This window comes from Amphibalanus amphitrite, unplaced genomic scaffold (assembly GCF_019059575.1).
Source record: "Amphibalanus amphitrite isolate SeventyFive unplaced genomic scaffold, NRLGWU_Aamphi_draft 000890F_arrow, whole genome shotgun sequence".
Lineage (NCBI taxonomy): Eukaryota > Metazoa > Arthropoda > Thecostraca > Balanomorpha > Balanidae > Amphibalanus > Amphibalanus amphitrite.
The window spans coordinates 1-113481 of NW_024882384.1; the positions used below are offsets into that span (position 1 = coordinate 1).

Genomic DNA, 113481 nt, shown 5'->3' on the forward strand with positions numbered 1-113481 from the left:
GTTTATAGTCTTTTTGTGATTGTAGACGTCCAAACATGTGAAATGATGTTCTTCCCATGCATCACGGTGGGTGTGAAGATAACCTGAAGGTCAGGTCAGGTCATTGACCTTTGATGACCTCGGTTCACTTTTCGGGTTTTACATGTTTCTAGGGTAGTTTATAGGGCTGATTTCGAATTTAGCATCCATTTGAACGTTTACGAAGTAGTTTTAGTGCTTTCGTGACATGCTACGACGCCGTCAGTGGTAGTTGACACCTACTATGGATAGCCGGTAGGACGCCTAATGGTTGACCTGACCTGACCTGACCCGATCTGGCCTAAATGCATGAAGAAATCATCTGTGATCAAAACTAACATCAGATATTTGTGATCAGTACCCCGAAAAACCCGATAACAGCTTCACTTTACGCAGTTCTAGCAGGTCCCGATTTTCCCGACTTTTGGAATATTGACCTGACCTGGAAGGTCAACCAATGAAGTAGGACCTTAAAATTGGGTATCATCGGCTTCCTCTCGTCACGGGCAACACCCTCGTTTTTTTCCGCGAAGCTCTAGCTCGATCAGGGGCCGAACGGCAGGGGGTCCGACCGACCCCCCTCCCCCTCCCCCTACACATTAGAAGCTGGAAAACGCTGCACACATTCGAGGGCTAATATTGTCAATATTGACTACCGCAAAAAGTAAAAGCGGCCAACTTAGCCATTTTCGAAGATATCGGGCTAACATTTTTGACAGTGGGTCATCGGTTAGGTATGTGTTCAATCACATGCTCCATTTCCTTTTTTTTCAGCACAAATGTAAGTTTTGAAGACCATCACTGATCACAGTAGCAAATGCTTCGAAAGATGGATAGCAGGCAACATATCCTGAATTTGCCGTGCTGCATGGGAAGTAGTGTTGATGAAAAAGGGGTTTTTGGTTCAGATTATTGTGGGTGCAGAATACATTGTCTGCACCCACTGGATAAATAGGGTAGACCGGGGCAAGTCGCCCCGCCGAGGTAAAACGCCTCATCGATGTTTCTCGGAACTGGCAATGTTCTGGGGAAACATCCTCTCTTCTATAAAACGTGCACTATATGATCATTATATGAGCAGACTGGAAAGAAATTGTGATAACTCTTTAGGGAGATATAGCCAAAAAATTGTTTTTGGAGTGATTTTTATGTTTTGTAGTCATATTATGCATCATGGCGTTCTTTTATGGTCCACATCAGGTTAACGACTTTTATGTATTTTGAACAACTATTGTCTAACGCTTATAATGCTGGGTTGGTCCGTTTTAAATTATGTCTTGCTGGAGTGCAAGGCGTTGTTCTCTGACCAAACTACGTGATGGGGTAAAACGCCCCAGTAGGTCGCGGGGCAAAAAGCCCCATGGGGCGTTTTACCTCATGTGTTCCGACTACCCACTTCCTAATGTTCGGTAGGTGGCGAACAGTAAGTTTCTAGGCAATTTTATGTACTTTTCTCAGCAAATTAATGGCAAAGGAAGTATTTTGTTATCATTTGCATTGCAATAATTTATTATTTGGTCTTATGAGGCAGGTGAAAAACCTGTACATACAATAGTGTCATAGCTGAACACCTGACAGGATGGAAGGTGCTAACTTCAGTGCCGTGCCTCCCAAGGTCTAACGAGCCTCTCATATAAGATTTAGTCAACTAGCATGTTTAATCTTTAATCTAGAGTATGGGGCGTCTTGCCCCAGGCCGTGGGGCGTTTTGCCCTGGGGTTGGGGCAAAATGCCCCATTTGCAGTTGCTTCACAAATCACTTCCTAGCTGGGAGTCCGATCATAAGTGAATTAATTTGAGGGATGGAATTTAAAGTCAAATGTCCAAAGAACGCATTGAGCACAAATTTGGCCTTCCAGGTGATGTGGGACAAAAGTTATGTAGCAGAATAAATTATCTGGGGCGTCTTGCCCCAGGCTACCCTATTGTGGGTGCAGCTGCACCCTTGCACCCATGGTTCCTACGCTTATGGATGATTGTATTATAGGTGTCGATAGAGACAAGTAGTAAAACACGGAAAAATATAGCCTGAACGCGTTTCGATTATTAAATCGTCATCAGCATGATATCGGTTTCTAGGGCTCGCTACATAGGGTCAGGGGTGGGTTCAGCCCCCTCGCCATTTTACCCTCAGTTGAGCTAGAGCCTGGCGGAAAAAGCAATCGTATGCGCCGTTACAGTGCAGCGACTGGTATGTATACCTGACTTTTAGGTCTCAGGTCAACCAGTGACCTCTGAGATAAGGTCAAGTGCCCCAAGCCATGGGTTAAGTTTTGGTGAATAGCGTCCCCAAAAATGGTCGCAGAGCCACGATCTTACAGTAGTACCAATATGTTTTATGCTCGAGCGCGTCGAATGATGTACTTTTGTTTGGATGAACCCTGTTAATTTCATCTTCCTAGTGCGAAAGCTCCCTGGCTTTGCGAAGTTGCGACATTTTATGGCCGTGAGGATGCTCACTTATGACGCCATAGGTCAGTGATCTGACCTGATCTTAAAATGCAGCTGGTGTCACGAGCTCTGGCTTGAATTGAATGTCAGGTGTACCAACGTTCAGCTCTATATCGCTAGCGTGCTTTGAGGAATCGCGAAAAAAAACATCTGGCCCCCTCCCCTCGACCGGCGAGGGTTAATGCGTAACTACAAGCAACTTCCTAAGACATCCATGAAATGAGTAGCCCACCAGTAACTTGCATAGGACGTATCTAAACTTCTTACCAGCCTGCTCGCTGGCTCTAGACGCTGGTGTTAGAATTATGTGATTGACTGACAGAAGGAATACTACAGTGAGAGCGCTCAGCAGGAGCGGTAGCTTCCTCCTCAAGGCCATCCAACTGAAGCCATATGGCATCGTCTGAAACAGAATGGGGTTATTATATGCCAGCATAGTCCTGTTATACCATGTCGCAATGTTTAGGCTTTGGCCTGAAAAAGTGAAACCATATTGGCCTCAACTAGCCCATGGGGGGGGGGGGGGGGTTAATGTATATTGCATCCCCTTTCGATCAGATCAAATTGGTCTTGTGTTTCACATAACTTCATGCGTTTTGGAGGAACACAGTGCTAAATAAGTAATTAGCTATTGAAATTAGTCGAACATTATGAGGGTATCATGAACGTTGTCTCCTTTGCAGGATTGTGGTAATAATCGACAATAGGAATTATTAAAACTGCGAAACAAGGTAAGCCCCGTCCAGCTTAGGAAGCAGATTTTCGCAGTGAGGTCACCTGGTGCTGGAGTGCCATCTTTGGATGAGGTCACAGGTCGCCGGTCACAGGTCACCCACGTCGGCAGTCACAGGTCACAGGTCGCAGGTCACAGGTCACAGGTCACAGGTCACTGGTCACCGGTCACTAATGACGGGCCACAGGTCACCGGTCACCCGGCACAGGCCACCGGTCACCCGGCACAGGTCACCGGTTACCTGGCACAGGTCACCGATCACCCGGCACAGGTCACCCACGTCGGCGGCGCTGCGTCTCCCGTGAGTGTCGGCCCGGTCTGAGGAGGAGGCGGCGGTGCGACCGGCGCCGGCCGCCAAGAGTTACCGTCTGCCGACCCAGTTCGAGGGAGGGGTGCACCAGTGGCTGGCGCTGCGCCAGACGGCGACCTCACAGAGTCGTGCAGGTGCGATATCGCGCCCCACTGGCTCACTGCGCCGCTTTTGATGTTGCACAGTGCCAGAAAGCAATACAACGGAGCAATAAAACCATTCGATTCAAATCTCCATCATTCGCAGAAGTATCTAGTCTCGATTCCCAGTATGGAGCTCCAAAGGTCGATTTTGAAGTTAGGACAGCTCATGCATCTTCCTATGAATCAGTTCGTTTTCTCTTTTTTGTTATATATGAAAACAGTTCAACAAGCAGATCAAAATAAACAAACGATCCAAATTAGTGTTTAAACGTGAATGTATATGTGTAGGACGTGTACATTTCTTTGCATTTCTTTTGTCTGGATATGAGAGGTAGGGGAGAGCGGGGAGAGTTGTATCATGTCCAAGTTGTATCAGGGCGAATTGTGCCAAACTTATCCAATAGATGGCGCTCGTGACACGACCAGCCGACGAGGTTTTCCGGGCGCCAACTTTCCCTGTTCTGTCGTGTGGCTGGGTGGACGCGTCTCGAGGTGAGAGCCGATTTTATGTTTTTTTAATGTCATTCTAAAAAAATAAGTTGCATGAAAATGTGTGTTTTGGGCATTTAGATGTGCAGGAATTTGAAAGATCTCCGTAGCGCTGGTGATGGTAGGTTCTAAGGCTGCGTGAGTGAAAATGGATTTCTCCAGCTGTCCGCTGTTTTTGAGCACGAGGATGTTTTTTCCAAGATGGCGGCGAGGTACATGTTGTATCAGAGCCGGGTGGGGTATGTTGTAACATGTATGTATGTATGGGTATGCTGCTTTTGATCGCGAAAGCTAAGCCCTGGCTTGCGTTTGTAGGTAGCTAGTCAATACTCGTTCCATTTCGGCACAATGTGTTGGCTTCTTTGCTCTTAACGGGCCACTTTTGCGTCTAGTCTGATGTTTCGTTCGTTTTCGATATTTCGTTCGGATTGCATTGACCTAAGTTTGGTCTAATACCTAAAAGTTAAGCCTTTGAGCATATACATTGTATTAACCCCATTTAATGTTGTTGTTATGTTCAAAACCAGTAGCAAGCACACCCCCTGAAACGTGAAATACCTAGTGATACAAATTACCCCACCACGTGATACAACTCACCCAAGCCATGGGGCAAGTTGTATCAAAAACATTGTTCTATTCGGCAGACCGTAGAAGAAAAACTGGTTGAGGTAGCAGCAAAGTTACTTTGCACAAAAAAGCAGAAGGATCAAGGAAGGAGATGGTATGGAAATAATGAGTTTATCACGGATAGTTACGAGGTTATGGGTCTCGGAGTAAAAACTGATACAACCCACCCCACTCTCCCCTACGTTGTGTTAAAAGTAGCTCATGCTTTATCACGAGATCTAGAAAAATGTGAAATTAGGTCGTGACCGTCGTGAGTCGTGACAGAGAGATACGAACGAACAACTGCGCAGCTAAGATTGTTTTATTTCTTATTGATTTTCGACGGTTTTTATCCCTCGCATGTGTAGGGGGGGGGTCGGATGGACCCCCCCCCATGGTTTTTCGCGAATAACTCGCGTAAAAAGCGGCCGATCGCGACGAAACTTTCAGTACCCTCGCATTGATCAATTTTACACCTACCCTGAAAATTTCATGACCCTGACCCAAATGACCTTTGACCTGTGACCTCTTTTCCGAGACCATGTTTGGCCGGAATCGCGATTTCGCGTATGTCGGCTCGCACTAGCCGCGTGTTTGTAAGCTTTTCGTGGTTTCAAACGTTCAAACATGTGATTTGATGTTACTCCCGTGTGTGTCAAGGTCACCTGAAGGTCAGGTCAGGTCATTGACCTTTGGTGACCTCGGGTGACCTCGGGTCACTTTTTCGAGTTTTACATGTTTCTAGGCTAGTTTTTGGAGCTGAATTCGAATTTAGCAACCATTTGAACATTTACGAAGTAGTTTTGGTGACTTCGTAACATGTTACGAAGCTGTCAGAGGCGGTTGACACGTACTACGAATACCCGTCACGACGCCTACTGGTTGACCTGACCTGACCTGACCCGACCTGGTCTAAATGCTTCAAGACATCATCTGTGATCAAAACTAACACGATATTCGTGATCAGCACCCCGAAAAACCCCTTAGCAGCCACACTTTACGACTTTCTAACAGGTCCCGATTTTCCCGGTTTTCGGGTCATTGACCTGACCTGGAAGGTCAACCAATGACCTAGGACCTTAAAATTGGGTATCATCGGCTTCCTCTCGTCACGGGCAACACGCTCGTTTTTTCCGCGAAGCTCTAGCTCGATCAGGGGCCAAACGGCAAGGGGGGGTCCAACCGACCCCCCCCCCTACACATTAGAAGCTGGCAAACGCCGCACACATGCGAGGGTTATAATCTACTATTATAAATCTTAAAAAGTCCGCCGCCGCCCACGCCCACGCCGCCGTCGGGGTTACTCCCTAAAAGGCGTATTGCGGCGCCGTCGATTGACGCAGGATGGTGAAATTTTCACGACTCGTGGGTCACGTAAATGAACAGGTCGTATTAAATTTTGGGCACGATGCGGCCGGGGGTGGGCCCGTGGCGCGTGCTCATGTGCGCCATAGGGTTAGCATTAGAATCGGCAAAAACAGGCTATTGCTCGGAAACGGTAAGTGCTACGGGGGTGAAATTTTCGCTGTAAGTCGATCGCGTGCACTCATTTGTCGTATTAAATTCTTGAGGGGGTGGGTTCAGCGGTGTGCACGTGATGGGGCCGCGACCGGCGCCGAGCAGAGGGCACGTGCTTTAGGCTCAGTTGTTCGCTTAAAAACTGACTGGAAATAATCAGAGCCGGAAGGTCATTGACCTTTGACAACGAATACCGGCGCCGGGCACCCCTCGCCAAGGGGATTCGTCAGTAAATACGATAAATTTGTGTTTGCAATATCTCAGCCGTTTCTGGGCCGATTTAGCTGAAACTTGGACTGTCGGTGGTAGGGTAGGGTAGGGTAGGGTAGGGTAGGGTAGGGTAGGGTAGGGTAGGGTAGGGTAGGGTAGGGTAGGGTAGGGTAGGGTAGGGTAGGGTAGGGTAGGGTAGGGTAGGGTAGGGTAGGGTAGGGTAGGGTAGGGTGGGGTAGGGTAGGGTATAGGGTAGGGTAGGGGTAGGGTAGGATAGGGTAGGGGTAGGGTAGGGGTAGGGTAGGGTAGGGCAGGGGTAGGGTAGTGTAGGGTAGGGTAGTGTAGGGGTAGGGTAGGGTCGGGTCGGGTAGGGTAGGGTAGGGTAGGGTACGGTAGGGTAGGGTAGGGTGGGGTAGGGTAGGTAGGGGATTGCAGGGTAGGGTAGAGTAGGGTAGGGTAGGGTAGGGTAGGGTAGGGTAGTGTAGGGGTAGGGTAGGGTAGGGTAGTGTAAGGGTAGGGTAGGGTAGGGTAGGGTAGGGTAGGGTAGGGTAGGGTAGGGTAGGGTAGGGTAGGGTACGGTAGGGTTGAATTGAGTAGCATCCTAACTTACAAAGGGCTCGAACAACTCGCATGCATCACCATCATACTTTACAGTTCAATTAAAAGCAGTTACCCAGTTCTTCACAAATAATACCAATAAAAATGCAAGTTTCTACACCCAAACTAATGCATCCGTTAATCATACATATCAAAATATACAGTTATCGCGTAAACCTGTACCTCTAGTCTACTATTATAAATCTTAAAAAGTCCGCCCACGCCGCCGCCGTCGGGGTTACGCAGCCGGCGTTACTCCCAAAAACGGCTATTGCGGCGCTGTCGATTGACGCAGGAGGGTGAAATTTTCACGACTCGTGGGTCACGGAATTCAACAGGTCGTATTAAATTTTGGGCACGATGCGGCCGAGGGTGCGCCCGTGGCGCGTGCTCATGTGCGCCATAGGGTTAGCATTAGGGCCGCGACCGGCGCCGAGCAGAGGGCACGTGCTTTAGGCTCAGTTGTTCGCTTAAAAAACTGAGTGGAAATAATCAGAGCCGGCAGGTCATTTACCTTTGACAACAAAGGCCGACACAGGGCACCGCTCGCCAAGGGGATTCGCCAGTAAATACAATTAATTTGTTTTTGCAGTATCTCAGCCGTTTCTGGGCCGATTTAGCTGAAACTTGAACTGTCGGTGGTAGTGCATGGTAGGGTAGGGTAGGGTAGGGTATAGAGTAGGGTAGTGTAGGGTAGTGTAGGGGTAGGGTAGGGTAGGGTAGGGTAGGGTAGGGTAGGGTAGGGTAGGGTAGGGTAGGGTAGGGTAGGGTAGGGTAGGGTAGGGTAGGGTAGGGGTAGGGTAGGGAAGGGTAGGGGTAGGGTAGGGTAGGGTAGGGTAGGGACTAGGGTAGGGTAGGGTAGGGTAGTGTAGGGGTAGGGTAGGGTAGGGTAGGGTAGGGTAGTGTAAGGCCAGGGTAGTGTAGGGTAGGGTAGGGTAGGGTAGTAGGGTAGGGTAGGGACTAGGGTAGGGTAGTGTAGGGTAGGGTAGGGTAGTAGGGTAGGGTAGGGACTAGGGTAGGGTAGGGTAGGGTAGGGAAGGTAGGGTAGGGTAGGGTAGGGTAGTAGGATAGGGTAGGGTAGGGTAGGGTAGGGTAGGGCAGGGTAGGGTTGAATTGAGTAACGTCCTAACTTACAAAGGGCTCCAACAACTCGCATGCATCACCATCATACTTTACAGTTCAATTAAAAGCAGTTACCCAGTTCTTCACAAATAATACCAATAAAAATGCAAGTTTCTACACCCAAACTAATGGATCCGTTAATCATACATATCAAAACATACAGTTATCGCGTAAACCTGTACCTCTAGTCTACTATTATAAATCTTAAAAAGTCCGCCGCCGCCCACGCCGCCGCCGTCGGGGTTACTCCCAAAAAGCCTTATTGCGGCGCCGTCGGTGGACGCAGGATGGTGAAATTTTCACGACTCGTGGGTCACGTAAATGAACAGGTCGTATTAAATTTTGGGCACGATGCGGCCGGGGGTGCGCCCGTGGCGCGTGCTCATGTGCGCCATAGGGTTAGCATTAGAATCGGCAAAAACAGGCTATTGCTCGGGAACGGTAAGGGCTACGGGGGTGAAATTTTCGCTGTAAGTCGATCGCGTGCACTCATTTGTCGTATTAAATTCTTGAGGGGGTGGGTTCAGCGGTGTGCACGTGATGGGGCCGCGACCGGCGCCGAGCAGAGGGCACGTGCTTTAGGCTCAGTTGTTCGCTTAAAAACTGACTGGAAATAATCAGAGCCGGAAGGTCATTGACCTTTGACAACGAAGGCCGACACAAGGCACCGCTCGCCAAGGGGATTCGCCAGTAAAATCAATAAATTTGTATTTGCAATATCTCAGCCGTTTCTGGGCCGATTTAGCTGAAACTTGGACTGTCGGTGGTAGTGTAGGGTAGGGTAGGGTAGGGTAGGGTAGGGTAGGGTAGGGTAGGGTAGGGTAGGGTAGGGTAGGGTAGGGTAGGGTAGGGTAGGGCAGGGCAGGGCAGGGCAGGGCAGGGCAGGGCAGGGTAGGGTAGGGTAGGGTAGGGTAAGGTAGGGTAGTGTATGGATAGGGTAGGTTAGGGTAGTGTAGGGTAGGGTAGGTAGGGTAGGGTAGGGTAAGGGTAGGGTAGGGTAGGGTAGGGTAGTGTAAGGGTAGGGTATGGTAGGGTAGGGTAGGGTAGGGTAGGGTAGGGTAGTGTAAGGGTAGGGTAGGGTATGGTAGGGTAGGGTAGGGTAGTGTAGGAGTAGGGTAGGGTAGGGTAGGGTAGGGTAGGAGTAGGGGTAGGTAGGGTAGTGTAAGGGTAGGGTATGGTAGGGTAGGGTAGGGTAGGGTAGGGTAGGGTAGGTTAGGGTAGGACTGTAAGGGTAGGGTAGGGTAGGGTAGGGTAGGGTAGGGTAGGGTAGGGTAGGGTAGGAGTAGGGTAGGGAAGGGTGGGGTAGGGTAGGGTAGGGTAGGGTAGGGTAGTGTAGGAGTAGGGTAGGGTAGGGTAGGGTAGGTAGGGTAGGGTAGGGTAGGGAAGGGTAGGGTAGTGTAGGAGTAGGGTAGGGTAGGGTAGGACGGGGGTAGGGTAGGGTAGGGTAGGGCAGGGTAGTGTAGGGTTAGGGTAGGGTAGGGTAGGGTAGGGAAGGGTAGGGTTGCGTTCAGTAACATATCCTAACTTACAAAGGGCTCGAACAACTCGCATGCATCACCATCATACTCTACAGTTCAATTACAAGCAGTTACCCAATTCTACAAAAATCATACCAATAAAAATGCAAGTTTCTACACCCAAACTAATGCATCCGTTAATCATACATATCAAAACATACAGTTATCGCGTAAACCTGTACCTCTAGTCTACTATTTATAAATCTTAAAAAGTCCGCCGCCGGTTACTCCCAAAAACGCTTATTGCGGCGCCGTCGATGCATGCAGGAGGGTGAAATTTTCACGACTCGTGGGTCACGTCATTCAACAGGTCGTATTAAATTTTGGGCACGATGCGGCCGGGGGTGCGCCCGTGGCGCGTGCTCATGTGCGCCATAGGGTTAGCATTGGAATCGGCAAAAACAGGCTATTGCTCGGGAACGGTAAGGGCTACGGGGGTGAAATTTTCACGCCAGGTCGATCGCGTGCACTCATTTGTCGTATTAAATTTTCGACGGTGTGGGTTCAGCGGTGTGCACGTGGTGGGGCCGCGGTCGGCACCGAGCAAAACGCTCGTGCTTTAGGCTCAGTTGTTCGCTTAAAAACCTGAGTGAAAATAATCAGACAACGAAGGCCGACACAAGGCACCGCTCGCCAAGGGGATTCGCCAGTAAATACAATAAATTTGTTCTTGCAATATCTCAGCCGTTTCTGGGCCGATTTAGCTGAAACTTGGATTGTCGGTGGCAGTGTATGGTAGGGTAGGGTAGGGTAGGGTAATGTAGGGGTAGGGGTAGGGTAGGGTAGGGGTAGGGTAGGGTAGGGTAGGGTAGGGAAGGGAAGGGTAGGGTAGGTTAGGGTAGTGTAGGGTAGGGTAGGGTAGGGTAGGGTAGGGGATTGTAGGGTAGGATAGGGTAGGGTAGGGGATTGTAGGGTAGCGTAGGGTAGGGAAGAGTTGGGTAGGGTAGGGATAGGGTAGAATAGTGTAGGGGTAGGGTAGGGTAGTGTAGGGGTAGGGTAGGGTAGGGTAGGGGATTGTAGGGTAGGGTAGGGTAGGGGATTGTAGGGTATGGTAGGGTAGGGTAGGGTAGTGTAGTGTAGGGTAGGGTAGGGTAGGGTAGGGTAGGGTAGGGTAGGGTAGGGTAGCGTAGGGAAGTGTAGGGATAGGGGTAGGGTAGGGTAGGGTAGTGTAGGGTAGGTTAGGGTACGGTAGGGCATGGTGTAGGGGTAGGGTAGGGTATGGTAGGGTAGTGTAGGGGTAGGGTAGGGTAGTGTAGGGTAGGTTAGGGTAGGGTAGGGTAGTGTAAGGGTAAGGTAGGGTAGGGTAGGGGTAGGGTAGGGGTAGGGTAGGGTAGGGTAGGGTAGGGTAGGGTAGGGGTAGGGTTAAGTTCAAAAAGTGCCTAACATACAAAACACTTGAACACTCCGCACCTATCACCAACCCTTACAGTTTAATTAAAAACAGCTGCCCAAATCTATCCAAATAATACATCTAAAAATGCAAGTCAATCACCCAAACAAATGCACCCGTAACATAACATAAATCAAAACATACAGTTATCGCGTAAACCTGTACCTCTAGTATACTTTAATTTGTCAATTTTACTTTATCGATTACCTTATTCGGCCATGTCTTCATTTGGTGGCAACGGTTAAGGATCCCGTTTATTTTTATTTGACAATGAAAACATTAAGGATAATTTGAATTTGAAGAATGGGAGATTGCATGAAAGTATATTTATGCTGAATAACAGAACGAGAAGCTGAAGAGGAGCTGAAAGAGAAGGATTGCGCATTGCTGCCGCTGACTGCAGCTTTGTGAAGGAGTTTTGGCAGCACCGTTTGACAGCAAGCGGTCTGAGTAACTGGCATCTGGGACTCGGTTCTGGTATCGCCCTGGAGTGATGCGCCTCAGTTGACAGACTTCCCCGCTCACCGACCACGAGACGAGACCACCACCATCGCGCTTTCGTCGCTAAGATGCCGTCTCACTGACTGCCACGGACATGTTCTCGCGCCTAATGGATGAAGCGTCTCGGTGTGGATTTCGTGCGGCCTTTGCGACCAGTTGCTGCGAACGCTATAGCTCAGTGATGCAGTGATTGCCTCCGCCCGCGGTGGGACTGATGGTAGGTGCCTCGAGACTGATTGTGCAGGCGCCGCCCTCACTGCGGCGCAGGTTGTGCCGTAAGCGGAGCAGCAGCGTTAGTCTGTGCGAGATCCTGGTGATAGTCTTAGTGCAATGCAGTGCCTAGAATAGTGCGGTCCGTGCGTTGTGTGATTCTGCCCTGTGTCGCTCGCCTATGTTACTGCGTAATTGGCTGTAATTCCTGTCGGCACGCTATCCCTCACGCTTATTTCTCTGGCATGACCATGGTCTAAAAGCTTGTGTCCGGGTCGGCCGCCTGGTATTGGTACATACAACCGTACAGCGCGCTACGCGCTGTCGTGTGCTAGCTTCACCTCGTCTTGTCAGTAGAATTCGCAATAGGTGATAGGTGCCACGGTGTTGTTTCCCCCTGCCTTCTTCTTCGCATCAATTGTTGTTAGACTATCTGAAGCGTTGAGTAGCAAGTGAAGCAATGTATTTTCTCTACTGGATCATCTGGCCTATACGGGGAGGATATTGTTTTGAAGAAGGGTATGGTGTAGGACGTGTGCATTTCTTTGCATTTCTTTTGTTTAGATATGAGAGGTACGTTGTGTTGAAAGTAGCTCATGCTTTATCACGAGATCTATAAAAATGTGCAATTAGGTCGTGACCGTCGTGACAGAGAGATACGAACGAACAACTGCGCAGCTAACATTGCTTTATTTGTCTTATTGATGTTCGACGGTTTTTATAATATACCTACTTTTATTTGTCAATTTTACTTTATCGATTACCTTATTCGGCCATGTCTACATATGTACTTTACAACAGATTTCTTAAATTCACATGCGAAACAAGCTGGGTTTATATTGCAGCTGGACAGCTGTCTTCCTTTGTGCTCGTGCTCTCCATTACGCAGGCCACCAGTACCAGTCCTTAGCCATTAAACGGATTGAGCTACATGTATCTCCATTATACGGTTTGAGCTAACGCCAGTCAGAGAAAGGCAATGGGAACGTGTTTTTTATATTAAAATTGGTCACACATGTGTTTCGGGAATAATCCCTTGATCACAGGCCATATAAAAATAGCTATATCGAAATACAATCGAGGTCGAACGTAGCCCTGTTCGACCTCGTACAACCTCGTTCGACCTCGATTGCATTTGGATATATAGCTATTTTATATTGTGTGATCGAGGGATTATTCCCGAAACACATGTGTAACCAATTTCAGTATAAAAACAGCATGTTCCCATTGCCTTTCCAATTTATAACAATACGCGTATGTACTAATAATAATGTGAGTCAACTCGATAATGCCGTAATGCCTAGTCCCTCACTGTCACCGATCTCATCGTGCAAAACTCTCGCGGCATTCGTTAGGTGAGTTGAGGTCACTTTGTGCCAATCAGTCTTAAAATGCCCTGACCGATATGTGTATATTGCAAAAAGAAAAGTTATCTGCCCTCTCCGGTATCCTGCCGCGAGTCTAGAATGCGGTCAGGAGTTCAGGACGATGACCCACGCCACCTCTTGGTCCGGTCCGAACCGACTACCGGTAATATCAGATAGCCATTACGTATGCAGCGGAATGATGAACCGTAAAGCTGCTGCAAAATTCACCTACATGATGTCCGTCACGATTTTCAAGCATACCTAATCGATGAGGTGTCAGTGCCACCTCCCGCGAGCTTTTCCGTTGATAAGTACAGAGTGTTTAAAAAAAAAAGCGAGACGATAAAGAATCGTTATAACTCGAAGAGTGATCATGCTAGGAAAATTATTTATATGTCATTTAAAAGAGAGTTGTTGAAAGTGTTTTTATGCTACGTCGGTTCTTATTGTCGGGCACGTATTACCTACGCATGGAAACATCTCGTGCCCCCCAAAAACTATTTTTAAGCTGGCAAACTTGATCTCTCATCCGGCGTCATTCGACGTTATTGAATCAGTTGAGAGACGAGCAAGAGTTTCAATGCTGCCATTGGTTTGATCGATATTAATCTCCCATTCTCGAAAAAGTCTTTTCCAAAAAATATGTTATTGAAAGTCCTTATTGTCATGGGTTTGCTAACTTTTTGTGAAGATAATCTTTTTTTTTGGCACGAGATGTTTGCATGTGGCATGGTCATAATTCGTGCCGGACAAAAAAAAAAAAAACATCGGCGTACCATCAGGGGCGGAGAAGTGTCATAATCCCAGGGGGTGCTTTTCTAGCACCTGGCGAATGGAAGCGTCGAATTCTTGCGTATAAATTTTTTCAACAATTCTCTTTTGAATTACACATTCATGATTCTCCTAGTATAATAATATCTTTCCGAAATATAACGATTCTTTATCGTCTCGTTTCTTTTTTAACACCCTGTATAAGAGCGGCTGTTGTCGACGGGGACACCGTAGAGTGCTTGGCAACTCCAGCCTCCGTTGCCGGCCATTGGTCCTGCTTGAGTCAGCGGCCACGAGGTCAGTGACCGCTGAGTTTCAGTGGCCACGATTCACAGTTCTGTGGCCACGATTGACAGCTCTGTGCCACATTTCTATCAATATGCAACGACAATATGCATAATGCACGATATGCAAAGCACATACCTATTGGCGTGCGAGCAGTAACGGCTCTCGATACGTGTCACGTTGTTATAGCACGGTGACTTGCACTTTGCAGTGGGATACCGTACGACGGCGAGCCGAATGGCGGGCTCTCTGTTCAGTGATGCACAATGCACATGGTTCATCAATCTTTAGATATTCAAGGTGAGATGCATTGTCGACTATGCAAATCCTAACCATTGACTACAGAAATGGATGTGGAAATTAGAGATGGATTGTGTGTGTGAGAGAGAGAGAGAGAGAGAGAGAGAGAGAGAGAGAGAGAGAGAGAGAGAGAGAGAGAGAGAGAGAGAGAGAGAGAGAGAGAGAGAGAGAGAGAGAGAGAGAGAGAGAGAGAGAGAGAGAGAGAGAGAGAGAGAGAGAGAGAGAGATAGACTCCTGTCCAATTCCCGACTATCTTTCCACAATATAGTAATTACGCTATCGATGTAGGAAGATGATGATTATTGATTTGCACTATGCTCGGTAGAGGAAGCAGTAGAAGTTCCGAGCAGCAGGCGGATCGAACTTTGGAGGGCTACCATTTGAAAAATGAAAATAAGGCAAGTTTGGGATGAATGACCTCGGACTAGGTCCTCAGCCACCCCCTTCCCCACACGTAAGACAATAACTCTGAAATTAAAAAAATTAAACGTGTGAAACTGTTTGCGTGTGTATTTTCTTACACACTTATCTTTACTTACGGCTGTGATTTAACTACCATGGGTAGCGTGGCGTGTCGAGTTAACTTTTAAAGATAGCGTTTGTTTGAGTACCTATCTGAGTCGTTCTAATTTACGCTTGCCTGGGTTCGGTGCCGTCCAATCCTTCTCTCCTCATCATTCAGTCACAAAACAGACTGTGCTGGTTTTGGAAGTGATTTTTTAAGCACATATAATATTTTCTTTGGCCCGCACCATGGGTCATGGGAGCCTCACCCTCAGGACCTGTTCCTGTTCGGGTATCGCCCGCAGGAGATCTTTCAGAACACGACAGCTCGCGATATTGTTAAGGCCATGTATGAAGAATTGTTGGCAGAGGCTTAGCGCACTTGAGAGTGCATGGGATGAGGATATTGTGAGTAAACAAAATGACGGCATTTTGTTACACCGCTATATTGGGTTGTTCATTTTTTTGTAGTGAAATCATAGTCGTCTGTCATTATTATGATATATTTTTCGTCTTTTATCATCATATAGGTATACAACGACAACACCCTCCTGCAGCGACTGACGTCTCGTGCGCGTCGGATACTTCACACTGTTATCGAGCAGATTTTCATTCCGACACACCCATCCCTTATCTTTGTATGTCTACATATCAGTGTGCCTTCAAATAACATCTAGCAGCGTCCCTATCAATTCAATTCATATCAATTCATTGCTTAACGCCGGATAATGTCTCGATACGAATTGGCCATTGCAGCATGTCTAAATGGCATCTGCTATTATTGCTTTCGTGCCTAGCCCTCGGGCCCAGGAGCTTTCAGATTTTTGCACCCTGTATCTGCGACTGCCCGTTATTTGTGGGGTCATCTCAGGGCGCAAACAAATGAAAACCGACTGTTGACAAAGCCGAGCACATGTCGCGGCGGACCAGGGTTCGAGTCTCGGCAGTGTCAGGTCCGAGTTTCGTCGGGCCGGAGGCGTCAGTCGCCGGTGCCCCAGAGGAAGGGGCGGCGGCGGTCGCCGCTCAGGGTTTGGTGTTCTCCAGCTGCGTGACGAGTCGGCCGCTGCGGTCCTGCAGAGGCCGCCAGTTGTTCACCAGCCGCTTCTGCTTCTGCCTGTCCTCGTACACCTTGGTGGCGAGGTCGTAGAGCAGGTGGGTGCTGACGTCCACCGGCTCGGCCGACACGAGCCACGTGGCCACCGGGTTGCACGGCGGGCTGGTCAGGCTGCCGTAGTAGGCCAGCACGCGAGTCAGCGCCTTGCTGAGCAGGCCGTGCACGGGCGTCAGGTCGGCAGCGAAGGTGACCTCGCTGCCGCGCGCCGCCAGTGCGTCCAGCTGCTGCTCCAGCCCGAGAGAGGGGAACGCGGCCTCTCCCGCCGCCGCGGAGGACCCGCTCAGCAGCACGCTGACGATGGCGATGCCGCCCGGATGCCGCCGCGCCTTGGCCATGCTCTCGTAGAAGTTGTTGTAGAAGACGAACTGAGCCTCGCCGTCGAAGAACTCCTTGTTGATGGCGTGCTCGGAGCCGTGGGTGCCGCCGGCGTCGCCCCAGTGCAGGTCGATCGTCTCTAGGGTGTACACGCCGAACAGCGGCTTCTTGTAGGAGACCAGCTGGATGGCCGGCTGGCTGGCGTTGCCCGGCGCCAGTCGCAGCTCGATGCGCCGGCCCGTGTTGATGGCCGTGACCTCACCCTCGGCCAGACCGTCTCCGGGCACCAGCTTGGGCGGTCGCGAGTAGGCGATCCGGTCCCGTGTCAGCGCGATCGGCGACTGCAGCGGCGAGTCGCACAGCGGGAACGTCTCCTGCCACAGCTCCGGCTCGTCGTAGTTCCACAGATAGGACGGCGCGTCCATCGGCCAGAACTGCAGCACTATGATGACGTACCACCACGGCAGCATGGTGCCGGATCGGACGGCGGCTCCGCTGCGCTGCGCTCCTCACTGACCTCGGGCGCGACTGCTCGCGCGCTAGCGGCCCTTCCAGCGGACTGCGAGCCGCCGGCTTCGGGGACACCTTTAAGCGGTGCAACGGTGCAAACCTGGTCGGCTCGGGAAAGGGCGGCTTTATAGTTTTTCGGTGCCACCGGTAAAAAATGGACGTCAGAGCATGGTGAAAACCAGTCGAAAGCTGACCATTGCATGGCGGCAGCGGCCAGCAGGAAAGTGATGGTCGGATCGCCGGCGATAGCATATTTTGGTGGAAGCGCTGCCCAGTTTTTGATTGCACGCGACGTCGTGTCATTGATGCAGTTGATAGATAATAGTATACCTGGGTGGATTAAAACGTCACCTAGAAAAGGAACTAAAGAGGGAATAGAAACTACATAGTGGGAAGACATAGCGTGGTCGCTTTGTTTTAGGCAGCTTACGCACCACATAATTACCTAATAAAATGATGAGAGGAAAATACCACTGCGCGCAGTGGCGGATCCAGGGGGGGGGGGCAAAATGGGCATTTGCCCCCCCCCCCAAACGGCATGATTTTAACATTACGCCTATGGACGATGCATGGAAAGAATCGATAAATTTTTATGGTTTGCCCCCCCCCCCCAAACCTCTGAGCTGGATCCGCCTCTGACTGCGCGATAACATGTTTCATAACGTAGCATCAATTTTCCAGGAAAATATTTTTCGTATTCAACCATTCCTAATCCCACCGCTGAATGCACTTGAATCCACATTTCAAATTTACATACATAACAAATGTTTAATTGGATCGGCGGATTAAATGATGAACCACGTCATGAGCAGACACCATGCACTAACAAACACTAAATTTGAGCGTTTTATTCCGTCATCTTGAGACGCTAAGCATAGAAACTAAGCTGCCAAGCAAACTGAGGCCGGATACGTTTAGTGCACGCAAATGACACTTGGCAGCACCAATGAATATTATATTAGTTATTTTCTTGAAAGTAGTACAGATGTCGTCTATATTCTTTTTCTTTTTTGTTCATGTTTTATTACTCCCTTGAAAAAAGGCCAACCGAAAAGGGCTTAATGGTGTGCAGCTGTTAATAAAAAAGGAAACTTTTTATACAAAATGTGCATATGTTAAAGTGATGGACATTGGACACTAACGTCTCAAAGCTGAACCTGAATCGAAGAAGACAGCTATTTCGGTTATTTCTTCTGAACTGTTTAAATGCGTACATACTTATCATCAGCTGCATTTGGGTTCTCTGTAACATTTATTTAAACAGAATGGGCCGTTTTTGCAGAGCATAACACACTATACTTCACCTGTCGAGGCGTGAGGTTCGTGAGCATGGGCAGGAATGTCGACGGCCCATAGTGAAACCGATACTCCTGTGTGCGGCGCCAACCTATTTTTAAACAGAACAGAGTCCCACATCCGGGACTTTGATGGTCGCAGGAAACTGGCAGTTTGTTTGTCAACTTTTCAATGTGACCGCCGTGGCTAGCCACATTGCGTGACGGTCATCGTCATCGGTTCCCCAACGAGGTAATGCGAAACCAGGCAACAGATGTATCAGAGAACTTACGTCAAAGCGTGACGACCATAATGTTTATTAAAAGATCACATTACGAAGATATTCACGACCAAATGTAATTTGAGCATGTCCCCCGTCATCATCTTTACCTGTTTGTTTGTGAATAAATGTTATCTTTATCTGCTCGGAGGTGGTTTCGGAGAGCTAGGTGGTTTCGGAGAGCTTGTTACCCGCCTGCTTACCTGCCCTGCCATCCTCCCAACACGGCTTCCTTCCAAACCGATCCTGCGTCTCCAACCTTTCCTGTTTCCTTGATCACTGCTGGTCCTCGATTGCGAGAGGAAAGCAGACTGACGCAGTCTATACTGACTACTCTTCAGCTTTCACAAGCGTGAACCACACCCTACTCCTGCACAAGCTGCATCACTCCTTTGGCATATCTGGTGTCGCCTATGACTGGCTCTGCTCCTATCTCAGGAACCGGACACAGCGAGTAGTCCTCAATGGGAAACGCTCACAGTGGATTCCTGTCCAGTCGGGCGTCCCAGAGGGCAGCATCCTGGGCCCCTTACTGTTTGCGTGCTATGTGGCCGATATACCTCACCACATTGAGACCAACTGCATTGCTTATGCTGATGATCTCAAGCTTTACCACCGCATCAGCAGTCCCGCCGATGTCCTTTCCCTGCAGGCTGACCTTGACCGCCTCCACCTCTGGTCGAACACGTGGAGACTTCGTGTTAACCCATCTAAGTGTAAATTCATTTCTTTTACCCTTCGTACGTCACCTGTTGACGCTGTGTACAACTTGGATGGCCATTCGCTTGAAAGGTGTAGTCAGATCCGTGATCTAGGCGTAATATTAGACTCCAAGCTCACGTTTTGTCATCATGTCGATTACACCATGTCAAAGGCTAATCGGATGCTTGGGCTTCTCATGAGGAGCATGCAGATGCCGGACTGTCCTCGTGCGGCACGCTTCGAGTACAAAGCGATGTTGAGCGTTTTTAACGCGCATGTCAGGTCCGTCCTCCAGTACGGTAGCGTGGTTTGGAGTGGGGCCGCCGTAACCCATCTTGCACGATTGGAACGGCTACAGCACCGCTTCCTTATGTGGCTAGCGGCGAAGACCCAGAGACGCTGTCCCTCTCTAGACTATCGTGCCTTACTGCAGCATTTTAACACTGATTCCATTAAAGCTCGCCTCGTTCATGCCGATATCATGTTATTGTACAGTGTGCTTCATCATCGTATTGACAGTGCTCACCTGGTCTCCATGTTTGGTTTGAGTGTACCGGGGAGGCGCAACCGTCGCACCGGCCTTTTTCACATTCCATTCGGGAGAGTGAGCACTGTGAAGAACAGCTTGACCGCGCGCATCCCTCTTGTGTGCAACGAATTCCTGACGCATAGTCCCTCCGTAGACTTTTACCACCCGTCTGCATCATTTCGGAGTGAGGCTTTGACGTACGCCCATACTCTGGGCAGCTACATTGGCTGATTGAATACCTACACTACAGCCTCTGTTTTCAGTTTTATGCATGTGTTCGTGCATTTTGTCGATTGCCTTTTTAGCTATGTGACTGCATCCGTAAGTGGGCTCTTTGTGCCTGTGGGTGTCTTGGTGATAATAAACAAATAATAATAAACTAAACAAAAGGATGGCCTGTTGCGCCTGTTGCACTTCATTGTATTTTTACGCATTTCTAAGGGAGTTCGTCCCTTGGTAAGCGGCTTCCGGTAGCATTTAATACCTACGTTTAAGTACGCACTATGAGCATAAATTTAGTGTAAATTTCCTATTCATTGAATAATAGGAAAGTGTTTAGTGTGAAGGCTTCAATGATGTGTCAACATTACGACAGAAGGAAAGGAATCAGTGTTCTGCTCCTTTCTACACTAAACAAAACAGATTTTTGAACAAATACAATGCTTCCTACAATTATCTTATAATAATAGCATGAATCATCGTCTCCGATCACGAATTGTTGCACCAAGCACGCTATCAGACTTCCGTTCCTTCTGATGAACAGCAGTTCACTAGAAGCCATCGCCCGGTTCGTTTGCTTTCACTGTGAGTGTGCACTGTTTCACATTCACTATAGCATCAATCAAATGGCACTGTGTCGCTAAATACCTATGTACCTAACAATAAAGAAAGGCGGCATGATGCGTTGCTACACATAGGTATTAGCCGTTTTCACAACGGGCTATCCGACGAGTGCACCTATTTTGACCAAATCTGCACCTAATCTCTTTTACAGCAAATATCTTTATTTAATGTAGTGGATGGTGTTTTTTTGCCATGATTACTGTAAGTAAGATGGGAAAGAAATTGATCATCAACATGGCACAAATGTATTATTTTAGCAATTGAAAAGACCGAAATACAGAATAAGCTTTCACCGCTAAGGCATCATCAGATTCTAAGTATTTTTAAAAATACTTAGAATCTGATGATGCCTTAGCGGCGAAAGCTTATTCTGTATTTCGGTCTTTTCAATTGCTAAAATAATACATTTGTGCCATGTTAATGATCAATTTCTTTACCATCTTACATATCTTTATTTTATGAATTTATGTCAGTGTTTTAATCGATGATACTCTCTGATAATATGACAAAGCAGGCATATAGGCAATTAGTGCAACCCTAGCTGATAGCTACTAACTACTAAGAGACACACTGAACCTAATTTGACCAAATCTGCACCTAATCTGCACCAGATGTGCACCAAATGTGTACCAGATGGCCGTTGTGAAGACGGCTATCATGTAGGCACATTTTATGCTGCAGTGCACATACTACAGTAACCAAATACCGCCGTACTTTCTGGCATTCTATGTCATTCAACAACGCTTAACCTGAGTGGTGAAGATTTGTTCCATTTGACTCACTTCGTAGGGTATGAATCCTTTCGGCTCTCTTAGCGCGTTATCATCGCAACCTAGCACATGCATTAACCCGCGCCCCGTAGGGCTACCGGCGGACCCTACCACCCGTAGGGGGGGGGGGGCCGTTTCGGCCCCCCCCTAAGATCTCGGAAAGTTACCGGCCGATTTTCAAAATTCAAACGGCGTTTGATAGCCCTACCCGGGAACTACCTTGTGACCAAATTTCATTGACCTAGGTCAAACCGATGACGTCACAGGTCAGGTCAAAGGTCAGATTTTCACCGTTCACAGGCAATTCAAGAAATGTGCTGTGAAATCGAGTAAATTGGTAATTTATTGAAAACCATCGATGGTATATTGTTCGTCAAACACATACTTTGCTATTTGAGGTCACTGATACCAGGTCAGGTCACAGCGAGGTCAGGTCACCGGGGGTCACAATATGAATGTGTCGTGTGATACATGTTTTATGGTCCATTTTACATGACAAATGCGATTATGTGGGTTAGGCAGCCTTTGGGGCCAGCCTAGGTCACGTTTTGGTGAAGGTCAGGTCAAGGTCAGGTCAAATTAGGTCAAATTTCAAAGTTGATATTTTTGCATAAAATGGGTATCCATTCGATGCAGCTCGTCACGGGGAGTCTAATGGTGGTCTTTGTGTGCTCTACGAGTTCTAGAATTGCGAAAAATTGAGTTTGAAAATTTAACGTCATCATTTTTGAACAGTTTTTTCGCTATAACTTGGCCAAAAAACGAGATATCGATCTGAAATTTGGTATGTAGATAGAACACGGTAGGTACTATCACATATTTTCCGGTTTTTTCGAAACTCAAAAACCTTTTTGGATTTTTTTGCTAATATATCCAAAAAAATGCTTTCTTTATTTTTGGGGATCAAAACTCAAAAATTTCAAAAATCCGAGATAGCAGTTTTGTAGCCCTGTCAATTCTACACCTTTTATGTCTTGATCATTTTTCTGTATCTTCAAAGCTGTAGGCCTGACAGGTCTTCTCGCGAAGGTCTTTTTTCGGTCGAAAATGACAGAACATGACGTCACTCTGACGTCATTTGTGGCCAACCTATCACGGCCGTTGGAAACATTTTTGGTCACAATGTGTAAAATTGATGCCAGGAGGGGTCCTGAAAGTTTGGTGGCGATATCTCTAGCCGTTTAGGAGATATCGACCGAAAAGGACAGGGGGGGCCGTTTCGGCCCCCCCCCCCTACGGGGCGCGGGTTAAGGCAAAAAGGTTGTTTGAAGGCGATGTGCAGCGCCAATGCTGTAGGTCTCCAATGCCTTTATGTGTGGTGTAGGATGTTTTCACGTCTCATGCATCGATTATGACGTCAACCGAACGGTACCATTTTGAGCATATCCTAGTGGCTACTGAGATATGACAGCCATGCAATAGTTCAGTGGGGCTGTGCAGCGGTATTTGTGACCTTGGATGTCTCAGAGGTTTTCAACTTCACCATCTTCAATACGACTTACAAAACCGGATACATTTATCCAAGTGGTATCATTTTCTTTTCAATGGCCGCTTTGCTGGCTCTATATCGCCGATAGAATTAGCGATTTAGGTGGAGGCGTAACTGTGACACCCAGTACCGGCGCGGCGACGGGACCGTTTCACCATACGGACAGACCCGGAGGCCAGTCCTTCAGCAGCCCGTGCCCAGCGAACCGGTTCGCGTGACCGGTCCAGGACACTGCCGACCCTCGGACACGGATACCCCATGCACGCGCCGGCCGGCACTGTCGCTCGTGCATCGAATGTCGCGCCGGCTCGCGTGCCAAGAATCGCCGCTCAGGAAAAGGGCCGCCATCGGTCGAGGGCGCCACCGAAGACGCCGGCAGCGTGGCATTGATAACGGGGTAGACCGTGGGCTGTCGCCCTTGAAGGCTCTGCTGTCCGCCAATGTCCTTTTTGCTGCAGAAGGTGTAACAGGTGGTCTGACACTAGCGCTAGGCGCCTTAGATAAGGCTGAAAGTTGTAAATATCCGTGTTTACACGATAATATGCGAAACTTATGGTTGACATATGAGCTTTTGTATTCTGCTTGTCATAATGGTTGATTCCGAATCTTGAGGCGAAGAAGCCTCAGAACTTTAAATAAAGTAACAGCACAGAACCCTTGCGAAAATATGTCTGATTAACCCGCGCCCAACTGGGGGGGGGGGGGGCTATTCAAAGTCCCTCTCTTTTTCTGCAATAACTTCTAAACCGCTAAACGAATCGACGCGAAACTTTTAGTATGTACCTATTATTTATCAGTTTTACGCATTGTGTCAAAATAAAAACTTCGTAGCTACCATAAGTCAACCGAAAATGACGTCAGACTGACGTCATGTTCGGCCGATGTCGACGCAAAACATTGAATTACGTCAATCGCTCTCAAGAGCTCAGTTGTTAAGCTAGGTCCAATCTATTTGCATGAGATGACTCAGAATTCACTTTGCTATCAATCTGTTGTCTCGGATTTTTCAAATTTTGAATATTTTGAGAGTTATGTATCCTAAATCTCAAAATTATTTTAAATCTTTTTTTTCAAAATGTTTTTGACTTTTCAAAAGAAAAAAAACACACGGAATATGTGTGATAGAACACATGCCTATGATATACTGTACAATGTTTAGCCAGATATCTTCTAAAATGGCCACGTTATAACTTATACGAATGATAGTAAAAATTTCATATTTATAAATTCTTTAAATCAATTTTTCAGTACGTAATTGACATCGTACACCAATACAAATGGCACCATCGTGTTCCTGAGCTCAAACGGCATCCGATACACACTTTTTGGTTGAAAAAATGAACTTGAAAAAAATTGACCTTTTTGGACCTGAAATTGTGACCTGACCTCGGCTAAATTCAGCTCGAAATGACCTCCAATTGCATAAACGACACATAATTCGAAATATATGGCCTAAATGAACCATAAGACATGTTACACGTGACCGATGCATGATACAAGATGTCCGTGACCTGGGATGACCTGGCCCTGACCTGAAGATCAAAGTACAAGTTTGGTACCCTCAGGGTACCTTAACCTTAAGCATCTATTCACGAGTGTGTAAACCAAAAATGAGCCTGAGCTGACTTGTAAGCCGGCGCGGCGGTCAGAGCCCAAAATGTGAACAAGCCAAGCATTGATAATTTTTACTTTGGCGTGACCTGTGACGTCATCGGTGACCTCGAGGTCAATAAAGTAAGATTTCGGTCGACAATTTTTTCCAGGGCTATCAGACGCCGTTTGAATTTTTTCTTACAATCAGCCTACTAGTTTTGGCGTTAGGATGGGGGCTATGAAGAGACCCTCTCCCCCCCCGCCAGTAGGGCGGGGGGGGGGACCCCAGTGGGGTCTCCCCCACACGCAGACCCCAGTGGGGCGCAGGTTAATAAACGTGTTTGAATGCCTATTGCTGTCGCTCAATATGTGCCCAAAAGGTATGTAATGTTTATCTTTATTTATTTGCTGCAATATTTCTTAGAAACCGCTAGCCAGACAAACGGGATGGAAGCTTTGGCTTTGGTTTGGGCTATATCAGGCGTCTATTGAGCAGATAAATCGTGCGATACCCTTCAGGCCAGATTCGTGTGTATTGATAATAGTCCACGTAAGGACTTTGATATCGCCTGTGTAAGTTATGTTACCTAGATAATACGACAGGTATCGAGAGGTGCATATGTCGTTCCATATGTCTGCCTACAAATAAAATGAGCTGGAGGGTCAGAATTTAAAGGGCGGGACGGTGGGAGATAAAATCAAGTGACGCACTTAGAAGTCAGCTGTGTTGTTAGGACATAAGTTTCCATTGACCATTACTGACCATTACTACTGCTAATGAAGGTTGGACCCTAGTTTCGACAGCAAGAGCGAAGGGATCAAAAAGGCACCGAGCAGCTCTGAGTCATCTAATCTTTATCGTTAGCACAGTTAGCACATTGGACGAGTAGAGTATAATGTTAGAATTGATTAAATTCAAGGTCAAAACGGTTTGAAAAGCAACATTCACAAGCGCTCAATTCCGCTTAGCGGGCACCCGGGTGGAAAGTATCCATTCAACCATTCAACCATTCAGACTAAAATTCTAAGAATAGCTCTGGTTCCACCATTCAATCACGAACACACCGTCCCAGGAATCTATTGCCAGCGGCTGTCCAACTGGACAGTCTTCAAAGGAAGACAGCTCCGCAGTTGAGTGCAGCTCGGCAGCAGGGCCGACCTCTGTGCCCGTCCAGGCGAGGTGCGGCACCTTGCTCCCCTCCCGTCCCGTACGCCTAGCGGCAGCTCGGCAGCAGAGCCGACCTCTGTGCCCGTCCACTCTGAATCGGGCACCTCCCATAATGGTACAGGTGACGCCACCAGGCTGTGCTGCCTCAGCGCCGCATGTCGTGCCGCTCGAGTGCAGGAAAACGGAACAGGGCTGACGGCGCGACGTGGGTACGACGTCATCGGCTTCCACTGGCAGATTCTAGCCTAGGGGAGCGTCTGGGGTGAACATTCCCTCATAGCGTCCGATATTATTGTATACATATGTATCGTTGTTTCGCAAAAAAAAACTGTAAAGGAAATGTTTGCTTCGAAATACAGAGCAACCTACAAGACGGCGTAGTCCGATGCATTTTTTTATTTGTTTACGTCGCATGTTCATCTCCTGCCAACTTGAACTCAGAGAACGTTTTTTTTCGGAGAAGCTTTCCCTCGCCATGTCTCTATGAAACACGAAAAGGTGGAAGGCAGACAGCACAGTTTCGGCACCACCAATGTCGGGCTTAACTTTCAAGGAGTACGGTAAGTAGTAAGTACAATGTAGATCTGGATCATTCCGGGCGTTTGGCCTTAGGTTTAGGCCTTAGGTTTAATTTATTTGTAATTGCATTGAATCTTGCGAATATAGCAATCATATGCAAGTGTAGACTGTTGACAGAAATAACAAAAGAAGTCCATATCGATAAGGACGCACTCAGGGGTAGGCAGAGGCGGATCCAGCTCAGAGTTTTTTTTGGGGGGGGGGCAAACCATAACAATTAATCGATTCTTTCCATGTCTCGTCCATAGGCGTAGTGTTAAAATATGCCGTTTGGGAGGGGCAAATGCCCATTTTGCTCCCCCCCCCCCCTGGATCCGCCACTGGGGGTAGGGGAGATCTATTCAAGACATAGGGAGATCATAGACATAGGGGTAGTAGGTAGGGGAGAATGGAGATCTGTTCAAGACATAGGGCAAGTCAGTTGGGTGATGCGCCAGCTGGCTCATCCCCAGCCAGATAAAGACCAGTATAACGCCTTTTGGGGCGACTAACGGAGCGAGCGAGAGGGTGGGCCTCGCACGTGCGAAATCGTGAGGGGGTACCTCCAGCTGACTTGTGCACGGCACCCTACTAACCGGTCTCTAGCGATGTGCCAAATTTGAGCACAATCGGCCCAGCCGCTCTCGAGATCTGGAAGCGGCACCCTGCACGTGCGCACGTGCAAAATGGGTCCCAACTGACTTGTGCACGGCACCCTACTAACCGGTCCCTAACCATGTACCAAATTTGAGCGCAATCGGTCCAGCCGTTCTCGAGATCTGGAATCGACCCCTGCACGTGCGCACGTGCAGCAGCACCCCAACTCTGGCACATGGATATGCATTGCCTAATGGGTGCCTACCTACATGCCAACTTTCAGCGCAATCGGCCAAGTAGTTACCGAAATATTGCAACAATTACAAAAGTGACACCTCTTCGTTTTGCACGTGGCACGTGCATAAGGGGTCACCCACATGCATCGGGAATAGTCCAATACTTGGTAGAAGGAATGAAGCTACCCTACAAAAATTACCGCGTGTAAATCGGTCAAGTGGTTGCTGAGATATAAGCGTCGCAAAAGCGTGACCACGGCCGGCCGCTCATACTCAGAAATTTCCGTTAATCTAAGGAAAGACTACGCTCGCTTCGCTCGCTCCGTAATAACGTTATTCACTTTCTTCATGTGCCTGTCTAAAGTCGATTTTCAAATTGACTTATAGTTACCACGTGGAAAAGCCATTATTCTTTTCATTCAAAAATAAGTTCCTGAAGGCAAAAAATGAATGTACTGACATCGTGTGCAAGTCATCGTGTTATGACGGCCATGACATCGTCATGGATTAGGTATTCCTGGATCGGACACTCCGCCGATTTTCCGACCACCCGGCGGCGGCGGCGGATTTCCCGACGGCGAGGGCGCTGGCGCCATTTTAGCATTGCGGGCTATGGGCGGAGCGTGTCTTTTTGTATACTTTTGTCGTTTATTACTTACCTATAACCGATTTTGATGAAAATTTTTGTTTACCTGGTAGAACAGGAATTGAGGAATGTCATGGAAATATTCTTTTCCCAGTTTTGATTTAAGACGTTGCTTAAATTCTGCTGACAAGTGAGGGTTCGTGATTACAGCCGAAGAGCCAATGTTAGAATAAAGTTAAGTTTTATGCGATAACCTTAAAATAAGTTGATATTTGTATTAAATCATCAATAGGAAGTTGTTTGAGTGCCGAGGAACGATGATATTTGATGATAAATTGCATCGGCAAGTCAAGAATACCGGCTCAGTTTATGGGCATCAGGTAATGATTCTGTATGTGATAGTGACTAAATGGAGCCATAATAATCATAAGAAAGGACTAAAAATTATGTTTAAAGTGTCTGAAATTGTGTCTTATGAGCTAAAGTTCGCTAATTTCGCCCTCCATTACCGCGTTTTTAGCACGCAAGCCGGTGCGGCGGCCGCCGGCGCACTCGCCGCCGATGTTTCGGAGCTCCGCCACCAGGGCGGCCGCTTGGTCGCCGGCGCTAGTGTTGGGGAATAGGGAGTGTCCTATCCAGGAATACTTCATCCATGACATCGTCGTGGCACGGGTCGTAGATAGACCCAGGCCACCGCCGACGGGCCGTCGCGGGGTACGAGCTGAGAGTCTGGGAACTAGAAAGCCAGTCAGAAATAATTTCGATAAAATTTCATCATCTGTGAAAACAAATAGGCACCAACTAGTTTTCTCAGTAATTCAGCCAGCAGTTCTCGTGCTGTGTTCAAAGTGACATTTGCAATGAGGGTCGAACTTACTAACATTAAAGGGACCCTCCCACCTTCAAAAAAGTTAATGAATTGGCATGAAAGTGATGTCGCTCGGTTCAGAAAGAGCAAAAACGAATATCTACCAAATTTTATCGAAAAATATTCACCGGTTTTCAAGATATTAGACTTTTACTTTTGTTTACTTTTGGGATCTCCGCTGTTCCTAGCGACTTTATTTGAAAGGGCGGCATTTGTTGCGCGCAAAGCAGCATATACCACCGCGTGCTACAGAACGTTTTAGTCAAACATTTAACGGACGTTCGAAAGCCTGATGACGTCATCAGATTCCCGTAATGGTTAAGAGATAGGGACCACGCTGGTCCCACCCTGCAAGTAAAGGGAAGAAATTTCTTGAACACCATAAAGCTGCGGGGGTTGCGACCAGGATAAATGGTGGTTTCTGAGCCTGGCCGCAAACTTGGCTATCTCAACTCAAAACTAATGTTAAGATGGGAGGGTCCCTTTAATACCTTGGTCAAATCATTGCAGTGTTTCTCACTCTCAGCCCTCCCGCTCCCCAGCCCATGAATCTCCCACGCCGCCCCGCACGTTCCCACGCGGGCCGACTGCAGGCCTACGCAGATTGTCTCACGGCCGGCAGTGGGCGGAGCCAAGATGGGGCCGCCGCACTGTGATTGGTCAGCGCTCCGAGCCAATCGCAAGGGAGTCAGTTGAGTCACCGACTAAGAAGGCTGAATGCACTAAGTTTAGGTATATTAACCCTCGCCCCGTTGGGGGGGGGGGCCATTTTGGCCCCCCCCTGTGGTTTTTCCTGAATAGCAAGAAAACGGCGGCGCGCAGCGCCGCCAAATTTTCAGTACCTTCCCGGGCATCAATTTGACACCTTCACACCAAATTTCAAGTCTTAGGTCACCTTAGGTCAGGAGTTATTGAGGTCAAACTGAGGTCATGTTCGAGCAAAAATGAGCAAAAAACATGCAATCTTGAAACGCTCACCAAATCTACAGTTATCAAGCAATTTCAAAGTTCTTTATATGATCTTGTAGACAAAAAGCGGCGCTACAAAACTGCTATCTCGGATTTTCAAAATTTTTGGTTTTTGACCAAAAAAAATTCAAAAAATTGATTTTTTTAGAAAAACTTTGAAAAAATCCAAAAATTTTCCGAATTTCGAAAAAACCGGAATATATGTTATAGTCCCAGCGCTCTTCTATATACATACCAAATTTCAGATCGATATCTCGTTTTTTGGCCAAGTTATAGCGAAAAAACTGTTCAAAAATGATGACGTCAAATTTTTGAACTCAATTTTTAGCAATTCTAGACCACGTACGGCAAAACAAAGACCACCATTGAACTCCCCGTGACGAGCTGCATCGATTCGATACCCATTTTATGCAAAAATATTAACTTTGAAATTTGACCTAATTTGACCTGACCTTGACCTGACCTTGACCTGACCTTGACCAAAACGTGATCTAAAATGGCCCCAAAGGCTGCCTGACCCATATAATCGCATTTGTCATGTAAAATGGACCATAAAACATGTATCACACGACACTTTCATATTGTGACCCCCCGTGACCTGACCTCTGTGACCTGACCTGGTATCAGTGACCTCAAATAGCAAAATATGTGTTTGAAGAACATTTCCCCATCGATGATTTTCAATGAAATGCATTTTACTCGATTTTACAACGCATTTCTTGAAGTGCCTGTAAACGGTGAAAATTGGACCTTTGACCTGACCTGTGACGTCATCGGTTTGACCTAGGTCAATAAAATTTGGTCACAAGGTAGTTCCCCGTTGGGGCTATCCAACGCCGTTTACCGCTTGTCGCTATGTTGCGTGGTTCTCGAGATCTTAGGGGGGGGGCCAAAATGGCCCCCCCCCAACCGGGCGCGTTGCTCGGCAGAGCCCAACGGGGCGCGGGTTAAAGGAAAAGGGCCACCTTCGTGAAATATGAAGATATCGTTGTTTTTCATTTTGACATTATTATTTTTCATTTTCTTTTTAAAACTGGTGCCAGAAGTGCACAATTCGCGAAAAAGTATTTAAAACTATTTAACATATTGGTACTATGTTGATACTCTCTACGGCACCTACTGTATGATGGCATAGCGATGACGTCACACTTAAGCCAATCAGCGTTCAGAAGACAGACTCGTCGGATTGTGTCAGATAAGCTGATTGGTTAAAGCTGAGCTGGTTGGAGCTGATTGGTAAAAAACCAAAGCCTCGCCGCGGGTGGCTGTATTGTCGGATAAGAACGCATTCCTGGGATAAGGACGCATTCCTGGCGTATTTTCTTTTAAAATTGCCGATAACTACGAATGGAGGCCGAAATCGGCCGTAAGGAGGAAGACAGGTAGGTTTTCGGACACGGGCTACAAGATGGCTATCTCAGTTTCAATCCCCATGTTAAAGGTGGCCCTTTTCCTTTAATATACCGTTACATTCCAGTTCCTTGTTATGTATAGGTACCTACCCAATTATCCTGGATAGTGGATAATTTGTATATTTTATGTTCTATATCTTATCTAGTTCACGAAAATCCGAAAATCTATGAAAGCTATAATTACAAAGCATTGATATTTGATAACTAACAATGCAAAAATAAAAAACAGCATCTTATGAGCTGCAATACGTCCTTCGCTGCGCTCGACTCCCTTTGCATCACATCGGGCTTTCTGATTCTGTTGTTGGGACGCTCAAAGTCCATACCTAACGCCCTTTGTTAAAGTTATTAACTGTCCTTTTATGGTCATATTTTAATAAAGACGTCAGCCGGAGTAAAAATAAACACGATTTCGCATGTGCCTTGTTCATTATCGCCTTAGACCTCGCTTTTAGTCACATTCACACTCGAACCTTCCAAATAATCCAATTAAATCACTGCACGGCACGAAAATACTTATCAGTTTAGTCACATCCTTATGTCGCGTGCTTTTAAAAAATCACGGCGAACCTTGGAATTCGAACGCTATTTAGCGCCCTAATATAGGCATGCAGTCTATATCGACGGGAAAATGGCGCCCGACCGACCGGTCGACCTTGCCGACGCGGAAACTTTGCACCCCCCCCCCCCCCCCCTCCCCCGTGATGGCCAGTCGTGTCCGCCACGGAGTGGCCGTCAGTCCTGGCGGACTTTCACCACAGAGTCGATGCAGTTTGGTCACCGTGAGGGTAACCATCAAAATAGGGGAGTTTTTGGGTGTAAGCTGTTGTGTTATCTACTGCAATACCTAATGACATATGAATGTTTTTGGTGACCGCATTTAGTTCAGAACTGACGATTTTGCAGTGATTTCAAAACACCATTGTAATTTTTTTCATAAAAACTTATCTACCGAAGTTCTTGCTCAGTTTTCGTGTTTTACGTCCACAGACGACAATGAAAACTTAAGTAAAAGTGTGCGACTGATCATGTTTAGGAACTTTCTGGTTGAACAAACTAACAAGTATTCATTAGGTAATGCGAGCATAAAACCTGTTTATTTGCTAGAGATAGATAAAGCTTGTTTTAAATTTCTCAATGCCGCCCAACAATGTGTCCTTACTCCTTTCCTTTCTTACTTTTGTCGGACTCCTTTATTGTGTAGCGTGTCGTCATGAAATAAACAAGAGCGAAGTGTAACTGAAATGTGAGGAGCAGCATGCATGAATTCCTGACATTCTTATCAGCTTTAAATGTTCTAGGGCATCTAACTAACTGCATACCTAATTGTTCAAAAGTGATTTAATTAATATTTTTGACTTTTGTTCCTGAATTCTATTTTTACTTTTACACCGTTATGCGCCGTTTCGTCACTTTCAACTAAAATTCAACACCACTTTTCGTAATTTGTTTTGAATAATACCAACATATTGGTGTGTAAACTTGTATGTTTTATCGGTCTCGGTATCGTAACGGTTATATCACAATCGTATTGCAGTTGTGCTGAAGCTGTAAGAATCTGTTCGAAACAAATGACTTGTGAATAACTACTAAAAGTAGCAAATGGAAAAGAAGGTTGATAACCCTGCTAACATGAATTAATTAAGAACAGTTTACGTATTCATCAACTGATTTCATAGCAGGAAAATGTAATATCCTGGATTTGAGGAAACGAAACCCATCATTGTTCGCATTCGGCTGAAATTTCCTTACTATGTCGACCTAAAGCCTTGAAAAAAGGAAGCGACACGGATGCAGCAGGATCCATGCCGGCCCTGTTTGTGGGATACATTATCTTTCCCAAAACTGATAGGCTTTTAAGCAAAGCGACGTACGGTGATCCATGTCGGCCCTGTTTGTGGGATACATTATCTTTCCCAAAACTGATAGGCTTTTAAGCAAAGCGACGTACGGTGAATAATAAAAAGAACTTTGCTAGTGCTATGCCTTCGAAAAAGATGCAAGCGCCAAGTAATAGGCGTTGCGATGGGATGTTAGGTATTAAGAACGCTTTAGATAAGTTAGTGGCTCTCGGCAGACAGCACATTTCATCAACGTCAAACACAATCACATTTTGTATTAAACGATCTCGTTGCACGTTGGGTGCGCGCAAAACAAGTCTACCGTTATCAAGACCAACACTTAAATAACGCTTACCTCAGAGACTTAATATAGACACATTCCTATGCACAAGCCCACGTATAGACGAAACAGACAACACTGACGGGGAACGTGCGCAGTGTGAAGCTAGTTTAAACAGAACTGTCCAACTTACAAACGCACATGTAACGCACGTAACGCACGCACAAGAATGAGTCACAACATCGCTGGATGGAAGCGACTTTTGTCGTAGGTACAGCCTCGGTGTCTCGTCAGCGGTCAGCCGGACGGGGTATTTGCCGAGCGGCAGGTACTGTGTACCGGGATCTGACAGAGATGGACAGGAGTCGGGGCGGGGTGGGCGACCCTACTACACTCCGCTGATGTAAGTGGTGACCTGGCGGCCGGCGCTCGGCTGGATGGGCCGCTTGTTGCGGATCATCTTATCGGTGAGCGCCTCGTTGGAGAAGATCTCGGCGTAGAGCTGCAGCAGGAACTCCCACTCCATCTCAAACTCGGTGGCCGAGACGATCCACAGCACCACCGGGTTGCACGGCGGCTTGGTCATGCTGCCGTAGTACATGTAGAACTTGCTCAGCGCCGTCTTCATCATGGCCTTCCAGGGCGTGATGTCGGCGTTGAGATTGATGGTGGCGCCCGGCATGGCCAGGTCCTCGAGGATCAGGTCGATGCTGAACAGCGGGAAGAAGGGAAGGCCACGCGGGTTGTTGTTGCCCGTCAGAGGCACGGCCACAATCGCCAGACCGCCCGGGTACTTCTTGGCCTCGTTATACGTACCGTACTTTGCGTTGTAGAAGACCAGCTGCGCCTCGGCGTCGTAGAACTTGCCGTTGAAGCTGTGCTCGGAGCCCTCGTCGCCCTGGCCCTCGCCCCAGTGCAGGTCCAGCTCGGCGAAGTGGTAGACTCCGAACAGGGGCCGGCTGTGAGAGCGCAGTGTCATCAGAGGACGGCTGACGTTCTCCGGCCGGATGAAGATCTTGATGGTGCGCCCGTTGTTGATGCCCTCGATCTCCGAGTTGCCGATGCCAGGCGCCCAGTCCACCTGGAGTTTCTCAACCCGGGGCTTCCCCGAGCCTGGAATGATGTTTATAGGTGATTGTAACGGCCCATCGCACAGCGGGAAGTAGCTCTTCCAGATGGAGGTGTTCTTGTAGTCCCAGAGTTCGTGCGGCGCATCTGCGTGCAGCTGCAGCAGTTGCAGCACCAGGCTCCAGGCCAGTACCATGGCGGCTCGCTCTGCGGGGTCCGGGTGGTAGTTGCTCGCGCCGGCGCACCACACTGCTGAGCTGAGCTCGTCAGGGGGCCACACTGACCGCCCCACTGCGGCGACCGGCTCTTTATGAACTGATGGCACCGCGCCGCGCGCCTCGGCTCGTCACGTGAGCGGCGCTTTTCCTCCGTGTCGGTCTGCGCGTGCCGGGCACGGCCGCCGCTGCCGGGAGTCACACCCGGCGGCGGAGCAGCTCCCCCCGCTGGGGGTGATCGGGAGGCGGCCGCGAGACGTCCGCGCCCCGACACTGGGAGTGTGCTCCCTGCACCCTCTGTGCCGTCCCCGCCCACGGCCAGCCTGCGGTTTCTGCGCTATGTCATCAGCGTCCCGGACATACCGCCAAAGACATGCAATGTGGCGCGGCGGTCTTCCCTTCTAAATATATCGGAGGCGGCTGATTATGCATGGAATGGAAGGCACAAATAAGCGTTTTCAGAGCTGTTACTTCGATTAAAGCGGTAGGTACTCATCTTGCACACTGCACAGTGTACTAATAAGTGAAACCTACCACCCGTAAGGGGGGGGCGGCGTTTCGCCCCCACCCCCTAAGATCTCGGAAATTTACCGGCCGATTTTCAAAATTCAAACGGCGTTCGATAGCCCCACCAGGGAACTAAGTACCTTATGACCAAATTTCATTGACTTCACTTAGGTCAAACCGATGGCGTCACAGGTCAGGTAAAAGGTCGGATTTTCACTGTTTACAGGCATTTCAAGAAATGTGTTGTGAAATCGAGTAAAATGGTAAATTATTGAAAATCATCGATGGTAAATTGTTCGTCAAACACATACCTTGCTATCTGAGGTCACTGATACCGGGTCATTTCACAGCGGTCAGGTCACTGGGGGTCACAATATTAAAGTGTCGTGTAATAAATGTTTTATGGTCCAGTTTACATAACAAATACGAGTATGTGGGTCAGGCAGCCCTTGGGGCCAGCTTAGGTTACGTTCTGGTGAAGGTCAGGCCAAGGTCAGGTCAAATTAAGTCAAATTAATTTCAAAGTTGATATTTTTGCATAACTCGGTATCGATTCGATGCAACTCGTCACGGGGAGTCTAATGGTGGTCTTTGTTTTGCCATACGTGGTCTATAGAATGGCCAAAAATTGAGTTTGAAAATTTGACGTCATCATTTTTGCAGTTTTTTTTTTCGCTATAACTTGGTCAAAAAACGAGATATCGATCTAAAATTTGGTATGGAGATAGGAGACGGTAGGTATACTAACATATACCTATATTCCGTTTTTTTTTAAGCTCAAAACTTTTTGGATTTTTTGGCTAATATATCAAAAAAATGTTTTTTTTATTTGTGGGTGTCAAAACTAAAAAAATCAAAAATCCTAGATAGCAGTTTTGTAGCACTGTCAATTTTACACTTCTTTGTCTTGATCATTTTTCTGTATCTTCAAAGCTGTAGGCCTGAGAGCTCTTCTCGCGAAGGTCTTTTTTCGGTCGAAAATGGCAGAAAATGACGTCATTACTGACGTCATTTGTGGCCAACCTATTATAGCCTCTGGAAAAATTTTTGGTCACAATGTGTAAAATTGATGCCCGGAGGGGTCCTGAAAGTTTGGTGGCGATATCTCTAGTCGTTTAGGAGATATCGACGGAAAAGCACAGGGGGGCCGTTTCGGCCTCCCCGTACTGGGGCGCGGGTTAACTAAAAAATCTGACACCTACCTACATCGTAGTTGTTCAATATTAACCTAGTAGGTAAACGACTTTTGAAAGTGATTCAATGCACACCTTTTGCCCGAAAGAGGCGCACGCGACCTTCTCATATTGATTTATTTACGTGCAGGGCTATTTACGTAGTGGTTTATAGACAGGTCTCTAACTAACTTCACCGGGTACCTACCTAGTGGGCCAATCTGGCTGTGAATCTGTCCATCTAGCCGTTCGGCCCCTGATTCAGCTAAAGTGTCGCAGAAAAGCAAGCGTGTAGTGTCCGCAGTACAATAATTCCAATGATCAAGCCAAGGTTCTTACGTTTTCTCCCAGGTCATTAGTTGACCTCCCAGATCAGGCTGACGGCCGACGGGCGACGGCCAAAGTCGAGAAAATGGAACCTGCTAGAACTTCCGAGTTAGAGGGGGATTGAGGTATGCATGATTGGAAATGAAAGAATGTTTAGGTAAATGTCTGATTTTTTTTTTCATTTCTAATGTAGGTACCTACCTAACCCCATCGGGAATGTATGTCAACTACAGAATGATAATCCACTCCTCAGAAGCTAGCAGTTGACCGGAGCGCTAAGTTGCGCCGTTTATCACGCGTGTCGTAAGCGTGTCGATTCACGATTGTGAGCATTGGGACAAAGCTTTACCTAATTTGTGAACTCAGCCCGTGTGACCCAGCCAGCAATTTTACTCCGGGCCCAAGCAGGCTAAAGTGCGGCTAGCCCGAGATTTTAGTCGGGCTAAAGTCGGCTAAGGCTTGGGCTAAAGTCGGCGTATGACACAAAAACGCCGACTTAAGCCCATGCTCCGCCGGAGGCATGCCCGCTCTGCGAGCTCCGGAACCCCGTAGTTTAGCCCTAGTTGTGCGACGATTGGCGGTAGCCCGATGTAAGCCCGAGCAAAACGTGACTGGCGCAGAAATGCGCATGCGTGAACAGCCGATCAAGTATGGCTTAACTCCGGCTTTACTCCAGTTAGCCAAAGGAGACAGCCAGCTTGATCAGCCCGCGCTCCGCCCAAGTTGAGCCTGCCTTGATTGCGCGGGCGGATGTCGGGCTGAGCTGCAGCTGGCCACACTCGGGCATAGCAGCGGCATACCCAAGGTCAGCCCAAGTAGAAAATGCATTGGTTTTGACCGGAGTGGGCAAACCCAAGCTAAGCCCAAGCTGCCCGACGTTTGCCATAGTTTAGCCCAAGCGAATTGCTGGCTGGGGATGCGGCACAGCCTACCACTCCAGGGAAATAATTGCCTGTGAAAAGTGGAACATCATTCTGTAGTCGACTATGCATATATCGTAATCGGCCTGATCACGATTCACGATGTTTGCTGTGTGCCTGATGCTGGTCTAAATCATGGGCTCCTCCGCCACCTGGGGATGGGGCCGCGGGATTCAGGACCCCTCCCCCCCCCCCCACCCACCCAATAATTTCACTTCCGTAATGAAGCCTGAATTATGAAGCCGGAAGGTATACCTTGGGTATCTAGGCCTAAGGGGCTGTTGGACCCCCCACGCCATTCCTGAGCGGTGGGCGGTGGCGATAGCCACTAGCCAGCCTGGGGCCGTATTCACGTCGACTTCGTAAGTCGATTTTCTTTCGTAAGTATAATTTGGTATTCACGTCGACACTTCTCAAGTTTTTATCGACGGAGTTCACGTGATTAAAAAATTTACTTAAGAAGTAGGTCAAACTTAAGAAAATTCTTACGAAAATGATCGACGTGAATACGGCCCCTGGTCTAAATTGCTGGCTACGCCACCGCCAGCCATTTAGACCTCTGAATCCTTGACGTGTGAGTCCTCTGAAGTCTTGCAACAGTCAACACAATGGCACTATGCACAGCATGATGCTTCACAAATCACTTCAGAAATAAAATAAAATGAGCCAAACTCACAATTGCTATTGACAGCGTGTTGAAGAGAAGAGCTCTCTGCATATGCGAAGTTTTTTTTTTAAATGCGGCAGCACTTTCTTCCTCATGAAAGTGATGCTTCCATATCCAGTACGATACTTCACGTGAGACATGAACAGCACTTTACGTGTTGAAGTACGCTATTGTGGCGGTGTGAACGAAACTTTAAAGCTGGTGCGTCTGTTTCGCCACGTTTCATCGATTTTCGCCGCATACAGTACAATTTCGCTTCTTCTGTTTACTGTTTGAGGGGGCGGAGGCGTGGCCTTGAGCGGGAAGCTGAGGTGATTTGGGGTGTACCTAATTTTCGAAGGATTATCTTCATTACATTGAACGGTTACGAGGTTGAGTTGGCGACTGTGGTGCAGTGATTCCTGATCATGATATTATTGTTGTACCTACTGGGTTACTTATGTTGATGTCAATAAGTTCAGTTGTGGAAATGGAACTCATAATTTTTCATTTTGTTTTGCTTTGATTTGATCTCACTATCCTCTTATTCCCCAGGACAAACAACCAGGCTGGAAGGTCATCTTCATTTGACTATAAGTTACCATTCTGGTAGATGATATTCCTGTTCAGTTGGTTAACTATTTGCATTTGTGGGGCTGAGCGGGTCTTCCTGGCCCTGCAGCCTGAGCCCCGAGGACAGAGTGGCGAGTGCAGAGCTTAACTTCAGCGGCTCACCACTGCAACTGGGATGCTTGCTAGACAGATAATCTCTGACAGATAATTAATATAGTTCTTTTTAACTTTGGTGCCTTGAATTGGTTTTGTTTTGTTTTGTTTTGTTTTGAAACTAATCCAACAATTGTAAAACATCATATATAGGATTGGAACTGAGCCACTTAGTATAAAAATGTCATGTTTAGGGTTTGTGGCACTTCTCAGTTTGACTTTATTTAGAATTTAATTTTTTTGATTTTTGATTATGAATCTCATCTTATTTGCTAATTATAAGCAAAATTGGGTACCCAGTTGTAAAGCAGGCATCACAATTGTTTTTTGCAACCAAGGAGAGATGCTATACCCAGTAATGCTTTCTAACCAAACCAAACCTGATCTAACCTTACTTACAACCTGAAACCTTCAACCTAAAACCTACAACTGACAACCTTAAACCTACCATCTAAATTAAAACCTAACACCTAGAACCTAACCTACAGGGCCCCTCCTTGGTTGCAAGAAATAAGTGTGATGCCTGCTTTACTACTACCCAAAATTGTTTTATATTAGCTTCTTAATTGCATTCAAATAGAGCCATTTAATTTGGTAGTCATAAAGCAGGTGTCACACTTGTTTTTGCAACCAAGGAGAGGTGCCATACCCAGAGATGCTTCTTTCTAACCAACCAAAACTATCCTAACATGACCTGACCTGACCTGACCTAAATCCTAAACCTACAACCTACAACCTACAACCTACAAACCACAGCCTTCATCTCCAGGTATAGCACCTCTTCTTGATTGCAAAAACGAAAAAGTGTGATGCCTGCTTTATTTGACTACCTTTAGTTTTATTGGTGTGCTGTAAATTTATATCCTTGATCAGTGTCATAAACTCACTTGTTTGCATGCTGCCTATCTGGTTTTCAGTTTGCTGGCAGTGGTTTATTAGATCAGCAACTGAAGTTACAAATCAGGATCACCTCAAAAACCTGATCCCACACTAAGATGGCTGATGGGATATGTCGTGAAGATGATAACAGAGGTGCAGGAAACAAGAAACTCACTAAGTCCAAGTCGGGCCTCAGAATAATTCCTATCAACAACACTGCAAGAAGTCCATTTGAACTGAAGGAGCCCACCTGGTCTCCAGATAAAGAGGTAAGAAGCTTTTATGGCTAAAGTACAATGTTTTGTGCCTACACAAGTTGGAGTAGTTTGGAGGAAATTAATCAGACATATTTCATTGGATTTTCATTAGGTAATTTCTAAAGAGGAAATCGTGAGAGTTGACCTAATTGTAACCTGAGACCAGTTCAATGAAAATATTCATGTGAAAATGTAAATGCACAGTATAATTAATATGGTGTGGTGGCACCAGTTTTTTTTTGCGCTTTTTCCGCGGAAAGCCTGCCCGAACGCTCCTTGTAATATTTCCCGATGTAGAAAAACGAAACGGTCCAAACGCAGCCTTGTATGTGCTAAAATGTTCGCACCATCTGAGGTCTGTGTTCACCACTGTGAGTGGGGGTCCAAATACCATCCATGCAGAACTTAGATTAACGGTCCTGCATTCTTTTCGTTTCAGAATCCTGAGTGCTCCAATGGCAAGTGTGGCCAGAAGTTTGACTTTCTGAAGCGCCGCCACCACTGCCGGCGGTGCGGCCAGATCTTCTGCGCCCAGTGCTGCCAGACGCGGGTGATGCTGCCGCGGATGTGCTTCGTGGACCCGGTGCGCCAGTGCTTCCGCTGCTCCGACATCACGAACGCCGAGAACGTCTTCTTCAACAGCAGTCTGAAGCTGCTCACCAATGGTACGTGTGCGGTAGCCGTTAGAACAAAGGTCAGCACTTGTGTAGAATCCCTGTCATGGTTACTCTGTCCTTGTACAGTAATGTCTTTACAATTTCTCAATATTGTATATGCTCCTCGCCACTGTTTTGACGGTTTTTACCGTAGTCCCGACAGTCTTTCATCGCCATCTTTGTTTGTTCTCGGTCCGGCAGGCGCCCAGTTTGACGTCTCGTCCCCGGAGCGGCCAGTGCTCTGCCAGACAGCCGTCACCTCCGACCACCGGTTCATACGGTTCGAGCCTACCCAGGGCCAGGCGCCGCCCGAGAGGGTCGAGGTGGCGCGCATCCTCTCCACAGAGGTCACACAGTCCACCATTGAATATGGTGAGTACTGGCTACGCGTGTCGGTCGTGCAGTTGATGATGCGGATCTTGACTTAAGTATGCTGGCTAGCTGTTGGTACCGTGTGTGAGTGCCCAGCAGCACACGACTTAGTAGATTGGTGGTGGATGCCGTTGGATTGTCCGGTAAGAGCGGCCGTCGGTGACCGATCATTGCCCAGTCTGTGATTGGGTGTGAAGTTTGATTGGGTGAAGGAATGGTAGTGTTCGCTAAACTGAAACTAGAGAAAACGTCGCCATTGATGCCTGTTTTGTTCCAATGTAGAATACTCTGAGGACGCAGACGGTGAGATTAATGTCGCACAACACGATCTGTGTCTGCTTCATCCTCATTATTGTCGAAACTTTTCAATTGTCACGGTCTTTGGATGACCTTGTATCGCTGTCTGGTCATTCGAATGTTTCGGTTTTTAATGCTGCATGTCCATCCTGGTGCTTTGTTTGAATGCTCCCAGGCATTTTAAGTTTTGAGTGCGTCCTTGACTTTTTGATTATGGGGGCATGGACGACAAAGCAGACCCTTGTGGTGCATGTAGTGGCATGTCACAGAAATGTCTCTGAACCGACAGCTGTTCGTAAATCTTAAACATGTTAAGAAAATAACATTAACTCCCAGCGAAAATCATAAGTAGAGTAATACGCACGACAATCAGGCAAATAAACCTTTCCGGACAGTCGCACGTCATAATTGACCCACATTACGAGTCGGACCGCGTGTTACGGGCTGATGTGCTATAAAATGTGCTGTGTATGGAATGTGCATTACATAAGTATTCGTGCACAAAATGCATGTCTGCTGCAACTGTATCCGTATAGTTACGCAATCGCTGATGTGCGACGCATTAGTTTTCTGTAAACGTAAAAGTACGGTGTTAGTACAGCCGGTATCCGTGCCACACAGGAAAACTTTTTGTTAAAAAATAGTCCCGTGCGTAACTGACTTTGGATCGTGAATGGAGATATCTCCGTTACATTTTTATTTGCTGGATCCTAGATACAGGTTGGCCAATTAAGTCGGCAGTGTCCTATTTGCACGTCCCATGCGGCCTTCCTGTTAACGAGTTTCGGTGTTTCAAGGGCGCTCTTTGTTTCACCAGTTTTATTTGGGTTAATTGTTAAGTGGTGCGGAAATATTCCGTTAAATTACAGCGCTTTTAGTTTCCCCATCGTGCCAGGAGATGTCATAGAACGCTTAGCTAAATAATGTTTCTCTGGAAACTTCAAAGCAGCTTCTTTTTGGTAGTTTTACAATTGTGACATTTTTAATTGCTCGTTTACAAATGAATGAATGTTTTTAGATAAAAACCAATAGCCATTAATTTGCTAGCCGCAATATGTTGCATGTCGAGCATTGCGCAGCTCCACTGTTCCAGATAAATTCTTCAGGCTCCGGCTCTTTTTATTTGATTTCATGCACAGTTTTTAGCATTGTTTATCGTGAAATGTTTACCAATCGTTCTTGGAATAGGTTCTACTTTATTTAGACTTTCTATTTGCGCTGTAGCTGGTGCTGGGACCGTGCTATCTTTTCTACCAATCAACCTATTGTGTCGGAGAAAGTATTCGCTTAGCGTCATCTTCGCCCTTCAATGACGTTATAATTATCCAACTTAATGATGCGGTGTCTTTCCTGAATCCTGTGTTTGTTTGTGATTGGCACAGTGTTGTGCAGCTGTTGTTTCTTTCTTTAAAATGTTTGGTACTACGTCTTTCATTGTGTCCACTTTCCCTCCACGGGACAGTAATTGCAGTTGGGATAATTCCTTGATGGCTGGTTTCGTGAAGGTGCTAAGGTGACTCTTCCCACTTAGACGCGCCGTGTGAGGTTTTAAGGCATGCTGATAGTATATTTAAGGAAAGCGTCTCTTACATAAACGTTCATCAACATAAACATGAACTCAGACGATTTCGTCATACGATACGATGTTAACTAAACGCGAAGCGAGGCTAGCTGTTGAAAATGTTCTGTAACAATGGTCACTGAATGCCGTGTATGGAAATCACTTCTGACCATTCATCGGTAGAACATTACCCGTACAGTAACTCTCCACTCTAAACCTATGAGTGCTTCACCCTGGTGACCCCCGCTGACCCGCCCCCATCCGGCGGCGTCCACAGCTCCGGGCCAGACGCTGCCCGAGGCAGTGGTGGTGCTGTACCGCGTGCCCGGGTCGGTGGAGGAGCGACAGGTGCGCCTCAGCGCCGGACCGCACGTCAACGACTGGAGACTGTCGGCCAACTGGATCGTGGCGCTGGAGAGGGTGAGAGAGGGAGTGAGGGGGATAGGAGAGCCAGCGAGACGCATAGTAAGCGCGAATAGCACGGGATGAATCGAATGAAGTAATCGAATAAATTTATCTTTGGGTTTCGGGTCAGTCTTCGAACGCGATGGTCAATGGTCGTTTCTGAAGACCGCTTGAAATGGTCCTTTCGCCGCGTTGGATATGCTTTTCTTTGGAAGAATATCCGGAAATTGACGTGAATTAGTGGTAAATCCATCTTCTCTCATCTCATTTGTGCTTGAATTCGTATGTGCTCACTGATTTCTGACGCATACCTATCTGTTTGTCCGTAGGCTCTGGAGCTGGTGTATGAGGGCCGTCAGCCCAGTCAGCACTAACTCCTCCCACACCGAGTCGTCTCGCCAGTCGCCCCCCGTGCCGCACTCTATGCAGTGAGCGGACCCCCGGCCAGCCCCGCCACCAGGCCTCCCGTTGGGTCTGCCGGTTGGCCGTGTACAGCGGAGGGGCGCCCTTGAACCGCAGAGGGGCACCGCTGGGAGGCTCTCCTCCGGTCATATGAGAGGCCGGCTGCAGACTGCGATTGTTTCACGTTACGCTAAACCCGATCGGCTGGTTCTGTTTTCCGTGGTTGGAACGGCCCATCGCTCTGCTAGAAATCGTATAAAGACGGATTGGCATGAACCGGGGTCACGACTGACCGAAGTGTAACTATAGCAGGTACGGTACCGCTGAGACATGTGTGTCTCACCCAGCGGCTCGTACCGTGGGGCCATGCATGTTAAATCGCCGAGCCGTGTGTAACTATGTTGTATAGCGCCCCTCACCAGTTAATGTGCTGTGTATACTGACGGCGATGGAAGCCGATGAAACTGATGATATTGACGTCTTCTCGCGACTTTGTGAGTGGTTGAGAGATCGCTCACGTGTCCGCCATGTTGTTATTGATATGGTAATCGGCTTTGTTATCCTTTATGCTGACGTACACTGCACTGTTATTGCCGTGTTTATTGGCTTCCTGTAATGATTTTGAATCTCCTGCCTTTTATCTCTATACTGACCAATTTCGCTTACGATTGTGAAGCGTCTATTGCGGCCATTCTTTCTTTTCTTGTGCCATAGCCGGTCGTCTGATGTTAGTTTAGTTATCAGTGTCGCAGCGGTGATATTGCTGCGACACCCGGTGTTTATTCGCCGTCATTTACCATAGTTTATCGCAGGGTGTACCTATGTCCGACACAAGCTGAGTGTCGGCTCGTCACGAGTGAGATTGGGGCTTTCGCATGTTGAGAGAGAAGCGCCACGCTGCCCGACTTCCGAAGGAGTTTGTTGGCTTTCTCAGCGTCTATGTGTGTGTGTGTGTGTTAATGCCGGCTGTTTTTGGCGACATGTGAGGACCTCGGACGGTGACGTGAGGACACAAATGAACAGCCCGCTTCCACAGCTGTGCAGGGACGGCCACAGGTGCGGCTGCCGCATCTGGTCAGCCGCCTATCCGGCCACCCAGCCGTCGCCGACGGGCCGATTGCAGGAACTGATATTTGTCTATTTTTCAATAAACTGCGTCTGCTATGTGAGTCATTGTCCTCAATGTCGGGTTTATAGCTTAGGGTGATGTCATTCGAAGCTTCGATGCCTATGCGACTGTTTTCCTGGAACTGAAGAGTGTTCAATATAGCAAACCGTAGCTGGTTACGTAGATAGACACAGCTGGTCCCCGGTTAGCCATCGTAGTTCATTTTTGTAAAATATTAACGCTTACGAGTTTTACGTACGTGATGTCGACGTTATGGACAGTGAACTGATTCAATGCGCCAGCTGGCCCCACAAGTGCGTGGTAATGCGGAAATGTCATTCACTGTCAGCTTCGTTGAATCCGATTCCTTGGAAAAGGTATCGCAGCTGCCATTAAAACTGAGCCACTCCGCATTTAGCCTTCCTGTACCGAGGCGAGGTCCTCCTGGAGTTCGCGAGTTTCCGCTGAATGTTCGAACGAACGACGCTACACTGTACTGAAGCAGGCTGCAGTTTCTCGTCAGTGCTGACTGCGAAACTCAGGAGTCACGCCGAGTCAGAGATTGCGTCAGTATATCTCGATCGAGTGTATGCGGCCGGTTCCAGGTCCTTGGCTGATACTGACCGCTATGCTCAAATATTTTCATTTGGTTTGGCATCGGTGGATGAAGAGCAGGTGGAGGGAGACGACAAAAATAACCGATAGTTTGAAAGAAATGAGCTTAATTTCCAGATTTCGACTATAGCAACCTGCCAACCAACTGGATCTTGCAAACATGTTTATTTTCATCGGTCGAACTTTCATATACATAATACAGTGCTGGGCATACGTACAACGCATGCGTACGGGTTCTTACAATCGCGAATAAATATGCAAACATCAGAAATAACATTTTGTGACCCAATGCAGCCACGTATCACTTACCGCACATATAAACACTGACATTGCTGTGGCCCACAATGGAATGAATGACCTAAGGTCCTAAAATATCGGGTAAACTTTGTGACCGAACAGAAGAGAAAAAGTGCATGGGGCAGCAGGAGTTATACGCACCACATGACAAAGTCCATCATCAAAGGTAGCCCCTGTAGAGCATCGTCGCTTTGGTTGTGGCAAATTTCCGCCGCTTAAACCTAGAATATCCGGTAGATATACAGGCGGATTGGCACTTCACTTTGTGGCAATTATCAGTATAATCCTGAACCTACTGCTCTGTGCTATTTGTGATGATAGAATAGCATCTACGTACTGGTGCTCGGAACAGAGAACTTAACAAAGAGGAAGTCAGTGAAGGTGACCACGGAAAGATGGCTCACTATACAGTTGTTACGAGCGAGCGAGCGCAGCGAGCGAAGTGAGTCTTTTCAATATAACGGAAAAATCTCAGTATGAGCGGCCCGGCCCGGCCTGTAACGCTTTTGAGAGGCTTATATCTCAGCAACCGCTGGACCGATTGGCCTGCGGTCTTTTTTGTTGGGTAGCCCCATCCCTTCTACCCCGTAATTGACTACTTTTGATACATCTCAGTGACCGTCGTGGCACGTGGCACGTGAAAAGTCAAGGGTGTTCAAGCTGTTTTGCAAAAGTAGTGATTTTGAGAGGCTCATATCTCAGCAGCCGCTTGGGCGATTAACTTGCGGTAATTTTTATAGGGTAGCAGCATCCCTTCTACCCAAAATAGGATACTCTCGATGCATGTGGGTCACCCCCAGTGCACGTGCAAAATACAACAATAAGAGGTGCCAAATTTGTTCCCATTTCAGTAACTCGGTAATTACTGGGGCGATTTCGCTGAAACTTGGCATACAGGTAGGCACCCACCAGGCAATGCATTCCCATGTGTTGCGGTTAGGGTGCTACTGCACGTGCGCACGTGCAGGGGGCGTTTCCAGATCTCGAGAACGGCTGGGCCGATTGCGCTCAAATTTAGTACACAGTTGGGGACCAGTTAGTAGGGTGCCGTGCAAAAGTCATTTTGGACCCCGTTTGCACGTGCGCACGTGCAGAATGCCGCTTCCAGATCTCAGGAACGGCTGGGCCGATTGCGTTCAAATTTGGCACACCGCTAGCGACCAGTTAGAAGGGTGCTTTGCGCAAGCCAGTTGGAAGCACCCTCTCGCCCTTCCGCACGTGCAGGGCTCACTATCTCGCTCGCTCGTTCGTCGCCCAAAAGGCGTTTTACTGGTGAATAGTGCAATAAAACTGAGTGGTCGCGAAGGCTTACGAAGTCACCTTTCAGTAACGGCCAGCCAAGGCTATACAAAACAGCATAGACGTATCGTGAGGGCAGTCATATTACAACGTGCGCACAAAATTGTCCCCGTGACAATGCCCAGTAAAAACTACATTTTACATGTTAGTCACTTGCACCTTCCCCACATCGTGAACAGCATCACAGCATCCGCCACCGTAACAAAACTCCACCGTAACAACGTACCAGACACCGTAACAATCCCGTCACACCGTCACATACAGCACGGCTGTTCTGTGTGTCTGGCATAATACCCACTTTTTCATGTGTCTGATCCCGCTCAAACCGGCCTACCGATGACAGCTTCCAGAAACCGTAGCAGTGCGCTCAACAGCACAGTATTCTTGAACCAGACAGCGTCGACTTCGCCTCTGCAGCCAGCAAGTTCCTTTCCTCGGCCGGGTGAGGCTGGTTTGAGGCACGGGGTCCGACTTCTCACAGTCACGGCTGGGGGCTGAAGGTGCGATGGAAGTCCTCGCCGTGAATCTCGGGTGTGTAGGTGAACAGTACGATCATCACCCACAAATGCAGCAGGCACTGGCGCAAAGCGGGAGGAAACATCAGTTAAATACGCCAACAGACAGTGGTTGAAGGCAGATGGCAAAACACTTACTATCCATATTGACCAGCGGGTCGAGTTTAATAGCTGCAATCAACAATACAAAATACGATCAAACACAAATTAATGAGAAAGCTATGTGATGCACATTGCGCAATAACAATAAAGCAGTACGGGTTAGCTGATACTATTGTAAGAACAACGCTTGGAAAAGGTCCATTTTGCTTTCAACATTCCTACATGGAAAGTCGACCGCATAGAAACATAAACTGAATAGCGGGCCACAACTGTCTTGATGTCCAAAGGCGCTATATCTTGATTAAATCTATGAAACGGCGAGCGAGGAACCACGTAACAGCAAATATAGACACGGATCCAAAGGCGTTCGTGTTTGGCACTGCTCCAAACTAGCACCTAATCCTCGCCTCGCTTTCACTTTCGCCGAAACAGTAGATCGATAGAGTAAAATTTAGCGGTGTGTGATGCTATCTCAACAACTTTCAACTAGCCCATGCCCGAATACCTATGTACGGCCCTGGTTAAAATGCCACTCCTAAACTTCAGCATTGTGGAAAAAGCATTCCCCTGCAACTTACACATGTATGAAGTCTACCCCATCATCTTTCTTCATCACAAGCGCAGCAACACCTTATTGCCGAGCCCTTCACACACTCTGCCCTTTCTCCACGACCCAACCATCCAGATTCAAAACCATCCACTATTCCCCCTCCCCCGCTCATCCACCCCCACAAAATAAACAAACACCTCATTAACCACCCCTTCTCAATCATTTTTCCAAGCAGCCCCACACCCCTCCAACTCACCATATACCCCAGCACAAAGATGCGCGCTATGGGGTACCGCTTCAGGAAGACGCCCATTCTGACGGAGCAGGCGTCCAGGCTCGAGTAGGCGCGCTTCACTCTCCTGGTGACGCTGCCATCCCACGGCGTCTCGGCCAGGAAGGTGGGTGTCCGCAGCCGCACCGAGTCGGAGCCGACCTCCGAGTGGTACGGAGCCCGCTCCGAAGGCGGCGGGGCGCACCCCTCGAGCTCCCGTACCTGGGTCTGTGGTGGGCAGAGGGGAGGGAGGGGGTCAGGGATTTGTGAGGGTAACTGTGATGCGAGCCTGTCGTGTGTTAAATTATTGTAGCCTCATAACTGCACAAAGAGTCGTGACCGAGCATCGTACGCCATATCCACTAGAGTTAGTACAAAGATTGAGCCATAGAAAAGAAAAATTGTAGTGGGGCTAAGGAATGAATAAACGTATGAATGAATGGACGAATAACTAAATAAATGAATAAAAGAATGAATGAATAAATGAATGAATGAATGAATGAATGAATGAATGAATGAATGAATGAATGAATGAATGAAGTAATAAGGAAACGAAAGATACACCAGTGTTTGCTAGATCGATTGTAAAAGTGAGTCTCCAAATAAATATCATCGAATCGAGACGTAATGTCTATAAAAGCCTGTAATATAGACTACCATCGCAAGGCCAATCCCGCCGGCATCCCGACTGACCTGTGACCGCTCCAGCTGCAGCTGCAGCGACTTGTTCTGCGTGCTCAGGGACTCGATGTTGGTCTGTTTTTGTATCAGCGCCTCGGTCAGTGACCTCAGACGGGTCTCTAGCTCCACCTCTGTAACACGGAAGAGAGCAGGCGTCAAGGATGAATCCGTGAATGTGACGCAAGTGAAACTGCCTCTCTTTGAGGACCTAATATGTCACCAGCGTAACTTGTCACCGTATGCACTATGCATTCGCATAGTGTTCAGCAAAAGAAGCCCCAACCTCTGTAAACTGCATTCAAAGACGTTTCCCTGTGGTTTGTTTCCTGCAGATTTCCTTCGGCCGCCGTGGTTCGAACAGGACGTAGGACGGCGGCAGTTTTTCCTCAAAGGTCGATGTCCTGTTCGGCGGCTCGTCTGCCCAAAGTGCCGTGTCCGGCTCCCCGCTCCGCTGGCGTCCCAGGGGGCGGGGAAGGGCTAACGACCGTGTAATGTGGGACGGAGACCCCATTTGGCGTCCGTGACACCCTTCCTCCGGCATAGTTGACAGGTGCGTTACGTAAGGCCGCGTGTCTGCCCGTGTGTGCGTGAACCGAGGTATTCGGTGATCTAGGTTGATGGCGTCTGTTTGGTTAGCGGCGGTAATTTTGCCCAAATTAACTGCACAGGACCCGGCTAGATCGACACGAAAGAAGCGTTAAAAAGCCATCGGGATTTCCGTGGCACCAGTCATTCAAGTTTCTTCCACAAAACAAGGAAAGTCGCGTCCATGCAAATACCGCAATCAGCGGCCGTAAGGCTTATACGCGACCAGGATTCTATGAACACGGAACGTCGGGTTAGGCTTAATCACCAGTACATAGAAAACATCCCTGGTCCTTCGCATGAAACGCACACACCAAACAGTACTCAACCGGACATCCTTTTACGAACTAACTGAAAGCACAACAGCAGCATTCACGTCTGAAACTGGACAATCACGATGCAATCAAACTGGCCAGCCGTAGCATAATCTACATACTGAATCCGATACTCAATACAAAACTATGATGCTTTTACTAGTACCCAAGTAACGACCATTGGTAGGACAACAGACAGCCCGACTATTCACAGAGTTATACGTCCTATGGACTAGCCCGCTACCGTCGCTCAAACGCACCTGTACTGCTGGCGACGTGCTTGGAGGTGATCTGTCTCCGCAACTTCTCAATCTCGACGTCTCGCTCCTGCAGCCGCGTCAGCGCCTGCGTCTTCTGCTGCACCATGTCCTCGCGCATGTAGCGCAGCTCCTGCAGCGGAGGGAGCCCATGGCAATGAAGTGTAATTGTTAAAGCACCCAGATTCATTGCGTCTTAGGCGAGATCAAAACGGGACCGGACAAAGCAAAGGAAAGCCGTCTTGCGTTTGAGGTAGAAGTTACTTGTGGTATGCCTTTACCATAGTTTACCTTCGGTCTCTTTTGTTCCGGATCCATCAAATGTTATCATCACCGTCCTGTTCTTGTGTGAGGAAATCGAAAGCAAATGCGGGCTCACCAAAGCATAAACAAACAGCATAGAAAAAAAAAAACATTCATACGGAAGTCCGAATAGGAGCATCCGAATAAAGGTAAGGCACGTAGTTCATCCTTACATCGCACCCTAATGCTGTTATCAAGTATCAACCACGAAAATAACAAAGGTTTCTTGCTTTGTTTTGTTTTGTTTTGTTAAGTTGGACCCTTTCGGTCTGACAAGGCCTTTTCAGAACCAGAAGGATGAAAGGAAATAAGCGAAGACAGTGGTTTGGGCGGCCACTCTGTTGCACCGCCGGGGCTGAGCCCGTCACATGGACAGCCCACCCAGCCCCGCTAGCGGTCACTCCACCGCACGATGGGTCTGCTTATGAGGAGCTACCCACGTCGAATCTCGAATGAAAGTGGCCGTCCAGCCCGGATCAAGGGATCAAGGCGTGGATGAGACTGCCCTGTCTTGGGATATGACTGTCCTGAAGATGGAAAATGATGGAACAGTGACTTCAGAGCGCTAACATCATCCTTTCGTTGTCTTTGCTGCAGGGGCTCCGCCACGGTCTCAGAATTGGAGGATCCAACCCAAAAATACGCATCCTTATACACAAGCTATATTACAGATGTCGAATTTGGGGGGTCCGGACACCCTAGTCCCCCCCTCCCCCCCCCCCCCGGTGGCGGAGCCCATGCTTTGCTGCTGATTAGTTGCCTTTATCTTTCGTTCCGCGTCCCCACTCGTACCTGCTGAGCCGACTCGAGTTCCTTCTCCAGCTCCTGGCGGAGTCTCGTCTCGGCCGCCTCGCGAGTCTCAGCCTCGCGCAGCGCCTCGCCGGCCGCCTGCGCCTCCTCCGCGGCGGCCGACTCGACGTGCTGCAGCTCGTCCCGCAGCTGCTGCACCCTAGCGGCCAGTTTGTGCACTTCAGTCTGCGCCAGCTCCCGCTCGGAGCGCACCTGTTCCAGCTCGGCCTGAACCAGATCGCTGCTGTCTCCGTCCGAGCCGCCGCTGCCCTCCTTCAGGCGCGATATCAGCTGATCCTTCGACTGCAGGATCCGCTGGGCTGCAACACACCAAACGGAACCGGGTTAGCGTCATTACACAACCGAAAACACCCGGGGAATAAAAATACGAGGACGGCCGGTCTAGTCCGGCTTCCACGGCCTAAAACGGTACTATCAGGGCGATTGTATAACGGTAGGCCATGTTTATCACCGATGGCATCGCGGCAATCGCCGAAACGAACGCGGATTTACGTGACTCTGACGCCTTGTGTCGGGACACATACGAGGTCGGCTGTGACCGGGATAGTCTGCCGCTATCGAGCACGAATTTTGTCACCAGGAAACACAAATCCAATTGGCAAAGATTAGAGTGCGATTCCGGTCTGGACTGGAGGGGGAATAAACAGCCACCAGCAAAGGGTGATAATGAGGCTAGTCTGTGTTCCCAGTGGAATAGTACTGGGCCGGAGGAATGCAAGGTAGTTGGTACGTATAAGGAAATGTTGCAGTGTGTTAGATGTCATCCGCATTCCTGATGCTTGCATACCAGGATAAAATATTTGCAGAAACAATCCGCAGGTCAATGTAAGGTGTTCAACTGTGCCGCATACTCGCTGCTAGCTATCTGCAAATTGGCCCGTCGTTTGGAAGGGCTCGGGCCTTGAACAAAGACCATAACCAATGAACAGGGCACATCATGGCTCAACCACCGCCAACCGACCGGGGGGCGCTAGCCTTTGAGTTTCCGCTCGAGTGCGAGTTTGCGCCATCTCAAAGTTTAAAGTGTATCTACCTTTAAAATTGCCCTCAGACTGTGCCGTATCTTCGAGTCTATCCTGACTAATGTCACAGCTTTGAGTTTATATTCTGTCCTTGCCGTACATTGAGTTTGTACTCGAGCTGACCGCCGTACCTTTGAGTTTGTCCTCTGTATCTCAGCCCACCGTACCTTTGGGTTTTCACTCTAGCTCAGTTCGTCGTACCCGTTTGTACTCTGTATCTGACTTTACCCTACCTTTGAGTTTGTACTCAGCCAGCTCTGCGGCGGTGCTCTGGGCCAGCTGCCGGCTGTCGGCCAGCTGCCGCTGCAGCTCGGCCCCGCTGCTCTGCTGCTGCTGCAGCTGCTGACGCGCCGAGGTCAGTTCGGACGTCAGCGTCTCCCGCTCGGCACTCAGCTGCTCCAGCCTGAGGGAGGAGAGGGGTGGGGTCAGTGGAATAGACTGGTCACCGGCATGGGCAGGAGAGACACGGACTCGTTAGTGAAACGGAGAGTGAAAACAGGACAGAAACGTGAACACTGAACTTAATAACTGTCATCATGATTCCTCAAAAAGGGGCAGCTACATTGATACAAATTCGTCGTGCTATGACACCGTGTACGATCGGACTAAGAAGGGTCCAACTGTGTTTTTATTAGACCATATACTAATATTTACAGACAGGGCAGCGGCTTTATAAGTTTAATCTATCACTGATCGCGCCCCATGTCGGCATTTGACCAACACGACCGTTGCCAACCACCGAGGCCAGGGACCACGGAACAAAGGGTGGCATGTCCTTGGTGCAAGTGCTCGTTCTTGGGAGCTTGTGATCCATCAGCAAACACCAGCGGCCATAAAACGCCGCCCCGTTGGAAAGGTCCGGGCCTTGGGTGGCGGCGCCGGCCCGGAAACTGTCCATGGTCACGGTGAGCCCCCGGTAACACATGTGAAACGGCGTCATCGATTCGCGCGGCGCCGTCTGGCGGCTGTTCAAACTGCGAACAGTTCTCCACCGATTGCCGAAAGGTAGCTGTTTTACCAAAATCTGGGATGCCAGGAGCTGGCAAAGAGCACAAAATCGCCGCCTTCACTTCCAGTGTTTCAGATAGTCGCTGAAACTTGGGTACCAGTTGATATTCATTACAATCTCATCTAAACGTTTGTTTGTTCACAGCGCCACCAACAGTGAAACATACGACGCCATTTCGCCTGAGCGTAACCTTCTGAACCGTTACCATAACACCGGCCCCTTCCACGCCACACCGTGTACACAAACAAACTCACTCACACCCAGCCACACCATACAAACAAACCTACCTCCTCCTCCTAACGCCTACTGCACTTCACCCAGACCACCCTAGCCGCCGCAGCATCACTCTCACACGCTCTCACGCTCGCTCTGTCTTTCCCCACCCACCTGCGATCGTGGCCCTGCTGCGCGGCGGTCAGCGCGTGCTGCTCCTGCCGTATGCGCGCCTCCGCCTCGTGCAGCCGGTCCTGGAGTCCCTGGATGGTGCCAGACTGCTGACCGGACGTGTCACTGGACGACTGCAGGATCCTGGACACGGGGGAGCGGGCGGTGGTCAGGCACGTGATATAGCGAGCGAGAGAGTTACCAAAGAGTAGTAAGTTACTGGTGGCGACTGGTAATAACGTGATAAAAACGAATATGCACAAAGACAAGTGATATTTAAGTGATATCTAAGAATTCAATACCTAACAGGAATAACAAAATGCATTCTTTACCTGTCGTTTTCCAGCTGTAGCCTGTCGACGGCCGCCTGCCGGCTGCGCAGCTCCCCGTCCGCCTCGTCCAGGCGCACCTTGAGCAGAGCCAGCTGACCGTCCTGCCGTGGTCAGGTCGAGGTCAGGTCAGGTACGGGTATATATCACAAGTGATTGCCAAAATACAAGCTCATCAGTCAATATATCAGAATCTGAATAAAAACTGGGTGACCAGGTATCTTTTTAGACGCACTGGTACGGGGACCCGCAGTTGCTACTGTACACGAACCCCAAGTCTAACCGTCTGTCCTGTCCAGTAACAACCGATAACATTGATATCGACTGCTGGTCCCTGTACAAGAGCAGCTGAGGTTTCCTGTGAGTACCCTCTGACAGCTTATCGTTGTTCCCTGTGAGGGTGCTGGGACAATTTACTCAGGGTCGCTGTACAGTAGCAACTGCGGGCCCCTGTACCACAAGACCTCTGAAAATTACAAAATTCAACACTGAGCACACGTCTGCCCAATCCCAACATCTCCAGCTTACATAATGGCACCTAGGAAAGCCTCCCACGAGCCCACTCTCACTACACCCATACCTTAGCCTTTAGTGACTCCTGCAGGTCGGCTCACCCTCCATCCCTACCTTAGCCTTCAGTGACTCCTGCAGGTCGACGTCTCGCTGCTGCAGGTGGCGACACTGGCGCTCCGTCTCCGTGACCTGAGAGTTAGCCGTCGACAGCTGGTACTTGAGCTTGGTGCACTCTGACGGCACAGAACAGGGCAGAGACAGGTCAGGGGCGCAGGTGACTAGGGTGTTGTCCGTGATACAACACTAAGGAAGCTCGCAGTGACTGGGGTCAATCAACGTTCGTTATATCTACGCTTGGTGCTGCTCGAAATGGAGCAGAGTCAAATTATCTATAATACTTCCATACCATAAACATCAATTTAAATTTGGGTCAAACACAAGAAGACCAGCTGCTCAGTATCTTCTTCAACTCAGTAGACGTGTCCAACTGCCCATCAGCGACCGCTACTAACCCTTTTCGCCGAGTTTGGCGCGCTGTAGCAGCTGCGCCATCTCGCGGTTCAGATTGGAGATCTCCCGCTGCAGCATACGGAGCTGATCCGACTCGGAGTGGTTCCCGTTCTCGACGCTAGGGGCGCCACCGGTCGGTATGGAGATGGCTGTGTCGGCCGGGGCGGTCGGAGCGGGCGGGGTCGGTGCTGAGGGGTGCACAACGACGAAGCAGATGAGAACAGGTTGACGAAACAGTTTCACAATGGGAGCAGCGCGGCATATGGTATAAGCAACGTTCGACTGTTTGCTTACTTGGCTGTTGGCACTGAGGTGAGCGATGAACATTGAGAGCCTCTACTACAGTCTTACAAGCAAGCATAAACATCTAGTTTACTCGTAGCGGTCGTAGGTCAGTAAAAATGATGATTGTTCATAACATCAATAAACTTATTTGTTACTTGTTTCGCAATGCAACTGCGATTAAAGCCACCACGAAAAACCGGCGGATCTTACCGGTCTCCTGTCCGGAGGCCACCGAGAGGAAGTTCCCGACCGACACCACGGAGGAGACACTCGACTGACGCGAGTGACCCGACGACTGAAACAGATCAGAGTGGGTGAGGTGACTAAATACAACATAACACAGCCGAGTGAGAGGACTGAAATGGGCCAGTCAGTGTGAAAGGACTGAAACAGTTCAGTATGTGTGAGGTGACCAAGATCGAACCTGGCCAGCATGAGACGACTGAAATAGGACCACGCATTCGAGCGAAGACTCGCATTTCGGCACACTAACACGACCACGGCATTTCCCTTATCCCTATCACTTTACCCAGATTAGACCAGTGCAAGTTGAGAGTCCACTCCACCAAAGCGGCCAATGTTACCTCCCCTCCCCTGTGTTCCCCCGGCGACTCACTGGTTTCGCCGGCGTGGACGAGTCGTTGAGGAAGGCGATCAGCTGCTCCTCAGGGTCGGCCCGGCCTGGCCGGCGGCCGGGGGAGGCGGCCGGAGCGCTGCCGTGGGACGGGGTGCGTGCCGGCGCCGGCTGGGACGGAGCCCCGCGGGGCGACGCCGCCAGCCTGATGGCGGAGTGGGAGAGTGAGATGGGATGGGCAGGGCTGGCAAGCAGCAGGCATCAGCAATGGCGACTTTGATTATGTTTTAAAAAGGTAGCAAGGCATGCATCATGAACCAGTTATGTAAGTTTGAAAGAAGTCTTCTCTGGAAAATCACCAACCAAAGCAGACATAAAATGTCTGCTGCATCAGTCATTATTTAGTCCATTAGTATAGGTACTTACATAGGTGACACACTCTCTGTGTCATAGCGGTAAGATGGCTTGGAGTTAACTCCATTGGCAGTCTTTGCTTTGGTCAAGACAGATGCTGCACTTTCGTCCAGGGAATTCAGCAGGTTCTCAGTCCTTGAAGCCAGGCCACTGAGCCAGGACATGGCTGTTTCTCCAGTGTACTGTTTTTCTGCTCAGCAATCAATGCTTCTGGGTCATATGGTGACTAGATTGTATGCATGTGGCATGTATTTCAGGAAGTTTGCCTGAAAAGACACCAAAGAGCAAACAAGTTAGAAACATATTGGGGACAAAGTACAAACAGACAACAGTATCTCATTAGATTATGATATTTGCATACAAACATTGCAAAAAAAAAATCACTTAGCAATAAAAAATGTTTAATTGGTTGCAGTGAGAAGCAGTGCCAAAATAGGAATACAGTATGAGAGCATATTGTCTGTATGGAGCCACCTATATCGTTTTTGGACAATATCCAAAAATGGAATCATCTGGGCGGTGTTTCACGGGACGCTGCTACCACGCTGCTGTCAAATTGCGCGAGCTGAGGTCACACTTGTGGTAGTGTTGGAGCAATGGGCCTGTTGATGTTTCCATGGAAACCCAATTTGACACGTGTAAAAGCAGCGTGCTGCTATCACGGGTGAAACAGGGCCCTGATGGCTTTGTTAGTAACAGATAACGTTAAAAAGACTTAAATCTGTCCAAATTTTATTAATTTCCAATAACCCGTCTGGCAGACTGGAGTTGCCCCCGACTGGAAAAAATGCCTCCACTACGCTGAAGTTCTCGGCGGAGGTGATGCGCCGAAATTTCGGCGCAAGGGTTTATGCGCCGAAATTATTTTACCAAGCCATGCTTCATGCGCCGAAAATTTTCAAGGCTTACTGATGGCTGCAGGCTGTAGCCACGCACTTTTCGTCGAGGGGGGGGGGGCTGGCGTGTGTGTGTGGCTGTCTTCCAGTGACTACTGTCTACAGACGGTTGTTGGCACGGTCGACGGGATCGGGCAGACAATAGACATCAGCAGGCCATGCGGGACCGAGCACCAGCGTTCGCTATCACAAAATCTCCTGACTCACAAACTCACTGGCATGTTCCATAATGTAACCTTTATTTTGTTGCCCGGCTCTGATCAGCAGTAGTGCCCAACCGGTGACTGACGCCTGACGGGGCCTTCAACAGGCGTGGTGCAAGCACGGCCGATGGGATCGGGCAGATACCAGGCCACGCGGGACCGATTGCCAGCGTCCACTCGCAAACCACACGCCGGAAATACAGGAATCACAACGGTCAATACGCACACGATAGCATACGTTATCTGAACTAGGGAATCCGACAATCCATAACCTCACTCTCGACTGGTGAACTGTTCCCGCCGTGGGAGAGTCACAATCAGGTTCACTGAACATGACTTAAATACCCTGAGACGAACACGAGACAAGATAAGTGATATTTAAGATGTTTAACTCCCGAAGACATTTAATCCTCGCCGGCCGAGGGGGGTTGGTGCCACCCCCCCTGACGGTTTTTTCGCGATTTACGCCGAAGTACGCCGAAAATTTCGGCGCAAGCCGTCGATTTACGCCGAAGTACGCCGAAAATTTTCGGCGCAAACGCCCAACTACGCTCGAGTTCTCGACGAAAGCGTGCATTTTTTCCAGTCGGGGAGTTGCCCACAACACACTTAAAAACTAAAACCATGAGGGCGTAGGTATATTACTGAGGGTGATAGAAATAGAAAAACGTAATGCTTCGATAACACTCACAGCAATATAAAGAAATAATAATATAAAGCTTTGAGAGCTCACGAAATTGAAATGATAGCGCGCCACTTTGACTTGCTAACAAAATTTGGATTGCATTGAATGTAAATTTCTTTTACGTCATTAGAACAAGCGACTCGCTCAGCAGCCGGCAACATAAAAATCTTCTTTTATTTCTCTGTTCAGTGAAGTTATGAGCTAATATCGTGCTAATATCAATATTTGAGAAAGGGCTTTAACAAATTATTGAATCCTCAAATATATCTTTGTTCCAGAAATAAAAGCAGCATACCATATAAATCATAAAAATCAGAAGTAAGGTTCAATGACGTCATCAACAACATACTGAGTTTACATACATGCTCCCATTTATCATTTGGGAAAGTACCGTAAAATGACAACGTAAACAATCAGACGCCAAGGTAGCGTCGCGTCGGTAGCGGGCGTAGCCGTAGCCTTGGGGCGCTAACGGTTTGAGCAGGTTGCGATATTCGAGACGATACCTATAGACTTACTTACGCAGCATTCGATGTCTCCCGGACGAGGAAGATTCAAATCTATTCTACGAGGTCCGGCCGATGGCGTTCGGTAACCGCAACTCAGCCCCTCACCAGTTGGTGACATACCAGGGAAATAAGCTAAAATTAGAGTGCTCTATTTATTGCTCCTGCCCCATGTTGAAGAGATACCCCTAAAAACGTGATCTTTTATCGGCCCTTACGCAGCAAGGCAGTAATTCTCAGACCGGTGGATGGTATCAATAGAAAGAGAATGCGTCAAAGATTAAAATGAATTAATCAAAATAACATTAAAATGTTAATTAAGCGTGGAAATTAGTCCCAAACATAAGCTAATTATTGCTTCTACCTCGGCGACGGCGCTCCCCGCAGTCAGCGGAGAAGCTAAAATAAAAGCCACCATCCTCCTCCGTAAGTCAATTTTAGAGCGGCCGAGTGGGCCGATGCGGGGCCACCAAACTGAGGTAAGACGTGGCTAGCAATTGCAAACCGCCATATAAATCAATATCTTAAGACGTACAATATGGGATGATTACTCTGAAGCTGGAGTGAAGGCATGAGTAGATTGCAAGAAACGAAATGCATAGATTGGTTGAATTATGTACAATAGGCACAGCTCAATAGATGAAGCCATTTCTATGATGTTGACATTTGACATAACCCTTCCTCTCCTCACCGATGACCTAAGTGCATTGGCAGTTACCGGCATAGTTTTTGAGCACGAGTTTAATTCGCCATCGGACCGCAATGCATGTTGCTAGGCTGCTGCAATTACAACGAACATACGAATACTGCCTTCATTTGTAGACGTTTGTTTTTTAAGCGGTCTTTGACGTACAAGGGGGCATACCTGTCGACAACTTGAGTTTCTCCGAATTTCAAAAACTCCCAGAATTTCAATTCCTTATGCACTGTTGTAGGTACAGCTGCGTTCACAAGTTTTCGTTTCCTCCTGTTCTAAAAAGGGTGATATTTGTCGATTTCGTGCGTCGCTGATAAGAGGGTGCGTTTAATAATTAGGCCCAACGCTTTCTGCATCCGCGAGTACCTACCTTCAAAAGGGAACAACAGTTTCCATTTATTACACTATGGGACATGTGACAAAATGACCACTGGAACACGCATGAAACGGAGCTCATATTCCTAAAAATGTCTACAATCACTTCCTTTCTGACACTATTAGCAAATACCATCTCAAGTTAGGTGGTTGACAGACAGTCAATGGAGATCTGGGGAGACTGAGTGATGCCAATTCACCACTTAACTGATAATGAGGGCTGAGGGCAGAGAAACAGGCAACATGCACAACTGACAACTTGACAAGTGACAAAACACTACCAATATTGCGCAGTGCACAACATATTACAGCGGCCAGCCCAAAAAATGCTTTTGGTGGCTAATTGCAAAACAAGTCACTAATAAAATATGTCTTAGTTGCAGCTGAACACTGCAAAATGATCACACTGTTCACGCATTGAGTGAGATGCCACAGGTGGTTTGAATCACACTTTGATACAACTGCAAATCTGAAGTGTTATTATGAGATTCATGCCTCCATGATCACAGCACTTTGGTTGTGGTTGGCATAACACTTGTAGTCTGCAGAGTTCCACATGAACTGCAGACACCTCATCTGGTGGTGGTCTTCATGTTGCTCAACTTCTTCAGGAGGCAAATGTCGACCACCCAGCAGAAGCATGGTCCTGCAGAAAAGAAAGGTAATGCATAAGGTACAAACATTATCTGCTGAAACAGCCCCTTCTGTTGGCTGTTATTAAACTTTTAACATACCTAACATAACAACATGTATTCCATGTATATTACATTTGTTGAAGTAAAATACTGCCGGCTATTTCAATACCAGAAAATGAAATTATATTGTGGCATAATTCACATGCTCAGCTATCAGTATCAAATAATAAAATAATTTAAAATTTGGCATATTCTATAAAACACATTCATAGAATATTCTACTTCACGTCAAGGACTCACAATCTTTCTGTTGGGTGTTTGATTGACACATTAACTAAGTTTGTCTTAGGTCTTATTATTACACAAAAAATTCATATTGCATTATTGTATCAAAATACTGCCAGCAATAACAAAACAAGAACATGAAATGTCAATGAGCAGGCCGCCTTTCCTAAAAATGGGTTACTTTGAAAAGAATTTTAGTTTCTTTTAAGGAAAAGGAGAAATGATTATCAGGTAATTATCAGAAAACCACTCAACCAGCAAGTGGCTGGGTGGTTTCACAGCAAACATCAAGCCAAAACACATATTTACATTTATCTAACAATTGAGCCATTTGACTACCACAAGGATATCAATATGTGAGCAAAATAAGAATCCAATTATCCAATGTTGACTTCCTTGCAAAGTTTATGCCTTATTTTATGAAAACGTGTCACTAGAATATGATACTTATCATCGAATATTATTTAATTTACGATTTATTTCGATCGAAACGCACATGGAGTCACGCGCCATTTTCGTCGACGATTAATATGATCGTGTTTCATGAAGAGATAAGGGGTTTCAATGGTCTTTCAAAGCAATAATTTGATGCAAAAATTTGTAGGAAATAATATAAAGCTGGTTCAAATGGCCATCAACCATTTAAAACACCGAAAATACTCACAACTCCGTCCCGACGACCACGCAGCACCGCGCACGCCACACTACTGGCACAATGCCAAAACTGCTGTCACAGCAGAAATGTTTTTATTCTCGATTGCAATTATGGAATTATTTATTAAACAGAAGACGATCTTTCCGAAAAACCGATTGATTTCATACACAGATGCATGGAAAATAAAAAAAATCCCGGGAAATTTATTTGTATTGTTTTGTCGATTTTGACATGCTCCTAGTTTGCAGCCATATTTCGATATGTTCTACAGGGAGTTCAGAATTATTTCAGGACCAATCTTTTCCTCGTTCATTTTCCCGTCGATCATGAAATTTTTAGAGCGGAACAATTAGTTTCCAGGCGGTCCGAGCGGTTTTCGTGAGAAGGGTGCAAAAATCGGCGTCATTTTTAGAGCCTCGACACCAGCTCAACACAGGACCCTATGGGAGACGGTGAAGTAGCGGGAGCAATAAATAGAGCGCTCTAATTTTAGCTTATTTCCCTGTAGTGTCACCGACTGTCACCCTCAGTGGCGGCGGAAGGTATTCTAGGATAGGGGTGCAAACGATATTGAAGCGCCCCTTCCCGCTGGGCGCCCCTTACCGCATATTTACGTCTGGACAACGAGTTGCGGGGAAAAGTGCTGATTGTGTTGCAGTTTTAGGAGCCGGTGATTAGGCTGGATTTTTGGGTTACTTTTTCGTTCCGATTCATGTATTTCATAGTGTTTGGCTTTTGAATATTTTAGTTCTCTCAGATAAATATTACTTGCCTTACAACTTTTGTAAAAACGTTTCATTTTTTATAAGCCGACGTTCAGAGTCCTAAAAATACATCAGCACTACAATCATTGTAAACAAACAAATGGAGCACCACTTGGCTCTGTTCCAAGGCCATTTTTTAGTTTATCTGGTGGTTTTCTTGCTCTTGTATGTCGTTTTGTTGGATGTTTTGAATCCCTTAAGATTGACTTATATCATATTTAAGAAGCATGTTGACTGAAAACAATCTGAAGTATCCAGGAGGCTGACAGAGGTCCTGACTACTGAGCAATATCAATATCAAGTTGAACAAGTTATGAAATTTTGGTTGATAAACGCAAGTTGATCGGGCTCATATATCAGCAAGAAAAAGTAAAATTAAAAGAGCTTATTGTCCAAAAACAAGCTATGTATAATATTGTAGACCTTGGAGCAATACTGAAGAGCACGCTGAGCAGGATCATGCCAGAAAATGTTGACTGATGAGCGCATATTGATGTATTGGTATGAATATTGAATGATAACTAAAACTTACAACAGCAAGATAAATTAGTGCTAACTATCAAGTTAAAATCTAGAATGAATGGACTTGGGCAGTTTGTTAGATGCTATGCAGATTGTAATGTGCATCAGGTACTCAGTGTCTGGCAAATGAAACATGCGATCATTCCATTGCTACTGGAGGAGAAAGCTTGGATCACTAAATCCACTTTATGTTGATTTTGATGTTAATCATCATCACTGTATTTCTTGAAAAAAGGATTGTAGTAAAATAGTCAATGTGACAATCCATGCAACGATGTGATCATATTATGTGTTCATAGTCATTCGTGATAGTCATTATTGGTCCAATATACAATGGCAAAGCTCTCAGTCTCAGCGTTTCTTCCTGTGGATGGCCAGCAGTGACTCAGAGCGTAGAAGTATTAGTTTTCTTCACAGGGCTGGGATAAAAAGTACTGAGGGTAATCTTCCACCAAGGAACTCTACTTTGACATGGTATGAGATGTAGGCACAAGTAGGTAGGTGCTCAGTTCCTATAGTCAGTAGTTGTGTATGTTTAGTCGGGTTAGCTTAGATCAGATTGTTAGTTTTTTAATTTGCCAAATGTCCATAAAAATGTGACCTGAGCACTGAGCATACCTGAACCTGACTAACCTGACAGCTGACCTAACCTCAATCATCACACATATTTGCAGCCTACCCAAGACCTGCATGGCAGCAGCACCCAGTTATAGGTAGGTACTCACCCTAACTCAATCTTACCTGCTAACCTTCAACTTGCCAAAAGTTAGCTGAAGCTCACATTGCCAAGCTGTGTCCAGGGAAACAGTCAACTGAGGAACTGGCTCATTGGGTGGCTGGTGTGAGTCTGTGCATTTAAAGTGTTTCTTCTCTGAAGCTGCTCTGCACTGCTGTATGTCATGTTAGATGCTCAGAAAATGTGGGAAATGATTACTAAGCTACTTTAGTGCTTTGTTAATGCTCGAGACATGAACAAGTACAGATCCTGCAGGGTACAGCTATATGAGTTAGGTGCTAGGTGAGTATGCTATGTGAATGTGCTGTTCCCTGTTTGACCATAAGTATACAAACAAGCACAGGGTCACAGTTATATTCAATCTCCACATAAACATACAACAAAAACGGTCATATAGCATAACTCCGAACACACCACAGATAACTTAAGCCCTTGAAGGCACAAAAATGTTTTGATTAACAGGACAGGTTTACAATATATCCTCTGTCCTTGGGGGATCTTGCTGCCAAGTTGAGGTATGATGACTGAACTTCAGGATTGATCAACCTTTTCTTAGCCACTGCTTATATACGAGAAAGACCAAATGCTTGTTTGTTTTGATTTACAGGACATGTATACAATATATCCTCTGTCCTTGGGGGATCTTGCTGCCAAGTTGAGGTACGATGACTGAACTTCAGGATTGATCAACCTTTTCTTAGCCACTGCTTATAAACGAGAAAGACCAAATGCTTGTTTGTAAACTGCGTTGAAAATTTAATGATCCACCTTCAATTCTGACATGAAGGCACAAATGAAATAGTTCCCTCTCCTTTTGGAATACACAAAGCAAAATATTTAATAAATTTTAGTGGATGGACAAGAGCAATTAGCATAGCTTTCCCTCAAGTTAACTTCTGGCACTGTTGTGATGAACTACACTGACGCTTATTCGCTTCATATTTTGTAACAAACGCGCTAAAACTGCAATATAACAGCACTATATTCTTCTTGACAAAATACAATAGTATTAAAAACTTAGCCCTGATGGCATTCATTCTTGGTGTCAACGTAATTACAAAATATTTTGTAGTAACTATTGAATTCCGGCCGAAAACAGTGCACGGTTTAAAAAAGAATCATTCCAATGACGGTCCATTCTTGCGGTCCTGAAATCGCCACTATTTCCGGCCTCTCCAACGCAACTCGTTGTCCAGACGTAAATATGCCCCCTTACCATATACACGGTTGTAGTAACACAACACAGCGAAGAGACGTTTGACAATGTGTTGTACCTGTTAAAGGAAATAGTTCACTTTCACGAAATTATTTTTTTTTTTTGCAATCGATTTATGATTTTTATGTTCAAAATGATCAGCAAAGAAAATAAAACCTTTTTATAACAAAAGATTATTTTCTATATTTTGATTTAGGAAGAACTTTTCAGTTTCTGTAAGGCACACGCGATCCAGTATGAAAAGAGCATGGGTCCCGAAAATTCTTCAGAAACTAGAGAAATTGTCGCGGCCACCGGCATTTGGGCGATCTGCTCGTGCTTTTGTTACTGGAGCGCCTCTTTCCCCGAGATTGCGCCGGCCGCCTGCCATGGACGAAAAATACACGACTTTGAAATCCGGCTGATCGTGGGAAAATACCGCCGGAGGTCTCGGCTATATGATTCTTATTCGATAATTACGGCCAATTATATTTTATTTTAGGAAGTGTTATTAGGAGCGGAGCAATAAAATCTCATTTCTCCGCTGTCTCTTTACCTATCTCTCAAATCCCTTGCTCACTCATCTTTCCTCTCCATAGGCGGCGGAACGGGGAGGGCACCGGGGCACCGTCCCCCCTTTGATTTTGGCATTTTAACATTAGCCCTATGGGCGTTGCATGGAAAGAATGGGACCAAAAGTTGGCAGTGCCCCCCCCCCTTAATTGAAGGTGTTCCGCCGCTACTGTTCCTCTCTGTAGGTATCAGTCTCCTTGCCGTCCTCCCTGAAGTCTCTGTTAGTCTTTTTTCCTTCATACTTATCCTCCTTTCTCTCACCACCCTCTCTCTCTCTCTCTCTCTCTCTCTCTCTCTCTCTCTCTCTCTCTCTCTCTCTCTCTCTCTCTCTCTCTCCTCTACCCGTCCGTCTGTCCATCTCTTTGTCCGTCTCTCCGTCCGTCCGTCCGTCCGCCCTTCCGTCTCTCAGTCCGTCCATCCATCCGTCCGTTCCTCCATTCTTCGTCCGTCCGTCCATCCGTCTCTCCGTATGTTCGTCCGTCCGTCTATCTGTCTCCCCAGATCCCATCCGCCCGCCCGCCCGCCCAAGGCCCTAAAACGAGTCCTCAAATTAATAGGTTAGGGGCATATGCCCCCCGGACAGGAGCCTGAGGGGCATTCAGTACAAGTATGCCCCCCCCCCCCCCCATTCAGACTTACACTTCTAACGCCTATAACGAGGAACTAAATAAAAATTGATTAGAAAGCCTTCCTAGTAACTAGGTACTTTTGTGATCAGAGTCGTTTTAGTAACCTCAATTTAGTTGTCATTGCCTTTATTTTGTCTAAAAATATGTTGCTTCTTACCACAAGGGAGCAATGCCGCTTCAACCCTATTGACCGTATTGCGTAACGACGGCAGTCATATTGCGCAAGCCAGGAATCGGCCGCCGCCTATGCTTGGGAATAGGGACGGTTAGAATACGATTTACCTGTATGGCCGCAGCCAGCGCAGCGTAAGCGGGGGGGGGGGGGGACACAAGGGGCGCGTGCCGCCTCATTAGATGCATGGTGCCCTATGGGCCCGAGAGGCCCTGCAGTGCCAATTAGTGGCCGCTCAGGGTCCAAGCGTGCCTCATTTCGACTGATATAAGACCCGCAGGACTCGTGAGAGCACCTCACGGAGTCACGGGCTCCTGAGTCGCCACACATCACACATCTCCATAACGGCCCCACTCCGACTTCTGATAGCCCTGTGCTGGCCTCTGAGTGCTCTTGCTGACCCATTAAGCGTCAGCTCAGCTCTAATTAGGGTCCTGACCCATACCCGCATGGAACGGCTTCACACCAGTGTCTCTGAGGGCCCATAACGGCGCCTGTGAGGGCCTCACACCGGCGCCTCTGAGAGCCCAACACCACCAATCTGAGGGACTAACACCAATGTTTCTTAAGGCCCTACATCGGCGGCGGCTCTGAGGGCCCCACAATGGCGCCTCTGAAGGTCTTACACAAGCGCATCTGACGGCTGCCTACCTGCAACTCTGTGAGCCCCACACTGGTGACTCTGAGGGCTCCCAGGGAGCCCTCCCATGAGAGCCCTCAGGCGTCGCTGCAGCGACGCCTGAGAGTCCCATGCCGATCTATAAGGACTCCACAGGGCTCCTGAAGATAGGCCGGCAAGTGAGGGCCGGCACTGTGAAGACTCGTTGTTGGCATTACGAGGGGGTATCGAAAAGTTCTGATCATCACATAGAAGAAATAGACCGATTTTGATGATTTTTGGTAGGCATTATATTTGGTTCTCAAGAACAATGTTCCCGCAAAGAAAATCCTGAGAAGTGGTTTTATCTTATGTAGGAGAGACTTAGAAGTAAAAAGGATGAGCATTGGGCCCACTGAGGACCGAACCGTCATCCAACTAATGCATTTGAAACGGTATCACACTGATAAAATACATCAAGAACGTGAACTTAGTTTATGGCGAAGAAAGCCCATCTCATGCACTTACCGAAAATGAAGAAATAATTTTCAACTTGGTTGCATGGCCTTTGCAAGGGAGTCAAGAAGTGAGTGACTACCAGTGATTGACAAGGTGGTGACTGTGAAGGAAGTGGAGGACCTCATCCTTACAGACCGTCGTGTGGCCTTTCAGATGATTGTGCAACAGAAAGGTCTCAATGCTGGCAGCGCCTGAAAATATTATCAGCGAAGAACTACAGACGATGAAGGAGTCAGCCCGCTTAGAAGTTCGTGTGTCTACTTTGTTCGAGAGAAAAATTCGTCTTGGCCTTTCGAAACGAAAACTAGGCCTTTTTAGGAAATTGAAGACATCTTTGATCATTTGATGACTTGTGACGAATGCTGGGTCTATGTGTATGATTCAGAGACAAAAAGATGATCTAGAAGTTTAAGCACGGCACATCTGCCCTTCTTAACCCTCGCATGTGTAGGGGGGGGGGTCGGATGGACCCCCCCCCCATGGTTTTTCGCGAATAACTCGCGTAAAAAGCGGCCGATCGCGACGAAACTTTCAGTACCCTCGCATTGATCAATTTTACACCTACCCTGAAAATTTCATGACCCTGACCCAAATGACCTTTGACCTGTGACCTCTTTTCCGAGACCATGTTTGGCCGGAATCGCGATTTCGCGTATGTCGGCTCGCACTAGCCGCGTGTTTGCAAGCTTTTCGTGGTTTCAAACGTTCAAACATGTGATTTGATGTTACTCCCGTGTGTGTCAAGGTCACCTGAAGGTCAGGTCAGGTCATTGACCTTTGGTGACCTCGGGTGACCTCGGGTCACTTTTTCGAGTTTTACATGTTTCTAGGCCAGTTTTTGGAGCTGAATTCGAATTTAGCAACCATTTGAACATTTACGAAGTAGTTTTGGTGACTTCGTAACATGTTACGAAGCTGTCAGAGGCGGTTGACACGTACTACGAATACCCGTCACGACGCCTACTGGTTGACCTGACCTGACCTGACCCGACCTGGTCTAAATGCTTCAAGACATCATCTGTGATCAAAACTAACACGATATTCGTGATCAGCACCCCGAAAAACCCCTTAGCAGCCACACTTTACGACTTTCTAACAGGTCCCGATTTTCCCGACTTTGGGTCATTGACCTGACCTGGAAGGTCAACCAATGACCTAGGACCTTAAAATTGGGTATCATCGGCTTCCTCTCGTCACGGGCAACACGCTCGTTTTTTCCGCGAAGCTCTAGCTCGATCAGGGGCCAAACGGCAAGGGGGGGTCCAACCGACCCCCCCCCCCTACACATTAGAAGCTGGCAAACGCCGCACACATGCGAGGGTTAAAAGGCGAAGATGCAGAAGCCGATATGGAAAGTCAATGCTCTCAGTGTTCTGGATCTGGCGTAGGATAGTCATTACCGACTGTCTTGATAATGGTCGGATAATGATAAGCATGCGCTACTGCACACTTTTGAAGAGATTGCGAGATGGCCTCAAGCAAAATCGCCACAAAAAAAAGCCCAAGAAAGATGTTTTATCCTCACGGACAGTGCCCCCACCCATTCGTCCTGAGCTGCGATTGAAGAAACAACATGATGTGGACATTAAATCCTACCGTATCTAACAAATTCACCTGACCGGGTATTAACTGACTCTTGATTGTTACGGGAGATGAAAATCCACAGTATGGCCGGTGGTTGCCAAGGACAGAAATGACGTCATTGATGAGGTGAAGCAGTGATTTACGGGACAGTGCGAAGGTTCTACAATGACCGCCTGAGGCAGTTCAAGAAACGATGCAATAAGTTTTCGGTCGTGTGTGGTGACTTGTGAAGGAGTAATGAACATCATGTAAAAAAATCAAATTTCTATCACATCTAATTCATGGTGATGATCAGAACTTTTCGATACCCCCTCGTATATGGCCCGTTACCGGCCTCTGAGGGCCCGTTGCCGGTCTCTGAGAGGCCCTACTGGGTTATTAAGCATTCGCACCAACAACTCCAAGGGCCCCACACAGTCATTTGTGAGGGGTGTGGGCTCAGCGCCACACCAGTGTCTGAAAGATCATCACAACGGCGTCCATGTGAGGGCCTCACACCAGCACCTCTGAGGGTCCACACCGGCTCCTTTGTGGTTCCTGCACCAGTGCCTCTGAGGGCCACACGCCGATACCTTTGAGGGTCCCACGCCAGTACCTAAGGTCCCATACCGGCGGCCCTGGGTCGGCTCTACAAATACACAAATACACCAGTGATTCTGAGGGCGCTACCGGCGTCTGAGGACCATACACATCAGTAGACGGCCACCCATCGGCAACTCCGATTAGGTCCCACACCGAGGACTCTTGAGGGCCCCGTCGGCGTCTGAGAGTATCTTGGGTTGAGATCTTTCGGTCTACTAAGAACATTTCAGATTCGCCTAAAACGAGGAGGTCAGACATCGAACTTATAATCGAACACCGACTGACACCCCAAAGGGACAAAGTCCATCCCTTTGACAAGGAAGCGTTTTGGTGGGTCGTCCCCTCAGTCAATCAAACGCTCAACACAGAGAGGTATGATTATTATTTCGGATAAGCGTGATCATTGTTTTAGAGGAAACTTTGTTTCGGTCAAATAATAATATCGCAGAGCTATCGGATGAGAGCAGCTGTTTGTTTCCGGTGTTTGGGAGAGATTAACCCTCGCACTTATTAGGGGGTCGGCTAGGCCCACACATCGTTTTTCGAAAAAAAAATGGGTAAAAAGTGTTCCATCGGGGTGAAACTTTAAGTAATTTCGTGATAATCAATTCTACACATTTCCTGAAAATTTCATGACCCTGCCACTCGTAACCCTTGACCTGTAACCTGCTTGTCGAGACTATGTCAGACCGGAATCGCGATTCGACGTATACCACATTATCTATGCTTTTCCAGACTTTGTTGTGCCTTATAAACGTGCCAACACGTGAAATGATTGTAGTCTCATGCTTTATAAATTGGTGCTAAAGGGCACTCAAAGGTCAGGTCAAGGGCATTGACCTTAGATTACTTTTAGTCACTTTTTGGAGATGTCAATTTTGGAGATGATTTCCATGTCAATTTTGTCAAAATGTCAATTTTAAAGCAAAAAATTGTCAATTTGGGATTTTGTCGAATCTAGAGCCCATTTGAACATTTGAGAAGTACCTAATTTTGGTGCCAAATGCCAATGCAACATGTTACGAACTATGAAGCTGTCACTGGCAGTTAACACCTTTGACTAGCTGGCGTAACACTTACCGGTTGACCTGACCAGACCTGGCTCGACCTATGCCAAATGCTAAAAATGCTAAAAAAGGACTCAGGTTCAGCGCAAAATTTTGTGCTAGGTAGCATTGAGGCTGCAAGTTTGTAATTTCTATTTGTTTAATCGTCTAGTAGGGCAATGTGAGGGGGCAACAAAGTAATATAAAAACATGGGCCAGGCACTGCGGATCCAGAAAGGCGACGCTGCGGGAAGTGCATACACTCAAAGAAGTCTCTCCAAATTCCAAAAACTGATCGAATTTGTATTCCTTACGCGTTACGGTGCACTTTAAAGCAAACTTTTCGTAATAAAAGTTAAGTTGTCGTCTTATTCCTGAAACGGAAACGTAAATTTCCGTCGATTTCTGGCGCTTCCGGGTTATTCGTCCCAAAAGCCCCCTCCTCCTGGATCTGCCAGTGGGGTATTGGCCCTGTTTCACCAGTGATAGCAGCACGCTGCATAGCTACGTTTGGAACAGAGTTGCTGTCTCGTTGAATGCGTTTGATACATTTGTTTGATCGCACGGCCGTGAAGATGTTAGCATCAATATTTCATGACATCACACAATTTGACGACGCCATGGTTTGTTGATGTTTCCATGGAAACCCAATTTGACACGTGTAATAGCAGCGTGTTGCTATCACCGGTGAAACGGCCCAGGTGGCCTACCATTTGTTTTTTTTTTTTTAGAAAAAACTATCGTATCAGGGCTATGACGAAAAATAAGTGGCCTAAATCCGATGAGAAGACAGGATTTGGGGGTACCCTAGGAGTAGGTTTGGCTCCGTGACCTGGTATGCCCCCCCCCCCGCGCTGAAACCCTAGATCCGCCAGTGCGTGAAATAATGCATTAAAGATTAAAGAACCATGCAAAGTTAGCCCTTTTACTAGTTTTACTGGCAAGGGCGATAATGTTCCCCTGAATGTCCTTATTGATCAGTACGAGAATTTCTCTAGAGTTCTCGTAGATAATTTCTCTAGTTTCTGAAGAATTTTCGGGACCCATGCTCTTTTCATACTGGATGTAAATATATGCAAGGCACACATCCTCAACGCGAAGACACCTTTTTCGGGACGAGAAACAGAATATCTTTGCCTAGGGTGATCGTTGGGCTGTAAAAGCTCCTGATTTATGCTCGTCTCAGCCCCAGCTACGGAACTGCTATTCCAGTTCAAAACCCATGTTAAAAAGTGAACTATTTCCTTTAACACGTTCAGAATTACAGTTTTTATGTAACGAGAAATAGTTAGGTACATTCCATAGCGTAAATGTAACCTTCATAATGTTCGTTTAGAAACAACCTCATCACCATATCATAAGATTCTCCGAATAAGGCATATCGAAAAGAGTTCCACGGTTCCAATACCTTCGTGTGGATTGGTGAATAAGGCGCCGAATCCATAACACTAACTCGGTGACAGAGAATTGCAGGCCGGTAAGCAGCATGCCGCCTGGGCTGCACTGCATTATTGCATTCAGTGGTGTCATCAGTATCACGTCAGCCCTTCGGAACGGACATCCTGGCTCAATGTCATCAGGTTTATGGTGGGAGTAGCAGGTTTGTGACGCCCCAGTGAAATAAATGCCACCTTTCAACACCGATAGGAGCCGGAAATGAATGAATACAGGCAATCAACGCTGGTAGGTGTCCCAGCGAAATGAATGCATCTATTACCACCCAGACGTGCCCCCATTTCAAACTAATACGACGGCGACGCCTCCACACCGATAGGGGCCCATCCCAGGGGAACGGAATAAATGCCGCCCCTCATTGCCGGGCGCCCCAGGAGAATGAATGTTACACATCAACACCAATATGCCTCCCAGTGAAATGAATTATGAATGTCGCCTTTCGACGCCGGTAGGCGCCCCAGACACCAGTGGATTTACTGCCGCCTTAACCTTCGCCCCAGTGTGGGGGGGGGGGCATATGTTACCACCCTGTCGCGTTTTTTTTTCGTATAAATAAAAAACCGCGGCGCGTAGCGCCGCGCCGCTTGGGGTACCTTTTGGTACATCAATTTTGGACAATGTGTGAAATTTTTGACCCCAGGTCATGTCAGGTCAGGTCACTAGGTCAAGTTAACTGACCAAGCCTAAGAAAAAGTTTGCAATCATGTCCAGCCTGCAGTGTTTGTCAGAGAGGTTTCAAAATTGGTGGATTACATGATGTTATGGGTGCCTACAATTTGTATATCTCGGATTTTTTAAATGCGTGACCTAAGGTCAGGTCAGTGGCGTGACCTTTCCATTATAAGTCAATGGGGAAAAACGAAAATGCCTCTAGATCCGTGTGTACGCATAGGAACAGTCCAAATATTTCAGGATAACAATGATTTGGACCACCCGTGACGACCAAGGTGTCGTTTTTGCTGATAGCCTCTTGAAAGGTCATCCGAGGTCATTTGAGGCTACAAACAGTTTTTTGCCAATAACTCTCGATTGGAAAGAGATAGAACGCTGGGGTTGGCCTCATTGTGTTTGTCTTGCCGAGACGCATCGACTGATATGCAACATGACCTTTTCCGGTCAGGTCATGACCTTGACCTGAGGTCAAATTTTGAAGTTGACCTTTCAAGGTCAAATTATAGTTCATTCGACGCGTCTCGGCGAGAGGAACACGATTCTGGCATTAGAAATGACCTAGCTTTTTTCAGTCAAAAGTTATTGTCGAAAAACACTTTTCTTGAAAACAGCTATTTTTGGAGTTTTTGCCCTCTGGAGGCTAAACCGTTGACCTGAGGTCATTTTTGATGATGAATTTATCAAAAGAAGAGTTCAAAAGCTATCGATTGCTTTTCCCAGCGTTTTTCTAGCTATCATAGTTCCTGAGATAATGGCATGTTTTCTGAAAAATATAATGACAATTCGCAAATTTTGACCTTTGATGACCTCTGGTGACCCCAATATTGCTCTGAGATGAAAAATGACCGAAATACTTTCAAACGTACGCATCAAGAGCTATCGACTGCTTTTTACCGCGTCTTTCTAGCCCTCTTAGTTTTTGAGTTAGAGGTGGGTGGTAACATATGCCCCCCCCCCCCCACTAGGGCGAAGTTGGCGGAGACCGCCACTGGGGCGCGGGTTAAAACACCGATAGGCACCTCAGTGAAGCGAATGCCGGCCTATACCACCGATAAGCGCCCCGGATGAATAAATACCACCCGTCAACGCCGATAGGCGCCTCAGTGAAATTAATGCCGCCCCAATCTCCGATAGGCGCCCCAGGTGATACATGTCGCCCATCAACACCAACGGGCGCCCCATTGAAATGAATACCGCCCTTCAACACTGGCAGACGCCCCAGTGGAATGAATGCCGCCCCACAATGCCGATGGCCGTCCCTGCACTGGAAAATCTGTTTCGCCCCTATACAGGCGCCCATAGAAGTTTGCAGAGTGCTATTCCTGGTCATAATCATTTCCTCAGTAAAAAAACGCAAAATATGCCCTAGCACTAGGGGTGTAACCACCCATACGGACAGTGCAATTTTACAGGCCCCAATCTCGGACCTCCCTTAACATTCATATGTTGTAAACGGCAAACCGCCCCCGATAAATGTTACACAAACTAATTTCCTCTCGCATATCGGCCATCAGGCGCCCCTTTTTGTCGCATGGAGCCTGCAACGCTATAAGCCCTCATATGTTCGTGCATTGGCGTTCGGAGGCTATCGCCTTCAAAGACGTCTCCATAAATGTTTCTTTTTCGTCCCACACACAGGCGCCCCTCTTCCGCATGGCGCGCTTCTCGAGTGGCTGCGCCCTCCTAGCCTTAATCGCCTGGCAAGATTATATTCGACAGGGTCGGCAGCATCTGCCTTTTTTCAGATAAGGATGCCCTCCAATCTTCAGCATATCAAAAGATACTTTTCCCACGTCATTGCCACCCTCTTCGTGTCACAAGTGCCTTTATCAGTTGCGGTGTCGCACTGCTCAGCTTTATGGCTGCCGCACCTCTTAACTTCCTGCCTCCTCTACAGATTTTCGAGGCGCCCCTTTCCATAGCTTTAGGGTGCAGCTGCCCCCCTTGCCCCCCTGCTTCCGCCGCCACTGCTCACCCTCGGCCCCCGTCGCCGCCGTCGACATCGACCGTCATTGCAGCGGGACGGCATATGTACTTACTACTTCTTACATCGAATCCGGCCTTAGTTAGGACGTTTGGGGGCTAGTAATTTACAATTGAACTTTGATCTAGCAGCTGGTCAGAGTGAAATCGTAAAGCTTACAGATTGATGTATTTTTATGGAAGGCCGAGGTTGAGGCTTGAGCCTCTTCCTATTTAGCTCTTGCGCCCCCTCTAACTCTTCTCCCTTCCCTTTCTCTTCAATCTGTCCCTCTCTCTCTCTCTCTCTCTCTCTCTCTCTCTCTCTCTCTCTCTCTCTCTCTCTCTCTCTCTCTCTCTCTCTCTCTCTCTCCCTCTCTCTCCCTCTCTCCCTCCCTCCCTACTTTTTCCCTCTTCACCTCCCGATCTTCTCTTTCTCTTCTCCTTTTTCCTTCCTCGACGCCGCGGCCACGTAAGCCTTTTTACAGCGGATTACTTGCTGATGGGTTCGGTTGAATTATTACACAGCCTGAGCTGTTCGGTTGTTGCTTGTGTAGGTACCTACCTACGTAATGTGTATTTTAGAGACGACGCCTAATTCGACTCACGTTGTCTGGCGCCAGCCGATTGTGTACGCATATCGGAACGCCTTATGTAGTCCTGCATCGGACCATGAAGGGATGCATAAACCGAGGATGTCCTTGGCCGCACCTTGCAGATTGTCCTCTCTGCCGACTGCGCCGACTGAAACACTAATCTCGATCGTCCCGGCCGCGGGCAGGGCAGCTACCTGATCTGTGACGTGAGTGACTTGACCAGCCTACTGCGGTGACTGGGACTGCGTCTGCTGAGGCACCTACGACTTTGAACCGGGGGTTCACGGACCGTTCGGGGCTGCGTCACAACCCCCGCCCCTGCCTTAGCCCGGAGCAGACTGGCGGCGCTCCTAGTTGGGCCAGGTGGCGCTGTCGACGCCGGGGTCGGTCTACTTTTCACCTGGATGAGGCTGCAGCCGCCGCAGAGCTTATGCCCGGAGAAAATTGGTCGCCCGATCAAGCAACTCGTCGACCACTTCAACTCTTACATCAGGTGCAGAGAAGTGTGCCACTATGATGCGGAGTTCGAGAAAGAGCTAGGAGCTAGTGCGCAGAGCGCGAACCGGGACGTCGAGTGTTCAATGTAAACAACCAGGCGGCGACAGCCGCCGAAGGCGAAGTGCCGGCAGCGCCACTACGTTACAAACGCTACACAGCTCCTGATTGAGCTAGAGCTTAGATGATGCAAGATTTGAGCTGGCAAAGTCTTCTAGCCTATGTAACCTAACCTGCAGTCGCCAGCAACAGTCCTTCTTTTCTATATCGTTTGCATAATGCATATTGATCTGTTTTGTATTGTTGGGTTCGGTTTTTAAGTTAATTTATTTCGCCCAGGTAAACGGGACAGCACGTGAACTGAAATGAATCCGTTCTTTCAGCGCTGGGCAGCGAACGTCGTCGTGGCGGCCGACGCAGCGCCCCGTGACGACCCCGGCGGCAACTGGGTGGCTCCTGAGGAAGTTTCTATCTAAGTTTCTAACATCGACATGGCCTGTCTTGAGACAGCCATTTGTTGTCCAGACACCATCCGACACCGGCGTCATCCGACACCGGCGTGGGTGACCCAGCTAGGTGCATTTATATAACGTCAAGTTCGTCAGGTCACTGCTGTCGGTGGAGCCCGGCCCGCACGGCCACACAGCTGGTCGGTGCCGGGTCTGGAAGTCGGTCTTCCAGAGGACTGGTATACCTTGGGATTCGACGCCTCCCAGATTCGGCCAGCGACCCTGTGGCATTCCTCGTCACCGTCAGATTTGCAACGCCTTTGTGGTGTATGTACGCGAGGAAGACGAACAGAGACTGACGACTTGTCTGGCCATCCTGCCGAGCTGGACTAACCCAGGACTAACCAAACTGATCGAGATGAGCAGGGTCGTGTCCCCGGGCAGTCTCGTCCTCGCTTTGACCTCGTGCCGCGTTCGGCGATGTCAGCGTTCTCAAGAAGAGCCTTCGCCGCTGCGTTATGACCGCCGAGCTTCATGTTGGGAAAGTGTTCCCGACTGAGCTGCTGGGGAGCTGGGGAGCCAGCGCCAGTGGCCACACTGATGTCAGGCCGGTGGCAGCCCAAGACATGTCATAAGATGTCAAAACAGCTCATTGGCTACCGGCGTGGCGCTTGACCAGGCTGTCCAGGACAGGATTCTGGGTATCTTCCCGGTGCCGGGGTCGCTACCGAAGTGGTGATGACCACTGCGCACACCGACAGAGAGGTAAGCTTGATAATCACGGACGGATGAAGGCGACAGCAACGTTTGTGACTGCAGCTTAGTGTAGAAGCTTGTTTTGTTTCCTTTGGTTATGTCGGTCACATTTGTATCGACATTTGTCAGTTATTAACGTTTTAAATGAATGCGTGTCGTAAACGTGGACGTCTTTTACGTCTCACTCATATACTTCAATAAAATTGGCATGTAACTACTAACAATAAATGTACGCTTTTCCAGGTGTCCTGCCCTCGTTCTGATTCCACCTGTTCATCGCCCCCCGGCAGGGTTGAGCCGGAGCTCGATAAGGTAAGCGTCGCAGGTGCGGCATCCACCTGTCCATAATACCACGCCACCCACCATATACCTACTCCGGGCAACTCCGGATGTCCCCTGCCTTGCTCCGGTCACTGGTCATTGGTCACACTGAAGTGCAATAAACAATCGGGTCACCGTTTAAGTCAAATTATTCACACAGGGTCAGACACATTCAAGTCGGTCCCAGGGTTTGTACTATTATTGGAGCAGCCATCTACAGTGGCTGGCTGTCTCAGTCAGCTCGAGAGTTGAATTATGCTTAAAGATTATGATGGGCTGGCTCTGTATTTCTCCTTACCTAACCTCTTGAATCAATAGCACTGCTCAGAACAGAGCGGCTCTATCGACCCCCTTTCTGTCCGTATCGTCGGCCGGCTTTGGTCGCTATCGACACCCTCCTCAGTGCCGGGGACGGGTGGCCGATTCTAGAGCAACCCTCCCCGTCCGATAGGACCACCGAGAGCGGCGCCGGGGTGAGCGGGTCAAGGTGACGGGAGGCGTCCTCCTCCCTCTCTCCTTCCTCCCCACCCCGCCCCGCCCCGCCAGGTGTGTGTGTGAGGTCGACTCCTTCCGTGAGACCGGGACTGTCTTCAGCGCAGCCGGGTCAAATTTACATTGAATTGAATTGGTTGTTATTTTTCAGGCTTTACTGTACTGCGATAATTCCTTGGCTTCCTATATGATGTGCATTTAGTATTTACTTTTCTATTGACTTCGGTGATTACCTTGACCTTGGTCATTGGTGGTTAAGAACATGCAAACCCGGAATCGCTTATCTCTGCGTACTATTGGTCTCAAGATAAGGGTCCAGGCGACCTGTAGGTTTGATGCGGTGAATACCCCCGCCTTCGCCACACTCGCTCGGTGCTACGGAGCTCCGATCTCGCGACCGGTCACCTGTACTTGTAGACTGTGCCGCATGACATAGCAGTCGAGCGGGCCAGCGGAGCTTAGGCGGAAACTAGCGCCGCGTTTGACAGAGAAGGACGCTCACCATTCCGGCGGGAGGGCCGCTCGCCATTTTAACTCCATGTAGCGTCTCGCTGACAATGAAAGACACTACAGGACGACAATATAGGGTTCGGCAAAAGTTAGGTATGCCCACTACATATGACAACACTTTCCTGTTCCTTATCGTGTCCACACCGAGGGATGACGATTCAGGCTGCACTCCTGCATTGCACGGTCCTTGGCCGCAGAACATGAGGTGACGAACGGACCTCAGGTCACGGATCACCGAGCTACGGCTAGTTTCACAGAGATTGTCCACCTGAGCGGCTGCATCGCTACGTAAATGTCTGAAATTTCTATCAAGGGAGCTGAACCAGACAGTCGGCATGCTCCAGGCCGAAATGACACAGCATGTCATTGCTGATTGGTTGGGACGTCTGCCTGTTGTTTTTGCTTGCAAGTTTTAATTATAGACGAACTGTCTGCACAGTCCGGTGTTGGTGGGATAAGCATACGGTTGCTGGCAGTGTTGCTGATCGTTCCAGTTTGCCGGCGTGCGCCTACCATTTCAAACGTTACAGAAATCGCATTGAAAAAGGCGACCGGGAAGAGGGGCCAGAAGTTGGGGATGCAAAATGAGTCAAGTGGCTCGAGCTGAACCGCTATCACATCTCCAAACAGGACCGTGAGACGCTATTGGAAGAACTCCCCAAGGCTCATTACCTACCTTCGGCCCAATACTAAGCCAACGCATGGTCAATGACATGTTGACATGCATTTTCAATCAGGACCGCGCGCCAGCTCATCGCTCTGCCAAGGGCTAGCAGTGGTGCGAACTGAACGTGCCAGACTCATGAAGGAAAGAGATGCTATGCTGGCTGCCCTCCGGACCTCATCCTGATCGACGAACTTGGGCTATCGTCCAGCAGGACCTGGACGAACAGAAGCCGGCGGCCAGCCTCGCCGCCTTGTCGTTACAGCTCAAACGGGCATGATAAAAAAATCCAGCCGTATTTACTGCACAACCTAGTTACCAGCATGCACATTTGCGTTCGCATGTAAGTCCCTGTTCGTGGGGGATAAACTGAACACTAAAGAGAATCGCTGTCCCCTATGTAGCAACTTAGAATTTTTTTAGGATAAAACTTATGCCGGACCATGTAGCTCACGCATCATTCATTGCAGTTTCACCTTAGACTGCAAGACGTGGCAATTTGTTTAGGACATAGCAATTAATGTTGTCATGATCGGCATACCGCCGAGAACGTCACTATTTATATCATTATCTTAACGGTTGCATATTTCAACCTTCATACCTTTTAATATCCTACTGTTTCATATAATTTCATTTATGGCGCTGAACAAGTGTTGAACAGTCCATTTCAATAACTGCATTGTTAAACCTCCGGTACGGTTAACCATTAAACAATACGAGTATGTTAAGTGTTACTCTAGCCCTGTTCGCTATGTGTTCGCTTTATAATTCTATCAAACGTGATATCATTCCAAGAAAGCACTAATAATGTAGAGTGTAGAAGCCATTCCCACTGATGGGACTCGAAGCGATGCAGATAGGTAATGCATAAGGCTGATTGGCGAATTTCAGCTTGTAGACAAGACAAGGAAACGTTCTCAAAAATCAAATCCACACGTAACAAACATATTTCAAGAGTGCAGGGGTCTAGAGTGTGTGCGGGGGGACCTCGCCGCCGTTTCGCCCATTATTAAGCTAAGCCTTGCACCCAGCGATTCACAATCAAGTTAAAAGTGTCAGATCAACATGTGACCTCTGAGGTCAGGTCACGTGCACAAGTGCAGGGTGTTCATTTGCGAATGACGTAAAGTAAGCCCCCGCTGGAGCCCCAAATGATCGCCGGCCATCGTGCAGACGAAGCCTTCGACGACTCACGGCAGCGTTCAGTTCATCAAGGGTCTTTTACTCTTGAGTTCGCTCCGCAATTTGAGTTGCTTGAGGTTAAACGTTGAAGTCCAAGCAGGAAAAATCCAGACTGCAGAGTGACCAGGGGTGCTGGGATCTTGTTCAGTTGCTCGAAGGTGAAGAGAGCCTAGCAATTCTTCAGTAATCTGTCCAGTATTCACGTTCGCAATGGCTTAAGAAACCTGGGAAGGCATTTTTAAATATATGGACTAGTGAAGTTAATTACAGAAAGTCGTGATACCGATACCAAACCAAATATCAACAGGAACTGTGGGAAAATACCGAAACCGAACCGACTTGGGAATATCTGGGAAATGCCAACTTTTTACCAAAGTCACAGTCTCTTTTACAGTAGCGAGGATTCACAATACCAACAAAATTCCAAATGTGTTAGCCTCGAAACGCCAAATACCAAGTTGGTATCGGTTTGGTATCGGTATGCCAAAAAGTTGGTATTTGATTGACATCTCTAATATGGACAATCCTCCACAAGAAGAAACTGAACTGGAAACATTATCGTCCGATCCTAATGACCGTCATATCCCCTGACAGCATGGTGTCGAGGCTGGAAGCGTGCACCTCTTGGCTCACGGCTCAGTGAAGCGGAAGAATGGTTCGAAAGGGTGATATTGAGTAACGAAAAGTGGCTCGCGCTACAGCAAGCACCCGCAAGAATAATACAGGCTCCTTCGCCGAAGAATCCACAAAAGTTGATTCCATACAAGGATGAGCACGGAGCGAAGGTCTTGGCCGATGTCTTCCACACGGAGAAGCAAGTTTTCTTCGAGCGACACAACTGATTTCTGTTTGTGCTATGTAAAATGTTAAGATTTATCATTCCAACGGTGAGCTGTTTATGCAATATGTCTGGGGCTGACTTTATGTCATCTTTTATTGATGACCCTGTAATTTAGAGGATAGCGCGTGGATATTTAAATGCGGTTATTCCGCACCGTAGACAGTGTTTACAATTGCTTCACGTGCAAAGAGATAAAATTATCAGATGTCGTGTAACTGATTTTTTGAACGTCTAGACGATTAACAAACTGTTAAACGTCTAGTAGACATTTCGTCTAGTCTGAAAGATGTCGTATTTTATATAAAATGTATTCTTTACCATTAAGCGCCCGAAAGATATCGGCGGTACGGGATAAAATTATTTAACCGCTCGTAGGTAGAAAAATATTTTAAACGTCTCGCCTATCCGCTCGACGTTTAAAATATTTGTTCTACCTGCTCGCGGTTTAATATATAACCACCTTGTATTTCAGTTGGAACGGTGGTTAATATATATTAAACCGCGAGTAGGTAGAACAATTTTTTAAACGTCGAGCCGATAGGCGAGACGTTAAAATATTTTTCTACCTACGAATGGCTTAATGATTTTATCCCGTACCGCTGGCATCTTTCGGTCACTTAACCCGCGCCCCACTGGGGTCTGTGTATAACACGCCCTACTGGGGGGGGGGGGGGGTATTCATATCCCCCCCTCCTAACTCCGAAACTACTGGGCCGATCGTCAAAATTCAAACGGCGTCTGATAGCCTTGGAAAAACTGTCGAGCGAAACCTAATTTTATTGACCTCGAGGTCACCGATGACGTCACAGGTCAGGTCAAAGTAAAAATTATTAGCATCTTGGCTTGTTCACATTTTGGGCTCTGGCCGCCGTCTTACAAGTCAGATCAGGCTCATTTTTGGTTTCCACACTCGTGAACAGATGCTCTAGATACCTTGAGGGTACCAAACTTGTACTTTGATTTTCAGGTCAGGGTCAGGTCATCACAGGTCACGGAAATATTATATCATGCGTCGGTCACGTGACACATGTTTAATGGTCCATTTAGGCCATAGATTTCGAATTTGATGTCGTCTGTGTCATTTGAGGTCATTTTGAGTCGAATTTAGCTTAGGTCAGGTCACTTTCAGGTAAAAAAGGTCAAATTTTGAAGTTAAAATTTTTCAACAAAAAAGGTGTCTATTGGATGCAGTTTAAGCTCAGGAACACGATGGTGCCATTTATATTGGTGTACGATGTCAAATATGTACTGAAAAATTGATTTGAAAAATTAATAATTGTGAATTTTTTCCAATAATGCGTATAACTTGGCCATTTTTTAAGATATTTAGCTAAAACTTGCTAGAGTTAGTCATTATTATGCGTTCTGTCACATATATTCCGGTTTTTTCAAAAAGTCAAAAACTTTTTGAAAAAAAAAATATAAAAATATAAATTTTGAATATTATTATATACAATTTTCGGAATTTTCAAAATTTTTCCGAGATAGCATTTTGATAGCGCGGTCAATTCTGAGTCCTTTCATGCAAAGAAATTGGATCTAGCTTAAAAACTGAGCTCTTGGGAGCGATTGCCGTGGTTCCATGTTTTGCGTCGAAATCGGCCGAACATGACGTCACTCTGACGACATTTCCGGCCGACCTATGGTAGCTACGAAGTTCAAATTTTGACACAAGGTGTCAAATTGATGCAGCCGAAGGTACTGAAAGTTTGGCGTCGATCCGTCAAGCGGTTTGGAAGTTATTGCAGAAAAACGGGAGGGGGGCTATAAATAGCCCCCCCCCCAGTGGGGCGCGGGTTAAGTTAAAAAATACATTTTATGCAAAAATCCGGCATATCTAAGGCTAGACGAAATGTCTACTAGACGATTAACAGTTTGTTAAACGTCTAGACGTTTAACAAATGAGGTAAACGACATCGTCGACATCTGACAATTTTCTCTCTTTGCACGTGAAGCAATTGTAAACACTGTCTACGGTGCGCGCCGCGCGGGATATTGACAAAAAACTCCAATATCTATGTAACGTTGTTTATGACGTTGCAAATGGTTCACAACGCAAAAGATGAGCATCGATCTTGCAAGGAGTGAAGCAACACGAGCACGACTCCATGTGCAAACGGTAGTCTTAAATCATTTTTTTTTTTGTCATCATTATAAATTTTAATATTTCCCTTGTTGAATTATGATGGTGAGGAAGGTCACGTCATTGACCTAGCTTTACGTGAACTTCTAGAAATTACGAGACATAAAAGTTGCAAGGTCTCGGAAGAATATGAAGTCCTGTGAGTTTTATCTATCTGCAGAAGTTGACCTAGCAATGGTGGAGTTGCCAAGCCGCAATATTTTGGGACCGAGTGAAGTCTTTTATGACGTCATAGGTCAGTGACTCGACAAGAATTGAAAATGTAATTGGTCGTTGGTGTCACCAGAGAATCGGCTGGAATCAAGTCAGGTGTCAGTGTGCTATTTTTCAGCTTTCAGGTTTCCTTGTTGAGAGCAATCGCAAGAAGTCTGGGGTAGGTAACACCCGTCACCCTCATCTATGGAAAGTTATGCTTTTGCGGAGCGACCTTCAAAGCTAGCGCGCCCCATGCACTGTCTTGTTTTCAGCTTGCTGTCGGTTTTCCAATATATGGAAGCCAGTTACAGGCGTCTCTTAGTCTCTCATTGGTCAATCGCACACACCACGTCTGGTTCATTAACGACCAATGAGCAGATGAGAAACGCCAGCAAACTGACAGCATGCTGATTTGGTGATCAAACAGCGCCCTGACCACACCCCTCCCATCTATCGCTGGCACCCTGCTCGGTAACTCGTCTCGAGACGCGACTGAGCCAGGCCCTTCGACCGGTTACCGCCGCCGGCATAATTCCGCCTGATTCCGACTGCACCGCTGGACACCACAATGCGGCGAGCGACCCCGCTGTCAGACTCGGGCCGAACGCACCCCCTCCCCTTACCCCCACTCCAGCTGTGGCGAGGGGGAGGGTATTCACCGCATCAAACCTACAGGCCGCCTGGACCCTTATCTTGAGACCAATAGTACATACAGGCATATCTGTCAAACATGAAACGCATAGGTATACAAATCTCCAGCGGAACTGAACTGCGGCGTTCACGAGGAGCGGCGTTCCTGGAACATCTCCTCGTCCCCGCCGTATGCCTCTGATGGACTCTGTCAGCGCAGCCGTCTCTCCCGGTCGGCGGTGACGGTGCCCGGGCCGCCGGGTACCGGTCGCTGAGCGGCAGCCGATCCGTCACCGCCGGGCCGACAGTGACCCTGACCCGGCGCCGGCCGCCGGCGACGGTAGCGAGTCGTTAGTGCGACCACCGCGCCGGAAAACCGACCGAGTTCGGCCTTCAGACGGCGGCAGCCACGCTGCAACTGCAGCTCGCGCCGGTAGCTACGCTGGTAGGGTGTGTTGGGGAGGGGGGAGGGGGTGTCTGCGAGTGACCCGCTTTCCGACAGCGATGCTCGTACGGAGGCTGTCAGGGTTCGTGCGTGGGCCCTGAAGTCGATGAATGAAACCCACACTGGCTCATTACAGGAGCGCAATATGATTCAATGAAGTGGACGAGCAGCTAAGTGATGCGCAAATGTGCGGCTTTATCGTGCAGTAAATTTGTATAATTAAATGTCCTCATTGTCCTTGTGTCAGAAAACAATAAATGTAAAAGTATACGCAGAAGCTATGGGCATGCGGCTTCCCAGCGAGATCATTTTGGCTTATCTTTGTCAGAGCTACAATAGAAGCTGAAATGTTGCCTGCATCGTCAGCCTCATATCTCGCGAGACAGGGATGTCTGTAGAAAATTATTTTATTTCATTCATTATTTTGTGCCGTAGTGGCTCACTTCAGTTAACCCATTTGGGGATATCCTCCGTCTCACATTCTATTATTTTAATCCAACTACATAGAAACCCAACAATAATATGGAGGTGGAATACAAAGCAGATCATTGATCGCGAAGTACTCGTAAATACTTTACCGGGAACGGAACTCCTTTATTATTCCCCCGCCATTGTGCTCGTATCCTGTGTGATATTTCCGCCCTTCTGGGCCGTTCAGTTCACTGTGCGGCTCTCGTGCTGTCGCATCCATTACCGTATTACCCCTGCACCGGTGGCGGTGGAGGCGGCTGGCTGTCCGCCCTGTCGGCTGTCAGCACTGAGAACCGTGCGGAGCTGGTGCAGTGTATTGTGTTAGGGTGAGCTGGAACGGGATCACGCTACTGCACGGCAGGTCGGGTGGGGCAGGTCAGGGGTCGGGTGCGGGGTAGAAGGGTGACATGCGGCCTGGGATGAGTGGCCGGTTCATGATTAGTGATGTCAGTTACAGAAAATCGGAATACCGATACCAAACCAAATACCAACCCAAACCGTGGGGAAATACCGAAACCGAACCAACTTGAAAAGATGAGGGAATATACCAGCTTTTTACCAATTTCTAAGCCTCTTATACATAAGTAAGGTTTCATAATACCAACAAAATACCAAACACATTAGGATTGAAATACCAAATACCAAGTTGGTATCGGTTTGGTATTGGTATACCAAAAAGTTGGTATCCGATTGACATCTCTATTCATGATGGTGCGGCTGTGGGACTATTGGGAGGTTCGACCACGTTCACTTGTGAAGACTGAGGAAGGGTCAGAAACAGTCCATGTCAAGTGGGTGAGGTCAGTCCAGGTCATGTGGGTCCGAAGTTTCAGCGCAGTTCGGCAGTATAGCACACCTCAGGTCAGTACTTTGGTCAGAACGACCCACGTCGTCTTGGGTTGGGTCGGACCAGCCCCCACCAGCCCATTGCGGCTCGGGGGCGGCTCGGCTGCAGCGTCCCGCCTGGCGTGACGTCTGTCGGCACGGAGGGCCGGTGCGTGACCGGGTGACCGGTCATTAGGTGACCGCGGCGCGCCCGCCCGCCCGTGCACCCGTTCCGCCCGCGGGTCCCGCCCCGCCCCGCCCGGGCGGGAGACGGGGCGCACCGCGACACCCTATTGATCGGACCTGTTCGCAGCACCGAGCCGGTCGGTCGGTCGGCCGAGACGGTGACGATAATGGCCGGATCCTCTTCCAAGCGTCATAGTCTTCTGTAATGGCTGAGCTGAGGTGTTGCCCTTCATGGGCTTAGTGTTCCTCTGGCGACTGGCACTAGTGTGCATTTTGTATGATGTGCAGCACAAGTGATAAATTGGTGTGACTTCCCAACCGGCGTAAAGGAGTGTAGACACTGCGTTATATTTGTTATAAGCTTTTATATGTCGATAGGTGTGAAAAGAAGCTTGTTGCTGGCCAGTTGACTTGTCTGTATCGGGATGAAAACACCGTTGTTGTTTCAATTTGTTCCGCTGGCGTTACCGATTACGGTCTCGGCTGTTTTTATTGAGAAACTTGGCTGTTAGCTATGTAACTAGTTGACGATTCGCCTGAGACGATGACCAGTTCCCGCTCTTCCCTCTCTCTCTCTCTCTCTCTCTCTCTCTCTCTCTCTCTCTCTCTCTCTCTCTCTCTCTCTCTCTCTCTCTCTCTCTCTCTCTCTCTCTCTCTCTCTCTCTCTCTCTCTCTCTCTCTCTCTCTCTCTCTCTCTCTCTCTGTCTCTCTCTCTCTCTCTCTCTCTCTCTCTCTCTCTCTCTCTCTCTCTCTCTCTCTCTCTCTCTCTCTCTCTCTCTCTCTCTCTCTCTCCGTGCCTCTTTCTCTGCCGCCGCCCCGACGCGTCCCAGGCCAGGCCGCATTTGGCCGCCACCCTCTGCCAGAATCGATACACCCATCAGATCACTTCCTGTCCGCTGTTCCGGTCATCGTTTCCTCCATTATTTGGCGTGGCCTGTCCCTTGGGCGCTGAGAGGAATACCGCAGCTAGAGGAGCTGCGAAAACCTACCATTTTGTCAACACACACAATATACCTACCGCGGTCTGATAGTTGCACAATCCACAGTCTGCAGTAGTTTGAGTCTGCAGGTTTGTTTCTGTGTTGTTTTCTCGTTTTCTCGTGTTTATCGCTCGCCGATCCCCGTATCAGGAACCGGCTGTCAGTGCTGGAGACGTGCATGTATGTGTAGAATGCGGCCACATTTTTCAGCCGGACAGGGCCCGCATTCTGTTTGTCTGAATGGCCGGGCTGTGCGGCTGCCGACAGCCTGCAGAGCGGCTGCAATCGCAGGGCGGTCCCAAAATACCCGCCGCTGTTTATAGCCGCCGGAGACACGTACGTCCTCGGAAAACGTGAGCCTAAGAAGCCGGCGACATAAATATTTACGCCCGTAATACTGTTGATGATGGCAGCGAAGCGACTCGAGCGGAGCCCGTGCCATGGGCCGGCCAGAGGCCAAGTTCTTTTTACGAGGGCCGGCTGCGCGCTAAGAGGCGGCTGGTCGACGCTGGTTCTGCTCCTAAGTGTTGCACAGGGGTGCTATCCTGTCCAGGGACCGTCCTGTCGACTTGGCCTGCCCAGCCGTGCTCCTGCAGGCGCTATCTGTCCTGTGGAGGGTTGCTGCCTTGTGTCCAGAAGCGCTCTCTTGTCCTGCCTGGGGCGTTGTCCCATTCTTTACAGGGGTGATGTTCTCTCCTGCACAGGGGTTATGTTCCGTCCTTTTCGGACCAATCTTATGGCACTGTTCCGTCCTGTCGAGGGGCGCTGTCCTGTCCTACTCGTGACGCTGTCCTATGCCACGGGCACGGAGGACACTACCTTGTCCCCCCAGTGGCACTGTCCCGTCTGTCTGTCCCTGCGGCGTTTGACGGGGTTACCCAGGACCAGGAACTGCGGCAGAGCGCTGTGGCCGAAGCCCCAGCGCGGCGTATTCTGGCGTCACTGCGGCGAAGCCCCAGTAAATCACTCCCTGCCTCGCCTGGGGAACCGGGAGTGCCGCAGTACGACAGCGATGCGGTGCCATGGCAACACCCTCTCTCGACCCCTTGGGTCTGCAGGCCGCGGTATAGGAGTATATGGGGTAGCAACGGCAGCAATATCGGTGCTGCGAGCTCATGCTCTGCAATGGCAGCCTGCTAGGTAGTAGGTACTAATTTTGCTCGTGATATTTTACTCGTAGTTTAGATATACAGATATGACCCGTACGAGATGAATATGTCATTTATATATGTAAATGTCGTTTGCTTTTAGGTGTTCTACCAATTTACAACATGAAAAGCAATACATAGCCATAAGGCATGCGTGTTATGGGGACAGGAGATGCTGGCCGATGCTTCGAAAGACAAATGGTTTGACAAGTTCGTGTGTGCAATACAAACGGTTACAATACGTTACGTAAAAACGGTTATGTCCAATTTAACAGCGGTTGCGCCTCGGCATTCATAACGTCACCGTTAAAAAGTAATTGCCTATTCATGGCGACAGTTTTAAGGCCATGCATCACCAGCGAGACTTGGAAGTTGGAGGGCCCGCAGTGCGGCTTAGGCCTTAGCTGAAGCCTGAACGGTCGGGTGATTCATGTCGCCGAGTGCTGAGATTGAATATCCCGCAGAGACAGATCAGCCTTTCATGCAACATGTACGTACATAAAGCGATATGTCGTATCCCACTCAGATAACACATATGATAGCACGTGTACACATTAAAACATGCCATAAAAGGGATGGATAATGCAGTTACTTATTCGCCATTATTCACTAGTCAATTTATCTGAATTCAGATTCGGATCCTTGTAAATTGTACATTGCAGGCTGCAGATACATATAACATTATTGCTGGCCATCTAAGACCCTACAAATGTGATTTTTCCAATGCTCTAGGTCTAGGTGGCACTGCCATTCTTGGTCAAGCAGAGGGTCCTCCACTGACCAAAACCCACCGATCGCCGCGGCGGCCTCCCTTCTCTAGGGTCGGGGTGATGCATGGGCCGCGTTGGCCGGTTAAGATGCATGGCATGGCTCCCCTCAGTCACCTATCAGACCTTATCGGTCGTAATTTGCACCACCAGAACACCCGGTGGACATGGCTTCTGGCGTCAGAATTATAGACAGGAAACTTCTTCATTGGCAGGCTATAGCATGTGTACTTCAGAATGTCAGGGGTGATGGAGTCTGATGATGTCGCTTTCAAAGAGAATTTAGATATTTTGGTGTTTCAAATTGCCGTAGATTTTTATATGTCTCACTTCAACATTGCTCGTATTTTGCTAAAACGGCGTTGAAACGCTATACCTGTATGCATATTGCCTGTATCATCATGGGCCATGCCCATGGTACGATTTATTTTAGCAATCTCTGGGGCGACTAAATCTCATTTCAACTCCTCTACCCTGGAAATGGCCACTGGCCAATGGCCAATGGCCATGTTTCGTCGCAGTACCTCGCTGCAGCGCCTCCATTTACTCCGCAATAACAGCGTCTATCGCAGTGTAGGATCTACCTTCTAAGGCAGCAACTGACCGTCAAACAGCATACATCATGCATGCACGAATGTCATGGCTCCTCGGCGCAGTGCTGTGCCCAAGGTCTCCGTGCTGTGCTCAGCAGTACTCCCTATTCGTAATTCCCTGGACTGTATACACAGCACGTGTCCATTGGTATTGACGTGCGCCGCAGATACACCATGCAGGGGCGCTGAGCGATGTGTATTGATGGGCAGAGGATGCGTGTGTGTGTGCGTGTGTGTTTGTACGCCGCATCGACCGCCGTGTGAGACACAGGGCGCCGTGATAGGTCCGTGTCTCACTCAATATAATTGTGTCATGGTTTGTATAACGCCTGTCAATATTTTTTGTTCCTAATGTCTTTTTTTCCTTCGGCGGGGTCCATGTCGGCGGGGTCCATGTATTGTATGGTTTCTGTGGAACGCACCTTCCACGCCACGAGGGGGCCTCCAGAAAAAAAATGCGGAGGGGTACACTGTCCACTTGAGGAATCAAATATACCTGATCAGGAGCTTCTCAACTTACATGCGTTAAATGGATAACAGGGTGCCACAAAAGGTTTTCATTTGCGTGCAGTTCCGACATTTTCTGATCTGACGAATACCTCAATCTATGAATTTCCTAAACGGTGCTTCGGCCTAGATCACAATCGCATAAGCCCGTGGATACGTTGCTTTTGAATTTGATACGAGCAGGCCGCGTTTTTCGTAGTTAGATGACAGTGGATATGACGACCGGCATGACTGCGTAGTGCGTAGACTGCCTCTCAGAAAAACTCAGTCGCATCCCTTGTCCTGGAACTAGGAAGAAGTTTTTGTTAGGTGTCATTGATCAGATCGCTACGGTGAACAAACTAACGAGCTGGCAATGGCTTATTGTAGAATGATGGGTACTCATGTCCCAAGCCTCACCTTGTAGCTAGGTACTTTCCAGATTGAACCTTTGAATGCCTGTGAAGGCATCCGTTCGCTTATTATGTATGACGCCCGGCATTATTACTGGTATTTTGTACGCATGCGGTTATTGTTTTGTACTTGTGCAAATGGTTCCAAGCATACGAGTACACTTCCAACCGTTTTGGTATGACATTCTTTGTTGGTATGTGCAGCTGGGGTGGCTAATTGTATGCTCGTAAATTGATATCGGATTACGCAGCGTACATAGGTTTGTATTGTGAATGGCATTGTTATGTGTATGTAAGTACTGTGCATGAACGTACTAGGCTTAACCCGGCAGTTGCTGGGGTATTTCGCCACCCACCGTTTGCTGGGGGGGGGGGGGGCGTTAAACGCCCCCAGCCGATAACTCGAGAACCAATAGGCGCAGCGAAACGCACGAGGCGGCAAACGAAAGAACGCGACGAGACGCTTCAAGTGAGTACTTTAAAGTTGAATTTTGAGGTCACAGGTCGGGTCAAGGTCAGGTCAAACACCTGAAATCGGGCTTTCAGTAGCATGGGCTTCAGGACTTCGCAATTGGCGCCTCTCGTCAGTAACTCTGTCAAAACGGTGCACAATCCATCATATAAGGCCTACAGGAGTGTCAGCTCCATGTAGGGGTCAGTCAAGCATAGGTCAGGGTCAAGGTCAGGTCAACCGGGTAGGCACATATCCCCGAAAATCAAAACTGATATTCGCAGCCTGTAACACATGTTTTATGGGTAATTTGGGGCGTAGAACACGATGGTGACATTCATTTTATCATATGTGTACGTGTTTGGCTCAAAAGGTTCAATTTAAGAAATGCATGTATCATGGTCGTGAAGTAGTCACAAGAAATTGCCAAGATTCAGCTCAAGATTTTGGAAAATGCGGAAAGATAATCAATAATCGAAGATTATTTATTTATTTATTATATACGAAGAAGCCATTTGATTGTTCATGGTATTAGCAGTCTATGGCATTTACGGCATGTCGTGATTTTATATGATTTTTTGAACATATGCCGTTTTTGGTCGAAAACTCAGAAATCATGACGTCACTAAAACCTCGATATCTCAAAAAAATTCCTAACGATTTTTTTGAAACTTTGTCACAATAAACTTCAATCAATTTCCTACAGGTACCCAAAATTTGGGGGGGCGGGGCGTTTAACGCCCCCCCCCCCAGCAACTCGCGGACTAAATACCTACATATTTTTCGCTAATCATTATCTAAAGTACAGGGCCGGAGCTCTGTGCCCTGTCATGGTGCAGGGCAAATATTTACACATTATTCGACTGGTGGTCGCATTTCGTAGAGACAGCGAACGCTCTCATCAATTCCTTGCATTTTTGTCAGTTTAGTGGTTAGGTATACAATACATATACCATGGGGTTCGTTGCGGCAATAGGAGCCAAATTAGTCCAGGAAAATATCATAGCATCATTTATCTGAAATTATCATTTCCATAAAAAACACATGCAAGCTTGTTAGCATGAGGTTGTCGCCAAACCAAATGTTTTTGCTCTACTTAGCCGATAGGATCCCAATCCTGCATGTAATGTTTGCGCTTAGTTGCTCATGTTGTAAACTAAATACCTAAGGCTGGTTTTTGTTTATCTTTACACATGTCCAAACGTCTCGTTATGCACGGGTTGTGGAGGGTCGGATGAACGGTCTGTTTATGTGTCCGGTTCGCTTGCTCCTCCACTCATTGGAGTGTGTCGTGTGCGTGCGTGTGGGGCTGGCGTGCCTGTCTGTTTTTCCTCACATACACACATTTATATGGCAGGCACTCTACGAGACACCAGAACTCCACTATACCGTGAAGACGCAGCGAACTTTCTGGCGGGACTACGCCTCGGACACAAACAACGAAACTTACCCCGAATATCCACCGGGCAACAAGTGTTCGGACAAGCAACTGCAAACGCAACAGGTGGCTTGTCATAGCGCCTCCCTGCTGGGCCGATGCAACTTGCCGGAATTTATTGTGGTTTTGCAGACATAGCACAATACAGCTGGGCCACAGACGTTTGTTCTGGCGCCGGATTGCTGGCAGAGGGTCGGTTGCATGGGTCGAGTTTGGCTGTAACGTGTCATATTGTGGTGTCGGTGGCGCCTGTGGCCAAGGTTACCAGACATCGCTTGTATAATGGTGGAGGGATTGTGAACCGTGCGTTAGTGCAACCGAGAATAGATTACTGAGCGATATGGAGCACTGGTAGAGGAGACTTAGCAGGTCTTGTGTAGCATTATTTTAATGATATTGTTCATGCTGTCCCGTAGCTCAGTTGGTAGAGCATTGGACTCCCGGTAGTGAGAGCCCGGGTTCGAGACGCCCCGGCGCTCGATATTTGAGACTCCTGACGGGGATGGTCTGCGGTTGGTGGGAGCAGCCACAGCCAGTTGAAGTCAGTTGATTGGGGCAGGCCGTGTCCGGCTTTGAAGGGCACGTTAAACTTTGGCATCTAAATTCTCCCGATACCCGGAATTGCGCGATCGGACGGTAGGGGTCGGGGTCTACGCAACAAGCTCTGCCTAGCGTGGGCTCCGGCTCTGTCAATCCGTCCATTCAAACATTCGAGCTAAATTTATAAAAAAAAAATGCTCACCTGACGGTTGGCGTTTAGGTAACCCTTATTGTCATGTCTCGATATCACTTTTTCTGGTTCTTCTGTTCTTTTGAGTGTTTTTAATTGTAGGTATGTCTTGTTTCGCTGTTTTGTATCTATATCATTTTATAATTTATAGAACTCAATAACAATGCATACTAATACATATTTGGATATATTCGGTTGGTATTTGGAACCAAGGTTGTCATTGATTGTAAGAAGCTCAATGTGGGACGTAGTCGGTCTCTCTAACTGTACGTATGCCCGTATATTTATGAACGCCGGAAACCGATCGTTTTTAAGTTCATTTAGAGAGGATGATTTTAAACAGCTGTATGTGCACTTTCTAATATTCGATAGATCTACCCTTATCCAAATCCGAAAATATCAATGATTCCGACGAATGAATATGATCAGGAAGTAGGTATATGCGTGGCGCTGGTGGCCCAATAAAATTTTTGGTTGTTTTTTTTCAGCAACCTTTTGCCAGGATCCAAACATTTCAATGGGCTGGAGGCATATAAGCAATCCATTTCTTTGGCTATGATCAATCAATGGTCATTGGTCATTCCTGATCGTGATCATGCCACTCGCCGAGTAGGTGAGGTCAAACTAATGTACAAAATGACGTTACTTTTCCGCTTAATTCAACGATATCACAGCACCCAATTACACAATAAATCGTCTCTCCCCTTTTATCAGTTAGTCGTTAGGAACTGGCTTATTCCGTCCCTTCGGGCTGGATATGAATTAACCGATATTTAAGCGGGGGCAAAACGGGAAATATCGTGGGAAAGCGCTCTGAGCAATTCCAATGCAATCAGTGGAATATAATTTACGACTGGCTGTGGGAACGCTCCCGCTCAACATACAACTGCACTGATTGCCATGATATGCAATATGCATATCATTGCATATGAATTATCCACGAGTGACAGAAGTTAGAGTTTAGATGTTTTTGTGGTGACATGGATGCTTTGAACTTTGTGTTGCATGAAGAAAATAGCGGCAAAAAGCAAAAGTTCTCAAACGCTAAATCATTCGGCTTATTTAGCTTTGTGGGAAATGGGAATCTCGCTCGGGTATGGAACCGTTTAACCTCCTGCCCGAGTTTATTGTTGTTGCGAAGTTGATGTCATTTTAGCCGAACTGGTGTGACTTGCCTCTGACCACTCTCTATCCTTTCGAGTTTTCAAAGTCATGTTTTGAAAATCAATACCCAAATCGCTGCCGCGTGATCACGGCGTCAGCACTGCGTCAACACGTCAGAGCTGCCGACGCGGCCGGCGGCGCCGTGTCGATCGAGAAGCACGTGCCACCTGCCCCGCCCCTGCCCCTCCGGAGCGGGGCGGGCCGGGGCTCCGGGGGAGGGGGCGGGGCAGCACGTGTGTCGGCCGGCCGACCAGCGACGCATGGAGGTCGATAGTCGGCGTCGGCGGTCGGTGGCGCACCTGAGCCGGCGCCGCATCGACCGGCCAATTGTCGCAGCGCGGCGCGGCCGTCGTGGCGCGCTGCGGCGCTGGTGCCGCAGCGGCGCCCCGCCGACCGACCGACCGACCGACCGACCGACTTGTTGGTCGGTGCAGAATGGGACGGTCTGAGGGGGAGGGGACGGTCAGCTGACGGAGGGGGGACGATGATGTGTCTGTCGGTCTGGAGACGGGGACGGACGTTTGGAAATGATGGTATGGGGGAGACAGGCCGCTGGATATGGCGTGGTTCGAGATTGGACCATTAGGTATGGAGCTGCGATTTGTAATGGGAACGGACACGGCCGATGGTGTTCGACTCTGACAGAGTTAGCACTGACGCCCTAAGAATCAGCTTGAACGGTGGAGTAGCAGAGTTCATCGCAATTAAGATTTCAGGTGGTCTTTCAGCACGTTTTTTTCGGTGAATTTAGTTATCCAAAAATCTTTCAAACTTTGGAATGACATTTCCTGGACTATGAACAAATCGTTCTCACTAAGTCATGCCTGTATACATTCCAAGGTGCTTCAAAGGTAGTGTGCCAGCTTTCCTGGACCGTATGGAGTTAATGGCCCAGATCAGTCCCACGCACAAGGGGGAAAAGCTCAAAAAATTGAGCGCTCAAAAAATTGAACGGGCCCCATTATGAAGGAATAGGCGAAACGATGGTATTTTAAAATGCCTTTAGCGTCACACTACGGCAAATATCGTATCCAAATAAGGTATCAATGGCAAGAGAGAGCAACAAGGTTTCTTCTCGAATACTCGCCGTGATAATTTATATCGGTGTTTTTGGAAAGAAAATGCCCTAAAGACGCTCAACTTTTTGAGCGCCACTTGTCGTTCGGGACCGCGATACTCAATAAATTGAGCGCCACGACAGACGACAGTCAGCTGGCGCTCAAAAAATTGAGTGCCGGCCAGCATCGACACTCAATTTTTTGAGCGTTCTCCGTGACAGGTGAAGCCGGTACTGGCTGCCATTTTTGATGTTATGTTCGTTGAAATACGTTAAACTGAGTTGAAACAGAAATGCAGGAAGTTGAATGCTACGTGGTACCTAAACTTTTCACAAACCCATGGCATCATGTCACATTTTCCGCTAGTAGTTTTATCGGTCGCCTTTCGGATTCGGCACACCTCAAATAATTATACAGGGCTTGAATAATCCGTATGAATACTGTATTGATATTCTCTGACTGTACTGGGAGAATGGAATACGTGAATACAGAAAGATACCCACCCACGCTTGAATATTGGAGAATTATAGCAGGAAAAACTGTATTGCCACGGTTACAACTTACAAGGCCATCGGCCGCAAACAAACAAAAATACTATAGGTACAATGTGGGTTAGATTCACAAACATCATCAAGTGTGGAACACAGAGACGAGCAAAACAACATCACATTATCGCATGCCAGCCCGACCACATTGGAACCGGGTGACCTGCGACCGGAACCTGCGTCTTGCCAGCATACATCACAAAAGCAGGAGGCAGTGTCGTACTGCTTTGATCCAAAATATGCCATATAACAAATGATATAAACGACCTAAGCTCGGACTAAGCTAATCATTATCAAATCCTTAACATGTAAGGGACGAATGGAAACATCGAGTCTCAGACCAGCAGTAGCAACCATCACAGTAGCAACATCACAAAGAACACGCGGCATTATCAGACAGCCGTTTTGTTATTGGGCTACAGGCGGCGACGGCGTGGTTGCAGACCAGCTGCGAGGTAGCGGCGTGCGGGCAAAAGGCGCGGGCACACCTCCATGTGGCCGTACGGACAGTGCGCGGTCGGCGTCGCATAGTGGGCGGCATCGGGCTGTCCCGGGGCCGTCGCAGCCGCACAGGTTGTCGGCGCATGTGGGCGCGCGCGGTCACCACGGCCAGCTGCTCACCGCCAGCACAGACTGCGCAGCGTCGCCGCTCCGCCGGCCAGAACACGCATACAACCCTTCTTGCAGTCGCACAACACGTCGCCAAACTCATTCACCTGCTCCACCATGTTGTTGATGTCACTGAGTCGTTCAAGTTGTAGCTCGTGCCGTCGAGCATGACCTGCCCGATCGGACACGGGTCAGCGGCTTCTGCTCCAGCGAAGTCTTCATCTTGGTGACGTCTTGCTGATCTCCACAAAGGCTGAGCAGATGACCTTACCCACAGGGACGGCCGACGTCCTCGCCAGCGACCGCTTGGTTGTGCAGACCTGCCAGAAAAAGAAAAGCTGTTTGGTGATCTCAAACGATTTTTTCTTTATGCAGTGGAACAAAATGGAAAATATGTCATACAACAGGAACTAAAAAAAGATGCAGCCTAGGTCGTCTAAGAAATGGGTGCAACATTGATAAAATTCTTCATTGAATGAATTCTGCAAATGCTTTTGAGTTTTGATAAAATGTGTGGTGATTATAACTTATAAGGAGGCCACTTTACTATAAAATTGCTCAGGATTCCTTATCTGGACCTGTCAAAAAAATCCTGACTGCACACCAACAATGAGCATTAAATCCGAAACCTCTACAAGGTACCTAGGGATAATTAAATTCTGATTCAGGAAAATATTTCACATCATACAAATAAAAACCTTTACTATATTGAAACTGAAAATGTAATGCCGATCCAGTGACCTAAGGGTCTCAAAGTATAATAATGAATTAATCTATTATAAATTTGGTGGTGACTGTCGACTGGCGTCTGGCGGCCTAGACCTTGAGGCTTGAAAGTGGCCTTCCTTTTCCGTTGACTCCGATCCTCCAGATGGAAATGATATAAAGTATCATTTTTATCTTATTTCATATGAGCCAGTCAGCAAAGTGGCTATCCTGTTTCAGCATTCACACACACAATAGTTGACTGTCAGTCTCTCATGCTGTCAGTGTTGTAGTAACGAAGGAGTTTAGTTTTGTTGATTATAAATTGTGATGTTATGTAAAGGACTGGAAAATGAATGTGAAAACTATGGAAACATATTGGCAGAGTATTGTCACTTACTATCAGGACATATGGATAGAGAATACATTCAAATTAATAAGAAATGCCAAATATCAAGGTACTAAATCACTGATAGGAGTGGACTATCATATGTTTTAATGTCAATTATATGAAAGTTACGACTGAAACTACCTTTTACCTCATCATACCTAATGAAAAATTGTGTGAAGAAAACATTCACAGCCTCTTTGAAGCACTTAGACCACTAAAAAACAAAAATTTTCACGTAAATATGTTGTGTCTCCTTCCTTCAAAACATCATATCGGATGGCGCCACTTTCGTCGACAGTTACTTATCTGCACGCAAATCGAGGAAAACGTGAATTGATTGACGTTTACGTGTATCCAAATTTAAAATCACAGCATATTCAAACTTTTCAGTGTACCTTTTAACATCTAAATATAACTAAAACGATAAAAACTTACCTTCAACACGAGGACGACGACAACCACGCGACCGGAGACGTCGCGACGAAATAAACAAACGGCGCCGCCAAATGAAAAATATTCTCCGATATGAGTAATGTGAAATTGAGTCGCAATCATTTTGGGTAGTATGAAAAATGCTCTTTCCAACAGAACCCTAGTAAAAAACGTGAATGGACAAAAAATAACTTTTATTTCGACATAAATATTGGCCTGTTTTTAAGTCATTATGGTATGCCGTAAGATTTCGACCTATAAATTGGTGTTCCCCCAATCATTGAAGCTTGAGCAGTGAAAAATATGAAAGCCTAATCTGTTTTGCATCATTAGTGATTCTCCTAGGGTGTTGCCATTTCTCCCTAGGTGTTGCGAGTTGCTTTTGCAAAACGTGTTCCTGAAACGGCTCAATTTTTGAGCCCTCAACATTACGCCTATGGGAGCCTCTGACGTCACACGCTCAATATTTTGAGCGCTCAATAATTTGAGCTTTTCCCCCTTGTGCGTGGGACTGAGATAAGGAGAACCGGATTTTTAGAACTTATCCATACCTTCAAAACTCATGGAAACGTCTTAAATCCTTCAACTTTTGAGTACCCCAGTGCGAAATTCGCCCCGACGGGTTGTCGGTCGTACCCCAACCACATTTCACACCACTATGAACAATAAATGCACACACTGAAATCGCTATTACCGATATGCTCATCCAATCAAGTTTCGATAAACCCGTTCATCATCAGCTCCTGCGGTTTCGAACACGCCTGTTAGGTAGTGCGGTAGACCGCGCCCAAAGCCAGGGCCCCGGTAACGTGAGGTAGCCGAGTCAGGGCAGCGTGCGCTGACCCAAGCCGGAGCCGCGCGTCCTCCCGGTGTCATGTGATAGCCCGGGGCTGCCCGCGGGGATGCGGTAGACCGCGCCCAAAGCTGCGGCCCCGGCTTGGGTCAGCGCACGCTGCCCCGACTCGGCTACCTCACGTTACCGGGGCCCTGGCTTTGGGCGCGGCTTCTGCTCATACTTTGTGGTGCGGTGGTGGTGCGTCGGGCCGCGCGCTCTGACTTCGGCCAAGAAAAATGCGTCAGCTGGTCATTGTCATTTCTGCCACTTGCGTGTGGTGAAATGGGGTCATAACTTATGAGACGGCTTTTTCATATCAATTATTTTACATAAAATCATATTTCAAACCATAAATAATGTTCGACAGCCAAATAAAAGAAACAATACCAATACAGGCTTACAGTTTAAGGCTCGACATTGTGTTGTCTACGATTAGACAGCTGATAACTCATTCCCGTACGTCGTATGGTCGTAACACTATAATGACCTTGGCTTATTGTCACATGTGCGCCGCATTCGCGATTGTTGCCGACGCCTGTTTGCAGGTGAGCCCACTACAGTTGTTATACATATCTAAAAACCGATAAACTTTTAGGCGAAAAAGGCACTATTCCAGGCCCATTTTTTATTTTTTTTTGCGATACTAGGTAAAAACAGAAGCTTCTTAAGGCCTGGCTACACTATGCGTTTTCTGCGTGCGTTTTTGCAAGTTTGCGTGTTTTGCGTAATATCGTTCTAGGATAAAAGTTATAAACAATATAATTTTTACTTTGGTTATATACAAAAGCTAATATAACTCTTATGTAACTAAAATTTAAGGTGAAAAACATCACAAAAACGTAATATCGTTCTTTTTTCTAGAACGATATCACGCAAAACACGCAAACACGCAAAAAACGCACGAAGAAAACGCATAGTGTAGCCAGGCCTTTACTCCTAGAAAAAATAAAATGGGAAATCTTTCAAAGGTGGCACACTACCTTTCAAGCAAAGCTTTTCATCCATGATTCAAAAAATAACTTTGAGATGTGACAAGCTCTGCAGCAAGATTAGAATTGATGGTTGCTGTCTTCTGAGACAGATGAGGCTATTTTGCAACAACCGAAGAAATATCCGGATAGTGTGTGGCATGTCTAATGGCTCTAGGGAGCCCCTTGAAGCCCATGTAAACCCAGAAATCCGGACCCTAAAACTAGCTAAGCGAGCTACTTTAACTTTTAGCCTTGTTTCCCTCTAACACGAGCTTAAATTATTTTTCTGACCCTTTCAGACACAGAGCATTAAGGCAAACTGTTCGTATTTTCGGCAGCAATAGCAGCATTAGACGGCCATTTAGGATTTGCGACTGGTCACACGACATCAAAACAAGCCGTCTTATTGAATTGCCACGAGATAAACCAATTGTCAGGACCTGAAGACTAGTCAGCTCAGTGAAAATTATTATCAGCCTCTCGGTCTTGCGTTTCTCGAATAGCTGGCATTGATCGACGTTGCTGCTTTCTTACGAGAAGCGGCAGGCCCATAACGTGTTTAATTCGTCCGTAGCGTTCAGCGCAATGTTCCTCCATTCAGGATATCGATCTTTGATGAGTGTGTCCGACATGACAGGTATGGGTTGGGTAGTTATAGTAAGGGCTGTTAGACACGATTTTGTTGTGCAGTCAAATTTAAGCCATGTTGCCCGAATCCAAGCCTACCGCGGATTTCAGGTAAAGGGTTGGTTTCTTGGTGTTTAAATCTTTTTCCGCATCAGGTCGTCCATATTTTTTGTTTCCGAATTACGAAAAACATACAAACTGCCGTGAAATTAAAGGCTGCTGTAATCACACGCATTGACATGAAATTCAGTTATCAATTTAGGTAATAATCTTCCATATAGGCTATTCCTGGGAGAAGTTGTGCACCAAGGTGACGTGTAACTCCCCATGGGCAATTACCATATTCGCTGCTCCAGTGTCACCGGCGGATGACACCCGCCCCCCCCCCCCCTCCCGGACGCGCGTGCCCCCAGCCCTCCCCCGGGGCTCAGTCGGTGAGTGCTTTCCTCTGTGCCTGGTGGAGCCCTGGGCCGGCCGGCCGGCTGGAAATAGAGTCGCCGTCTCGGGTGTTGGTGGCACCGAATGGGACCGGGGAGCGGGTGTGAGCCTCCAGGGCAGGTGCCGACAGGCGGCACTTTCCCTCACTTGGCACCGATGAGCCTAGCCAGATCAAAGGTGTTGTTTTTATGTTGCAAGGCGTCAACAGACAATAGGGATGCAAATTATGGCTTTCATCAAAATCATAGAAAGTGGCGATGAAAATGACTGCCAACTAGTTATATGATCACGAATCACGACCGATAAACATATACCTAGCTACCAGTGTGCTGTGGAATCCACTGCTGATTTTCCTTCGTTTCTTTGATGTCCCTCCCGTTCAGTATCTATTTCTTCCGTGTCTTGCGTTGAGGTTTTCCCGTACAACTTTGGCGCTAATCTCGTGACATCAGCGGCACGCAGCTCCGAAATTCGGTCCCGTGACTCCTGGCTCGTCCTCTGTTAGTGCCAGAGGTACCCCGCTGAGCAGGCGAGTGCCGCTCTGAAGTTCTCAGAACTGTCCCCATCCTGTCAAACTCGCTACACACCTCGGAACGGTCATCGGTCAGTGTTCGCAGACTGTGTGGACAGTGTCTTCAGTCAGTCCAGAGGGGATGGGTATGGAATGAGCGCGCTCCTTCTAAGGCAGCGTGACCGTCAGTTAGGGAGGTGGAATGGATGCTTTGCCTTCTACGGACACAGGCTGCGCCGTCATGAGTGAGGGAATGCGATAGTCCCGCTGCTTTCTACGGGCTCGCTGCCTTTTCCGGGCCCTCTGGCTTATCCAAGCCGATGACGTAAATCTGCACTTACTCAAACGACGTATAATCGCTCTACTGTCTAAAGTACGTGCGTAAGTACAGATACGAGTAGGTATGACGTGATATGCGTGATTCGCTATCTGTGTTATCGGCAGTAAAACGTAGACTCTGTTCGGGACGGATGAAGGTCGTGTGCGTGATACCACACGAGCAAAGTTTTACGGGCGAGGAAATGCAGGGTTTACCGTTTGGTGAGTCACGTGAGGCTTTTCCCATACATGCAACATTGCACGTTTAAATCGAGAAAGCCAGGCATTAAAATGGCACGTGCATTATCCTGCACTTTTGAAACATACAAGAAGTCAATGCTGATTGGTTTCCGAGACATGCAGGAAAATATGTTTTCCTGCACCTTTCGACGTTTTCCTGCACCCCTCGGCGTTTTCCTGCACCTCTCAACTATATGACGTCATTATGAATGACGTCACATCATAAAGTTGAAGAGCATCACTTTGCTCCTTATAACTTCATTTTATCTATCGTCCATTTTATTTGATTGGCTTATGATATACCTACCTACATTGTGTTTGATGCAAGGATTTTATTATTTGTCATGAATAAAGTGAAACATCACCATATAAAACTTTGACGCTATTTCGCAACAAACCATAACCAGGAAAGACTCAACAAGGTTGAAATTGGGGCGTTTTGGTTCCTCCAAAACATGTGCAACGCTCCCTATAATATAATGGTACGCATGTATGGGAAATAGCTTCCTGCCCTGAGCTGGAAAAATTTAATAGTGTCACCTCGTATTTTAATCGAAAGTACCTCGGGCCTACCGGCCCTCGGTACTTTCAATTAAAAAACTCGGTGACACAATTAAATTTTCCCAGCCCCGGGCAGGAATGTATTGACTTATTCCACGACCTTCTTTGCATTATGCATATCGTATATCGAATTGAGAGATATTTTAATAGGTATGAGGGAGCTCGACTCGATATACTTCTAGACAAGAACGGCACGAGCGTCTAACGATGTGATTTGATCATCAGCTGTTTAATCATAGCTGGATGTTTGTTGCATGAAGGCATGGCGCTGAGTCGCGCATTTTCCTCGCCGCGCTCACACTTCACACTACACAATAGTGTTCCTGATAACACAGCTGTGGTCTTGCTCGCCATCGCCGAACGCCTGTATAGCCATAAAGCCATTCATTAGCTGGGGACTGTTGAATAGACCCTACCTACCTCACGGAGTGCAGCGCGAATTAGCTGCCCTGAGTGGTCAATAAAGCTGAGTGTCGCGCCGGTCGCGGCCACGGGACCCTGCGTCTGACATTTACCGCACTGGGTCGCGAAGGAGCTGTTAATACTCCCCCTGGTGCGGTGAGACGTAGTAAAACAACGATGCCATCATGTCACCAGGTGACGACGCAGCTAATAACTGCGCCGGAAACGTCGTTAGCCAATTAATGACGCCATGAAAGCGGCGGTCTTCTAATTATCGTCGGTAGCGGTTATGAATGCGTTATGTGGTAGTGACATAGCAATATAAGCTATCTCCAAATGCGGTGGACAGCGCATACGGCCTTACAATCTAGTCCATATACTGGACATTGACGTACTGACCTATTGTCCTACATTTTATTGCATGCAGTGGTAAATATAAATAACTGAGAAGTTAAACGTGATCATTAGCTGGCATCACAGTTTCCTGCCATCAACAGTCAATATTGGGGACTGTCTTCAAGAACTGCATCTTAAGTTGAATCTCTGGCGTATACCATATGAAATTATTAGTAGATATAAAAAAATACGTGCAAAGGCTGCCTTTAACACCATTCTTCCCCGCGTTTCCTGACTGCCATTCGCATCCTTATTCCTATGTGCATTCATTTCATGATGAGCTACTTCCACGAACATACATTTACCAAATACCAGCAATTCATTGTTTATATACCCTAATCGTGATGGGTAATGGGTATGTAGAACAATGCAATGCAAGATAAAGCATCTGAGTACCGATAGTGCGGGCTTAACATGGCTCTGTTTAACGATCGTGGTGATTGTGCTGATTGTTACCACTAAATGCTGAGCTGACTACCTATCATACATGTGCCATTCGAAAACCACTCACCGTATCAGAGGCTCAAGTCGTGTAATCCACCGTTATTGACGTTGAGCATTAGTGAGCCGTGCTATCGTTTCAGGACACATCAGTCAGGCCTGTAGCTGTTGCCCAGTGCCCGGCTTATGTGACTACAAAGTGACTACCCAGTACCCACGCGGTTTTGCACCCCCACCAAACGCCGTAACTTGTTAACTAGGTCATCTTGCAGGGTGTGCACGAGCGTTATTGCTCATTGCACCGCCGAGTCCTTGAACTTGCATGAGCAGGCGCCATGGAGCGCGTGCCGATGAGCTGGGGCGGATAAGGGCGCCAATTAAGCGGGCGAGGAGCTACTTGCGGCGGCGCAGGGCGGCCTTCCGTTCGGGTCACTGCTGCGGAACAGCGCCGGAGGCGATGGTTCACCGCCCAGCCTCGGCGAAATCGACACTCTGGCGGCGTACCAGGCGCATCATAAAGCTCCTTAGGTATAGGAACGGCATGGTGATTCTCTCCACCTCAACTTTTATCGACGCTTGAATCGCCCCAGGAACAAAACGAAGCCACCCCACGCGTATGATTCATGATTCTCCGAGGTCACGATGTTGAAAGCGATGAAGAAAACGCGAAAGAGATACATGTATTACAAAAGAGATATGTTTTAAAAGCTGTATGGAATAATTATTTTACGATACGACTTATAGCTGCTGACTGACCCTTTTCGTCAGTTTTTATATCTCATTATTTGCACATTTTCCTTATTCTTCCTCAGATGAGCATTATTTCGGTTTTAACGAATTTGGTTTTCAGTTTTAACAAATTTGTATTATGCCTTCGCTTCACCCTCGTTAGGCGGTGCCGAAAATGTGAACTGCTGCAGTGCAACCTCTCAACTCGCTGCCCGAATACAATGATCAACACTTGGCTCCCAGACCAAACCGTCCCGTCATATCTTGGCCAAATTTATCGACCGGCTCCTAAACTATACTGAACGGCGGGGCCACACCAGTTTCCCAAGTATCACTGTGATGCCTCTGACAGGTCTGTCAATATTGCCGCTGTAGCCTACTATTTTTAGCTGCCGTGTCTCTGACGGATGATATAATGCTCGTTTTCAATTTTATTGCCCTGCAGAAGCTACCTGACTGCCGCCACAAAGGGAAAAATTGATGCGTCTGTCACCGTTTGAATCGATAATGTGCTTTGATAACATGTGTAATGTGTATGTAGAGAGCGGTAGTTAGGTATACATATACAAAAATAGTGAAAGGGAAAAGTCTGAATAATTTTGCCACTGTCCAATCGTGCAGACATAAAAACAGAATAGCAACTATGATTTGTGCTTGCACCTAGGAGGTCACGCTGTAAATACACTGATGCCGACGAACAGAAATTTGTCTGTCAGAGGACAAGAAAAGATCAGTCTCTGCTAGTGAACAGTGCTAATGGATGAGAGTGACCAGGAACGCTGTAGTTCATGGCATCTAAATCATGCACATTGCACAGATCTGCGAGTGGCACACAGAACCACTGCACTGGCCGGCCGCTTGTCATTATAGGTACTGCCGCCATTCCTGACTTGAGGTCCGGCCGACCGTCCGGCCGCCTGACCGTTCCCCGTGTCTGCTGTGCCCCCGGGCGCTAACTGGGTCGGCCGCCGGCGGCGCCCTTGACCCGCCCAGTTGGCCGGGGTCGCAGCCACCGGCGCGGCGCGGCGCGGCTAAATATACCGCCGGTGCGCCGGCTCCGCCGCAGTGCGCCACTTTGTGAGTGGCACCGACTGCGTGTGCCGTGCCGCAGTGCCGCGCCGCGCCGGTCGGAGGCCGCACCGGGACGGGACGGGGGAGCTGATTGCTCCGGTCGGCGGGCAGCGGCACCGTTCAGCCGGTCCGCTACTCTCTGGAGCATAGCGTCCCCTCCCTGATTGTCGGAGCTCGGGGTTCACTCTCGTCCGACGCCAACACAACCCTACATGCAGTAGCAAAATTTCTGAGTTACACCGTTAGGCTCCAGCGCTCCTCCGATGACCTGAATCTTTCTCGACATCGAAGCTCCTCCCACAGCGGAAGCCCTGCCACAGCAGCCGACTCTTACCGAGCCTCCCTACCCCAGTACCTCAGAGACCCTCTCCCTCCCCTCGCACTTCCTCCCCGGACCCCCACCCCACCCCCAAACAACCAGCCAACCCATCCCCGCTCACCGCGGCTCCACTCCGACCATCCATTCGCCGTTTCGTCCGCTCGCACTCGCCTCTAACCCACCGTCTGCCCAGCGTCCATCCGACACCCACTCCTCTCCATTTGAGTGTGGAGCAGACGGACAGAAGTGGGCGTGAATGGTTGTGTTGCGCCCGGCCATTTCACCGACCGGACAGTAAAGTGAAGCGTTCGGGCTGTTCGTTCAGTGTTCAACGCACATGTTGCGTTTGCGGTATAGGCAATGAAGCGGCGAGTGGAATGGATCGCGTGTTGAACGCACTATTATGAGCTGGTTATTGGCTATGGGATCTAGCTACAACAGGTTTGTGTGTGTGTGAGAGAGAGAAAGAGAGAGAGAGAGAGGGGGGGGGGCGGGGGGTTGACGCTGGATCCGTGGGCTGGATAAAAGTGGCTCCTTGATATACGTGTATAAATAGGCTAATTCAAACGCATACTTTTCATTTTGTATTCATTGGCGTGGCGTCTGTTTGGTATTCGGGAGAATACAATGGAAACTCCTAAGTTTTATATAACAGTTCGTTCATATTCACGGTAGTTATGTTCCCACATTGGTAGAACAAGACGGTAGCCGAAGTCCAGAGCTCGTCATGGCTGGAAACAGAGTATTGAACACGATTTTTCGAAAGGGCGAAAGTCACCGCTCAGCTTCGAGGCGGCGAAACATCTGCTTCCCAAACACCCGGACTGTGAAACACGTGTTAGAACGCCGATTTCTCAGTGCGGCAGTGATTTCATTTGTCATCCAAGACAGCTGTGAAAATTATCCAGAAATGATTCACAACTTACGCTGCTGCAAACGCTCAAATAAATACGAGCGACATGCAGCGTTGAGCTTTCGTAGCCATATTCCTTAGTTTTTTTTCACTTGAATGATTATTTAGGTTGATTAGATCTTAGATTGTCTTTGTTCTTAATACGATAATTCGTCTAGTTTTGTCAAAACATGCATTTTCCACTGTGACATATCTTCCATACGAGTTCAGATCTGAGACGTCATTCAAATCCGCACCCGGACTTGGAATCCGGCAGTGTTTTAAACGTAATCGATAGAAGAGTTATTCCAGAAATACTTCCGATAAGCGATAACTTGCAAATTTACGGAGTCTCGATGGAACGTTTGCTCCTTGGGTAAACAGAAATGACATGGCATTGGGCAAGAGGCCAACTGACAATCCGTATATCCCAGTTTTCGCATCCGCAATTTAAATTTAGCTGTGTCTACAATGTCGCTCTGTGTCGTCTGGATAAGATTTATGATTGTGAGTTCATTTTGTCATGACGTTAGTAGACCTATGTCATTGACAGGATCTATAACTTATGACGATAGAGCCGTGTGCTGTGTGTTGAGATACTGTTTAGTGTTTTATTTTTAAGGAATGACGACTTTTCGGGGAAGGAAATTTCCTTGGTAATAAAAGTTTCTGGGATAGTTGTCCTAGTAAAATTTTCCAAGCAGGGGTTCCCTTAATGCCGACCCGCCCGAGGCCCCCGATCAACTGACAGCCCCCATCTCCCCCAACACAAACTGGCTGCTCAATCTCGCTGTTCGAGCGCTGACCCTCAGTCCCCGTTTCCGTCCCGCGCGGCGGTTCAAGCAGCCCCCGATCGGTCCCGTCTCCGCCTCGCGGTTCAAGCGGCCCCCGATTGGTCCTGTCTCCGCCTCGCTGTTTGAGCGGCCCCCAATCGGTCCCATCTCTCCGTCTCCGGCTGTCCGTGCCGGCGGCGTCAGCGACGACACTAACGGAGCGGAACGGCCGGCGACGCGACGCTCGTGCATCACCCGCACGTGAGTCGACCGGCCGACAACCAAAACGACGCGACGACGCCGACGCTGACTAAAAAATGGCGTCCCTCTGGCAGCGGCAGGCCGGCACTCAGGAGGTGGTGACACATACGGCAGCGCGACGGGATACGACAGAACGGGACGCGCCCGTTGAGACGGTGCCAGGGTGCAGCCGCCCGCACAACAATGGCCGTCTATGGCCTGCTGAGGCGGCGACGAGGAGGGGGGAGTGGGAGTGGGCGTGGTTATAGAAGGGGAAGCCTTACAGGTGGAGAGACAGGACAAGATATAAAGGAAGGGTTGGGGCAGAGGTGGAGAATCTGGAGAATGAATCTATCGGTAGGAATCAAAGCAGCATGGATAACACGGCCGCGAGTGCATCCTAGCACTGGCCTGTTTAACCCTCGCCGGACCTATTGGTTTTCTACATACGCGCCGGCCGAGGGGGGGGGGGCGGGTACGACCCCCCCCCTCGCCGTTTCGCCCCTGGTGGAGCTAGCGCGTCGCGGAAAAAACGAGCGTGTGCGCCGTTACAAGACGCAGAGATTGGTACCCGATTTTAAGGTCCTAGGTCAACCGGTGACCTCTGAGGTCAGGTCAAGTGTCCCAAGGTACGGTTCAGTTTTTGGTGAATAACTTCGCAAAAAAAACGGCCGCAGAGCGCCGATTTTCGCAGCATCGTGTTCGTCTCGCTCAGGCGCGTCGAATGATATACTTTTTGTCCGGGTCAGGTCAACTTGGGGTGTTGACCTCAGGTCAAGGTCAGGTCAGCACCCTCAGGTCACGAAGTTGGTCAAAAGAGGTCATGTCGCATATCATTCGATTTGGCAGGTCTTCCTGAGTCCATTGGTGGCTTTCCTGACTCGCTAGCTCAATTTGATCCAGAGTTATTGACGAAAAACTAATATGACCTTGATGATGTCATAAATGACGCCACGCAAGGTCAAAATTGCAAAAGTGACGCATCTAACCTTGCAAGGAGTGCATCAAATCACGATTCTGTGTGCTTGAGATAGTTGGAGATCGTTCCCGGCGCCAGAATAGCAGTTTTCATTTTTCCCCATTGACTTATAATGGTGAGGTCACGAAAATGACCTGACCTCTTATGACCTTTAGGGAAAATCCGAGATAAGAAGTATGCGCATCTGGCTGACCTTATCCTCACTTCTGTATGGAAATATGAAATTGCCAAAATAAATTACTGTATTAAAAGTCGAGATATTTCGAGCACAGCTCTTCGTCGGTCGATTGTAATTATTTACTAATTGTAATAATTTGTAAATAATTACAATCGACCGACGAAGAGCTGTGCTCGAAATATCTCGACTTTTAATACAGTAATTTATTTTGGCAATTTCATATTTCCATACAGAAGTGAGGATAAGGTCAGCCAGATGCGCATACTTCTCATGATGATATTCCTCAGAACGCTTAACCACTTACGATTAAAAATCCGAGATATACAAGTTGTGGGACTCATAATGGATACTAGATCCTGCAAGTTTCATTTCCCTGTGACATCTCCTCTGGCAGTGAGGGCGTTGCGAAGTTGCGACATCTGAAGACCGTGCAGAGGTTCACTTATGACGTCATAGGTCAGTGACCTGACCTGACCCAAAAGTGCGGTTGGTGTCAAAAGATCCGGCTTGGATCAAAGGTCAGGTATGCCAAGTTTCAGCTCTCTATCGCCAGCGTGTTCGGAGCTATCGCGAAAAAACCCTATGGGGGGGGGGCGGCACCCGCCCCCCCCCCTCGGCCGGCGAGGGTTAATATGCACTCAACAACAAGGGAACTCAATGCTTTCTAGTTAGTTTCTTAGCTCTAGTATAGATTTAGCTCTCCCGCATATTCAGAATGAGTAATTGAAAGGACGTGGGTGTGGAAACTGCATAATGGGAAAATAAGTTTTAGGCGTTAGTTGGTGCTTCGCCGCTTGCTCACTGCCTGAAATAAGCTAGTAATTCAATCAATTTACGATTCTTCACGGAGTAATTCTGTGAAGTGAGGTGTTGACGCATCCGGCAGTGGCGTTAGGAAATCACGGGGAATCCAATGCAACGCTTCTCCTATAGATGCTATAGTGAACTTTGACAAATGGATCGGAATGCTGCAAGCAGGCCGAGCGAGCGTTCCTGCAGAGCTCCGAGACGATTCATTGACACGACGGACATCCCCGTGTGACGGCACGTGCTATGGGTGACGGAATCAGTGGGCTTCATCGGCCACAGGACACCGCGTTACGTCAGCTTATTTCGCGCTGACGTGATGTCATTATTGATAATGCTATTCGCGGCTGGGTTTGGATCAGTAATGCTGTTAGGACGGTGTCATCACGCTCGTGTTGCTTGAAGAACAAGTGTTATCCGCGGCCAAAAGCTTTCCGTTCCACGTGAAAGCGATAGAATTAGACAGGATCGTTTAGCTTCCATGTCCCCGAAGACACATCTGTTTTGCCGACCATTCTCTGTCGAGTTTCGTAATTCGACTGAAACGGCCCATGGTCTATTGTTTAGTCACTGTCTAATCGGCCCCTTATTTCCGTGCTTCGCATTTTAGCTTTGTTTGAACTACTGCGCAGTAATAAAATACCAAAGCAGTGTTGCCGCTAGATGTCACTACGCTGTGCGCCTGAAGTTATGCTGTACCGCACATCTCCAAACTTATATTATACTACTGCCGCTAGATGTCACTACTGTTTGCGCCTGAAGGTATACTGTACCGCAACGCCCTATGGAAATGACTCAACTAAAGCCAACTACCAAAAGTGTTATTTTTCTAGATTCTCAATTAATGGTAGCATACAGTGCTTCAGGATCTTAAACCCGCGCCCTGCTGGGGGTCCTGGATTTCCACGCCCTGCTGGGGGGGGGGGGTGTTTGAACACCCCCCCCCCCCCTTGTAACTCGGCTCCTGGGCCACTTAGCGATACGCGGAAGGCGGCGTTCGAAAGAGCGTAAAAAATAATGACGAAATCACTTCTGTCAATTTTTTGGTCAGGCCAAAGGTCAGGTTACCAGAGGTCATTGAAGGCAAAATTTCGCCGATTTCCAGGTCGAATGTCGAAAATTTCCAAGAAGCCAACGCATAACTCGGGAACCAATAGAGCTATAGCGCCGCAGAAAAGCGCATTCGATAGCCCTATTAACGCCTTTTCTGAGTAATTCTCTCAGATTTGACCTAACGTCAACGGTTTTGCCTGCAGGGGGCAAAAACTGCAAAAATAGCCGATTTTTTCGAAAAGTTTTTCTGCAATAACTTTTGACCCAAGCCTTGTACGAGCTTACTTTTACCGGCATCGTGTTCCTCTCGTCAAGACGCATCGAATGAATTATGACTTGACCTTTAAAGGTCAACTTGAAAATTTGACCTCAGGTCAAGGTCATGACCTGACCGGAAAGGGTCATGTTGCATATCAGTCGATCCGTATCGTCGAGCTGAACACATCTAAGGCGTTTTCATTGCTCTAGCATGCCTCTATCAAAAGTTATTTGCGAAAAACTGTTAGATACCATTCGTGACCTAAGATGACCTCAGGGCATAAACAAGGGTCACGGACACCATTTTCAAGTTCAGTGTGTCTAAACCACTTGTAATTCGGTGTTTGGGAGTGTTTATAATGTCTTTCATCCAAAAGAGGCGCATTTCAATTTTCTCCCATTGACTTAAAATGGGGAGGTCGCAAAATTGACCTGACCTTAGGTCATCGATATCAAAATTCTGAGATATACATTTTGTACATGCTATTGCTCTTAGCAATCGCTGAAAGTTTCAAAGCGATCGGTCACTCGGTGTAGCTATGACAGACATTGAAAATTTTTATGAGGTGAGGTCACTTCAAGCGACCTGGTGACCTGACCTTGAATGACCTTGGTCTCAAATTTTCACAACATGTGTAGAATTGATGTATGATAAGGTGTACCAAAAACGGCGGCGCTCCGCGCCGGCGTTTTTGAGATATGGTCGGTCAATGGTCGGTGACTCGGTATCACAATGAAAACAAAACCACCTTCAGCGAAACACCTTCAACAATATCACACCAACAGCTCACCGGCAACAACAGGTCATCCAAGAATAATATATCGTCCGGAAACAGGCCGTCCGGTCGTCTCGGGCAGCGCCAAGCGTCGCCCGTCGGTCACGCCCACGGTCTCAATCTGGTCTGCCGCAGACTGGGAAACAACAGGGCTCACGGAACAGTGCGCCAGGGTCCACCGGACGTTCCTCACAGCGGCGGTGCCGCATATACCGTCCCTCGGAGTCGGCCGGAGGTCGGTGGAGGACACCTGAGGTCGGCTGGGGTCGGCCGAGGTCGGCCCGCCGCGCGCTGGGCATTTGCCGCCGCCGGCGGTGGGGCCGCGCCCTTGGCCGGGTCGCCGCCGGCGGCTATTGTCCGCCGAGCCGCCGTGCCGCCGCCGCGCCAGCCCGGCCGCCCAGACTATTTTGGCTCGTGCCGGCCACGGGGTGGCGGCGGCGGCGGCGGCTCGGAAGCCGACGGGGCTTGGCAGCCGGGCCGGCGGCCGCCCCCGCCCCCGCCCCGCCCGCCGTCCACCGCCACCTCTGCCGACGGAAGCGGCCAGCCGCGTCCAGAGTGCATCCGGCGATGGCCGATCGGTAGCGGTGCCAGCGGCTGTCGGATCAGCGGGCGGTGCGCCACCGGCCGCGCTGACCCGACCCCCCATAGGGCGCACTGACCCGGGCGGGTCGGGGCGGGACGGGAATCGGCCACATTTACCCGCCCCGGGCGGGGTGGGACCATGTGACATGCGTGACCTACCGTCCGTCTGACAAGGGACAAGTTAAACCGCCTTGTCATTCTAAAAAAAAAAAAATGAATGTGAAAATTACATTAATCCTTCTGAACTGAGGGCTTCCGGCTTACTGTTAACGCCAGACCCCTTGAGACCCTAATTTTTCGCGATTACTTTTAAATGCGTGAAGGAATTTCAACCAAGCTCAGGACATGGCCGTTTCAAGACAGGCCGAAACTTTTACAATTTAGATATTTTATCGCCATTTCAATATTTCAGGCACTTGTCATTGACTCGTAATGTTAAATTTCGAGCAAGATTTTCATCCGGTGTGTAGAGGCTATCACCAGTCAGTCTGTGATACGTTATGACGTCACAGCTAAGCCCCGCCTCTGTGGTCTTGGCCTGCGGCGGTTTCGGGCCGGCGCGCGGTCACTCTCGCTGTGGCGGGGAGCGGGGACGGGCGACGGTCGAGCGGTGCCGAAAGCCGGCGGAGTTGTGCGTAGCGTCTTGGCTGACAGTGCCCAGAGAGCGACATGATGACTAAGGAGTCATAAATGCTCAATGCGCATTGCTTCTACAATGCTGATATGTTCGCTGATATATTTTTTTTATATATAAGCTGCAAATGACGGGCAGATGGCATATAACTGACATAAGGTTAGGAAATATTCACCTGTATTTAAAGCCTATGGCGTCGCAGATAATGCGATAATGGGATGTCGGATGTCACCAAGTAGCTGCCGATTTATACATCGCTATGCAACCATCGAACAACGCAATAATAAGTTAATTGCCTGAGCTTCACATCATACGGCTCGCTCGTATTTCAAACAGATACCCTACATCGAAAATCGTATTTGTTAGGAATCGTTAACGTTTGTTCGAAGCACGACTGAGTAGTAGGTTGAGGAGTGATGGTCCTCTTGGTCCTATATACAAGAGTCAACAAGAGCCTAACATTTACTTGACCGTCTGCTGCAATTGACTCATAGCACGTGAAGCGTCAGCGAAATTCATAGTCCTTCACAGATGGCAGGGGTGTCGTTTGTACAGAGGTCGCTGATGGGCACGGGTCAATGCCGCAGTCGTGGGCGGAGCCTAATGTCATATGACGTAGAAAGCCTCTATCCAGGATGGAAAAACAGTTAACATTACGAGTCAATGACAAGTGCCTGAAATATTGAAATGACGATAAAATATCTAAATTGTAAAAGTTTCGGCCTGTCTTGAAACGGCCATGTCCTGAGCTTGGCTGAAATTCCTTCACGCATTTAAAAGTAATCGCGAAAAATTAGGGTCTCAAGGGGTCTGGCGTTAACAGTAGTTTTACTAAACATCGGTGCTGATGCCTGATATTATGAATATCACTCGAAAAGACATTCGAAACGCGTGAATATCGAACATCCTCTTCCAAATGAATGTGTAAAACGTGCGTGCAAGTGACAATTTGATTCAATGCGAATGCGTATCAATTTACGTCTACTTTGCTCAGACTACTAGAAACCAGACAGCTAATAAACTGTCATATTGGATCGATCATATCAGTTTCATATTTGGTTATTTGCGATGGCTCGGTCAAGGGAGTTGATAGGCGATAGCATTGTCATGCAATACGAGCTAATCGTAACCGTGCAGATAGGCTGTTCAACTCATACCCAACTACATCAACATAGAAAGGAAGCTTTATTATCAAGCCTCTCCGAGAGCGATGAGTGATGACTAAATATAAATCAGCCGCATTGGGTGCGATAGACGCGCGG

At 48.0% G+C, this 113481-nt stretch overlaps 4 protein-coding genes and 1 long non-coding RNA gene across 13 annotated transcripts; 2 read left to right on the forward strand and 3 right to left on the reverse strand.

Annotated features, from left to right (window-relative positions):
* Nucleotides 1-15529: 15529 nt before the first annotated feature.
* Nucleotides 15530-17077, reverse strand: LOC122367700 (carbonic anhydrase 2-like). The gene has a single exon (XM_043341037.1). The coding sequence runs from the start codon at nucleotides 16939-16941 to the stop codon at nucleotides 16066-16068; it is 876 nt and encodes a 291-aa protein (XP_043196972.1). The 5' UTR covers nucleotides 16942-17077; the 3' UTR covers nucleotides 15530-16065.
* Nucleotides 17078-32957: 15880 nt separating this feature from the next.
* LOC122367699 (carbonic anhydrase 1-like) lies at nucleotides 32958-34348 on the reverse strand. Its single transcript, XM_043341036.1, has one exon. The coding sequence runs from the start codon at nucleotides 34239-34241 to the stop codon at nucleotides 33366-33368; it is 876 nt and encodes a 291-aa protein (XP_043196971.1). The 5' UTR covers nucleotides 34242-34348; the 3' UTR covers nucleotides 32958-33365.
* Nucleotides 34349-38100: 3752 nt separating this feature from the next.
* On the forward strand, nucleotides 38101-44558 carry LOC122367704 (zinc finger FYVE domain-containing protein 21-like). 8 transcript variants are annotated; one of them, XM_043341045.1, is made up of 7 exons: nucleotides 38123-38164; nucleotides 38388-38408; nucleotides 39476-39706; nucleotides 40134-40359; nucleotides 40552-40722; nucleotides 42858-43000; nucleotides 43315-44558. In XM_043341045.1, the coding sequence occupies exons 3-7, from the start codon at nucleotides 39554-39556 to the stop codon at nucleotides 43357-43359; spliced, it is 738 nt and encodes a 245-aa protein (XP_043196980.1). In that variant the 5' UTR covers nucleotides 38123-38164; nucleotides 38388-38408; nucleotides 39476-39553; the 3' UTR covers nucleotides 43360-44558. The 8 variants fall into 8 exon arrangements, with proteins under 8 accessions (XP_043196978.1, XP_043196980.1, XP_043196982.1 ...); XM_043341044.1 differs by having other exon boundaries at nucleotides 38135-38164; nucleotides 38388-38441; XM_043341050.1 differs by lacking the exon at nucleotides 38123-38164 and adding an exon at nucleotides 38203-38224.
* A 702-nt stretch (nucleotides 44559-45260) lies between these two features.
* LOC122367703 (golgin subfamily A member 5-like) lies at nucleotides 45261-58537 on the reverse strand. Of its 2 annotated transcripts, none has more exons than XM_043341042.1 (14): nucleotides 58441-58537; nucleotides 56147-56400; nucleotides 55763-55925; nucleotides 55357-55441; nucleotides 54864-55049; nucleotides 54466-54584; nucleotides 53842-53942; nucleotides 53513-53653; nucleotides 52350-52519; nucleotides 51077-51393; nucleotides 49985-50114; nucleotides 48838-48956; nucleotides 48130-48372; nucleotides 45261-47283 (listed from the first exon to the last, which is right to left on the reverse strand). In XM_043341042.1, the coding sequence occupies exons 2-14, from the start codon at nucleotides 56296-56298 to the stop codon at nucleotides 47188-47190; spliced, it is 2022 nt and encodes a 673-aa protein (XP_043196977.1). In that variant the 5' UTR covers nucleotides 56299-56400; nucleotides 58441-58537; the 3' UTR covers nucleotides 45261-47187. The 2 variants fall into 2 exon arrangements, with proteins under 2 accessions (XP_043196977.1, XP_043196975.1); XM_043341040.1 differs by lacking the exon at nucleotides 58441-58537 and adding an exon at nucleotides 57925-57998.
* Nucleotides 58538-75551: 17014 nt separating this feature from the next.
* LOC122367705 lies at nucleotides 75552-92017 on the forward strand. Its single transcript, XR_006254108.1, has 3 exons — nucleotides 75552-76382; nucleotides 76617-76685; nucleotides 91474-92017. It is a non-coding gene; the product is annotated as an uncharacterized LOC122367705 (long non-coding RNA).
* The last annotated feature ends 21464 nt before the right edge of the window (nucleotides 92018-113481 follow it).

Bases quoted from the DNA above. Each gene is read 5' to 3' on its own strand.
- LOC122367700 (XM_043341037.1), bottom strand. From the start codon at position 16,941: ATGCTGCCGTGGTGGTACGTCATCATAGTGCTGCAGTTCTGGCCGATG.
- LOC122367699 (XM_043341036.1), bottom strand. From the start codon at position 34,241: ATGGTACTGGCCTGGAGCCTGGTGCTGCAACTGCTGCAGCTGCACGCA.
- LOC122367704 (XM_043341043.1), top strand. From the start codon at position 39,554: ATGGCTGATGGGATATGTCGTGAAGATGATAACAGAGGTGCAGGAAAC. The intron at 39,707-40,133 runs GTAAGAAGCTTT...TTTTCGTTTCAG, and splicing joins CCTGGTCTCCAGATAAAGAG to AATCCTGAGTGCTCCAATGG. The intron at 40,360-40,551 runs GTACGTGTGCGG...TCGGTCCGGCAG, and splicing joins TCTGAAGCTGCTCACCAATG to GCGCCCAGTTTGACGTCTCG.
- LOC122367703 (XM_043341042.1), bottom strand. From the start codon at position 56,298: ATGTCCTGGCTCAGTGGCCTGGCTTCAAGGACTGAGAACCTGCTGAAT. The intron at 55,926-56,146 runs GTAAGTACCTAT...CTCCGCCATCAG, and splicing joins ACAGAGAGTGTGTCACCTAT to GCTGGCGGCGTCGCCCCGCG. The intron at 55,442-55,762 runs GTGAGTCGCCGG...GATCTGTTTCAG, and splicing joins CGTCCACGCCGGCGAAACCA to TCGTCGGGTCACTCGCGTCA.